Source organism: Rutilus rutilus (assembly GCF_951802725.1).
Source record: "Rutilus rutilus genome assembly, chromosome: 1".
In the NCBI taxonomy this organism is placed as follows: domain Eukaryota; kingdom Metazoa; phylum Chordata; class Actinopteri; order Cypriniformes; family Leuciscidae; genus Rutilus; species Rutilus rutilus.
The window spans coordinates 22,839,781-22,967,421 of NC_140209.1; the positions used below are offsets into that span (position 1 = coordinate 22,839,781).

Genomic DNA, 127,641 nt, shown 5'->3' on the forward strand with positions numbered 1-127,641 from the left:
ACTGTATGACTCATGACTTTAACAAAGTAATTAAAAAATGACTATCACCTCAAACTTCATTCTCTTAAAGTAAGCTAACCTGTTCGTTAATTTGACAAAATCGGGAGAGAATAGTGTTCAAAACAGAATACCTTATATAAAATGGTTTTCAAATGTAGCTTCAGCCTGTCAATATGTTAAAATTATTAATGATGGCCTCAAATCATAATACATTGTTCTTTGTAATGATGGAAAACAATATACAAAACTAAAACATTTTTTTTTTTTTATTCAAGCAGGGTCAGACAGACATTATCAGGGGGGCAAAATGCCACAAATTAATGCTTTAAAGAATAAGAAATTTGTGTTACACAGCTCGTGGGTCAGACACAACCCAGGGATTGAGTTATTCATCACTTTTTGCAACCTCTTCAGGACAGAGCAGTGCAGCTCTGTGAAATTGGTGCATGTTTTCAATAAAATACAGGTTTGTGTACATTTTATCTATAAATTTGTTATTGTGCTGTATATTGTTTAATTTGATGCAAAGCAGCATACAGGGGTGCGATGTCACTAAATAAGTATCGTGTGATGGAAACACCTGATACCTTTCATAACATTGCAATATATTTTTTAATTTTATTTTAAAAAGACACAATGCACTTGGGATGTTAAAATATGTTCTGATGTTAGAAGTTCCCCTGCTGAACATGATACGGCAGGAGATCCAGCACCTTTACGGTGGAAACGGGATGACAGAGACTCTAAATTACACTTGAATTACTGGTTTCATTTTTACTTATAATATCTGTTGAAATAGCTTAAATTTAGGCAATATACAAGACAAAACAAAGATGAAGCTGAAATCATGTTATGAACATGACTCACCATACAAAGGTTTTTTTTTTTTTTTTTTTTGAGGTTACAACTGGCCAAACATACAAATATTTGAAGTTGTATGAACCCTATGTTTATTCTGCAGTTTGTTGTAAATGGGTGTCTCTTTCAGTGATGTCATGCAGTAGCCATGGCAATGGCTGGAATGACTCCACCGGGAGTGTTGGAAGGTGACACTTCCTCTTTTGACGTGACCGTTACTTTCCAGAAACCTGAATCTGGCAGCTTGCTCAAGTGGGGTTAGTAAAACCTTTTGTTCCATCTAAAGCTACTTTCCCACAGTTTTTACTTCTGTCCCCCTCATTTATAGTTTTGTGTCCTTTTCTTCAGAGCGACTGGATCCACACGACTTCCCCTCACTGTTCCTGACACTATCACCTGGGGAGACAGAGGCGTTCTGTCTGTCCTCAAAAGGTTTCGGTCTGGCTCCTCCTGCTCTGCTGACGGTCCTCCAGTCCTTCTTCCTGGAGAAAGACCTGGGAGAAAGACCTTCAAATGGGTTCTCTCAGCTTCTGTTCTCGGTCTTCAGCTTGTCCTGGATATGACGAAGAGATTGCATTTTCCTCAGAAGAAGAGTGGGACTGAACGTTTGCATTTTGAATAGCGAATTGATCCAGCCATGGATACAATTTCAGATGAGTACGTTTTTAGTACTGTTGAGTATATTTTCAAAATGCAATTTATTCTTGTGATGTAAAATATTACTCCAGTCTTCAGTTTCACATGATCCTTCAGAAATCATTTCAATGTGCATAGTGCATCATTTTATGATCAAGAAACATTTCTTATTAAGAATGTTGAAAACAGTTGTGTACAATTATTTTCAGAATTCTTTGATGAATAGAAAGTTCAAAAGATATAGAAAAGAAATAGAAATGTATTGTAACATTATTCACTACCGTTCAAAAGTTTGGGCTCTGTAAGAGTTTTTAGTTGCTGTTATTGTTTTTTGAAAGAAATTAATAATTTTATTCCATGCCATATATTGATCAAAAGTAACAGTAAAGAAGATATTTATAATGTAAATAAATCTTTCTATTTCAGATAAATGTTCTTTTGAGCTTTCAGTTCATCAAAGAATCCTGAATTCCAACATTGATGATAATAAATTATAATGATAGAAATGTTTCTTCAGCAGCAAATCATATTACAAGGATTTCTGAAGGATCATATATGACACTGTAGACTGGAGTAAATTGCATTTTAAAATATATTTAAATAGAAAACATTTATTTAAAATTGTAAAAGTAAACAGTTTATTTATTTATTTTGGATCAAATAAATGCAGCCTTGGTGAGCAGAAGAGACTTCTTAAAAAAAAAAAAAAGGTAAAGTCTAAAGTTTTTAAGTAAAGTCTTTATGTAAAGAAAATGCACAGTCATATTACTACTTTTAACTTAAACTTGATTTTGTGAATAAGCCAAAACAATACATTCAATCATTAAGTCTCCTCACACTCATCCTCTAGTTCTATAGCATATTCCTCATTGATATTCCCAGGTCTTTGTCTCTTCAGGTGTGAATCACAGCATTATTCGTGATGGTTCACGCCTCCTCGCATACAGCCATTCTGACAATTAGTGTCTTACAAAAGTTAAATTACTATATTGTTTTGCATGGAGGAGTGATCAGGATGGTTTTTTTTTTCACATCATTTTGAAGAAAAAACTCTAGGCAACAAGATCGAGTTTTAAAAAGCCTTGTGAACAAATGTTTACTATGTGTTATATGGCCTTATTTCAATTTTAGTCTTTTTAAAAACCATGCATAAACATTTTATTTCTCAAACGTACAAATATTTATGTACATGTTGTTCACATATTACTGTAGCCCTGTTTGAGCTGAATATAGTGTAATCAGACTTAAGCCATTAATATGTTTTTAAGCAACTGAAAAAAGCACAAATGTCAGAGCATGTCAAAACTACTTCAGGGTCCCAAAATAGACTTAGAGGGTTAAGTGACGATTAACAGAGGTTTAGATGTTGATTTATTGAAAATGTTTGATTTGCAGTCGCCATTATGGTGATCAGTGTATGCATTTTTTGGACTCTTGATCCTTGACTTTTTTTCCATTAGCTTTTCTCTGCCTGCTAAAACAGTGTTTATAAAGGCACATATGGCAAAGAAAGCCAAGAGAAAATATGATCAGGTGCTGATGATTATGATTTGATGATGCCATTATTTAGTGGTCTTATTCATTGATCTCATCTAGAGTCTAATTTAATAATTATTGTTTTAAGCCTTTTTTAAAAAACACACACAGACATCAAGAATCAGGACATGAATCACAACAATGGTGACAATCAACAAAACGCTTCATGCTGCAATGCATGCAGGGTACCAGCAGTACAGTCATTACAAACTACATATATCTTTATATCTGCTTTAAAGAAACAAAAACTCTTAAAGTCCTCAAGAACATGTCAAACTGACAGTGAGAAACTCGATTGCACAAAAACGTGCTGGAATATGTTTTAACAACAAAAAAACACTTCAAACATTGATCACAGAGCTCATCAATATCAGACATATTTTCTACTGAAACCTCTAATAGTAACACTGACTGTGAGAATGTACAGTAGTCATGCAGTTCTACGGGTCAGTGATCATAATAAATACAGATCAATTCACAGATACAATTAAAAAAAAGTAGAAAAACAGTACAGCTCATGGATTAGTTTACACGCTCCTGTGTGCCTGAAACTCAAAAACACGTTTACACGACAATGATGTACTAAAAACAGAAATGTTTTTCCTTCGCGTTCAAATAGAGATGACAACGTAGTCAGAATGATCCCCGTTCACACGGATCTGCAAAAACGACTAAAAATGCTGTATTATTCATGCCATGCCAGTATTTGGCGATGTCACTTTGTAAAGAAACATTACACACCTATTGACTGAACACAATGCGCATGATGTCACAGTTTTCTTAAAATCACGTTTACTGTGGTCCAGTCATTTTATGAAAAAAGGTTGAACAAATTGCAACAGGACATATTGAGGGTACAAAATCAGTTGAGTTTGCTTCTGAGTAAGGAAAAAAAGTCCAGAAGAATCCCATTAGGGGAAAGTTTAAAAAAAGACCCAAATATAGCTTAATACGCCTATTCATTCTTTTTCTTACGTGAATTGGGTAACATTTTTAACCTATACCCAATGTTTAGATCTGTTGTGGTATTTATGCAAATTAGCACATACGAAATTAGATTATGCACCGTTTGTCAATGTAAACAAACAATTAAAAAAAACTTGTAATACATTTTTTGTTTGTCTTGATGTAAGTAATCAACTCAGTGATTTTTATGGTGATATCTAAAGGTTAAAAGTTTTACCCAAGTCACGTAAGAAAAAGAATGAATAGGCGTATTAAGCTATATTTGGGTCTTTTTTTGAAACTTTCCCCTAATGGGATTCTTCGGGACTTTTTTTTTCCTTACTCAGGACATATTGAGGATACAAAATCAGTTCAGTTTGCTTCTGTTGCAATTTGTTCAAGGTTGACCCCCATTTTGGCTTAAAATGACTTGACTACTGAGACGATAAAGATAATGATTTGAAAAAGTTTGCGTTTTCGGGCCCCCAAACTGCAGTTGTCGTGTAAATGAGTGGCCAAAACGACAGCGTTGCTAAAAACGCGTGTAAACGGCCTCTAAATATCTGTAAACATTTGTGGCCATGTTTTCGGAATCTTTTTTTATAGAAGTTTACTACAATAACTTAATTACTACAACAAAGCTCGAAGTTATGATAGAAAACATGAACACAAAAACAATCCAGAAAAATCCAGCATCAGTTTGTTATAAATATTCATATTAAATTATTCACATTATGGAGTATTTGTGTATACATATATAATCAAGTATGATCATTAACCATCTGTCCAATAAACCAAACCTAAAATAATAGTTAGTGTAAAGCATGTCTGGATGCATCATCATTACTTCCAGATTGAAACCATCTATTTTCTGAAAAGCTGCTTTGGAACAATATGTATTGTGAAAAGTTGTGTAGACTAATAATGAATGTTGAATGGAATTGCATGATGATGTCTACAGGACGCGCTCCTGTTCCAGCCACACCACGGCCCTCTGCTGGATCAGGATGGTGCTGCGTATGACGGCGAGCAGCTCGTCTGTGGAGCTCCACGCATTGGGCTCCAGCGTACTGAACATCAGAGGAAGAGTCTCCAGCTGCAGCTCCTCCATCTGACACGCCTCCATCAGATCCTCCTCTCTGTGCCCTGATAACAGCTTCCTGACACACACACACACACACACACACACACACGGGTTTCATTGGGCTCTTAATGTTTGCGTGATATCAAAAGCTCAAGGTTGGGCTGATGTTGTAAATACATCATCTTTATCCACTAACCATTTTCATCTATAAGGCCTTCAAACTTTCAGGCTTTTTAACTTTTTTCAAAACTTATATAAAAAAAATAAAAAAATAAATAAAAATAAATATATATATATATATATATATATATATATATATATAAAGTTTGTCTCGACAATTGCTGTATTTGAAATATTAGTGAAACAGATGCGCACTTGAGCTTGCGGCCCTTCTTGTCTCTGGGTTTGATGTAGATGATGATGGGATAGATGCTCTGCTTCAGGAGATTCTCCACATGATTCAAGCCTAGCTGAAGCAGACAGTGTTTGTCCTACACACACACACACACACACACACACACACACACACACACACACACACACAGTTTAACACAGTGGTGGCTCACAGTGTGTTTTTTTTTTTTGTGTGTGTGAGTGTGTTTACCTGGTTAATAACCTCTTGAATACTCTGTAGTTTGATTCCCAGTGGTTGATCTGAAGAGTCTAAGAGGAACACACTTTTATCCTGACGCACACAACCCTCCAGCGGCTCTGCACACAATGATAATAGTAATAATAATAATAATAGAACAAAATCCATAAAATGTATAATAAATTCCTGACATTAAGGCAAGGCAAGGCAAGTTTATTTATATAGCACATTTCATACACAATGGCAATTCAAAGTGCTTTACATAGAAGAAATTAAAATAATAAAAAGAAATAAGAATAATTAAAACATTTTAGAAAAATAAAATAAAATACAGTACAGTACAAACAGTCGGACGAACAGTGGCACAGTGCTCATTCAGTAAATGCATAGCTAAACAGATGTGTTTTGAGTCTGGATTTGAATGTGACTACAGTAGGAGCACATCTGATCTCTTCTGGAAGCTGGTTCCAGCTGCGGCTGGCATAATAGCTAAAAGCGGACTCGCCATGCTTAGAGTGAACCCTTGGTATTTCTAGCTGATATGATCCTAATGATCTGAGTGATCTGTTGGGTTTATATTCAGTGAGCATATCTGCAATATATTGAGGTCTTAGTCCATTGAATGATTTATATACCAGTAATAATACTTTAAAATCAATCCTAAATTTAACTGGGAGCCAGTGTAACGACCTGAGGACTGGTGTGATATGTTCATATTTTCTGGTTCTGCTCAGAATCCTGGCGGCAGCGTTCTGTATGAGCTGCAACTGTCTTATGGTCTTTTTGGGAAGGCCAGTGAGGAGTCCATTACAATAATCCACCCCATGGGCGTCGGAACCATTGTATATGGGTGGGACAAGACCCACCCACTTTTTAAGACCAATGATATTGGACCCACTTACTTTTACCATCTCTGATTCAGCGCATTTGTCTTTTCAGAGCGCCGTCAGTCAAATCCTTTCCACTTGAGGAATTCCCTAATAGATTAAACTCCATTTCCGCTGAATCGCTTCATTATATTTCTCAACGAGCCGCAACTGACGAAAGTAACCGCCCGTTGTACCCTTCCAGTCAAATATTGCGTTGCAAACATCAACAACAGCTTTAAGTTGTCATTGCTGGCAAATTACCATAGTATTAGGGGGATAATCCACGGATAGCTGTGCATTTAATGCACGACGTGGAGGCAAAGAACCGCCCGACGTGAAGTGGAGTTTAGTTTACTTGTTTTAATTAAAAGGCACCAGAATACATGAAATGGTATTTAACAGTTACTCCAGTAAACATTTTTTCTGGGGGAGGACCCACCCACTTTTTTTTTTCTTCCGACGCCCATGATCCACCCTGCTGGTGATGAAAGCATGCACAAGTTTCTCTAAGTCTTGTCTGGAAACAAAGCATCTAATTCTTGCTATATTTTTCAGATGATAGTATGCTGATTTAGTTATTGCTTTGACATGACTACTGAAACTAAGGTCTGACTCTAGTGTCACACCAAGATTCCTGACTTGATGTTTAGTTGTTTGACCCCTAGAGTGAAGGTATGCGTTCACCTTGAGAACTTCATCTTTGTTTCCAAACGCAGTGACTTCAGTTTTGTCTTTGTTTAACTGAAGAAAGTTTTGGCACATCCAACTGTTGACTTCATCAATGCATTGGCACAAGGAGTCAATGGGGCTGTAATCGTTAGGCGATAGGGCTAAGTAGAGCTGTGTGTCGTCTGCATAGCTGTGGTAAGCAATTTGGTTCTCTTTCATTATTTGGCTCATTGGGATCATATACAGGTTGAAGAGGAGTGGCGCAAGAATTGAGCCTTGAGGGACTTGAGGGACCCTTGAGCCTTTATGAACAAAAAGGTGAACAGAAAGTTTTTATTTTATATTTTCAGTTTTCATTTTAAGTTTAGTTTAATTTTAGTAATATGTAAGTAGCCTATTTTTTAGTAGTATTTAATATTTTGATTGAGTTTTTAAAAAATATTTTTCCCATTTTTCCATTTATATATTTTTTCTTGTGTTTTGTCATTTTTTGTAGTTTTTTTGTGTGTCATTTTTAGTAATAGTATTATAATATAGCCTACATAAAGATTTTAAACTAGTTTTAATATTTTCCATTATATTGTCATTTTAGTTTAAGTTGGAGTAATTGTGTTTTGTCATTTTTAGTAGTTTTTGCCATTTAAGTAGTATTATTACATGGCTTGGTTGAATTCTAATGTAGAATGCGGTGTGTTATTTCTTGAAAACAGACCGCTGCTAAGTATAACACACCGTTGCCATGAAAAACATAGCGTTGCTATGGACATAGGATTCTAACTGTAGAGACGGAACGGACTATTTTCAGAACTCCGGTCAATTTTAACATTGAGCTCATTTTTTTGTACATTTGGAGTGCTGTCAGTACAGAGAACAACGACAAAAATCGGTGTTGCCTACACCGAGTTATCCTCTTTTAAAAATTTGCACCCTGTTGACTTAAATGGGGCAAGTTTTAAACCTGCTTTTAGCCTCTTAACATCCTTGATGTGTCATTACAAGTGCACAGCCAATGTGAGTGATTCCTTCGGAGTGAACGCGGGTGAATCTGACTGCAGTAGATGTGAAAGATATGAATAAAAATGATGTTATTTAAGCCAGCGCAAATACCTGTATTTACATCCTGTTTTCGGTCAAAGTCCACAGCAGTAGATTGTCGAGTTAACGTGCATAGGTTTAGTACCTATGATCACTCACATGATCTGTGCACTTGTAATGACACATCAAGGATGTTAAGAGCCTAAAAGCAGATTTAAAACTTGCCCCATTGAAGTCAACAGGGTGCAAATTTTAAAAAGAGGATAACTCGGTGTAGGCAACACCAATTTTTGTCGTTGTTCTCTGTATTGACAGCACTCCAAATGTACAAAAAAATGAGCTCAATGTTAAAATTGACCGGAGTTCTCCTTTAAGCGGAAGCACTACAATCGTTTTTAAATCAATAAACTCCTTTTAAAATCAATATTTTGTGTCAAATTATTGATTGATTTGGTAGGTAGCCATGTAATAAGTGGGATAATGTAGAGCGAGGCGGTTGTTATAGCGAATACAACCCCTTCAGGCTGATTCAAGACCCCGACGCTTTGCACAACCGCCTCACTCTACATTATCCCTTACGTACTGTAGTTGTCACGACCCCTGTATCATTGTTTTGTAAAGTTTGTCATTTTAGTCGGGGTTTTTTTTGTGTGTTTTTTTTTTTATATGTGTATGTGGTATTTATTTCAGATCTAATTAAACTTATATGACGTCAGGTAGTTACCAAAGCAACATTTTCATTTATATTTATATATTTTGTATTATTATATCAGTTAACATTTATTTTATTACAAGTAACATTTGTTTTAGTTTTAGTTAATAATATTTCTTAGTTTAGTTGATGCTGAGATTGTGTACCTGGATGGCAGGTGTTGAAATCCAGACCGGATTCGGCCGGTTGCAGAAGCCGCTCGATGATCCCGCGTGACAGCAGAGACGGACAGAAAACCACCGGCCGTTTGCTGGAGACCCGAACCATCTGAACAAGACTGAACGGGATCAGCTGCTCCTCATGACCTACACACACACAAATACATGTACAAGCACACACTCACTGCTAATGTTGGCTTTTAGTGTTCTTTTTATTCTGTCTGACTTGTAGAAGTGGGCGGGGCTTACGGTTACTGAGTGTGTAGAGCACCTGATTGGACGAGCCGATCGCACGATAGTTTGAAGCGACCGCTTTAATGAGCCGAATGTGCTCGGGGGTTTTCTTACGGAACTGAAGACAGACACACAGCAAACAGCTCAATATCCGTGATAGAGAGACAGACAGGCACACAGACAGAAAGGTATCTAAAGACAGACCATCACCTTCTTCCTGCATTGATTCTGCTCAATCGCCATCGTTCGAAGTCTCACCAACAGCAGCTGCTGAGCTCTGAATGAGAAAAACACCCGTTCAGACTCCTGACATGCTCTATTTGACATCAGACGGACATTTAACAAAGAAATTCAATATTATATTACCAAAAATATCAGCACAGATATCTAAACTTTCCTAAATCGAGATGCATTTACTGGAGAGGCAAAATGACAAGTTGATGAAAATGAAGTGAATTTATGATTAAAATGAAATCAATACCTGCCAATGGGCTCAGATAAAATAAAGTTGTTTCCTATTTGAATTAAGTTCATTTTTGGCAGATATTTGTTTGCGTTTAAATCATAAACTCCACAAGACGATAAGAATAAGAAAAGAAGTCAAAAATGCAAAACCTGACACAGTGACTTGTAACAGACAAAGGAAAACAAGACAAAACACTATCTTTTTCAATGTTGTGAGTATTTGTTGCTTTATTTGAGCTGTTTATGTGATGTCATCAACCATCAAATAAACATCTCTAATAAAGAAACAAATACTCACAACATTGAAAAATATAGTGTCTATTCCCAGCCCTGGACCACCAGTTATTTACGTTTTACTTGATTAAAGGCCTGTTGACACCAAGGACGATAACTATAACTATAATGATAAAGATATTCTTTTATATTTAGAACGATTTTCAGAACTATAAGTAGAATCCAAACCCCAAATATAATGATAACGGCACAGAGAAACGCTATAGTTGGAATCATTATCAGAACGATTTTTTCCAGCCAATCAGAATCCATTCTGCTTTAACAAGCTCGAGCATTAAAAGCGGTAGACGACAAAATGGCAGCGCTCGCTTATAAACAGAATTTATTAAGTTATCTTTTTCAATTATCATTCTTGGTGTGAACAGGCCATTATGTTCAGAAGAGTTAAAGGTATTTTATTTGAATTCTTTATAATATTTCAATGTTTAGTGTGTTTGTGTGTACCGGTTGTAGTTGGGCACGGCTCCGGCCTGCAGCGGCGCCCCCGTGTGTTTGTCCACGCGAACGCAGCGCCACTGATATTTGCCGTTATAACGTGTGTCGGTGACGTGCAGCACATCGTCACAGCGAACCCTGAGACACGGCGGGTCGCCGTGGGAACTGAGGTCAAGGTTCACGCGCACATAGAACGAGTCGGCGCCGGTGAAGGATGGAGACGAGAGTTCAGCCATTAAACGAGAGTAACCTGAAAGAAAATGAATGAATTAGATAAAAATGATTAAGACATTTCTGATATATAAATTCTGATCTCTCTCTACTTTTTTTCTTTTAATTAATTACTTTATGTATATACTGTACATGGAAAAAATGCAATGCACTGCAAAATAATTACTTTTTTCATAATAAAATTATATTTTTAAAGCATCTGAAAATAATCCGTCAGAAAAAAAGAGACAAAATCATGAGATACATTTTTTTGCAATCACATTAATATCTCACATAGTTTTGCTTGTGTACTGTTTTAAGGATGCCTAGGAGTTTTAACCGGAGAACTAAACTACAACAAAAAGTATATTTTTCTTAGATTTTCGTCTGCAGTATCTTGTTTTCCAGCACAAACATGTAAACCTTCTCAAATCAAGATACATTTACTGGTAATGCAAAATGATGTAATATATTAAGTGTTGAAATTGACCAAAATGAAGTGAGTTTATGCTTAAAACAAGAACAAATATCTTCCAATGCGGTCAGAAAAATAATCTTATTTGCCCTTTGAATCAAGTTTATTTTACTGACCCCATTTGGTAGATATTTGTTCTTGTTTTAGGCATAAACTCACTTCATTACGATCAATAATTTTGCATATCTAGTAAAGGTATCTTGATTTGAGAAGGTTTACATGTTTGTGCTGGAAAACAAGACACAAATACTGAGTGAAAACGTCACATTGTGTAGTGAACTGGATGTTTGTCTCTCACCCTCCTGGTTGTGTGTGTGTTTGAGTGCGTTAGGTTCGGTCCACCACTGTAGTGAGAAATGAGCCACTTCAGACGTACACTGACTGAGGCGAACACGACCCTCGCCCAACAAAACCTGATCCAACTAACACACACAACAAAATAAGCATTCAAATGATTATTGATATGAAACAAGGGGTTCTGGAAAGGGGCGGGGCTTAGACATCATCTCTGATTGGTCAGTTACAATGAATCTAATAAATAAACCTTCCATTTGAGATATTCACTGTGATTTTTTTTATTTAATGTCTATTAGAGTTTGTCTTAAATTATTCTCCAAACCAGAATTATTGTCACATGATACCTGTAACTTTTTCAGCCCTGGTCAGGATGGACCAATCACAGTTGTTCACTGGATATTGATTATTTGCACTGTGATACAGGCACTGTATTACAGTGATTCACCTGTTACCTCGATAATAGGACTTTTTCTGTAAATTTAGGAAATTTTTCCTCATCATCTGCACCGGTCTTGTGTGGTGTGCCACAGGGATCCGTTTTGGGACCTTTATTGTTTTCCATTTATATGCTTCCCTTGGCCCACATTTTTCAGAAATACAACATTTCATATTACTGTCATGCAGATGATTCTCTGTTTTTCCTTCCAGTAAGGATTGACACCACTGTTTCATTCGATGTGTTACTGAAATGTGTAAATTATATTAAGAGTTGGATAACAAATAATTGTCTGAAGCTAAATGAGGATAAAACAGAGGTTTTAATTCTAGGTTGTCCTGTAAAATTCCTCCCCTGCTCTGGAAGCCCGGTTAGGTCCTCTCTCAACCAGTGTACGTAAACGGATCAAAAACCTTGGAGTGATCTTTGACTCTTCACTATTTTTTTATAAACATATTAGTACTGTTATTAGAGCAAGCTTTTTCCATTTGAGTTCTATCGCAAAGTTTAAGCATCTTCTTTCAAGTAAAGATTTACAGAGACAGCAGAGAGTAGCCAGTTCAGCAATGAGGGTTCTTTACAAAGATAAATTAAGAAATTACGTTTACTTTATTATTCAGCAAAACAATACGTTATCTATCTATTATTATTAGTAGATAATACGTTAGATACGTTATCTATTATTATTGTTACTTGTTCATCATTGTGTCAGTGTTTTATTCGCTGACTTTAGCTAGATCTGTGCTTGAAGAACAACATGGTGACGAAATGCGTTTGTGCGTTTAGGGCTCCTGTAGAAACATGTCGGTGCATGTCAATGTAGGCGTGTGTGTAGATAGAAATGGCTCATTCTAAGGTATTAAAAACAACGGTTCATTAAGTAAGGCCTTTATACACCCATGAAAACAGTTATATAAATATGATATTGCATTTATGTCAACAGATCCTCCAAAATATTATGCAATGCACCTTTAATTCTGGCCTCCCTCAATATTTATTATCACGACTGCAAGTATGTGCAGTGAAAATGTGTTTCAGTAAAATAGGAACTTCCTATCTAACATGAAACAGTTTTCAGTCTCTCACCTCCAGCAGTTCACTACCCTCTTTCAGACCGTATCGCTCCGCGGGTGACCCCGTCCTCACCGTCTGCACGAACACGCCCGTCCGATTGCCCCCGATGATGGTGATGTCACCCGCCAGACTGATGCTTTTGGGCGAAGAGGAGAGAGCTGGAGCCAAGCTGAGAAACAAACGAGACAGAAATGAGACCAGAGGAAAGTTTAGTGTCTACTGGTGGAATCGAACCCTGATTCAGATCAGCTGAATCTAGTGTGAAAGCAGCCTGTTTCCAGTGATGATGAAGAGCTCGTACCGCGGTGAGGATGAAGATGAGGATGAGGATGATGAAGGTTCGATCACGTTGATCACGTCAGGAGGAAAGAGTTGAGATGGCAGGGAACTCCACGAACTCAACCGACACGAGTCTAAATCCTCTACAACAGACACAAACAGTTTATGTGAATCTTCACTGGCCTCATGATTCAAATTGATTCACAAGGTAGATTTGATTGCAAAATAATTCTCAAAGTATCGTCATGCAACATTTTCTCAATTATGTTACAAATTAATATACAACAGGGGTTAAATACCAAAATTTCAGTTTGAATACTTGAATATTCAGGGTCTGAATACTTAGAACCTTGTGATATTTCAGTTAAATGTGCAAAAATGTCAACAATTCTGTGTTTTTCTGTCAATGTGGGGTGCTGTGTGTACAATAATGAGGAAAAAAAAAATAACTTAAATGATTTTAGCAAATGGCTGCAATATTTGCAAAAAAGAGTGAAAAATTGAAGGGGGTCTGAATACTTTCCTGTATTCAGAATTACTGTTTTCACTGTATATAAACACAATTATGACATAAAGCCAAAATTAAGAAAAGTCATATTTATGAAAAAGAGGTCAACATTATGACAAATTAAAACAGAATTATGACATAAAAAGTCAAAATTATGACAAAGCAAATCATAATTCTGAAATAAAAAGTCAAAATGATGACATACTGTCATCATGACTAAATCATAAGAGATAAAAAAAATGAAATTATGAGATACAAATGTTTTAATTATGAGATTAATAAAAATAACCATTTTCAGGCATAATTTTAACTCCTTATGTCATATTTCTACTTTTTAAGTCAGAATTTTGACTTAGTATGGCTTCCATTGAAACGTTGCAAGCAATTAATAGTGTTTAAGTGTCTGAAAGTTTCCAGATAAGAGCAGTGAGAGATTTTTCTCTCTTTATTTGGCATTATTGCCATTTGATTATTATCTATATATGCTGTGCAATGAAGCCAGTGATTGACCTAGTAATTTGCTTCAACCTTTCTGACATCTATCTGGGTTTACATACTAATTCAAGTTTTTTTTGTGTGAAATAAGCAGTAAGCAGAAGACATAAGTAGCATCGCAAGCTAAGAATCGATTCTGCAGTTCATAAGAATCAATTCAGAATTTGTTGAAGAAAAAATATTTTTTCTCTGCCATCGTGGAGGAAGATACACAGACAGACAGACGGCTGTATCACACACCTGTAGGTGTCTCGTTCTCGTCGCTCCCCCAAGAGTTCAGATCAAACCTGCAAACACAGGCAGACAGTGAGACGCCAGTGAATCACATACATTTACACTGTTTTCTCCACTGCGTGTCTTACTCCATGTTTGCTCTGCGGTGGATGGAGTTCATGCAGGGAGGAAACGGGAATGTCGAGAGTCTGTTGATGTCCTTCTCCGTGTTACACTCCTGCACAATCACAAAACATACTGTGAGATTTCAAACTTAGCTCATGATCATCACCACATCATATAGTAAAATTATCTTTTTATTCACCGGCGTAAGCAGGTTCTCCTCTGAATTTGAGCAGTAAAAGTCTGTGACAAAAACACACAACATCATCAATTCAAGTCACATTTATTTCTATAGTGCTTCATATCAGACAGATTGTGTCAAAGCAGCTTCAAAGAAATTAACAGGAAACCCCGCTAACAAAAATATATATTCTGAGAACGTTTTGATAATGTTCCCATTAAGTTATGGAATCGTTATTTCTGAATGTTCTCAGAATGTTCAAAATATCCAACATTTTAAAGTTTTAAAAATGTTTTCTTGTTCATGTGAAGGTTAGCAAAAACATTAAGGGAATGTTGAACATTTTAAAACAGTAGTAAGTTGTAATGTTTAAAAAAAAACATTAGAAGAACGTCCAACTAAAACGTTTCATAAGCAATGTATAAATTATGTTTTTTGTGCTAACCTTATTAAAACCAGAAAACGTAGAACGAAGGTTCTATTAACGTTACTGGAAGAACTTTTGTTCGCAACTTTGAGAGAACCTTGACAGAATGTTAGCCAAAGTTATGAGAATGTTCCCTATTAGCTGGGAAAGAAATTATAATGTTGCAAAATACATCAATTATGAAAAATAAAATTTTGGCTGTAAAACAGCTCTACTAATTCGGTTCAATGTTGATTCAGTTTAGTTCGATAACAGTGTCAATGTTGCAAACTTCTTCAATTATGAACCCAGCTAAAAGAGAATGTTTTAATAATGTCCTGGCAAGGTTCTCTCAAATTTATGAATAGTTACTTTAAAATAACATTCGCTCTGGTCTTTAATAATGTTCTCAAAACATTAGCACAAAACATTATTTGCACATAGCTCATGGAACTTTTTTATGTTTCGTTATTTGGACACTTATTTTGATATTCTGTTATTATTTCCTTTAGTTCCTGTTTCCCTGCTCTGTTTCGTTTCAGTTTCCTTGGTTACTGATTATGTTCCTTGTTTGTTTCTATGGTTACTTATTAGTATCACCTGTGTATGGTTATGTTTGTCATGTGTACATACAGTATACTTTATGTGGTTTGCTAGTTCTCCTGAGTGTTAAGAATTCTGAATAAAGACTGTTTTGCTTTGCTACTCCTTCGTCTTGTCGAGCGCGCTGCAAGTGACTCGTGACACGTTTTAGTTCAAAATTTGTTTCAGAACGTTCAGAGAATAAGTAACATTCCTAAAATGTTGGCAAAATTATAAAATGGAATGTGTCCTTAAGATTTTTTGAAAAGTAACTTATTTAGAACATATTTTTGTTAGCTGGGAAATTAATTACAGTGACAGTTAGTTAACGTTTTGTTCTCATCCGATGGTGTTAGTGCAGTCAAATTGATAATATTACTAAAACTACACACACACTCACCTTCAGACAGCTCACAGATCTGAGCTTGAGAGGTTGACTGTAAAAACAAAATAACAACATGAGAGATCAAGTACACAACGTTGTTGTTGTTATTTTGTGTGAGTGTGTGTGAACTCTGACCTTTTGAGCTCGGAGTGTGAGTGGACTGGGACTCAGATCGACTGAACAGCACGGCCCGAAACACTGATCCTCACTGAACAACGACAGATGAGACTACAAACACACACACATCTGTTAGGATCTGTTGAGGTGACAACATTCAATTTAACATATAAATGTACACTAAACAACTGAAACAAACGAAAACAGCTAAAAATCACTATGTAAACAGACATATATAGTAATTCTGTTATTTTTATTGAAGAACCAGGATCCCATGACATGGGAAATCTAGGATATATAAAAATGTTTTTAAAAAAAGTATACTGTATATAAAAATGAATAAGATCTAAACAAGTCATGGAAATTAATTAAAACCCTAAAAAGTTATGAAAATGAATAAAATCTTAAAGTCATTTCAAATATTAAAAACATAAATATTTATGTATATTAATAAGATTTTAAAAAAATCACGTAAATTCATAAAATAAAAAAATTCAAAAAAGACCTTGAAAGGGTGTGTAAATTATTAAAAACTTAAATATTCACGTAAATGAATAAAATCTTTCAAAGTAATGTCAAATATTAAAAAACAAATATTTATGTATATTAATAAGACATTAAAATGGCATGTAAAGACTAAAAACGTAAATATTTGTATAACTTTTTTCATGTTTTGTTATTTGGACTCTTTAAATATTCCTGAAAATGACTAAAACTGGCAAGCAGCTGCTTGTGTAGTGTTGGACAGTGAGTGGTGCAGTCGTACGCAGTGCAGGCAGGTGGCGCTCTGCTCTCTCTGCTCTCGACTCTTCTCCGTCTCTCTCTGCTGCTGCTCCAGGCTGTTCTGAAGCTCCGCCATGCGTTTGCGCAGACGGTTCTTTTCCAGCAGGCAGTCGGTGAACTCCAGCTGCAGACCGTCACGACTGCGCAGCGCCTTCAACACACACAGTAACAGAAGAGTGGACGTTTGTGTGTGTGTTTGTGTGTGTGTGTGTGTGTGTGTGTGTGTGTGTGTGAGAGTGAGTGTGTGTCTCTGTGTGTGTGTCTCTGTGTGTGTGTGTACCTGGTCTCTCTCTCTCTCCAGCTCCATGATCTGGGTGAAGTAGGACACACTCCTGCTCTGCTCCGTCTCCCAGTCCAGCTGCAGAGTCCTGAGCCGCAGCTGAAGCTGCTCACACTGAGACGCCAGCTACACACACACATGGATAAATATAATATATTAATCCATTCCGTATTGACCTTTGACCCGGAGCCATTCTAGCCACCATTTGACTGTAAAATGAAGGAGGGAGACAAGAACGCGCTGCCTAGATCATTGATTGCAAGATTTACTTATAAAAAAACGGCCTGATGGAAGTGTTGATAAAAACAAAGTCATCTGCAATGTCTGCAGCAAGGAATTTGCATATCACCGGAGTTTGTCAACTCTAAAGTACCACATCAATGCAAAGCATCCAGGAGTTAACGTTAATTACGGAGGTACGACCTAGCATGTCCCGTGATAACAACTCTAGCAGTCAACGTCATCTTCAAACCACACTGGAGCAAACACTGAAACGCAAACTTAGCAAATCTTAGCAAATTTTTTAACTTTAATGTCACTAATGCTGATTATTCATTGATTCATTTTAATTGAAATTTTTTAAATACTTTCACAGCAAAAATTATGTATGTGATTAATTTAGATTAATTAATTAAATCACAGAGTATGTAATTAATTAGATTACATTTTTTAATCGATTGACAGCCCTAATATATACACTGCTCAAAAAAATTAAGGGAACACTTAAAACAACACAATGTAACTCCAAGTCAATCACACTTCTGTGAAATTAAACTGTCCACTTAGGAAGCAACACTGATTGACAATCAATTTCACATGCTGTTGTGCGAATGGAATAGACGACCGGTGGTAATTATAGGCAATTAGCAAGACACCCCCAATAAAGGAGTGGTTCTGCAGGTGGTGACCACAGACCACTTCTCAGTTCCTATGCTTTCTGGCTGATGTTTTGGTCACTTTTGAATGCTGGCGGTGCTTTCACTCTAGTGGTAGCATGAGACGGAGTCTACAACCCACACAAGTGGCTCAGGTAGCGCAGCTCATCCAGGATGGCACATCAATGCGAGCTGTGGCAAGAAGGTTCACCACTGGCGCCCTGTGCTCTTCACAGATGAAAGCAGGCAGCAGAACGTTGTCCATGGCGTCTCCAGACTCTGTCACGTCTGTCACATGTGCTCAGTGTGAACCTGCTTTCATCTGTGAAGTGCACAGGGCGCCAGTGGCGAATTTGCCAATCTTGGTGTTCTCTGGCAAATGCCAAACGTCCTGCACGGTGTTGGGCTGTAAGCACAACCCCCACCTGTGGACGTCGGGCCCTCATACCACCCTCATGGAGTCTGTTTCTGACCGTTTGAGCAGACACATGCACATTTGTGGCCTACTGGAGGTCATTTTGCAGGGCTCTGGCAGTGTTCCTCCTGCTCCTCCTTGCACAAAGGCGGAGGTAGCGGTCCTGCTGCTGGATGGTTGCCCTCCTATGGCTTCCTCCACGTCTCCTGATGTACTGGCCTGTCTCCTGGTAGCGCCTCCATGCTCTGGACACTATCCTGACAGACACAGCAAACCTTCTTGCCACAGCTCGCATTGATGTGCCATTCTGGATGAGCTGCACTACCTGAGCCACTTGTGTGGGTTGTAGACTCCATCTCATGCTACCACTAGAGTGAAAGCACCGCCAGCATTCAAAAGTGACCAAAACATCAGCCAGAAAGCATAGGAACTGAGAAGTGGTCTGTGGTCACCACCTGCAGAACCACTCCTTTATTGGGGGTGTCTTGCTAATTGCCTATAATTTCCACCGGTCGTCTATTCCATTCGCACAACAGCATGTGAAATTGATTGTCAATCAGTGTTGCTTCCTAAGTGGACAGTTTGATTTCACAGAAGTGTGATTGACTTGGAGTTACATTGTGTTGTTTAAGTGTTCCCTTAATTTTTTTGAGCAGTGTATATATATATATATATATATATATATATATATATCACCCTGCTGCCGCCTCAGCTCTCACTAGGCCCTTCACCCAGGCCTTAGCATGGAGCCGGCCGCAGGCTCAGTCGCTGCCAGGCCAGGTGGCAAGTGCAAGAACAAGCGTCCCTGAGACGGGCCACCCAGGGATGGAGGAACGAGCTCTTCGGGAGATGTTGACCGCACCACTCCCTCCCCTGGAGGAGGGCCGGGTGGAGAATGGTGCCCTTGGTCCACTGGCTCAGTTTGTGGAAGCCTGGAAAGTGCTTCCCAACCTGTCCAGCTGGCTCCTCTGCACCATCAGACTCGGCTATATGATTCAGTTTGTCTGGCACCTGCCCAAGTTCAGGGGTGTTCACTACACTACGGTGTTAAGCGAACGGGCCCCTGTCATGCATGCAGAGATTGCAGTCCTACTGGCGAAGGGCACGATAGAGCCGGTCCCTCCAGCCGATATGAAGACCGGCTTCTACAGCCCATACTTCATTGTACCCAAGAAAGGAAGTTGGTTACGGCCAATCTTGTACCTGCGAGTCTTGAATTGGGCCCTTTACAAGCTTCCGTTCAAGATGCTCATGCAGAAACGCATTTTCGAATGCATCCATCCCCGAGACTGGACGCGTACTTTCATGTCTCCATCCTCCCGCGACACAGGTCATTCCTGCACTCTGCGTTCGAGGGTCGAGCGTATCAGTATAAAGTCCTACTCTTCGGGCTGGACCTGTCGCCAACCGCCTTAACGAAGGTCCCATGAGAGAGCATGGTGTTCGTTTCCTCAACTATCTCGACGACTGGCTGATACTAACGCAGTCCCGGGAGCAGTTGTGCGAGCCCAGAGACCTGGTGCTCTGGCATCTCAGCCAGTTGGGTCTTCGGGTCATCTGGGAAAAGCTAAAACTCTCTTTTCTCGGTATGGAGCTGGACTCGTTCCACCAGACGGCACGCCTCACAGATGAATGTGTCAGGTCAGTGCTGAACTCCTTGAATACTATAAAGAGCAGGACAGTGGTCCCACTGAAACTTTTTCAGAGGCTCTTGGGGCATCCGCAGCCGCAGTAACGCCGCTGGGTTTGCTTCATATGAGACCGCTTCAGCACTGGTTTCACGGCCAGGGAATGGGAGTGGCAGAGCGGCACGCTCCGTGTGACAATAACCCCGGCTTGTCACCAAACCCCTCAGCCCGTGGTCAGACCCTTCGTTTCTCTGGGCCGTTTCTCATAGACACCATCACTTCTGTGAGAGCACCCTCTACGAGGCGTGCCTACACTCTGAAGTGGAACCTGTTCATTGAGTGGTGTTCTTCACATAGAAGACCCCCGAATATGTTCGATCGGTACTGTGCTATCCTTTCTGCAAGTTGGGTTGGAGTGAAGGCTCCCTCCACCCTCAAAGTGCATGTTGCCTCTATTGCCGCACATCACGATGCAGTTGATGGAAAATCCACAGGGAAGCACGACCTGATCGTCAGGTTCCTGAGGAGTGCGAGGAGACTGAATCTCTTCAGCAAAAAACAAATGGTGCGTGCATCCGCTTTCGTATTTATACCCGCGCTACGGGGCGGAGCGTGAGATGCAATTCTCGCACGCCAATGTGCATTGACTTGTTTAATTAATACTCAAAGATGACAGGCTCCCTAAGCGTGATCCCAATCATTCGGCACGGTCGACTCATGTCTCTGTTCCCTCCTTCAGGGAACGAGGGTTACATTCGTAACCGAGATGTTTCCTCTTACTTTCTCTCTCTGCGTCTCCGAGCTCTCCAGCTCTCCCTGCAGTCGGGTGATGGTGCCGCACAACTCCTGCCGCTGCTCCACCGCCTCCCGCCGGTCCTGCTGGAGGATGTCCAACAGAGCCTACACACACACACACACACACACACACACACACACACACACATTACTCACACTCCTGTAAGTGTAATGATGAGCTGAGAGAGTCTTGTGACTGACCTGATTTCCAGAGTTATGCTCAGCCTTTCTCACAGTGAGCGGCGGCGTCTCCTTCGGGACTGCAGACGCGCCGTCACACGCCTCACTGCTCGTATGATGAATCAGTGAGGGGGCGGAGCCATCGTCTGCTCTTTTCTCCACCTCCAGCAATCTCTTCCTGAGCTGCTCCACCTGCACGGACACACCCTCTTTAAGCCTGATATGAACTCTGTGCAGGTCAGAACTACAGTATTCATAGTGTCTCAACAAGTCAAGTCACTTATTTATATAGTGCTTTTTTACAATACAGATTGTTTCAAAGTAGCTTTACAGTGATAACAGGAAAATAATGCAACAATGTTTGTTCCTAGAAGAAAATACCATCACAGTCCAGCTTAAGTAAGTTCAGTGTTTAGTGTTTATCTTATCCATCAATGGTCCATCAATGGTCAATGGTTGGCTCTCATGACCAATATGGTCATTATGGTCAATATGGTAATTCACACTGAAGAACTTTTTTTTAAACTATATAGTCAACACTTCAATAAATGTTTCAACTGATCAACAGGTGATTTCATGGGAGACGAGTCTTAATTTTCCGAATATTGTACCTCTGTGAGTAGTTCTCTCTCGCGCACAGAAGCTTTGCGCTGTTCCTCTAGCGCTCGCGAGTATTTCACAGCCTGTTCCATGTGTCTGTCCTTCAGCAAACCCAACTCACGAGTACAAGACTCCCAGTCATGCCTCAACCTTACCCAGAAACACACAGGTAAAAACGTATTTACACTAAGGCATTTGACTTGCAATGTATTTAAGGTACACATTTTTATCATTTTATGCAATCCCTGGGAATAAACCCCATTACCTTCCGTAACGCAAACACCATGCTCATACACTACTTACCAAATTAAAGTAATTAATACTTTTATTGAGCAATATATATATATACAGTGAGGAAAATAAGTATTTGAACACCCTGCTATTTTGCAAGTTCTCCCACTTAGAAATCATGGAGGGATCTGAAATTGTCATCGTAGGTGCATGTCCACTGTGAGAGACATAATCTAAAATAAAAAATCCAGAAATCACAATGTATGATTTTTTAACTATTTATTTGTATGATACAGCTGCAAATAAGTATTTGAACACCTGAGGAAATCTGTGTTAATATTTGGTACAGTAGCCTTTGTTTGCAATTACAGAGGTCAAACGTTTCCTGTAGTTTTTCACCAGGTTTGCACACACTGCAGGAGGGATTTTGGCCCACTCCTCCACACAGATCTTCTCTAGATCAGTCAGGTTTCTGGGCTGTCGCTGAGAAACACGGAGTTTGAGCTCCCTCCAAAGATTCTCTATTGGGTTTAGGTCTGGAGACTGGCTAGGCCACGCCAGAACCTTGATATGCTTCTTACAGAGCCACTCCTTGGTTATCCTGGCTGTGTGCTTCGGGTCATTGTCATGTTGGAAGACCCAGCCTCGACCCATCTTCAATGCTCTAACTGAGGGAAGGAGGTTGTTCCCCAAAATCTCGCAATACATGGCCCCGGTCATCCTCTCCTTAATACAGTGCAGTCGCCCTGTCCCATGTGCAGAACCCCCCCCCCAAAGCATGATGCTACCACCCCCATGCTTCACAGTAGGGATGGTGTTCTTGGGATGGTACTCATCATTCTTCTTTCTCCAAACACGTTTAGTGGAATTATGACCAAAAAGTTCTATTTTGGTCTCATCTGACCACATGACTTTGTCCCATGACTCCTCTGGATCATCCAAATGGTCATTGGTAAACTTAAGACGGGCATTGACATGTGCTGGTTTAAGCAGGGGAACCTTCCGTGCCATGCATGATTTCAAACCATGACGTCTTAGTGTATTACCAACAGTAACCTTGGAAACGGTGGTCCCAGCTCTTTTCAGGTCATTGACCAGCTCCTCCCGTGTAGTTCTGGGCTGATTTCTCACCTTTCTTAGGATCATTGAGACCCCACGAGGTGAGATCTTGCATGGAGCCCCAGTCCGAGGGAGATTGACAGTCATGTTTAGCTTCTTCCATTTTCTAATGATTGCTCCAACAGTGGACCTTTTTTCACCAAGCTGCTTGGCAATTTCCCTGTAGCCCTTTCCAGCCTTGTGGAGGTGTACAATTTTGTCTCTAGTGTCTTTGGACAGCTCTTTGGTCTTGGCCATGTTTGTAGTTGGATTCTTACTGATTGTATGGGGTGGACAGGTGTCTTTATGCAGCTAACGACCTCAAACAGGTGCATCTAATTTAGGATAATAAATGGAGTGGAGGTGGACATTTTAAAGGCAGACTAACAGGTCTTTGAGGGTCAGAATTCTAGCTGATAGACAGGTGTTCAAATACTTATTTGCAGCTGTATCATACAAATAAATAGTTAAAAAATCATATATTGTGATTTCAGGATTTTTTTTTTAGATTTTGTCTCTCAAAGTGGACATGCACCTACGATGACAATTTCAGACCCCTCCATGATTTCCAAGTGGGAGAACTTGCAAAATAGCAGGGTGGTCAAATACTTATTTTCCTCACTGTACATATATATTAGGGGTGCAACGGTTCAAATTACTCACGGTTCGGTTTGTATCACGGTTTTAGGGTCACGGTTTTGGTATGATTCGGTATGTGCTATGTTCAGGGCAAAAAAGGACTACTGTCAAATAAGAATATGAACAAATAATCAAACAGCACAAATAAATACAATGGAGCAAAGATACTAATAAAATAAACAGTGGTTTATACAGCTATCTAATATTAGTTTTCAGGTACAGAAATTGAATAAAGTAATCAAATGTATAACAACATTGCATAATCTGCACTGTAGAAATTAAATAAAGATTATTCATTATTAAAGTTACAAAAGCTATTCAGTCAAGAGCAGTGAGTGATTTACTTGTCTTTTTTTAAGTTTGATTAACATTAAAAACACAGACAGAAGGAATATTAGGACATAATTAGGACACTTTAAGACATAATGCACGGATCCAATACACTGATACTGAAACATGCGTTATCTTTCTCGATTGTTAGCGTTAAATTAAGACGTAACCGTGACAATTTAAAATTCAAAGACTAAAAGAGAGCTCAATATTTGCGGCTGTCTGAGACGTGGCTTTCTGTGAGCGGGTGAGCACACACAAATTCTGTTCTGTTCTGTTCAAGTTCTGTTTCGCATCTTCTTGCACTCAAATGTTTAAATTGGCAAGGCTAAAATGACTTTATTTTAAACACAGGTAGTAGCATGTGCTGTTCAGCTCTCACTTGCATCCACACGCTATCAACACCCGAGTGATGACAGCATAAATGACTGCTCATATTAGAGCATACGGCACTCGCATTGAACAAAGCTTAGGGGAAGCCAGAATGTGTATCCATCGACAGAAACATCCATTAGCCAAACTCTGTCTGTTTTACACGTTGTCATTTGCAAAAAAACAAATTATAGTGTAGTGTATGCGTCGTCATAATTGAGATATATATATATATATATAAATATATAATATGTTTGTATATGTGTATATGTACGTACCTCTCCTGCTGTATCCGGTCCTGTCGCAGCTCTTGCGCTTTGCGTTCAGCTCTGCTGCGCTCCTCCTCGGCCACACGGCAGCGCTGAGACAGACGCCGCTCACACAGACGACTGCCGCGCAATTGTTCTCGCAGCTTACGCACCTCCAGCAGCAGAAACTGAGTCAGACCCTCAGGACCCTCCTCATCTACACACACATAATACAAAAATAACATTAAACTTCTGCATAAATGACCATTGAAGTCGTATTTTCTTCCCCATAGTGGCGTATATCCACATGAAACCACTTCTCAAACAAGAGCAAATGTAGGGCAGGGCTTGATTTTGTCCGTGGGGAATTGATAGGATGTTTGTGGTTTACTATTGGTGGATCTGGTTTTGATTGACATGTTGCCCCGCCCTCACGCCAGTAAACACGTCATCAGAGAAGATTTAAGAAGGAGGGGGAAGTTATTTTGATTCAAGATTGTGAAGCACATGAAATTAAAAAAAATTATGTGAAAAAATCCAGTCAATTCCTCATTGACAAAAATCAAGTCCCGTTTCATTCGGGTATACGTCACAACAGGGGAGAAAAGACTAGAGCAACTTCCGTTTCGTGCCGACTTTAAACGGCAGAAATGTGACGCATTCACACACCCAGCATGATGGAGCAGCGTTGAGTCGGTTGTTGTCCGGTCAGCTGTGTGAACTGCTCCGGATGATAAAACTCCAGTGACTCCATGAAAGCCTGTAGACCGCGCTCGCCACGCCCCCTCAGGATGTCCAATAAACGGCCTGCACACAACAACCAATCAAATCACTGCACACTGATACTGACACACGCGCCAACCAATCACAGCACACTGTACATTCTCTCTCTGTAAATGTGAAGGTTTGCTTCTAAATTCACATACTATCCATCCTAAATAGTATGTGATGTGAGGATGAGTGCGTACTAAATCAAAGCACACTGAAAAACAGTATGTCAAAGAGGAGAGTGTGCTATTTAGAGTAAAATTTGCATTGGTAAATGAGTGTTGGGCTAACATTAGGCCAAGTCACTTTATGTTTAGTGCTTTATAGAATACAGATTGCTTCACAGAAATAAACAGGAAAATATTAGTGTTGTAAAACTCACCAATTATGAAATTTCAGCTGTAAAGCAGCTCTAGAATATAATAGTCATCATTTAGCTTAAAAAAAGTTTTGTTCTCATTCAATTGTGTCAAGTGCAGTCAAATCGATAACATTGCTAATGGTTAATTGTCTTTAAGCCCATATTTTACCCACGACCCTTCCTCTTCCAACACAAGAGGTATTGTTTCCGTATTGACTTTTCCAGATGTGCGTGTGAGGAAAGTGAGGCTGAAGATTTTCAATGAATGAACCTGAGTGCAAACAGCAAGAACAAACGCGTCTTGTGGTACCATGACTCAATCTTATGACGTTGTAGAATTTCCGAAACGGCTGTACTGTCTTACTACACACACCGAAGTATGAACTTTACACTAGTGAAGGGACAAATAGAGCAGAGGGCTGAACTAATTGAACCAACGGATTCACTCTTTTGAAACGAACATCATACTAACCTTTAAATGACGTTCTATTAACATTAAGGAAACTGGACATTTTTATGTTCTTAGAATGTTACAAAATAGCATTATTATAATGTTGAGTTGTTAAAAATAAGTTGAAAGAACGTTTCAGGAACACCATAAACATTCCTCTAACATCAAGAAAACATTGACATTTTAATGTTTATATAACCAAAACAGAATGTTTGGAGAATGTTCTTAGAACAAAAAATTGCTAGCTGGGATGGCAGGGCTCCAGACTTACTGTTTTCACTAGGAGCGCTGTAGCCCTTAACTGAACATTTTTAGAAGCACAGGCAGAACATTTAAGGGCACACAATAGGGGACCAATAGACTGAACTCGTAATGCATGTGCACGCCATCAGCGTTTCTCACAGGTTTTGCGTTTAAAGTCTGTGTAGAGTTTCCTGTTAAAACGGTGTCGTGTTAGCGGCCCCTAAGTTAATAACTAATGATCGTTGTGACGGAAGTGAATCAATCAAATTAACTTTAGCTGGAAAATAACTTTATTCAAGAACTGCTATAAAGCCAAAACAATCTCTGTTACTTTAAAGGGGACATATCATGCTAAATTCACTTTTTTACCCCTTAAATGCATTTTGATGTATATTTGGAGTGTTTAGAAGTACAGAAAAGTTGAAATTAGTCTCTTCAGGTGCTTCGGTGATATCTTAATATTCTGTTTTGGTCATATTTTGCAACCTGGTCCGATTTTTCTGTTCTCTATTACGTTTTTTTAACAATAACGTCACAGTATTTGCAGCGGAACTGCCAAATAAGGACATCGACTCCCGGCCCAACATTTCGAGCAATCCTCCATTTTTATTTCTCGCTGTGATTTTGTAGTCTAAGCTCAAGGATGCAGAAGTTCACGAAAGGGTAAGTCAAAATGTTCGGTTGTTGGATGTAGTAACCCACACGCTTCATTACACCGTCTCCCAGCATCAGAACCTCTTCGAAGTGCCTGGTTGAGTTTTATTTTTAACGGAAATGTACCCATAAAGTCATTTTTGTGTTCGCGAACGCGAAGCACTTCAAGGATAACTACTTCAGCAACAACGGGGTTTATCTAGCGGCACAGAAACTTTTGGACATCCAAGATTTGTGTCAACACAGAAAACATTTCATCATTGGATAGTTTTTTTCATTTATTAAAGTGTTGTTTTATGTCAGCTTAATGCCCGGAACGCTTTTCAGAAAAGATAAGGCAACTTATTTAGCACAATTCACACGGTAATTCAGGAAAAAAATATCTCCGAATGCTCCACATGAAAGTTTGGTCTTCCGACCTTTTACCACCATGTCGATTTATTTTTATTAATATGTGCGAGGGAGAGAGAGCAAGACAGCACCTAGTTTGGATTGGAGACGGTGAAGTCTTGTTTACACTTTCGCCTGGCTCGGAAGAGAGAGAGAGAGAGAGAGAGAGAGAGAGAGAGAGAGAGAGAGAGAGAGAGAGAGAGAGAGAGAGAGCGCGAAGACAGTGAAGTCTTGTTTACACTTTCGCCTGGCTCGGAAGAGAGAGAGAGACAGAGAGAGAGAGAGAGAGAGAGAGAGAGAGAGAGAGAGAGAGAGAGAGAGAGAGAGAGAGAGAGAGAGAGAGAGAGAGAGAGAGAGAGCGAAGATGGTGAAGTCTTGTTTACACTTTCGCCTGGCTCGGAGAGAGAGAGAGAGAGAGAGAGAGAGAGAGACCGTCTCTCTCTCTCTCTCTCTCTCTCTCTCTCTCAGTTAAACATGCGCCCTGTCACAAGCGCGGCAGTTCATCTACATTACTCACCGATCAAATAAGACTTTGGCGGGACAAAAAAAAAAAAAATCGCTTTGGCGGGCGCTAAACCAAGTTCAATGCAGGAAAATCGTATCTCTGCTATCAAACTACAAAAATGGCCGAACGGGGTGGAGTTGAACCCAGTGTCACCTCTGCAACCTGGAGAGGGGGCGGGGTATTAAGTGTCTCAGTTGCAATTAAAAAGACCGCACCAAAACGAGTTGCTCTCAGACGCACATCAGAAAAGGGGTAGAAAAGGGACCTGTGGAGCTATAATAACGAGGAATTCAGACCCAAGCATTGCAGTTCCGCTTTATATAGACCACAAATGTATGATTTATATGTAAAAAGGAACAATTTAAAAGCATGATATGTCTCCTTTAAACTATCCTTGTATCTCTGTAAAGCTGCTTTGGAACAATCTACATTGTTAAAAGCGCTATATAAATGAAGATGACTTGACTTGACACACCTTAAATCAACCTGCAACACAGTTATTCACATTCACATGACAATAAAGCACAGAGCTTAATTTGAGGTGTAGATAAAATTAACTTTATTATCAATCATAATGTCTTAATATTAATTAAAAAGCAAAACGAGTGAAAAAATGTATATTAGGGAGTGAAAACAGCTAATAAGCCAATAAGCATCCTCTGCAGCCACCTACTGGTTACAAAGGTAGAGCAGCGTTTCAAAAGCGCCCAACGCTACTTTATGTGCGCTGTGATGTGATTGATGTGTGGTGTTCTGCGTCCTCACCGGCTCTGCTGATTCTCATCGGATACTGACTGGAGTTGAGCACCTCGTCCTCGTCCTGCTCATCGATCACCTTACACTGCCGCAGATACGGCGTCAGCTTCGCCGGGTTTAAAACGCGGGTCAGTTTGTGTCGGACTCCTTCCACTCGCTCCCAGAGCTCCTCGCACTTCTCCTCCTCTGACGGGGTCATGACCGAGCTCTCGTCTCCTTGCAGCCATTCACCTGTGGAAACACAAGATCTTCACAAGGGGCTCTTCTCAAGTGTAGGCGTAGGTGGCAAGAAAAGTGGCTAAATTGTGCCCGTTTCCTGTTTTTGTGGTTGTTGTAGTAGCTACATCAAGGTTGGTAATATTACTGTCAAAAAATAGCTTATAGGTCACAACTCACACAGCACACATTGTAAAAGCTTAGATAAAAAAGATTAGTTTAAATAAGTAACTTTTTTACCTTAACTGAACAGCTTCAGAGTCATTGGAATGGTTACATTACTTATTTCGGGTTGAATGGTGGTCGTTTCGCACCCCCCTGGTGCCCGTGAGCGGAAAATACGCACTTGCAACTTTGAGCCGGCGGGCCGCCGGCCGCCGCGTCAGGAAGTCTCGCGTGAAATCAGGTCTCGCGATGTAAACAATTGCTTTACGGACAAAAGAAATCTGCTAAAATGCTGTCATTATTGCGCTCCCTCACGCTGTTCGAACTCGAATGAAGAAGACGTTTTAAAGAATGTCCCATCTGCTTTGATGTCGTCGATCTACTAGCCTCTGGTGTCTGAGAATCGCCAACGAGTTTTTACAACAGTGTTGTCAAATATCTATTCCGAAGCTGTGGGGGGAGCTCTAGAGAGAAACCTGCGAGCAAAAAGCGAGAATACAGCGAAGAAATCCCGAAGTTACTGAGCCCCGCTTTAAGCTGTTGATAAACATCAAAAAAGAGATCTGTTTTGTGAAGAAAAGCTGTACCTGACCCGAATCAACCACATCACCTTTTTCCAGACCCGACCTGCATAAATTAACTTGAAAATTAAAAAGAAAAACATGACTTAGAAAAAAGTGAAACGCCCAAACAAATAATGGAATTAAAATAATTCATTTCTTCTTGGCTCCCTTTGGTAAAAGCACATTTATTTAAAATATTTAAAACAGTCAGAACCATCTCAATCATGAAACATTTCATGTAAGTGAATCGGTGAGTGAATCTCAGAACAAGATTGCTTGACAATACGATTCAAAAGATTTAAATCTCATGGTCACAATGACTGGACAGTGATGGGAGATTTACAGCAACAGAAGTCCAAATCTGTGGCGCACAAATGCATGCAACACACTCTCGCACCAATTCATAGCTATTTTACAATTTTGTGGCCATTTTGATCAATTTTATGTTTTGGTGGCAATTTAAAGCCATTTAATGTTTTGGCTGAAATTCGTAGCTATTTTAAGTTTCAGCATCAATTCAAAACTATTTTAGCCTATGTTTTGCCAGCAATTCGTAGCTCCTTTCCAATTTTGACGACAATTCGTAGAATTTTTTTATGTTTTGCTGGCAATTCACTGATAATTTAAGTTTTGAGTTGAGCAATACAGTAATCATAAAGTAGCTAAACTTCTTTGTCAAGGATAACACATTAAAGTTTATTTCTATTGTGGTCCTTGATTTTTGTTCAAACATGGACAAACGTCCAGCCAAAATGTTTCACAGAAAAATATGAATGATGTATAAAGTATGTTTTTGAGCTAACGTTTTGAGAACATTATTAAAGACCAGATAATGTTGAAGTTGAACGAACATTCTATTCATATACTGCCAGAACGTTCGCCAAAGTTCTCAAAACATTTCCTGTTAGCTGGGTTCATGCTTGTTTTTTTCTGAAAAGAAAAATTCCGTATCACATCGAACAAATTAATACAACATCTCTTAAAATAGCTAGTTTTTCATGAGATTGAAGTGAACGCATATGAAGGTGAAATATCGCAGATCCACATGATCATAAAACACAGACGTAAACATGTTAATGCACTGCATGAGGGCCGAAAGAGGGACTGTAAGAGAGCAGTTTTCTCACAGCAGAAGAATGCAGGTGGTACCATCCTCTCAATGTACACGAGAGATCCTCAAACAGACCGAGCGATAACACTGCCAGAGGAACTATGGAAAACAAACTTCATTTTCACCCAGGCCTGCCGATACCTGCACACCCACAGGAGATATCAGTTACATTTCATGTAACTATCAACTTTGTCTCAAATATGTTTTTTTTTTCCTTCTTACAAGGCCAAACAAAAAATGGTCTTCCTCCTGAGATATGATGAAGATTAGGGGTGTGTGCGGGGTTTGTATGTGTCTCTGTTCAAGTGAGGCAGGTCCAAACACATGCTGGAATCTCAATGAATGTCTCATAGTGAAGGAATCCACAGCTGGGAACTTTACAACTACTACACACTACAGGCTACATTACAAACAAAACACTACGATAAAATTAACACAATGCTAACATAAAACTACTAACAACCCAGCGAACAGGGAATGTTCTCAGAACTTTGGCTAAGGTTTTCTCAGAAGTTATGAACAAACGTTCTACCAGAAATGTTAACAGAACCTTCGTTCAGAGTTATGTGTTGTTTTAAAAATGTAGTACAAAACATAACACATTATTCATGGAACTTTTTTTTTATCTGACACATTTTAGATTGTTGAATAATTGAAATGTTACATTTTTCAGAACGTCCTGAAAACATTCCAAAATAACGTTCCCGTAATGTTTACAAAATTGATTGTTCCCTTCATGTTCGCATGACCGTGATAAAAATAGAACATTCAGAAATGGAACGTTAGCAAAAACATATTTTTGTTAGCTGGGCTAGTAGTAAAACAACAACAGAAGAAACTCATCAAGTTTGAAGGTTAAACTCGTTTTTGGTCCATAATGTCACACAATTCCAAAGTATCGTTATTTAAATCAAACATTTAATGAATTGATTCACACTGATTTTATTCTGTATTATGAATCGATTCATCAAGCAGCTGATGAGGCTGATCAGATAAACATCTTACCGCTCATGATCCACAGCAGTGAGCAAACGAGATGAGAGAGGTGAAAGAACAACAGCAACACTTCAGACACAAATCAGAGAAGACGAGAAGGCAAGTTTGATATGAGCAACCTCTCTCTCTCTCTCTCCCTCTCTCTCTCTTTCTCTCTCTCTCTCTCTCTCTCTCTCTCTCTCTCTCTCTCTCTCTCTCTCTCTCTCTCTCTCTCTCTCTCTCTCTCTCTCTTTTAGATACCACTCCGTCTATATCCAATGTATAATAATCGTCAAAATGCCTGAGTCACTCAACATATGAGTGTGACTGATTAAAGGCACACTGTAAACTTTGTGTCACAATGTTCGTGTTAATATTTCACCAGTGTAATTAGTCACATTCCGGGCGGGTCAGAGAGTGCAGTGACCTGTTAGTTCATGCCGGTGAGGATGAGGATTATCCACTGGAGGGAGACATGATACTGTAACTGGACATTAACACTGATCGCTTTTATACGACTGACCGATGATTGTCATTCTGTTTCAGAGTCCCCCAATTTCGCGTATTCTTTCTTTTTGTAGTATTAGTGCACTGAAATAAACTGCACTTCAAATACCTGAATGATACTTAACCGAAAATATGAATGCTGGATCTACTCAGCTGTAGCCGCTTTCCTTACACAGCGTTGAATCCGACGTGTCAAAATAACCGTATAGGGACTGATAAGTGTGTGTTTATTTTGGGAATGTACTCAGGTAAAAAAATATAATTTGGAGAAAAAAATAAAATAAAATAGGCTAAGATTGTTGTTAATCTTGTAAAAGCTGATTCAAGGTGTTTCTCATTGATGGTGATAAAAATCCAGTAATTAGACTATAATTAGTAATTAGTGACTGTAGTAACGAGCAAATATAATAATTCTAATTATTGCTGGGCAACAATTAGTCGCGATTATTACATCCAAAATAAAAGTTTTTTTTGTGTAATGTGTTATTTTTTATATATAAATACATATATGCATGTATATATTTAAGATATTTTTTTATTTATATATAAAATATATATATTTATTATATATAATATATAAAAATATAAAATTTTATTAAGAAATATTTGCATGTGTATATATATATATATATATATATATATATATATATATATATATATATATATATATATACAGTAGGCCTATATACATGCAAATATTTCTTAATAAAAATTATTCTTTTCCTTCTATTTCTTACTAAATAAAAATACACAGAACACACACATATATTAACACAAACTTTTATTTTGGATGTAATTAATCGTTGCCCAGCAATAATTTAAATTATTATATTTTAGTCACAATGATTTGGAAAATATGTTTGAACTATTTAAAACTGACATTAAAACTTTAAATAAATATCTAGTAAAGTAAAAACTTGAAAGCAATTTAACTAGGTAACTGTTTAAAATGTACAATGCTTTTCTGTTATTTTTTCTTTTATATACCCCTGTTATGTTTAGTTAGGCCTACATGTGCTCTTGTTTGCAATATGCTTGTTCCTCACTAAAATAAATAAATACATAAATAAACAACCTAGACAGTACAGTAGTAGAAGTAGCCTACATAGATTTGGGAAAAATCTTCTTATATATCTTAAAATTTTGCATTTAGATAACGTTCCCAGATTTAAATTGAGATAACTTAAAAATCCAAGTAGTCCCTTAATGCAACTTAACATTTCAAGTTGACTAAACTTAAAGTTTTCAAACACTTACAACAAGTATTTACAGTATAAGTAGCCAATTTGTATTTACACTTTTATGTACTGTAGAAGCCATACTGATTTTTACATGGATGAAAAAGAGGTTGTGAGAGATAGACATGCAGTCTTGCTACTATCACATGTTATTTTCATAACTTACTGCTTTCAAAATTGATATGTGTTCTGGAAGATTTTCGAAAGCCGTTTCATTAGCTTAACAATTGGCATGTTGTTAAACATCAGTACAACCACTGCATGAGTCATATCACAGCCCCATTTTCATTCCTGACAAGAATTAAATATGGTCTGTTGTGATGATGATGATGTGTTTCAGATGTCCAGCTCAGAGTTTGACGGTGTCTCATCACTGACAGCATGTTCATGTTCTGTCTGTTCATCTGTCTTGTGCTCAATCGTCTCTCTGTCCCACCAGCACAACACTGAACACTCGAGCAGGAGCTGCAGATCAAGAGACGTCCAGCGGTTCAGCGAGGGAGGAATGTGGCGGAGGGGCAGCCGAGCATCCAGTCCCATCCAAACACATAATCAGAGCTTTGTCCCGCAGAAGAATGACTCTTTATGACTCCTTTCAGACAGATTTAACTGCTGTTGTGCCATTAATAGACAGCGCAGAACGGGATCTGACATCATCAGAGCTGATTAGCATTTCAATGGATGAAACAAAGGAGCATGTTTTTCAAGTGCTTCTGCTAAAATGTCATAAAAATCGTTTTTTACACGTTTTCTCTTTATTTTAATCAAATAAATGCAGCTGTGGTTAGCATACTTCTTTATACTTAATTATTACTAATTTGGGCCTATTTAGTACCATATATAAGGATAGGGCCTTAATAGCCTACAACTATGCAACCACTATTCTGAATGCAGCCTCTGATTCATTCACCCCGTTGAGGAGTCATTTCAATATAGTGATTCAAATTACTGATTCATTTGAGTCATCATTGTTCACTCGGCCTCTTTGAAGTATTTTTCGTACTAATTTAATGCTCTATTATGAGCTTGTACAGTTACTTGGCAAACTTCAGGTTGAAATAGTTTCACCGAAACTCTGTCCACATGATGATTTCCACATGTTCAACCATTCAGAAAGGGTTCGTCAGTGTCAGGTGATCAAGTCTGAACACGAGCAGTGAATATCACTGGAATCTGCATCATACAGGATTCAGACATCATCCTCACACCAGACACACAAACCATGAGAAACTACAAACAGGGAACAGTCATGGTACTGTCTTATGTCCCAACTATATTACCGCCCAGAAATATATTAAAAGTTGGATATATAGTAGGCTTACATCCAACTTTTGAAGACCTATTCGCATACATACAGTACAGACACATAAAGCAAATCTCGCTGTGTGATTGCTTATCATCACAAAAACATAAACAAAGTTGAATATATTATATCCAAAATTGTTCACATAGGCCTTTTCTCAGGTATACAATACAAACCTCAACTGCCTGATCATTTTATTTCATCGCAAAATGTAACTGTATGTGAAAATTTGAAATGTATATGTTCAACCTTATCCGCATTCATACACTCACATAAAGTGATAGGCCTGTTGCAAATTTCGGCTGCATGATTGTTATATTGTTGCAAAATGTAAATATATTATGACCCAGACTAAGGAACAGACAATGTGAATTGTGAAATATAACTAAATTTGACCTGACTCCTAGCCAAAAATATATTCTAAAAACATGTTATCGTTCCCATTAATCTTCCCTGAAGATTCAAAAACATTGAGTGAACATTCAATCCGAAATAAGTAGTAACATTCAAAAATGTTACACAAATACCCAACTAAAATGTTTCAGAAAAAAACGACCAGACCAGACTTTGAACGAAGGTTCTATTAAAGTTTTTGTTTACAACTGATTACACACAAAATCCGTACTTGTCACACAATTTCTGAAACCTGACACTCAAACACCAGAACCACACACACCAAATCTGCAAAACCATACACTAATTCTCGACCTTCGACTCAGTTTTCAATTTCATAAAACCCTTTTTGCAAACCACAACACACAATTCTCTATGTAACACACCACAATCTAACAGGAAGTATCTTGATTTCCTTTTTCAAACACAACTGCCACAGTAATTCATCAGAGCCTCACACACACTCTTCACATGAACAAACACTCATCGCTTTACTGAACACCAAACAATCATGACTTAAGATTAGGCCTATAAACAGGCCAAAGGTCAAGTTATAGGTTTGACGGACTGTAATACTGTACAACCACAAATGCTTACAGTAAAAAACATGCTTTCATGTTTACCGTGAATTTTTCAACATCTCTCTGCCAAATACTTTCAATCTCGCACAGAAATGTACATAGGAGCTCATGAAAGAAGAGCTTTAGGTTTTGAATAACCGTGTGTATATGATATAAAGTTACTGGAAGAACGTTTGTTCATAACTTTGAGAAAACCTTGACAGAACGTTAGCCAAAGTTCTGAGAACGTTTCCTGTTGGCTGGGTTCATGAAAAGCTGATATCTGTGCAGGAATGTGTGCAGCTTTACAGTGAACACACTGTACAGTAAGTGTTTGCTGTGTGTGGACTCTCTTCTGTGAACTGCTGGGAAAACGAAACCAGGGAGACGGCGTTCGGGAAGCTGTGGAATCCTGCTCTTAAACACAGCTCATTTGCATTGAAATCTGCTCAGACTGTGAACATCCTTCAGCAGTGATTGATTCCTCGCGCTTCTGTCCCAAGCTGCTTTCCCGAGCGCTCCGGTTGTCCCGACACCAAACGATTCCTGAAAGTGTTTCCTGAAGACACTGAAGAACATGTACAAGTGTCTGCTTTGATTGGACACATTATTAATTAATCATAAACCTAATATCAACCACTTTAACTTGAAACCCACATCAGCCATAGAGATGTTGGAATATCAACTAAATGTCATACTATCATGATATTATTATTCATGTAACTCGTTTAGCAGACACTTATCCAAAGTGACCTCATCCAAATGAGGAGTATGAGAGTAGCCAGCTGTTTGTTTCCCATGAGAAAGATAGAGACAGTAAAAAAAAAAAAAAAACCCAAACCACATCATCAATCTCTGTCTGTCAGTGTGACGTCATGTTCACAGATGAGTGAGTGAGTGGAACCTGAAACCTGTGCAGACGAATGAAACACCTCAAATACACACTTACTGTGTAATAATAATACATATTGAAAGCATTAATCAGATGGGGGAAATGGAAATTGATGTGATTTATCAGCAGTCAGTTCAAAACTGTATTTATTTGGCAGATTTCATCCATAGTGACTTCAGAATTTATATTTTATCAGTCTTGCCTGGGAACGTGGGATCATGAAAACCATCAGCCCACACCAGAAGACACCAGCAAAACCATTTCTAAGCATAACCGGGACCGTGATGATCCTCATGTGACGTCTGGAGAGTCTGAGGCTTCATGAACCCCCGCAGACGCTAGTAAAGGTTGCATGGATGCTGTGAGAAGGTTGTAAAGCGTTGTGGGAAGGCAGTGTGGGCAGCGAGAGCGCTTGGCTTGAGGTTCAGGGTGTGTCTGACTGTGGTCACCGACACGAGAAGAGAAACAGGAGAGAGAGAGAGAGAGTCACGGCCAGCAGAGCCATGCAAACAGTTACTTATGGAACATGAAAAGTTACATAGTTTCTGATATTCTGATTTGTTTCATATTGTCTGCCTTTTCAATATGAATTTATTTCATATCTAGAATAATTTTGTTTAATTTTAAGGCATATTTAGATGTTTGTTTCACATTCATTTTCATGTTGCATGAAAAATATTTCATGTCCTCATTTATTTGTGCATTATTTGTATTTATTTTTGCAGCATTCTATGACGTTTAATGGTTTCATTATATATATATATATATATGATGTATAATATATTAATATATGTTAATATTAAATACATCATATTATACTTTAAATATTAAATACATTACTTCCTCTCAATCATAAATTAATATATGTTACATTAATGTGTGTGAGAGTGAGAGGAAGTAATGCAGACGAGAAGGTGAAAGTGTAATTTTGTCCTCGCTGTGGGAGCGTCTGTCCGGCGTCCAAGTCCAAAAAACATTTTCTCTTCATATGAATACATTTCTTCAGCCAGAGACTGTTTTTCTTGGAGATGAATGGAATGAGAATGAGAATCAGAGGGAAAAGAGGAAAAAGAAGCAGCAGAATAATATATATTCTTATTCTGCTTCTTGTTTTTCCTCTTTTCTGGGAGGAAACATGTTGTAGAGCGAGTGAGAAGGTATCTAACCCTTGTTATTGACATAAATAGCCTAAATAAATATAAGCTGTGGGTTGCGTTTTTTTGTTTTGTTTTGTTTTTTAAGAAAAATGACTGTTAATGTCACGTAGCCTTTATATATTTCCTGTATAACATTTGGTAAATAAAAATAACAAACCTTAAATCTGTTTGTCAAAAGTGAACATATGCTGCTGCAGGCGCGTATCCGTCCCACTGCGCATGCGCGTCCTCCTCGGCTCGTGGCCAGTCGCGGGTGCTCGCTGAGCGATCTCTGGAGATTATTCATCAACGCTCTGAAACTTTGGCATTATTCTGTGTTTTTGGTAAGTTGTTTAATGTTTATTACGTCAAAAGGAAAATTAGCTGCACGCGTGAATGACGTTTTAAAGGTTTTAAAGGTGAATATGTTTGGTTATTTTATTCGCTCATGACGTTTTATTATTGTAACAAACGAACTGTTATTATTTGTCATGATACCGACACTGAAGGACAGCAATGATTCATGGTTCAGTCATATTGTGTTTGTGAACTGTTTTTTCCTACAACAGACAGACAACAGTTGGCGAATAAATCATAAATTTCATCACAAAATAATTGTTCACCTTACAGTAATGAGAATGAGATTATTTAGCATTACAGTAATGGCGCAAATTAACTTTATTGTTATTAAAATAATGTCAGTATACACATAAAGCAACTAGTTATAATAATGGACTTCATTTTCATTATGCCAAATATAATTTTATATTTCTTTCTATTGATTTTGGGGTGAAAACAGTTGAATTGAATTGTCAGATCTGTCAAACATCATTATGAGCATGCAGTGAGGATTTGTTACATTCAGATCAAGACAAAAATAGTAGAAAACAGCTATTATGTTCACTTCATCACACGAAACTTGAGATCATCACAAAAGGCTTAATGCATAAAGATTAATGCATGGCCTGTGAAAAATGCATGTTTGAAAGAAACAGACAAACACACACACAGATTGTTTCCATTAGTTCCCACTCACTTCTCCAGTCTGTCTGATGGGCTTAACGTGTGTGTGGGTGTGTGTGTTTGTTTGTGTAGAGAGAGACTCACACAGGTGTAATTAAACACAACAACAGTCTGGATGGATGGAGACACACGTGCGAGTGTGTGTGTGTGTGTGTGTGTGTGTGTGTGTGTGAGTGAAAGCATGTAAACAAGCATCTCTGTGAGGACAAAATCGAGCCAGATGCTGCTGTTTCTCTACACTAACTTGTAAATTAAAAGGGCGACAGGAAATAACTTGCTGACAACAAAGTTTGGGGCTCATTAGAGTCACTTTATCCTTTAACTCTAGTGTCACAGGAGTGCTTTTCCATTTAAAGATGACTTTTATTTGAAGTGTTTGTCATTTTCAGTGAGCTTAATATAAAATACTAATCAATCCTCACTTCATCTAGTGATTTTATTTGACAATGAGCCGTAAAAATGGAAAATAATGAAGATAAAAACCAAATATTCATGAAGACAATCAAGTTCTGCTTTAAGTAATTATACAGCCTATTATTTGAGAATCATTGTGACCCATATTTTCATGATTACTATTACTATGTTTATTTTAATTTTTTTGACTTAGTATTGTTTTATGAAAGTGCTGCATAAACGACGATCATCATTGCTGTCCAGAATAAAGATGCTTGTTTAACAGAAGACACAACAATATCACTCTAGTCGTTGACTCTCTCTTTCTCTTTCTCAGGACTCGTGTCACGGTGTGAAAAGAAAATACTGACTGACGGGCGGCTAAATGGATTGAGACGGTCCGGCGAGAGAAAGAATAAGAGAAGTGACAGAGAGAGAGAGAGAGTGAGGACCAATAATCCCGCTAATCCAGGCCAATCCCAGCCGCTCAAACTCCTCTGGAGCCACAGACAAAACACAGCGGATCACACGCACGCCTGATGCGCTTTAGACCGGGTGTTTTGGGGGATTCGAGGACGCCGAAAGACCTGCAGTGGGATTCATAAACACTAAAACATCGGATCAGGGCGACAGTGGAAGACAGGTGTGCCGGGACTGAAGGAAAAGCACGGTGCTGGAAGTCACAAATCTTTGGAAAAACAGTGATCAGTGCATGTGTGGATGTTCAGAAAGAGATATAAGAGGTGATGAAGGAGAGAAACGGATGTTTGGAAGAAGTTGTGAAATCTGAAGGCGTCACTAAAGGCTGTTTGGTGGTTTTTTGAAGACATTTTTGAAGACATTTTGTGCAAGAAAGGTCTTTTTTTCCACTATCAGAGAGAGTGCAGGGTTTTGTGCTCACTGGAAGGTGTTTAAACTCTTCGTAAATCCTATTAGGCTTCTTTACCAGGTTATTTTTAAACTCCGGGTCGGGATGGGCAGCGGCTCACGGACTGATGGCGCTCATACAGTTCAGGATGAACGCGTGTCTCTATATGTATGAACACTTATAAACACTAATGAATTGGGAGTTCGTATTTATTAGTAAATTATGTCATCACTATCAGGATGGCACTCGTATCGGAGCAGCTGAGAGTTTGTCAAAACTGACATTTTTGCAGAATATTATAATCAAACAGAGTTGTTGTGTTTTTGTTGCACATCTAGACGTTTGAATCTGAAAAAACACTTCAATTAACCTAAACTGCTGTTTTATTTAATTAATGCATGTATGTTTACATTTAATCTTATAGCATTTGGACATTTATTTTAGCTTTTTTTTTTTTTTTACTTTTTTTACAATTTTATTCTTCTTCTGGACCTCATTAATAATTATTTCACATTAATTTGGTGTTTATTCATCTGGATTCATTCAGGTATTTGATTAATTCCTTCAACTATCACTAGAGATTCTTTTGTATTTTTCTAAAAAAAAAAAAAAAAAAAGAGTACTTTTATATTAATTTTAATTTAGCATTGTTTCAGTTGCATTTATCTGGAAATTATATCTTCATAGAACTAGAATTAGGTATTTTTTGTAGTATTTTTCGGATATTTTTTTTTTAAGGATTAGTCAACATTAATTTACCATTTATTGAGCTTCGTTTATCTGGGTATTTTATTGCTTCATAAAACGATCTCTCTCTCCGGATCTGTTTTGGGGATTATTTGACATTAGTTTAGCCTCTATTATGCTTCATTTATCTGTAAATGTTTGATTGGCCATTTTTTTAGACACCTTCCATCTTTCCACCACTTTTTGGGGAATTCATTTACTACTTATGCTGCACTTACAGTACGTCCAACGTCTTTTAATATTTGAGGAGCACATCATCATCAACAGCTTGCTATATTTTTTGACAGACATTTTGGATCTTCTTTAAGGATCATATAAATCCCATATTTCTCGTCATGAGTCTGGGAAAGCTGCCGGCGATCAAAGGCCTGGTGTCCACGTCTCACGCCAAACGCCGGTTTAAGAGCGACCTGTCGGTGGACATGATAAGCCCGCCGCTCGGCGACTTCCGCCACACGATGCACGTGGGCCGCGGCGGAGACGTCTTTGGTGACACTTCGTTCCTGAGCAACTTCGGCGGAACGGCTAACAGCGATAGTTACCCGGATTCGCCCTCTGGCTCCAGAACGACGCGGTTTTTGTCACGAACTCTACAGCACGTACGGAAACCCCCCATGCCCCGGCTGAGAGGAGGGTCACGTGACTTTTCGTCCCCCCCGCCGTCCATCTCGCCCATCATTAAAAACGCCATCTCGCTGCCTCAGCTGAACATGACCAACGATGGCCTGATGAGGGCGCTGTTGCCCACCTCCACCAGCTCCCCGGACGAGCCGCTCTGCTCATACGGTACGAACACCAAACATGTCAAACACCACCGTAGTTTTGTCTAGTGATGCGTCCGAATCATAGACTCAAAAAAAATATGGATGTAGTGTCCGTGACGTCACCCGTAGTGTTTCTGAAGAGCATTTTTGAAGCCTATAGTGGGCGGAGCCGGCCGTCGCCATCTTGGCATCCCTGATAACCGAAAATGGGCAAAGAGGCAGGATTAGCTGAGGTGACGTGATGCTAACAGACAGCAGACAAACGGCTATCCACCTGTCACTCAAGTGGCCACGCCCTTAATTATGCAGAACTTTAAGGCTTAATATAATTTAAACGAATGAGCTATAAAAATATTCACCCCCCCCCCCCTCTCACAGTTGTCATGAAGGGCAAAATTAGCTATATAGACCAAAACCACTTTTTGCACCAGGCTGTAAACACATTTGTTTCTGCATTAAAGTTGGTCATTTTAACATGGGGGTCTATGGGATTGACTCTCTTCTGCAGCCTGTCTCTAGCGGCCAGTCGATGAATTGCAGTTTAAGTCACACTTCCGTGTTTGGTTTCAAGAGAGAGGCAGGCAGGTTGCCGCTTGGTCCGAATATGCCTTCTTCCCTACTAGGCTATATAGTATACAAAAAACAATATTTGAAATGAGTGTCCGAATTCGTAGTATTCATAAAACAGCAGACGTAAAGTACCAGTACTAAAGTCTTACTGTTGTTTCAACCCAAATGTGGGTAAAATATGAACAAACCCAACCATTGGGTTACATTTTTAACCCAATGGTTGGATTTCTACATATTTGACCCAAATTTGGGTTGGAAAAACCCAGCATTTTTTAGTGTACTTTCACCAAGATTCTGAAAATTCGCATCTGATGGTCACTATCCCATAAGGCCACTGGGTAAGAATGGCAGTGACTGCGTCCGAATACTGACTTGTTGCCTCGCTGTCTTATCAGGCAATGACTTTGCAGGCAGCGCCTGCCTACAAAGGTTTCTCATGAAATTGTGAAAGGCTGGGTAACGGCTTATCAATGATCTACAGCAAAGTAAAGAGAGGTTTAGTGATAACTAAGCAAATATTTAAATAGCCTTCTACAATACTAATTTCTACATAGAAATGACATCAAAAGTGGAAAAACATACATTTACACACAAACTGACCACCAACTGACCGCAACTTTTAGCTATTCAACTACTCGTTTAGCTCAATTGTCAGGGAATGGAACACACAGGATTGTGGGATATCAAAGGCAACAAAGGATATGCTGTCTTCAAAAATCAATCAGATGACGGTATCTCTGTGTGTGACACGATCATTGGATTCAGACGTGACTTGTCCTACAATATTATGGCAGATGTTCATCCAGTTCACATTCATACTATATAGGACATACTTTTTTTTTGTTCCTTGTCAATAGCTACTCAGGCAGCATGTGATTTCGGGCACAGCTATAGACCATTTGGGTGTTTGCAGACATCAACAACGTGTTTTGTAGGCAGAGCCAACATGGTGGCAAAAAAAATGACTGTGGAAGTCTATGGAAGCCAATAAAAGAAAACTGCGTCACAGTTTTAGTGGAAATGAACAAAAACTGCATTTATAACTGCATTAAATCCTGCACAGCAAAATCCCCAGTGTTAAATTAACACTCTCAGTGTTTATGTGAGTCCACACTCAGAGTGTTATAAGTAACACTGAAGCAGTGTTAAAGTTAATGAGATAATTAAGTGATTCATTGAGTGATGATTGAGCATTACTGAAGACACCTGATGTTAATGTTAACAAGCAGAATCACTGAAGGAGAAAATCGTAATTGGTATGTTACCATTATGGTGATCAGTGTTTGCTTTAGTTGGGCTCTTAACCCATACATTTTTAACTTTAGATTTAGTTTGAACTCATATAGAGCCTGATCTCTGAGTTAGATTTACTCTACTGATTAGAGCAGTGCTGGCCTTGTACAGTATAATAATTTTAGCATTTTCAATGTATTCCAAAGGATTTCTTAAGTTAGCAGTGTTAATTTAACACTGGGGATTTTGCTGTGTATACAATCTTGGAAGTAAGGTCAATCTTCTGCACTGCATGTCTACAGTTAAGCTATTTTTAACATGACATGGTATCTTAAAAGATGGCAGTTGAAAACATGAGATGCTGAGAAAACAGCAGTACGATCTGTAATTACCAAAGACAGGGACAGAGTGAATGACCTTTACCGGGAATGACTGTAGTTTGAGTACACACCCTGCACACACACACACACACCTGCGTGATGAAGCAGAAACTCACACAATTAAGGGGGGGACTGAAGAAAAGTGCAGTGCTGTTTTCAGTGGAGTGTGTTTCATGTCTCAGGAATTCTGGAATTTCCCTCATTCTGGGAAATCCAAAATCCTCAAAGACTGACATAAAGTCAACTAAATATAACACACACACACACAGCACAAAGATCTCATGCTGCCACCCTCTGGACATATTACATATTGCGACAATATTACAAGAGTTGTTACTTAAATTTATTGTGATGTAATTAAACGAGTGTCATTGATCATGTGACTCATTGTACAGCTGGTCAAATTTTCATTAGGTTTTGTTAATTTAGCTCCAGTGCTGCTGTCATTAAAATAGACACTAAACAAATATGCAGACATTATTTTTACATTTATGTATTTGGCAGGCACTTTTATCCAAAGTGACTTTAACTGCATTCAAGATGTAGATTTAAAGTTGCAGTCCGTAAGTTTTTTTTTTGGTTAGAAATTATCCAAAATTAATGTTTGAGCAAGTACATAACCAGCCAGTGTTCAACACTATCTGCTTGCCGTAGCTCGATTCAAAACGGTAAGCTTGTAATAATGTTTTTAATTCCAGTGGTACTGGTGGATTTCTGTGGGAAATTCGAGCATGTATTTGCATCATTACGTCACATCTGAACACATACAGTAAAGAAGGAGTGTCGGCTAGTAGGCTATGAATGTGAAGATGTTGGAGGTGGAGATTTATAGCATTTTCTCGCAGCACTTGATATAATTAAACTTATCAATTTGATGGCGGATCCAGAAAGGTTCAAACGACAATCACCAGTGACAACTGGAGATTCACACGTTGTAAAATTCAAAAGACTTTGACTTCGGAGTGGCCCCAGAAAAAAAGAGACTGCAAACCGGACCCATGCGAATGTAACCCCTCTCACCCGGGTCCTTCACACCCCGCTCCGTGCGGGTCTCGAACCCGGGTCTCCGGCATGAGAGTCAGGTGCTCTAACAAGGAGGCTAAAGACTGCAGCCTCTAGCATCTGTCGCTAGAGCGTCTATTGAGATCAGAGGAGTGAGGTTTACTCGCACAGCAACTACTAGCTGGCCTCCGTTACACGAAAACAAGGATACATAACGGAAGGTCGTTTGAAAGGTGGCATGAACTCCGAATGACAGTATCCACACCGGCGCGGTGACCGACAGTCGCACATTCTCCTAAAAACATTGGATTAATCTGCGCTGTGCCGTGCCGAGGAACAACCCACATATACATGAATATCAGTCACGTGACCTCTTACGTCATCCGCTCTTTTTCCAGTTGACTGCCGCCGTCTTGAGTACCTACCAAGTACTGTCTATGGTACTGACAAGCATTAACTAGCTAGCTTGTTACTATTTACAGCTTCGTACGGATACAGTTTGTTATGTGGAGATCGTGACAAAAAGGTGGAAAAACATAATACAAAGCCTAGAAAAAATAATAATGCATGGCCTCTTAGAACTTCCTTAATATGAGCTGAATGCTGTTCACAACCCATTTGAAGAAAAAAATATAGTACAGGGCTTGATTTTCTTGATTTCCACAAGAAATCAATCCAAGAAATTCAATCCAAAATTGATTGGATGGACAAAGTCTCTACACTCTAAAATGTTTTACTATGATTTACTAAAAAAAATTTGGTGTAACATTTTTACACTCAAAAAAATTGAGTAAATTTTAAAGCTGTGAAATCAATGAAATATACTGTATGCATTGAGTAAATGCAAGTAAAAAAATTAAGTAAATCTGAGTAACTGCATCTGGTACATTAACAAATCAAATTGAGTAGAAATAATTTAACATTTAAAAACCAATATTTATGAGTAATATTAACTGTCTTTATTTACTAGTAATATTAACTTTTTTTATTTCCTCTAAACCTTTGTAAAACAGTATTCCATACAACCACCAGTATACATGACATTGGCCTTTATTGTCGATGAGTACAGCAATACAGCACATTTTACACTGTTTTAACATATATACAATATTGGCTACATTTAAACTCATTTAATAAACATTCAAATGAAACATTTAAACATTCAGGTAGCCTAATTCAAGTGTAATCAACCAATCTGTTATCCAATATCCACCGGATCAGCACTGGTTCTCGTACCGGAGACGGACTCGTCTGTGGGGGAACCTCTAACTTCAGACCACCATCCTGCGTTTCACTCACAGCCGAAAGATACTGTGAGCGACTGACTCCATAACCTTCCAATAAACAAACAGTGACAGTTCTGGGGACATTTTATCATACAAATTAATTATTCATTATCATTAGGAATAAAGTTGTGTGTTTATGCAAGGCGTTTCAATCACGCGAAAAGACAGGCGCGAGTCTCGTTTAGGTGTCACATTATGCCTCTGTATGTTGTTTTACATTAAATAAAACAATTTAAAGCACCGTAATGATTTTATAGATAAAATAAAACATTCACAAACCTGAATTTCACAGAGGAAATGCACCAATTCTGCGACGCTTTGAAGAGAAGATCTGTTCTGGACTGGAGAGAGTTCAAACAGCGTGCGCTCACTCAACCGTTGAGTCGTCGTCATGTCAGAGGGCGGGGGAGGGGTGCATTGTTTTAATTGAGTAAAATTACTCAATTTCTTAAGAGTGTGTTAAATATATTAATATCGATTTGAATTAAGTAATATTTTTGTTTCTTGAAACAGATCAGTTTAATTCTGCATTCTCAAATATTTTGATAGAAATTTCACAAATATATTAAGTATATTATAAATAAATAATTGGTTAGTCAAATACTAAATTCTTTTAGTGAATAAATCTTAAATATAACTGTAAATTTTAGATCAAATTAACTGTTGGATTTTTAGTCAATTATTTTGGTATGTTTAACTCAAACAATCAAGCAAATGATATTCAGAGATTTTATTAAGTTATGATTTCACTTTTCTAACTAGTTAGTGTGTAATGTTGCTGGTTGAGCATAAACAACATCTGCAAAATTACAACGCTCAAAGTTCAAAGCAAAGGGAGATATTTTATTTTAAAGACAAACAACTGGTAGGGACTACACAACATTCCTTCAGGGTTAGTGACATCAATAACCCAAAAATAGACATAATTTACATAAATCCCTCCCCCGGAAACGCGATTTATAGATTATCATGACAGAATATGCTAATCAATGACTAGAAGACAACTACACATAAGCTACTTGTATTCATCAACTAACCATTTAGAAATGTTGTTTACATGTTGTCACTTCTTCTTGAGTCTCTCCATTCTTCTGACTCCGGTTTGAACATAAAAGGCTAAACTTTTTTAAATGTTCAGTGCATGTCTGTGTGAAGTAATTGAAGCTGCTAAGAACAAGCTCTTGAAGCTCCGCCCCCTGTGCCGGGAGCAGCAGCTCATTTTCATTTAAAGAGACAGACACAAAAACGGTGTTTTACTGAACCCTCAAACAGTGACTATTTTAACATGCTATGCAAACATATCTGTGGGGTATTTTGAGCTAAAACTTTATTTACTGGGGACATCAAAGACTTACTTTACATCTTTTAAAAAAGGGCATTATACTTTAAGAAAGTAAATAGAATACTTGATTATCTTAGTGTATCTCTGCATCTTGTCACACTTAACTAATGTGAAAGATGTGCTGAAACATGTTGTATCTCCTCTCCTCTCCTGCAGGTCTTCGTTCTGGTTTCGTCACACTGCCTCGTTTATCACGACTGGACCAAAGCTTTGCAGAAACGTCTGAACTTCTCAGTGAAGACAGTCGACGGAGTTCCCTACCGGAGAACAGTGACGTCTCGATGACACGATCTGATTCGCTCTCGTCCTTCACGGTGGACCTCGGCCCCTCCCTCATGAGCGAGGTTCTGGAGTTGATTGACAGCTCTTGCTGCCTCATTACGGGTTGTCAGGAGGAAGAGGAGGAGCCGAGCTCTGTGTTTGAGATGGATCATAATGGGCTGAAGAGTCAAGCTTTAGTCAGGCTTCCGATCACAGCAAACGACGGGATTGAGCCCATGAAGTTCCAGCAGGCTGCTAGCATGCTAACACGTCACTTTGGAGGAGGAAGACCTGAAGAGGAGCGAGCTTCATCTCGCGAGCTTCATCAGAGAGCTTCATCTTTTAGACACACAAGGACGCCGTACAGCTTCACTGAGGCGGATGAAGAAATCAAAGTATGAACATCAGATAATGCACAGTTAAGATTTAAAAAAAAAAACAGTTTGATTTCCAAGACAATTTAGTTTTTTTAATAGGATCTCTATTTTTAAGTCCACACAAGTTTTAAAATTGAGAAATAAGAATCCATTCTACCATTTTAAAGGACCTGAAAGAGACCTGCTATACAGTATTTCTGTAAAGACGAGCATCATTCAGATGAACCAACATTCAGCTGTAAATGTCTTTATTTGTCATGCAATTAAACTTGGAATCAAGTGTATTTGATTAATCTCTCCTTACATATTTTCACAAGTACATTCATCACTTCAAACAGGTGAGTGAACATTATTTTGTAGGGAAGAAACTTTTCTAAAGGGCATCTTACATTTAAATGACCATATTTCATTTCAGTAGTTAGTCTAAGGATAATGATAAAGATATAATTAGTATAGAAGTGGCATTTGTGAATGAATCTTATAAGTGTGTGTGAACGACTCAGTTGAGTCAACTCAATGACTCGCTAATAACATAAAAGACATTCATTTATCCCCACCTACCATTGAAAGCCTACAGAAACAAGCCATTTACAGTCATTGTCGCCATTGCAGTATTTCCACAACATAGTACTAAGATAAATAGTACAGAAAATGAATGGGGTAAAAAAAAAACAAGAAATCAATGGGAAAAATGAATGTTATATTCTGATGTATTGAGTTAATTCTGGCATTACATTAATTCATGCATGTAGATGATTCAGTATATACTTGTAAAACAGTGTTTTTCTGTAAAAAGTTTAATGGAAATTACTGTAAGTGTTTTTTTGCACTTAAATTTTATGTTTTTTTTGTTTGCCAGCAGAGCTGACAGTCATTTACCTTTTTAACGAATGTTTTTTTACAGTTTAGATAAGGCTCAGGTGTGGTTCAGTTTTGGAGTTTCTGGTTCACTTAAGGCTGAGAATTGATACCTACACTAAAACCTATTCAGGCCCAATGCACGGCCAGTTATGGGTTAGTAATTGGTTGAGACTCTGGCCAGTTATAGCACATGTGTTATGGCCCTTGTCTTCAGATCTAGGGCACTCCAGGGCCATCATTCTTTGCCACATATGGGCCGAGGGAAAATCCCAGCTAACAGACTTTTGTTATAAGTTGGTTCTAGGAACGTAAAAAAAAATCTAGTTTTCTTGACGTTAGAGGAACGTGTTTCAAAAAGGTATAATTTTCCTCAAACATTCTTTCAACTTAATTTCGATTTAAAATTCAACATTCTAGGAATGTTGATTTGTAACATTCCATGAACATAATAGTCCAGTTTCCTTAATGTTATTAGAATGTTATTTAAAGTTTAGTGTGATGGTCTTGAAACATTATTTCAATCATTCAAACACCTGCTGTAAACAAGCACTAAAATAAAGAGAAATAAAAACACAGACTACAACTTTATTCAGAAACAGCCTTAAGATAAAAGACATTAACTCTCTCAAGATCTGATTAAACAACTCCACAAACAGCATTACCAGCTTCACTTATTACTAACCAGATTGACTTTATTTCTGTCACACGTCTACAGAAGTTCTTAATGAGAAAGAACAGAGGTTTAGATGTTGATGTCTTGTTGAAAATGTTTAGTTTGAGGTCACCATCATGGAGATCAGTGTTTGCTTTAGTTGAGCTCTTGGCCATTGACTTTTATTAAATTGGTGCTTTATCAGCAATTGCAGGTGACAATGGAGAACATTTCTACATTGATAAAGCAGATAAACATGTATAATAAAAATGATGTCTGTACTATTTGGCATGTTTCATTGTGTTATCACAAAATTTGTGTAGTTGTGTAGCTTGATACAGCAGATTGTTTGCACTAGGTTGCAAACTTAAAAGAGTTGATTTGTTATATACGAATATCAACAGAGTAAAACAACCAAACTAGGGACTAGACCACGAGTCCGACAGAAAGCCACACACAACGGCGCCAGCATTGTCAAAGAATCTGATATATCTTGATGAACTCATTGTGTTTGGTGCTACATTGGAGGAGCATGAGGAAAGACTCCTCAATGTATTAGATCATCTTGAGGAGGTAGTGTTACATCTCTGACTTAATTCAATAAAACACAGACACACACTTTTCGGTTTCTACTCTGTGAACTCTCACTTCTTAACTGAAGATTTTCCCACTGCCCCACTTTACTAGCGCCCTCTAGTGACTGATACTTGAAACAACCCTAGTAATACACGACATCCCCCCTTTTCTTGGATATAAAATCACATCACTTACCACAACATCATAAATGAATATTGACATTGTTTACTTTTCTTCTTTTTTTCATAATTCTCTAAACATTTTCATTTTTCACTGAAGACATATTAACAAAAAGCTAACTCTGTTCCATAATATTTTTTCAAAATATGCAAACATACAGGCCTCTGCCGCTACAGCTACTTAAAAGGGTGGTTGATTATGATTTCACTTTTTTAACTTTAGTTAGTGTGTAATGTTGATGTTTGATCATAAACAGCATCTGCAAAGTTACGACGCTCAAAGTTCAAAGCAAAGGAAGATATTTGCTTTTAAAGAAATAGTTTTTTAAAGACTACAAGAAACTACAAAACATTCCTCCAGGGTTAGTGACATCACCAACCATAAAAGTCCATGAGAAGACGAAGACTTGTTGTAGTAGAGCACATTTGTGAGTCTGCTCAAGCTGTCGCATCCGTCTTTTCACGTGCAATACAGTACGTAACACCATTGCAATAGCATGTCACTCTGTAGGCATCTTACAACAGTTCCCAGCGATTTTATAGATTAACATGACATAAATTCATCAACTAATCATTCAGAAACGTCCTGTTGTATTCTACATGTTGTCCCTTCTTCTTGAGTCTCTCCATCGTTGTCCGACTCCAGTTTAAATAAAAGGCAGAACAGTTTCTGACATTTTAGTGCTTGTCTGTGTGAGTTAATCGGAGCTACTAACTCTTGTATATGAGGGTAAAAGAGTAGGTAAACTCGAGAGCACATAGATGTGAATTTGAGAACTTGTACTTGTACGTGAACATACACTCACAGCTCCAATGTGAAAACCTGTAAAATAAAAATCTGAAGTTGAATGTTGAAATTTGCACTCGCCGACAATAGTCACAAACCTGTATTCTGAATTTGAAGCTGCAGACAAGTAGTCACAAATGTGTAAAATGCCATTCACAGAAATTCATGCCTCAGACAATCTTTGGTGGTTGCCACCGGGTATTAATTATTCCTAAGAATTTCACAATAAGATTAGATTAGATTAGATTAGATTCAACTTTATTGTCATTACACAAGTACAGGTACAAGGCAACGAAATGCAGTTTAGGTCTAACCAGAAGTGCAATAGCAGCAAGTGCAGGATATACAGTGGTTCCATAAGTGCAGAACATGGATATGTACTGAATAAATATAGAGTTGAATACTATTATAAACAAAAATTTACAGATAGATTGTCCTATGAATATAATATACAGATAACTATTACTGTGAACAGAATTTACAGCTAGATATGTACTGAATATAATAATATACAGATGGCTATTACTATAAACAGAATGTTTACAGATAGATATGTACTGAATATAATATACAGATGGCTGTTACTATAAACATAATTTTACAGATAGATATGTACTATGAATATATATACAGATGGCTGTTACTATAAACAGAATGTGAGCATAATATACAGATGGATATTACTATAAACAGAATTTTACAAATAGATATATGTATAAGTTAGGCTAATGAGCAGTATAACAATGGATTTAAAGTAGTGCAAATAAAGTTTGGACAGAAGCTATCCGAGTGAGTGCAGTGGAAAGTAATTGCATATTACAGTTAAGGTACGATATTGCAATGTATATATAACAGTCGGTACTGTAAATAAACAATCGGCAGTGCAAATGAGCATATTCCAGTCAAGGTAGTAGTGCAAGATGCATATGTAAACAGTTGTTACTGTAATAACAGTCAGCAGTGCAAATGAACATTATAGTATTGCAAATAACAAAATGGAGGCAGGTGTGAGGAGGGAGAGGAGAGTCAATCAGTATATAAGGGGAGTGGGATCAATGAGGGTTAGAGTTTAATAAAGAGACAGCTCTGGGGAAAAAACTGTTCTTTAGTCTGCTGGTCCTGGTCCGGAGGCACCTGAAACGCCTGCCGGAAGGCAGGAGAGAAAACAGTCTGTGGGCTGGGTGAGAGGAGTCCTTAAGGATGCTGCGAGCTCGATGCAGACAGCGTTTCCTCTGGATGTGCTCGATGGCAGGTAGTGGAGTCCCAGTGATGCGCTGGGCGGTTTTCACCACCCGCTGCAGTGCCTTGCGCTCTGCAACAGAACAGCTCCCATACCACACTGTAGCACAGTTGGTCAGGATGCTTTCTATTGCACAGCGATAGAAGTTCACCAGGATAGTGGAGGAAAGCTGATTCTTCCTCAGTGTCCTCAGGAAGAAAAGGCGCTGGTGAGCCTTCTTGACCAGGCTGGAGGTGTTGGTTGTCCAGGTCATGTCCGCCGAGATGTGGGTCCCCAGGAACTTGAAACTGGAGACACGCTCAACAGCCATTCCATTGATGTGGATGGTGTCGTGTGTGCCTCTTGACACTTTCCTGAAGTCCACGATGAGCTCCTTCGTTTTGGTGGTGTTGAGGAGCTGGTTATTTTCGGTGCACCATGTGGCCAGGTGCTTGATCTCCTCCCTATAGGCAGTCTCATCGTTGTTGCTGATGAGACCAATCACCGTAGTGTCGTCCGCAAACTTGACGATGGAATTAGATCCGTACACAGGCTTGCAGTCGGAGGTGAAGAGGGAGTAGAGGAACGGGCTTAGCACACAGCCCTGTGGTACACCAGTGTTGAGTGTGATGGATGTGGAGCAGTTGGAGCCTGATCGAACATTCTGGGGTCTGTTGGTCAAGAAGTCCAAAATCCAGTTGCACATGGAGGTGTTGAAGCCCAGGTCTCCAAGTTTGGCTATTAACTTAGTTGGGATGACAGTGTTGAATGCTGAGCTGAAGTCAACAAACAGCATGCGTGCATAAGTGTTCTTATTGTCCAGATGTGTGAGCACAGAGTGCAGTGCCATGGAGACTGCATCCTCTGTGCTCCTATTGCTACGGTAGGCAAACTGGTGTGAGTCCAATGTGGATGGTAGAGAGTCTTTTAGGTGTGCCAGGACCAGCCGCTCAAAGCACTTCATTACGATGGGTGTGAGTGCTACAGGGCGGTAGTCATTAAGGCACTTCGGGCTGGAGTGTTTTGGCACTGGCACAATGGAAGTGCATTTAAAGCATGTTGGTACAGTTGCTTGGGCAAGAGACAGGTTGAAAATGTCTGTAAAAACCCCAGCGAGCTGCTCCGCACATGCCCTGAGTACGCGTCCAGGGATGTTGTCTGGTCCAGCAGCCTTGTGCGCGCTGATCCTGCTCAGTGCATTGCAGACATCTGTGGAGGAGAGTGTGATCGGTGGGTGGTCAGCTGAGGATTTGAGCTTGGTGGCAGTTTCTCTGTTGTCTCTTTCAAAGCGAGCATAAAAGTCATTTAGCTCGTTCAGGAAGTTGACATCAGTGGCTGCGGGGATGGAGTGAGAGGGTTTGTAGTCACTGATGGCCTGAATGCCCTGCCACATGCGCCGAGGGTCAGCGTTGGAAAAGTGTCCCTCTATCTTAAGCTTGTAGCAGTGCTTGGCCTCTTTGATGCCCCTTTTCAGATTTGCTCTGGATGTGCTATAGGCTTGTGCATCTCCTGATCTGAAGGCAGTATTGCGTGTCTTCAATAGGAGTCGCACTTCCCTGTTCATCCATGGCTTCTGATTTGGGTATGTGGTGATCTGCTTCTGGGTTGTAACACTGTCAATGGTGGTATTAATATAATCCAGTACAGAGGAGGTGTAGCAGTCAATGTCCGTGTGAGAGCCACTGGTGGCTTGAGAAGCAAACATACTCCAGTCTGTGTGTAGAAACCTTTCCTGGAGTGAGAAATCTGCCCCCGCAGGCCACACCTTGATGGTCTTCACTGATGGCTTCACGCGATTGATCAGAGGTGCATATTTGGGGGTGAGGAACAAAGAAAGGTGATCTGACTGTCCCAAGTGGGGGAGGGGTGTCGCGACGTAAGCTTCAGCCATGTTTGTGTAAACATGGTCTAAGGTTTTGTTTCCTCTGGTGTGACAGGAAACATGCTGGTGAAATTTCGGTAGCACTGACTTTAAGTTTGAATGATTAAAATCACCCGCAACAATAAACGCAGCTTCCGGGTGAACGGTCTGTTGTTTACTGATGGCTGCGTGAAGTTCTTTCATAGCAAACTTGGCATCAGCATCCGGGGGAATATAGGCTGCAGTTATAATAGTGGAAGTGAACTCCCGCGGTAGATAAAACGGTCTACATTTAACCATGAGAAACTCAAGGTTAGCTGAACAATGTCTCCCAACAATAGCAGAGTTTGTGCACCAAGCTTTGTTAATGTAAATGCACAATCCACCACCTCTGGTCTTACCGGAGCCATGTAATGTTCTATCCGCCCGGAATGTATGGCGTCCCGCTAGCTCAATAGCGTTGTCCGGTATTCCGCTGTTTAACCATGTTTCCGTGAAAATTAGAACATTACAGTTCAAAAGTCTCTTGCTGTATGTGATGTTGAGTCGAATCTCCTCCATTTTGTTCAACAGCGACCGTACATTGGCAAGGAAAATGCTGGGTAAAGAGAGCCGGTGTGGTGTTAGCTTTAGCTTAGCTCTTAGTCCTCCGCGCTTCCCCCGCCTTTGTTTACGATCTCGCCGGCGCCTGCGAGCACTTCCGCCCGGCCGGGCAGAGTGCATAGCCTCGGGTGATCTGGCGATCTCAGGAAGGAGTCGAAGGTTGTCCATAAAACTGTCGGAAATTCGCAAACCAATATCCAAAAGCTCACCTTGGGTGTACGATGTTAAGGCACAACTGTTCTGGACGAACAGACCCGAAATGAGCAAGAAAAATACTGCTAAATTACAGAATCTGGAGAGACCGCGAGCCTCGCGATGTACTCGCGCCGCCATCTTGGATCTTAATCATCAATAAGGCTTACACATGAAAATTTTTATATGACTACCAACTGAATATTACTTTCTAGCCCCTCCCATTCAGAGGGCGTTTTAACTCTTAAGGTGGCCGTATTATTTCAAATCTGCCGGCAGTCGCAAGTAATCTCCCCCTCGCATTTGTTACGGTGCCACTGAGTGTAAAAAAGCGAAAGGCGAAGCTTGAATTTCCAGGTATGTCCCTCTTTGGCTAATGTATTTTCAAGATGGATACGCAACATGGCTGTCGCCATTCGAGCGACTCGCTCGTATGTATTCTAAATGGCAGATTCTACACTTATGAGAATACTTGATTAGTGGGTGGAAGTAAGGCCACTCACCCAGAGGTAGCGTTAACGTTAATCCTGTCAGATATCCTGGCTGTGTGCTTCTGGTCATTGTCATGTTGGAAGACCCTGCCTCGACCCATCTTCAATGCTCTAACTGAGGGAAGGAGTTTGTTCCCCAAAATCTTGCAATACATGGCCCCGGTCATCCTCTCCTTAATATAGTGCAGTCGCCCTGTCCCATGTGCAGAAAAACACCCCCAAAGCATGATGCTACCACCCCCATGCTTTACAGTAGGGATGGTGTTCTTGGGATGGTACTCATCATTCTTCTTCCTCCAAACACGTTTAGTGGAATTATGACCAAAAAGTTCTATTTTGGTCTCATCTGACCACATGACTTTCTCCCAAGACTCCTCTGGATCATCCAAATGGTCATTGGCAAACTTAAGACGGGCCTTGACATGTGCTGGTTTAAGCAGGGGAACCTTCCGTGCCATGCATGATTTCAAACCATGACGTCTTAGTGTATTACCAACAGTAACCTTGGAAACGGTGGTCCCAGCTCTTTTCAGGTCATTGACCAGCTCCTCCCGTGTAGGTCTGGGCTGATTTCTCACCTTTCTTAGGATCATTGAGACCCCACGAGGTGAGATCTTGCATGGAGCCCCAGTCCGAGGGAGATTGACAGTCATGTTTAGCTTCTTCCATTTTCTAATGATTGCTCCAACAGTGGACCTTTTTTCACCAAGCTGCTTGGCAATTTCCCCGTAGCCCTTTCCAGCCTCTTGGAGGTGTACAATTTTGTCTCTAGTGTCTTTGGACAGCTCTTTGGTCTTGGCCATGTTAGTAGTTGGATTCTTACTGATTGTATGGGGTGGACAGGTGTCTTTATGCAGCTTTATGCGACCTCAAACAGGTGCATCTAATTTAGGATAATAAATGGAGTGGAGGTGGACATTTTAAAGGCAGACTAACAGGTTTTTGAGGGTCAGAATTCTAGCTGATAGACAGGTGTTCAAATACTTATTTGCAGCTGTATCATACAAATTAATAGTTAAAAAATCATATATTGTGATTTCTGGATTTTTTTTTTTAGATTATGTCTCTCACAGTGGACATGCACCTACGATGACAATTTCAGACCCCTCCATGATTTCCAAGTGGGAGAACTTGCAAAATAGCAGGGTGTTCAAATACTTATTTTCCTCACTGTAACATTCGTGGTCCTGGACAGTGAGTGACCTTGCACATGAAGATAAAATTAGATTTTCTCCAGTCATTATTAAAAAAAACAAGCTAACAAAATGTGCAAACTAACGTTAGTGAAGCGGCCAGACGGATCGTTCTGCCACCACCTAAGCTCCGCCCACAAAAAAATGCCACCATGTTTACCAACTGAAAAGGGGTCTATAAATCCTCTCCCTCTCTATTCAGGTATTAATTCTAATGATTTTTTAAAATACAATGTTGTATAATGTTTAAGATTGTGCAGATGTGAGAATTATATCGATTGAGTGTTAATTTAAATGTTTTAAAGTTCATTAGTTCAGAGATTCACATTCTGAGCATTAATGGCGCAAGACCACATATAGAGAACATTTTAGTATTAAGTGTGTGGTACGTATGTTTGTGTTTAATGTTTAATTCTGCTTATTTAGTGCTGATTGTTTGATTTACTGGTATTGAGAAGTGTATGTTACGAATGTAACGTTATGCATTTTCTGATAAAACAATTACTCGTTTTGTATGTGTATGCTACGGAGCCCAGGAAGTCACCTGTGGGAGAAATAATACAATCCATCCTATCATAATCGCATAATAATAATAATAATAATAATTATTATTATTATTATTATTATTATTTGCGTTTACAGTTATAAATAAGTTCACTTAAGACAGCAATATGTTTATCATAAAATAATTTTTTAATGTTTTATTTTTATATAAACTAACCTTTTACAGTTTAGGAGCTTTGTAATTTGTAATCTGAGCTTTTCCCCCATCCAAAAAAATGGACTTTAAAAGATACTTAAGTAAATGTCGTTTTTTTTTTTTTTTTTTTCAGGAAATTATCCATTTTGAAAAATTAAATTTAAACACAATGCAATGCATCCCGCACCTAAACAGGTGGCCTGGTTGAATCAGCCTCCACAGACTGGGGGAAGAGCCACAAATCCGTGAGTACAGTTTACAAACTCGTGGGAACGAATTGTGAAAACGTGGGCACGGTTTATGAATTTGTGGGTACAGATTGCAAAACCTGAAGGCACAGTTTAGAAATCAGAGAATGTGGATTAGGAACTTGTGGGTACGGTTTATAAATCCGTGGGAATGATTTGTTAAACCGAGGGAACAGTTTAAGAATTTTTGGTGAGTACAGTTTATAAACTGAGGGGATGGATTGCTATTTTTTTTTCTCCCACAGGTGACTTCCCAGGCTGTTTTCATTCACATTTTCTCACTCACTTCCATGGCTAGGTTTAGCATAAACAATTAAAAAATGGCACTTTCAAAAGAGAGTTTTGTGCAAAGAAATGGAGAAATTGAGTCTTACAAGGTTAAGAGCATATACTTTGCATTGTTGTATTAGGACATTTAGCATTTACATTACTGTTAATCAGTCATCACTTGATTACACATTGTATTACCTTGTTATGATATAGTGACCCATACAATGTGCCAAACATAATGTGCCACATGAAGAGACAGTGCAGCATAATAATTTGGGTCTGTGGTGACAAGGTCCACCCCACACAAACTTCCTTCTCCCATTCTCTCTCTTTAGGCCGTGTGTCCACCAAAGCGTTTTTTCAAGCGGCTGGCGTGTTTTTTCAATTGTTTTCAATGAGAGCGCCGCATTTTTAAAACGACATGAGCGTAGCGTGGCGCCGAGCGCTCTGTGTTTTTTACAGGTCGCCGAGAGTTGAAGAATGTTCAACTTTGGGTAAAATGCTCCGCTCATCGCTGTCACTTTTTACCCAACCATCCAATCACAATGGACTGGGACTAATACCACAACGACCAACCGCCACATTCTGCTTGTAGCCTACAACGTCAACAGATGACAACAACAAGCATAATAACGGAACAAAACCATTTAAAACAAGAGCCAGAGAAAATACATTACATTGTATCAACATTTTAATATAGAATCAACACAGAAACAAAATATGTGTGAAATGAGATACTAGTAACACTTTCGTGGATATTCCGTATCATAACGAGCAAAGTGTCTCAACTGAAAAAAAAACCCCGCAACGCTGCCAAAACGCTCTCAATCGCTCACAGCTAGGCATTTTCAGCAGAGAAAACGCTTTGGTGGACATACGGCCTTAGGGCCCGTCCACACGGAGACGCGTTTCGCTGTATACGTATACATTTTTTATCGTATTGCCGTTTCGTCCACACGGATCCGGCGTTTTGGGAGACTGAAACCGCTATTTTTTTAAACCGGGTCCCAAAGTGGATAAATCTGAAAACGACACCCTTGCGATTTCGTGTGTACAGCCAATCCGTATATATTTTGTGAAACGATGATGTCATCATATCACGTGTCGTCTGCGTCACGCGTAACAGCAACAACAATAATGGCGGACTACATGATTGTGTTCGTGCTGCAGAAGCTACTAAGCCTACTAGCTTTATTACAGCAAAATCTATTGCTTCTCTGCAACTGTGGTGAGCAACAAGCGATAATCTTCGTCTTCTTCTTCTTGTTTCGTATACAGCGCGCAAGGTTATGCGCATGCTCAAAGTCTTCTTCTCCGTGTATAGTGTATCTCTGTGGCGGAATTACAGCACCCCATACTGGTCTGGCATATATACTACACCGTTTTCAGTCGGTTTCAGTGGTTTCGTGTGTACGCAGATATTTCTTGAGACGACGCCGTGTTTACGGAATTTTTTTTTAGAACGAGGAAAAAAAATTATCGGATAGGGAACGCACCGGCTTTGTGTGGACGTGGCCTTAGACAGGCGGCGGCCAGCAGCTTATGATTTTTTTTTTTCCAAGGCAGAAGAAGGTTCTGGAACTTTTGCGCGCTTCCACATCCCGCGCAACTACGAATCTCCCAGGAACATTCATTATACAGTGAGGAAAATAAGTATTTGAACACCCTGCTATTTTGCAAGTTCTCCCACTTGGAAATCATGGAGGGGTCTGAAATTGTCATCGTAGGTGCATGTCCACTGTGAGAGACATAATCTAAAAAAAAAAATCCAGAAATCACTGGATTTTTTAACTATTTATTTGTATGATACAGCTGCAAATAAGTATTTGAACACCTGTCTATCAGCTAGAATTCTGACCCTCAAAGACCTGTTAGTCTGCCTTTAAAATGTCCACCTCCACTCCATTTATTATCCTAAATTAGATGCACCTGTTTGAGGTCGTTAGCTGCATAAAGACACCTGTCCACCCCATACAATCAGTAAGAATCCAACTACTAACATGGCCAAGACCAAAGAGCTGTCCAAAGACACTAGAGACAAAACTGTACACCTCCACAAGGCTGGAAAGGGCTACGGGGAAATTGCCAAGCAGCTTGGTGAAAAAAGGTCCACTGTTGGAGCAATCATTAGAAAATGGAAGAAGCTAAACATGACTGTCAATCTCCCTCGGACTGGGGCTCCATGCAAGATCTCACCTTGTGGGGTCTCAATGATCCTAAGAAAGGTGAGAAATCAGCCCAGAACTACACGGGAGGAGCTGGTCAATGAGCTGAAAAGAGCTGGGACCACCGTTTCCAAGGTTACTGTTGGTAATACACTAAGACGTTTGAAATCATGCATGGCACGGAAGGTTCCCCTGCTTAAACCAGCACATGTCAAGGCCCGTCTTAAGTTTACCAATGACCATTTGGATGATCCAGAGGAGTCATGGGAGAAAGTCATGTGGTCAGATGAGACCAAAATAGAACTTTTTGGTCATAATTCCACTAAACGTGTTTGGAGGAAGAAGAATGATGAGTACCATCCCAAGAACACCATCCCTACTGTAAAGCATGGGGGTGGTAGCATCATGCTTTGGGGGTGTTTTTCTGCATATGGGACAGGGCAACTGCACTGTATTAAGGAGAGGATGACCGGGGCCATGTATTGCGAGATTTTGGGGAACAAACTCCTTCCCTCAGTTAGAGCATTGAAGATGGGTCGAGGCTGGGTCTTCCAACATGACAATGACCCGAAGCACACAGCCAGGATAACCAAGGAGTGGCTCTGTAAGAAGCATATCAAGGTTCTGGCGTGGCCTAGCCAGTCTCCAGACCTAAACCCAATAGAGAATCTTTGGATGGAGCTCAAACTCCGTGTTTCTCAGCGACAGCCCAGAAACCTGACTGATCTAGAGAAGATCTGTGTGGAGGAGTGGGCCAAAATCCCTCCTGCAGTGTGTGCAAACCTGGTGAAAAACTACAGGAAACGTTTGACCTCTGTAATTGCAAACAAAGGCTACTGTACCAAATGTTAACATTGATTTTCTCAGGTGTTCAAATACTTATTTGCAGCTGTATCATACAAATAAATAGTTAAAAAATCATACATTGTGATTTCTGGATTTTTTTTTTTTAGATTGTCTCTCACAGTGGACATGCACCTACGATGACAATTTCAGACCCCTCCATGATTTCTAAGTGGGAGAACTTGCAAAATAGCAGGCTGTTCAAATACTTATTTTCCTCACTGTATATTGCTGCGTAGATTTATCCGTGTCGGAGTTCTGAGTAGTAGCCTGCCTAGATGTGCATGTCATGCGCGAGCGGTGCGCGATCATGGTCGACTGACAACGAGATTAAGCAGCTGAACAAGAATACGGCCGTTTTCCGATTGTTCTCATCTCAGCTCTGCTGAGACAAAATAGACATGCCATTTCAAAAATCTTTCATTTATTGTCAGAAATATGTTTTCAAAAGCATCCCTTTCATCAAATTTTATGTGACATAATTTCCAGTAGGCAACTGACTGCAAACAGGCACATCAGGACACAAACGAGCAGGCTTATGTGCCGGGGCTGAGCCCCTGGACATGGGTTTTCTGTGCCAGTCCATGTCCAGAGAAAAACATGGGGAAAAATGCTTGTGCAGCGCATGATCCTCTTTGTGTGCCAGTGGACTTTGGTGGGTCTTCATCACAAATATGCCTGTTGATCCATGAGCCCGACATTCATAGTTTTAGCTGACTTAGGAGGATAATGGTCACCTATGACACTCAAAGGAACACCTGGCATTGTCCCTGCACAAAGCCACCGACATCTTGTCCACACATACCTGTATATACATCTCAAAGTGGCATCTTTTTCAAACCCAAAGAGACCTCTTCAGGTCAGAGGTGCCCACAACACCAACATTTTCAAAGAGAAATTAAAGCTGCGAGCAGCATTTAGCGGGGTTCAAGCATTTAAGGCCTTTATGCACATAATGCAATTTAGTGAGTTTTCTGAGTTTTCATTTAGGATTTACAGGCTTTTGAGGGTTTTTTGCCATACCCATTTTCTAAATGATCTTGTTATAGCTACCTAAAGGGTAAAGTTTAACTGTTTTATATAATTATTGATCTAGAGAGTCCAGAGAATTGTACTGCACTGGTTTGGTTGCGATCGGGCGAAAAACCTAGGACTAAATTGCAAAAGTAGGTTTTTAACATAATCGCAAGTGTTTAAAGGGATAGTTCGCCCAAAAATGATATTTAGCCCATGATTTACTCACCCTCAAGCCGTTCGAGATGTATATGTCAATCTTTTTTCAGACGAACACATTTTCAGTTATTTTAGAAAATGTCTTAGATCTTTTAGTGGTTATAGTGTGAAGCAATGGGGTCCAGCTCGTTGAAGTCCGCAAATGAGCATGCATCCTTCACAAAAGTAATCCATCCGGCTCCAGGGGGATAAACGAAGGCCTTCCGAGGGTAATCCGTGCGGTTTTGTAGTAAAAATATACATATTTAAAACTTTATAAACGAAAATAACTGGCTTCCGGTGGCGGTCGGCGCGCGTTCATGGAGATGGAAGCGTCGTGACGTACAGATGGTGGACAACCAGAATGAGACTTTTACCGCCGCCGTTCCCGCGGCGGCAAAATTGGGATGTGTATTTGCTGCCTTTTACCGCTGAGTGGCGCTGTAATCACAGACTTTGAAAAGTGTCAGTTTATTCTCTTTATGACGTAATCTGCCGCGGCAGTAATCTGAGTTGAGGTCACAGATAAATTCAAGATAAATATTGTAGTTAAACGAATTAAAATTCATTAAATTTAAACAAAGCAGACACACATTAACATTGTGTGCCCAGTTTTTCTATAATTTAGAAAGGCTATGTCAATAGGTTAGGCTACTTGTCAATACTTCGTGTTATTTTAATTTGTAGATTTATTAACTGAAACATAACAGTGAAATAAATTAAAATAATTTACCGTAAAATTAAAACATTTTCAGGACTTGCAGTTACTAACCGATGTTAGTCGGTTTAAGCATTCTTTGTTATATTCAGAATTAAATAGGCTTACATGTTGTTATGATTATCAATTGAATTCTTTAATAAATAATCAACCACAATGCCTATTAGGCCTACTGCCGCAGCAAAAATAAACCAGTCGAATTTCAAAGTCGTTCGCGAAATGACTAGGCTATACCGGGTGGCGCAAGTGACAGGGCAAAACAGCAGCAACTGCGGCATTTTAAAAGGTAAGTTTCCTATCTGTTTATTTAAAAAATAATAATAATAAATTTAAAAAAACGTGGCGCAAGATCTTGTAAAAAAAAAAAAAAAAAAAAAAAAAACTTTTTTCATTATTTGAACAAAAATGAGACTGATTGAATATGTAAAAATATAAACAAACAAAGCAGAGAATAAAACAAACTTTTAGGGAAAAAATATAGGCCTATTATGCTACTACAGAATTGGTTAACATTAACGAAAGCAGAACATGTAAAAATCCATTTCAAACAAAATAAAACAAAACAAATTCGTGACCGAGTGGTAGGCTATAACTATTCAACTATTCTATTCAGACCATAGCTCTGTGGTCAATGCATTAACAATAGCCTTTCGGAGCTTCAAACGATCTGAGATCGAATCTCAGTGTAGCCGACAGTGTTTATGTTTTTCCGTTCTTGATGCTTAAATATGCATCTGTTTATTAAAGTCAATCATCTTGTTTAATTATCAATTGTACATTACAACATAAATTTGCTACATTCCAATTGAGCCGCTTTTTTGTGTGTGTGTGAATCATTCACGAGATTGAGATGACTGACAGTGATACCCGGCCATTGCAACGGAAGACATTTTTCAAAACAGATCGAACAAATCAGAAAAATACTTTCAATACAGTATTGCTTTCAATTAAAAAATAAACAATGAAAATGTAAAAGAAAATTAATTAAGTTTGAAAACCCATCGCACATTTCAAGGTACGAATAAAGTGTCAGTTTATTTATTTAAACAGGGTTGCATCGATAGAGTTTATTCCCTTTGTGATGCAAAATAAGAAACACAGAATCTTATTCTTGCAACATTTTAAATTTCTATTGTCAAAGAAATTGCAGCTAAATAAAAAAATTAAAACGGTACAAAACGAAAAAAGTGCAAAGCAACATAAATTAAGAACAGGCGTTTTTCTTTGCCTCTCTCTCGCGCTGGATATTTTTTTAGTAAGTTTGGTCTCCCTCACTGCGCGCGGCGGGTCTTTCTCGAAATTAAGCATTTCAGCGTAAAAAAACACCATACAGCTGATAATACTGTATGTCGCTGTGTGTCATCCACACAAATCACGAAAGAAAAAACTGTAACAAATAGCTTTTGTTCCTTCAAAGATAAAGCATGCCTTGCTGAATTCACCTTACAATAAAACGAGGTGGGTCGCGAATTAAAGAGCTCTGTATCTGCTAAATTGAAATTGTGTGTGGAAAACCTTTAAATACAATCAATAAAACTACAATATTTATAATTTAATAAGATATAGGGCCTACATATGGACTTTTGGAGATTTTGAGATTAATCCTTAGAAGAATTTTGCCTTTGCCTGCTCATCAGGCTGGCTCCGCCACTCTCCATATGAAAGACGGAACATTAACACCTCTGTCCTGCACCCCCACGATAAAGCAACTATTGCCTTCTCCAAACCCCCCACAGGCTAGCGGAGTTTGCAAAACAAAACAAAGAGTTTGCCACTCGTCGTGGTGTGCCAAAACACTTAATTATAAACTTAAATATTTCATTCAAAACAATCTCAAAACGCTTTGTGACATTTTGAAAAGCCGTGGATGCATTACTGCCACTGGAACCAACGGCACTTGGTGTTTTAAGCCCCCAACGGCGCCTTCCAGGCAGCGAGGGGATGGGTAGGTTTAAGGTTGAGGGTAGGGTTAGCTGCCTCTAAGGAGCCATTGGGGGCTTAAAACACCATCGAACCCCATGAACGCAACAGAATACTGGTTCTGATTTTATTGTTTGTCGTTTAAACGTCATATATATATATATATATTTTTTTTTTTTACAGAACTGCTTTTGAAATTACGATTGGAATTATTATAGGCTACAGAAGTAAAGTAATTGTATAATATTTGTTCCTTAGTGTAAAATGGAAATGCATGGTGATTTTTATTTTGTAAATAGGCTATAAGCAAAAAACTATGTTTTAGAACTAGACAAATCTCTCTGCATCAACAATAGACTATAAAATGCATTAATAGGCTAATATACAAATATCAGTAGTCCAAGTTAGTTCGGGATTCGAACCCGTGTCATCTAAATGATCGTAACGTAAGTTCAACCACTCGGCCACGATTCACTCGTTGCGTCATGGCCTAACGTTCCAGTGTGTGTTCGCTCACACAAGCGAGAAGCGCTCTTCATTCAAATGAACGCGCAGCCGCGTTTGTCGAACACTAATTCAACATGCCAGAATAAAACCTGGCTTTAGAACAATGCATAGCGCCACTCGTCGTGGTGTGCCAAAAAATTTACAATAATTTAGTTTCATTTATTTCAGTGTTAATGTTTGAGTTAAAAAAAATTCTCTACAAATTATATTAACACAAAGTCGGCTATAAGAATCCTTTATAGGCTACGTAAAAAAGTAAAGGGCTTACAGTCTTAACATTTAGGCTACTTTGCTTAAATTCGATACATTTATTTTCAGTAGGGCCTAATAAATTTGTAGGGATGTAATTTCAGTATGCTTTACCAACGCTATGTATTCAATTAAAGTTCCAAGAGGTCTGGTCTCTATATTTCCTTCCCAGCTGACACTAATATGCAAGTGCACAGCAAAAATCACAATTTGTGCTTGCTGCGAACGCAAGTTATTTAAGGTGTCTCAACTGTACACAGTCTACCCTACAATGTGAATTCGTTACAAGGTTTCATTTAATTAAATTAATGTGCAGCAATTTGTACAAATAGAGTCTATAGGCCTACTATACTGTTGTAGCCATTAAATAATCTCATTTAGTATCATATTTGTTAAAATATTTAATATTTAATAAGTAAGAGAAGCAAATATAACAGACACTAATCATGGAGGCGCCCGCGCGGTCACTTGCATTGCACGTCAGCTGGAGCGCATCTCATCCTCCTAACTTAACGAAACTCAGCGTATGCCTCACACAGACATGATAAATACATAAAATACATAGAGCTTGAAATGTCTTCAAACGAAATAATTCAAAACGAAAAGAAAAAGGCTACTCTCTGATTATGTCTTTATGTGCATTTCTCTCTAGGTGCGTTCACTACAAATATGGCGATCGTCAACTTCATCTTTGCAGTCGACACTGTCAGAAAACACTTGTTTATTGATAAAAACGAAATATTATGTTGAAATAACATTATTATTAATAATACATCTTTTAGAATATTTGATTAAATGCTGATTGTTGCGCTTGTTCAATTTAATAAAATTAAAACTTTAATTGTGATAATTAAAATAATTGAAAATTAAATATTTAGTGGCCAAGTTTTGCTAATTTATTATATAGGCTATTATATGCCTATTGCCTATATTAAGTAGGTCATATTAAGACAAGGCATATATTAAGTTATTTTAGCTGTTATGAGAAAAATAAATCTAACGAAATCTAAAATCTAAATCTAATAAATCTAAAACAAAATTCTAACGCCAATTCAACATGCCAGAATAAAACCGGATTTTTGAACAATGCGTAACGCCACTCGGCCTGGTGTGCCAAAACACTACATTTTAAACTTCAATGTTTAATTCAAAACAATCTCAAAACGCGTTGTGACATTTTTTTAAAGCAGTAGCCTAGCCTATATACATTAAGGGCATTGAAACCAGGATCTTAACTAAAACGCGTTCCGCGTAATCTCTCAAAAATTATGCCACACTACTCCATGTATTTTTATTTTTTTTTTTAAGGACTGCTTTTGAAATCACTATAAATTACAATGCAATTGTATCGCTCACCAGAGCTCTTCATTTATCTAATTCCTCAATAGAATAGTAAAAATATTCAGCGTCATTGCTCCTAATATCGTCTCTATTTTTAACTTTTGATTCTATTTTTTCAGTTCTAAAATTGATTCTATCTTCGGTTCTATTCTGTTGTAGCCTTATAGGCCTATTTATATATATGAAAAATATGCCTATTAGGCTTAAGGTTTTATATTTAACCCACTTACATTTTAAAATACGGCAATTGCTGCTGTTTTGCACAATGTCCCTTTGCGCCACCTGGCGGTCATTTTGGGAACGACTTTGAAATGCGGCTGGTTTATTTTCGCCGCGGTGATTTCGCCGCGGCAGCTGGCGCGGCGGTATTAGGCATTCTGGTTGTCCACCATCTGTAGTACGAACGTGACAGCGCAACCAGAGAGCAGAGCAAAACAAAACTCTACGTTCGTTCTACGTCACGACGCTTCCTACGCTACGTCGTACATCATATGCAAGCATCCATCTCCGTGAACGCGCGTCGACCGCGACCGGAAGCCAGTTATTTTCGTTTATAAAGTTTTAAATATGTATATTTTTACGACAAAACCGCACGGATTACCCTCGGAAGGCCTTCGTTTATCCCCCTGGAGCCGGATGGATTACTTTTGTGAAGGATGCATGCACATTTGCGGACTTCAACGAGCTGGACCCCATTGCTTCACACTATAACCACTGAAAGATCTAAGACATTTTCTAAAATAACTGAAAATGTGTTCGTCTGAAAAAAGATTGACATATACATCTCGAACAGCTTGAGGGTGAGTAAATCATGGCTTAAAAATCATTTTTGGGCGAACTATCCCTTTAATGAACAAATTGAATGACAGCAATGGTTCTTCAGGCAAAGTTGTTCAGTATGAGGAGATCTATCAAATGATAGGCATCACATGATTACAGAGCCGAAATCGGACATTATGTAATATACATAATATTTAGAGGGACCTATGTGAGTTCTGTGCAGTACAACAAAGTCAGCTGTCTTTCTGTAGGGGAAAAATGTCTTTATTATGGACCTCCACATCCCCCCAACATGGCTACCACCCTTGAGTTGTGACCCATAGGCAGTCTTCCTGTAAGCACCTACCCATTTGCACAGCCAGCCCTCTACGCACACCTTGGCAATAGAATCGCCATTGGCTAGTAATTTTTTTTTTGGTTACTCGCCCGACTGATATACAATTTATTTATTTTTTATAATATATTATTATACTTTTTTCACTCCTCCTCTCACTGCAGCCGCCTACTCTCGCATACATTTCAGACGAGGCAAGGCGCATCTCAAACAAGCCTCTTGTCTACTCGTCTGCTACAACCTCAATAATGTACTTTTTCTTCAAAAAAAAGAGCATACATGCTTTTAGGGCGTAGTAGAAGTATAGGTGAATTGAGACACAGCAAAACTGTTAATTTAACACGGTTTTTATTTTTTGGTATTATAATTTTTTTTGCTGAATATAAACTTCCAGGCAAATGTGTTTTTTGGCGCTGAGTTGGAGCTAAACTGTGCTGGACTCCAGGAGCAGGATTGGGCAGCCTTGGGTTAGGACAATCTTTTACAGTGCTGTTTATTTATTTGACTCTGGGGGGCGTTTCTAGCCTGATTGGAAAGAGGTTTTTTTTTTTTTTTTCTGTCTAGGACCTTCCACTTGTTTTGTTCATTCACTCCACCCACCTGTACTTTCAGAGAATCTATTTCCTTGTTCATAAAGAGATTACATGTCACCTCAACACACAGGTATCACTTTCTTTATAACTCTTTTTCTTGATTTTGTTTTATTGTGTTAATATATTATGTAAATATATATCAGATTGTAAAATATAAGTGTTTAGTTTATAAATGCAATTCCTTTTTTTTTCAATGGTAGTGGCTTTCTCTTTAATCAGTTTTCTTTTTTTTCCTTAAAAACAAACCTGTGTCTGCATTGACTTAGTGTTGTAAAATATAAACATTTGGTAAAAACTGTACAGTCTATTAAGAATATTGCTTCATTTGGCGATTAACACATATTTGCATCGAAAGCATTGTCTTTGAGTGTAGCCCTTGCAACAATTAACATTCTTTAACAAACACAAAATGTATTCAGGTATAAATTAATGATTATCAGCTTGCATCATTATGTTGTTTTTGGCTTTTTTAGTGTATGTTCTAACAATAGTCTAACATTCTTAGAACTTTTTTTAGAGAATGGTATCCTACACTGTAAAGGCCAAAAGTTGTAATTTCATTTTAGTTAAAGAAGATATTTTTTTTTTTTTTTAAATGTGCAACGGCCTGTGGACGGGCGGGCCGGTGGGGCATGTCTGTACTTTTAATTACCTTTGTTTTATAAAAAAAATATTCAATCAACTATCATAAACTATGCATCATTGAAAGCTAACTAAACACTCAAGATTCATGTTCTGAACTTGTTTTTGCAATCAAAACAAGAGAGATGAAAGGGTTAAATTAAATGCTGAAGGACTGGCCATGTAAACAAGCAAAATAAATGGCACTACTTGTCTTTCATCTTCTTTGGTTCTGATCAGTTCGGACAAATCCAAGAAACACCAGCATATTTCAGTGTAAGGGCCACTCTTCAAAATGCATCCCACTTTTTACTTAATTATTTGTAACATAGAGCAGTTCTGATTTGATATACATATATGTAGTGTTGACACTTATGTCTTTTGGTTACCGGGTGTCTATTTGGAGTCTCCAAATGGCCTTTTTTAAAAAAATGCACAGACATATCTTGAAATAAAAGTTTACAGAGACTACATTTTTGGGAGTATTATTCTCAAATTTGAATCAAAACATGGTCAGACATTCCGTTTTATATTTATGGTATTTTCAGGCCTTTGACAACAAAGAAATCGTTTGTTTCATTCATGTATATTTTACAATATTTTACTCTTTTCCTATTCTACTTTGAGTTATTATGACTCTTGGGTAACAACATTTCAAGTGTCTGGTTTCAAAAAAAGACCAAAGTTATGAATATATACCATAGGGTTTAAGAGCTGCAGACATTTGTATTTGGGTATGTCGTTTTCAGACAATTCCCAAAAATAGGGGCGCAGATTAAGAGGTTAAAAAATAGTTATGAGTACTCTGAATACAACTACTTGAATATATTTATAATTTCAGATGATTGTAAGAACAGGACTAAACACCTGAAGGCATAAAGCCTGTTCTTCTGGTTCAGTCGTACAAGAGATCTCATGGTGTACGTTGAAATGACAAATGTTGACATGTATGATATTTCAACAGACAGTGTCACCTCTCTTCACACAACAGAGCTTAAAACAAACATGTATACATTATACAATTAGAGTGACACTGTTACAAAGTACAAAAGCAACTATTGCTGTAATTTTCCACATTTTTATTTATTTATTTTTGTAGAACCAACCAATTTTTCAACCCTGAATGAATGTAGTTGCCCACAGGGCAATGAACAGTGAAACAGAGCAAACGAGGAAACTCAGATGTGGGATGTGAACACTGAAAAAACACTCTGACAACATCACTGCAAAATGGCCAACAGGGAAGGCCGATGTAAGTGCACAATGAAACTTTAATTAAAACTTCTTTTTTTGGTTCTACTGTAGCCGGGTTTGTGTCATGAAGGTTTAGTTATATGGAAATACAGTTCTTGTCACCTTCCTAAAATAATTGCCTAAGTCATTTTAATTTTCACGTTATGTGACGTTATGTAAACTTCAATATCTCAGTGCAGAAGACAGAAGCGATTCTGAACTGCCTGAAATGAGTTATCAGTAATTCCAATCTCCTGCTTGATTCTATTTAGGTTTGTAACAAATTTGCATAATGCCAGCCTATATATCAAGAACAACGTCTATTTGCCCCTTAAACACTGTAAGGATGAGGGACTCACACTGTACAGTAATTGATTTACAGAAAAAAAGGCACTAAGGAAGATCCGGAGCTAATATTTAGATATGCTAATATGAGTTTGGTTTCCAGCACTCACAATAAATCAACCGAATCCTTTATTCAAAATATTTCAGACACTGTGAGAAAACAGTTGATTCTGTAAATGTATATAATAAGACATTTAAAGTGACACTGAATGCACGTAAATCTATTGTAGGAGATAAAAAAAGGAAAATAACATGATAGGGGCACTTTGAGTCCAGATGTGATTATTAATACTGTAGGGCTGGCTGCTTTAACATCAGCAGTCATCTACTGATGTATGTCTACTTGGAAATTAAAGCTTAAAAGGCTCTTCAGAAAGAAGTATGTTCAACAGGTTAAATACGTACTACTCTCTGGCTGAAAGAATGTCAGATATAGGGTACTGAGAATTCCAGCTATAACTGTGTTTGTTTTGGCAAGAACAGCAAGAGAAAACGTGATCAGATGATGCTGGCTACCTGAAGATGATAAAGATATAATCACCATGTATTGGTTTGATGAACTGATATTTTACATATGGCGGTGAAGCGTTTTCTCACAAATGACGGAACTTTCCGTCAATGTGGGGAAAGAGTTTATTAAAAATAATTACATATTTTTTAAATAGACTGCAAAGTTAACATTGTGTCAGAACCTCTAGCAAATTAAATGTTATTTTGTTTAGTTGTCTTTTCAGAATCATGAGAGAATCCTGATCTCTATTTAGAAAAAAAGTGATTATCAATTTATCCAGATACATTTTTCAATTTATAGTGCAGCTCTATGAGATAGAGATGGCAATCAAAAATTCTAGTTGTTACATTTATATCAGTTGATTGTGTCTACCAGTATATAGCAGACTGTTAAAAACTTTGTTGCAATGCCTTTTGTTTCGCAGCTGTTGTTAAGACTTTTGGGGGAAGAAATCAGAGCTTAGAAAGGCCTCCATCATGTAAGTATTTAAATAAAACTTTGAACAGTTTATTGACTTGATTGTACTGCTTCTTCACACAGTGTGTGTTTCAGTGAGTGATATCAGGATTGTGCTGCTGGGGAAGAACTTGTCAGAAAACTGCAGAGTGGGAAACATAATATTAGGAAAAGCAATGTTTGACAATGAAGCTCCTCCAGATCAAGTGCAGACAGAAAGAAAAAACTACAAGACAGTCATCAATGCTCCTCACCTTCTCCAGCCACATCTCTCAGACCATCAGATCATAGAGACAGTAAGAAAGTGTCTGTATCTGTCTAATCCAGGACCTCACGTGATCGTTCTGGTCCTTCAACATGATCAGTGTTCAACAGAAGATCTAGAGCATGTAGAGAAGGTGCTCAAGTCTTTCTCTAACAAGGTTTATGAACACACCATGGTGCTCACGACACAAGCATCAGACAGAGTTGAGCCGGCCAAAGTCAATGGTGTTATAAAGGAAATTATTAAAAAATGTTTTAACAGACATTACAAACTTACAAAAAACAGCTCCTCTGCTGATCTTAGACAGAAATTAGAGAATTTCGCAAAAATGAAACACTTTCTGACTTGTGATGAATTTGAAGATTCAGAAGGTTCAGAGAAATCCATGGAGCAACAGGTCACAGAAGGAGGTGAGTCTTAAAATATTTGATTTATTTTTTAACAATTAGAGATTAATTAAAAAAGTAGGCCTACCCTTATAATAAAGAAGTTTATTCAAGCATGATATCTGAATAGGCTACTTCTTTTAAATTAAAATAAGAATGTATACCTTCAGTATACTTTTTATGTATTTCTCAGAAATTTCGGGCACCTGAGACCCGTTTCAATAGCGCACACTCCGTAGGTGCAGATGAGTTGCCACGAGAACGACTGACATTTCTATCTTTTATATACAGATTACATAAATAAGAATATTTGTTTTCGTTTTGAATTAGATCATTTAATAGCAGAGACTTAAATGTTTATAAAGATATATTGCTTATCCCTGTGTGACTAGTATTCGCTGAGTTTAGTTTAAGTTTAGAGACGTGCTCCAGAAAAAAAGTTCACGGAGTCGCAGAGGCAGAACCCTGTTTATTTTCTCTATTTTACAAAAACACAATGTTTTGTTTCGAATTGTAAGTGGACACATAAAAAAATAGTCATATTTCTTAATTCTGTATGACCATAAATGACAGAGTAGGCCTATTTTAAGTCTATTTTGCTGCTATGTGAAAAAATCCAGCAAAACGTGATGGTGCGTTTGTCGACCCTAGAGGATTAACTTTAGCCTAATTAGGAAGGAATATAAATTGTGACTAAAATATGCTCACGCACATCAAGTGATGCAGTGATGGGCAGCGTTTGGCATTGCGTCGCTTTTCAGCACGAGCAGTGCTGTTGCAACTAGCAACACTACACCTAGGTCCCATCCTAACCACTGTACTAACTACAGATGAAGCTAATGCTAAAAATCTATGCTAACTTGAAGCTATCCTAACTGATGCAACACTATGCTACAAACTAGCCATGCATCTAACAATACTACACTACTGTGAATTAACTACCTAGGCTACACGAAATAATCTATATAACTATATAAATGCTATGCTAACTAGATGCTAATATACGCTATCCTGATCGTTTTCAATCCTCGCAATTCCAACTCCTGACTCGTTACAGCCAGTGGTTTTGACGGAACGATATGCTTTCATACTGGGGCTGCCAAGGGTGTGGTAAGCTGGTACCTGCTTACGTCACAGGGTACCACAACTGCCAATAGGAAAATTCAACTGCAGTAGTCACCGGTCAACCTGAAGAGGGCAGCACTCAGATGTTTTTACACCATATATTGTAGAATTAAAACGCTTTATACCCAGATGTCAAACAATTTACTCGAATCAATGAACAGCACTAATAAAGCCCCAGTCTTACAAATCATTAACTAAAAAAAGTTGTTTTAGTGTTTATTTACCCTTTAAACAGATAAAACTTAAAAAGAAGTGAAAATTATCAACTTTAGTTACGATGCAATGCTGGCCCGATTGTGTAAATGACAATTCCGTCATGTCCCGACTCCTAAACACGAGAGTGTAGTTTCGACGCTTGCCTTGTCCAACCCATTTTGAGAGACAGAGAGAGAGAGAAGACGCAGCACCGCTGAACCGCAGATTTTGAAATTACATCTTGGAGAAAGTTTTAAAATGACTGATTTGATTTTATAATCTGTGTGGATTAATTTAGGCTACTCATACAATCTACATGCTACAGGGGAATTTCCCGCAATATAAGTGGTAGACCTGTAGGAATTATTAAAATACTTATTGAAGTATTATTTGTTATATTATTTATTTTAATAATTAAAAAAGTACAATAAATGTTCAAATTTCGAATTGTTGAAAGGTGTATTTTTTATAAATGCAACACGTTCCCAAAGTCATGTGAAATAATCATGTTACATAATCGTGATTTAATACTGACCAAAATAATCGTGATTATGATTTTTTCCATAATCGAGCAGCCCTAACCTCTCGTTGAGGAGCATTCAAGTGGGACTTAAATATGCTATAGAGGGATATATAAACGATTTTAAAATAAATATGGTACGTAACACAATTCATTTGGTAGTGAGGGTTTACAGATCACAGTGCAAGCGGGAGAAGCCTCATGTTACGTTTGTCACAACGCAGATGACTGTTTTTGAGCCATCGGGTGTTTTTGACCTACACAGTAGCCTACATGACGTGAGAACAGTTAGCTATTTAGGTTTGTACGTTAGCTCACAAACTTTAATTGTAACTTAATGAGAGTATGACAACCAGACAAAGGTTTTTGAGGTTTTTTTTTTAGTTTTAAAGGTGACTGAGGCGATCACGAATTAGTGTACATAATATATTAAGGAGTTCATCACAAATTTTTAGGGGTGCTGGGTGGAAAATTACGGGGGCTAAAATCCTCCAAAAATGATCCAAGGCCCCTAACACTGATACAGTGGTAAGTCTGATCATAAATGTCTTGACGCAATGAATTATTCTGTTACAAGACAAATGATGTAGACCGAAAATTCGAAAGAAGAATGGACAGAATAGTAACTATGCCTTTTATTCTATATATTTATGGGTTCATGACAATTTTAGATTACGTTTACATGACAACAATATACAGAAAATGGAAAAGTTTGTCCTTTGTGCTTTCCGCGTACAGATGACACTGCATCTGTTTAATGAAAATAAACTGTGTTACACCGGAGAGATGTTTAACAGAGTTAAAGAGGGAAAATGAAAGTGGAAAGAATTATTTTATTTTTTGTACCTGTTTTTGTTGTTGTTTATGGGTGTGTGTGTTTGCTACATCTTTTTTATCTAATCACTTCAATATAACTTTGGTAGTACCAATGTGAGTTTTGATACAAGCACAAGAATAACCACAGAGCACCAAATAGTATTATTTTGCCCCCTTTTTTTAATAGATACAATCACAACCTCTACACATGTGAGGAGAGAAACACACAAGGTATGTGCCGTCTGAAGAAAAACTTTGTAAACCCTAATGCTCAAAATAATTAATTGGTTTGAGTAGGACAAACTTAAATTAAACCAATTAGTTCAGTCAAATTAACTTGTATGAGTATTTAGCACTTTCTTTTTCTTTCAAGTTCACAGAACTGATATATTTTAAGTAAACTAAACTGTTTCATTGTTTTGAGTTTTATGAAATTATTTCTTTTAATTTAGACGAATTTAAGTTTAACTGAAACGTCTGGGATGTCTATTCCCCAGCATGCTTTGCCGATGGCACTCGAAATGGTGAGTAAAAGCTAAAATGATATGCAATATAATGTTGTTGTTGTTTTTTTGTGTGTGCAAGATTAATGTTAAGTGGGAGATTTAGTAGTGATTAATGGTTTGTTATGCTAATTTAGAAGAATTTCTATTAATATTGGTTTTAGGATAGTTACCATAATGGTGACAAGTGGTGCATGCAGCTTGATTTGAGAGCAAAGAAATCCTTTATAATGCTGCTCTCATACAGCAAGTGCTACTTTATAATATACTGTTGTTAACATGTTAACAAATTAGTATGTTAACAAACTAGAGGTAGATTTGCTAAAGCTAGCCTTGCCACAATGCATGCTGGGAGTTTTGTACTATTATTCTTGCACCTAGCTTGCATTTTTAACATCCTTAACATTTTTAACCTCTGTTTATTCTCAACAAAAACATTTGTACATGTATGAAATCAATAATGTCAAACTGGTTGAATTTCTTGCGTTTTTGCTTTTTCTCTTCTTGTTTCTCTGTCCTTCAGTATATTGCTGTTTTAATGGAAAACAGTATGTTACTGTTTTACACTGTGTATATTTAAATTATTTAAACCTTGTATGATATGATATCCGAATTAATAGAATAAGCACAATTGCAAATCAAATAGCCGCTCTTCAAATAAAATCCGTTGCCATCTTTGCATCTCAGAAACCAAACCAGCTCTCTGTCAAGATTGTTTCTCTTTCTTTCAATGCTTGTTAACAGCAGGCGTTTGAAAGTTTCAGGAACACCATACTAACCTTCAAATGACGATTCATTAACATTAAGGAAACTGGATATTTTTGTGTGCTTTGAATGTTACAATTCAACATTCCTATTATGTTGAGTTGTTAATAAAAAAAATAACTTGAAAGAATATTTCAGGAACATCATACTAACTTTACAAAATATGCAGCTTTTTATTTTAACAATCTAAATAATTAATTTGATTAAATGATTATCAAAATCATTAGTTGCACTTATTCATCAGTGAACGCTGCCCTTCATTGCAAATTGCCAATTAATTATGCTGTTTCTATTACAGGGACTGGATTCATTAGGGAAAAAAAGATCTGAACAAGACAAAGGAAAAGAAACAAAAGAAGAAATAAAGCTCTTTGACAGACTTCATCTTGAAGGCAGGAATGATCATAAACTGAGAGCTGCATATGTTCTTCAGATAACTGAACATTCATTACAGTCCCATGAGTCTTGTGCTGAAGAGGAGCTGACTCAGACTTTTATACAAAAACTACTGATGATGAACTACAGAGCGAGATACATTAAAGTTGAGAAAAACAATGAACAATGTCAATCACAGCAAAGAGACAATGACTCATATAAAGATACGGGTGATTTTTTTAAAGCAATGTTTTTGTCTAACGAAGGAGCGAGTCAATCTGAGCAAATCCACCTGATGGATGTTCAGATGGCCATGTTTCATTGTGCTGATAGTTTCCTGAAGCAGCTGATGGTCACTAAACTGTCCCAGTGTCAGTACGCTCTGCCTCTGCTTGTTCCTGATCCAGACACACAACAGATTGAGTTTCCTCTCTGGACATTCAGACAAATCAACAAGAGCTGGAAGATGAGAAACACCAACAATGAGATCATCAGTCAAACCCATCCGATCTACAAGGCACAAACTCCAATGGTGTCTTTCTTCAGGTTTGGCTCTGTGTCTTCATCCAAGTCTCAGCTGATGAACAGTCTGATCAATGAGAAACACAACACGTTCTTCCATAGGAACTGCCCAGGCAGCAGCAGAACCAGAGTCCTGATGGATGGAGTGGTGGAGATCGCCTGGTTCTGCCCCTCTGGGAGAAACACGGATAAATTCACTGACTGTATTGCGTTCTGTAATTTACACGGTGATGCAGGAGATCATGAGAAACAGCTGCAGATCCTCACTGAAATGGCCTCAGTCAATGTTGTTCTCCTAACCCAACTGAACAGGAATGATAATAGTGCAGCAATAATCCAAAACCTGTACAGGAACAGAAAGCCACTCATTTGTCTTTTTACTGAGGATGGTTCTACTGTAACCGAGCCAATGAAAGGGAAATTCAAGATTGGTTTGAAAGACAGAAATCAGTCAGATGTATCTGAAGAACTCAGAAGAACTATAAATGATTGTCTCTCAGAATCAGCTTCTACTTTCAGACTTGAAGATTTGTCCAAACACTCAGACATCAGAGTAGATGAGGAAGATGATGAAGACTGCAGGAGAGGACGAGAAGCAGCACAGCAGATGATGAGTTTACTGGAGAAGAAAGATCTTACAGAAATCAAAGAATCATTTCTGCCTCATCAGGGGAAACTGTGGCATCAGTGGAGTCAGAAGAACAAAGAACTACATCGACCTCGAGGAGATGAGACAGAAAAAGACAAGAGTGGACAACACTCAGAGATGGAAAACTTTCGTCAGCAGCAGCATAAATCTGACATCAGTGAGTTTATGAAGATCTTCATTAAGGAAATGAACTCAAATGCTAAACATGAAAAATTGTTTTTCCTTAAATGGCTTGAAATCCTCCTGGATGAATTTACCTCAAATGACCTTTCTGATATACATCATAAATATGTTGAAAAGTGGTCAGCAGTTGAAAAACTTAAAGAGAGCAATGAAAAATCTCAACTCAAAGATGAACAATCAGAACTTGAGGGAATATATAAAGATCTTCAAGCTGCAACCTTTGGTTTGGAGCACATCATGAGAGAGATCGGTCAGATCTATGAATCATGTTCATCTGTGAAGAAGAACAAGAAAGATCTGCAGATTGACTTCTCTTCTCTCCCGAGTCTCGCAGCAGAGATGATGATCTCTGGATTTCCACTGGAGCTGATGGATGGAGATGCTGCTCATGTTCCTGTGATCTGGATCTCTGCTGTTCTAGATAAACTCATCCAGAAACTGGGAGACCAGAGAGTCTTTGTGCTGTCAGTTTTAGGGATTCAGAGCTCTGGGAAATCCACCATGCTGAATGCCATGTTTGGACTCCAGTTTGCCGTCAGTGCTGGCAGGTGCACCAGAGGAGCTTTCATGCAGCTAGTCAAAGTCTCAGACGAGATGAAAACACAGATGAACTTTGACTATATTCTGGTTGTTGACAGTGAGGGTCTTCGGGCTCTAGAACTGGCTGGAAGATCAACAAGACATCATGACAATGAATTGGCCACATTTGTTGTTGGTCTTGCAAATATGACCTTGATCAACATCTTTGGAGAAAACCCTGTTGAAATACAGGACATTCTTCAGATTGTTGTTCAGGCCTACCTGAGGATGAAGAAGGTCAAACTGAATCCCAGCTGTGTGTTTGTGCATCAGAATGTCTCAGACGTCACAGCTGGAGAGAAAACAATGGAGGGAAGGAGACGACTGCAGGAGACACTGGATGAGATGACAAAACTTGCTGCTAAAGATGAAGTCAGTGATGAAGAACATTTCAGGGATGTTATTAGATTTGATGTTCAGAATGATGTAAAGTATTTTGCTCAGCTCTGGGAGGGCAGCCCACCCATGGCACCACCAAACCCAAACTACTGTGAGAATATTCAAGAACTAAAGAAATCTATTATGTCTCAAGCCTCAAAATCATGTGGAATGATGCTGACGGACTTAAAATATCGTATTAAAGATCTCTGGGAGGCTTTACTGAAGGAACGATTTGTGTTCAGCTTCAGAAATTCTCTGGAGATTTCAGTCTACAGGAAACTGGAGACCGAATACAGCAAGTGGACCTGGAACCTTCGCAGTGCCATGATGGAAACTGAGAACAAACTACACAACAAAATAGAAAATGGAGCAGTTTCTAAGATTGAGGAAACTGATCTTCAAACAGAACTGAAGGAGACAAGTGAAAAAGTTGAAAGATCAATGTCAGAATACTTTAAGAAAGACACAGTTGCCAATATACTGATTCAGTGGAAAACCTCATTTAAAATCAAAATCAAAGAGGTTCAGGAAAACATTGTAAGAGAAACAAATAGGAAATTAAATGATATTCTTCAACAGAGAGACCTGAAGAAAAAGATTGATGCTCAGAAGACAAATCATGAAAACACTCTCTTTGAAAAGAGCAAACAACTTGCCTTAAATCTAAAAGACAATACAAATGATGAAGAAACACTGAAGAAAGAGTTTGATTTGTTTTGGAAACAGTATGTAAAGAAGATCATCACAGACACTCCGGCAATCAAAGACATTGATGTATTAAGAGATGTGAAACATCTCCTTAATGACATCTACAAAAGTCTCCCTTTAGATCACTGGAAAAAGGGCAGCGAGTACAACAACATTTTGGCTGTGCCAACCTACTCTGAATATATTATTTTGAAAAAGGAGTTTAAAGAGGCTGTAAAGCACTCATTTGCTGCTCAAACTTTGTCTCCAGAGGATGAAACCCAAATAAGATCATTTGTCACAGATGTTGCTCAGCAAACAGGCACAAAGATTCAGTCATTTAACATTTCAAAGTTGGGATACAGTAACAGCTGCATCCAACAACTCACAGATTACATCAAGAAGAGAGTAACAGAACATCAGGAAGGACCAGTGAATTATAAGTTCAAGAATGAATTCTTCATGGATTTGGTTTATTTCACCTGTGAGAGAGCAAACAAGATGGTCACTGACCAACAAAGACTGTACAGGGAAGCCAATGATCCTGCAATTTATGTTGAGAAGAAGAGAGAAGAGTACTATAGTATTTTCCAGAAATACTGCCATGGAACAACATCAGCTACCATTTTTGGTGAGATCATCTGTCAGAAACTTAAAGAGCCCATTGAGCAGAGTGTCTACAATAAGACTGCCAGAGAATTAGCAGATGAAATGAGATCAAACTGTGAATCACTAAATGGAAACAGATCAAATCTGGAGAAACACATCCTGAAGACACTGGCAGAGAAAGAGGATTTTGACAAATACATGAACTACATTGATAATCCCAGAGATCACTTCAAGAGTTTCATCAGAGATGAAGTCAGTCAGTACATCAGTGAAAAGTTCAGTGTCAGTGTTTTACCCAGGATGGAGGAGAACATTGAACTCCTTCAGCAGAAGATCATAAAAGCAGCACATGAATCTACTGAACATGTCCAAGAGAACAGAGGAGATGTTGGTTTGTGGTTGAAGAGTTTCACACAGCAGCTCTCAGATGAGCTGATCTTCTCTGAAAAAGACCTCAGTGGAGTTAAACATGATGAGGTTGATGATTTCAAACTCCTAGAACATGCAATAGAAAAAGACTTTCCTGCTTTAATGTCTGACATCAGCAGTAGATTCAACCCAAAAACATTCCCATTTAATCTGGACTGTAAGGACAGACCAGATGAGCTTCTGATTGATCACTTCTGTCAGTGCTGTTGGGTTCAGTGTCCATTCTGTGGAACCTCCTGCACCAACACCATAGAAAACCATCATGGAGATCACAGTGTTCCTTTCCACCGAAACATTGGACTAAACGGGATACATTATGAAAATACAACAAACTTGTCTGCTCATATCTGCACATCAGCAGTAGCAAACAGCAATCTATATTTTTATCCCATTGGATCAGATGATAAAATCCTCTGGAGAGATTACAGAAGAGCAGGAGGAGTTTATGCAGACTGGAGCATCACCCCTGATCTCTCTGAGCTGCCCTACTGGAAGTGGTTTGTGTGCAGATTCCAAAATTATCTTGAAAAATACCATGCTAAAACTTTCCAAGGACAGGGTGAGATTCAAGATGAATGGAGAAAATATTCAAAACAGGAAGCTATTGAGAGTTTGGATAAATGCATATAATTTCTTCCATTCATTCTCCAAACCGTTTATTCTCTGTAGGGTTGCAGGGATGCTGGATCATTCATGTAATTGAATAAGTGAAAGCTTCTTTTCCTCTCTTCAGTGAATCTCTTAAATCTAAACCTCAACTCACAGAATACATTAGAGTGAAGTCTACAGATTTTATTGAAATGCTCTGTTTTATCAAAAGATTATTCCAAAAGACCAATATCGGTGAACTTATCTATACTTTAAGATATGGCTGGGACTTAAGTGAAGATAAACAGAAATTGTGTGTATCAGTATATTGAATCCGTGTATTAGGTCTTAAATTTAATGCAGTCTAATAATTATACTGCTGTTAATGTGAATCAAACAACAAAAGAAAAATATAGCTGCAAGCAGTAATCAACCAGGTTCAAGTGGTTTACGACCTTTATACCATCTCTGCTGTTAGTGTCTATGTCGACCCGAAATGTAGGGCTGACAGCATTGCTTAATTTGTAAATAAGTAATTGTCGGATTATTATTAGCAGTTCCATCTTCAGGATCTCTTTGGATCAGAAACACTACCAGCTTTACTCGTTGATATGGAAAATGAATGATTGACTATCTATCTTGGCGATATGTACTTATTTTTATTAGAATAATTCATCAGGTATACACCCTCTCCAAATGCTACAACTATCCAAACGCTACGCTTTTTACTTCGTGCAAAACAATAAGCAGTAAGCACCAACCAATGATATTGATTTTGAACTTAAGAAAGCTGATCAAAAATATATTTGCTGAGTGCTGATAGCAAAACATAACCTCCAAATACATTTGCATTAAAGTATTTTTGAAATATTTTTCAAAAGTTCAAAATTTTATAGTGGAAATGAAATCGTATATATACATTTTGTTGAGCCAAGGATCCCAATGGTATGAAGCAATGTGTCCCCAAATTGAGACTTACCATCTGGCCAGGTTTCACATCTCTAGGCCTTATGTCAGTTTTATGGCAAAATAATTAATAATAAAATCCTTACAATTACAATAGGGATTCAGTGCTTCACGTTTGAAACCCAAAAAAAAAAAAAAAAAAAAAAACTCACTCCTCTAGACTGGATACATTTAGTATCTTTATTAAGGATTATAATGTATATTTAATGCATATAGTGAAGATTAAGCATTGTTTAATTATTACATATGATTATTCGATTTCTGTTATACTTCTGCATACTGCTAGATTGATCTTATTTTGATATCTTTACTATTAAAATTATTCCTGAAAATGTGTATGTTTTGTTTTACTTGTTTGCACACATACTGTATGCCTACAACTTGTAGGCATACAGTATGTGTTTGTTATTATTCATGAGACCAATACATACACTGAATGTAGAAATAACTGAATGCATTTATGTCTATAGACAGTTATTAATGGCACCCCTGGTAAATATGATAAAAAAAATGGCTGTAAAAAAATAAATCTGCATTGTTTATCCTTTTGATCTATCCCATATAGCAACATTGTTTCATCTTACAGCTGTAATTACAGCTGTAATTGTTCATGAAATGTCTTGTAAAATAAAAGTATTTCTGTAGAAAGTTTAATGAAAATTTATATTAAAGGTTTGCTCTTTATTTAAATTAGGATATTTTACTTTAATGTCACGGTTTTGTTTAGCAGCCATAGCTGACAGTAAATGACGGTTTGGGCTTGTTTTTTGTTTTTTTTACAGTGAAGACAAGGCACAGGTGTGGCTCAGTTTTGCGGTTTCTGGTAGTGAAGTCCGCTTCATTTCCGCAAACCAGTTCTTTTGAGCCCCTTTCACACAGCGCATTGAACCCGGGAAATTGCCGGCAAATTGCCGGAACGCCTTCTGTGTGAACGCAAACACGACCCGGGTTTAATGCCGGGATCGATGCCGGGTTGGGGACCTAGTAACATTGCCGTGTTCAGTCCCGGAACGCGCGCTGTGTGAACAAAAGCCGTAATAATGCCGTGTCGTAGTGATGACGCTGAAGCCGGGATCGTTCGCCAGCTGTGAAGCGGTACGAAATGCGCAATTTTATGATCGAATCAGAGAAATAAATGCACAAGCGTGGTTTCTCGAGAGAGAAATCGCAGCTCATAAGCAAACTGAAGACGCTGCTGAGACATTACAAGTCACATCAATGTCACGTGTCTTTCCGGGACATACACGGGTTGTGTGTGAACGCGCTCTCTGATTCCGGAAAATCACTGGCAGTGTGAATGAACCAAAATCAAATGAACCCGGGTCAAATCCCGGGTCATTTTATCCGTGTATTTTCCGTAATCTCTGTGTGAAAGGGGCTTTGGACAGGTTATTTAAATTAACTGGTTAAAAAAAAACGGATTCAGTTCCTTACATAATCACGCAATGTCACTACGCATTTCTTTTCTGACAACTTGTGTTACTGTATATCAAGGAAACATTCAAATAAAGTAATTTGATTATACGCACATTGAAACTGTTTCAATTTCAGTTGAAGCAGAGGCAGAAGCAGGATCTAAGTGCAGCAGTAATATTTAATAAACAGTCTCAAACTAAAAATAAACTAAGAACAAAACCAGAACAACCTACACATGCAACGTAAAATAACTGACAAGGAACAAGACAGAACACTAGGTACTGAAGGGGTTTTGTTAGTCTTTGATCTTCCTACTGAGAGTTGAACTATGTGTGAATGTTTACATAGTCTTAGTTCTTGTGACCATATGTTGTTTGTACAATTTGGGGGGCACCATTATCTCCAGTTGGGGGTAATTGCCTCTATTGTCTTTAGATGATGATTAGATTTAGTGATCATCTCTAAGGCAGTGTGTAAGGTCAAGACTTTTAAGGACTGTCAGCACCTTTAAGGACTGCCCACTGAACGCCTATAAGATACCATGTAAAGTTACGCTAGTTAAGACTTGATGACTGCAGCTACGACAGCTCGTGTTCTCAATAAAGAATCCTGCTGAAGAAAGAACCAAGTCTCCTGGGGCCTCATTTATAAATGTTGCGTACGCTCTCTACGCAATAATTGGTATTTATAAAAAGCAACCTTGATGGGAAAATGTGCGGTCCTTCACGCAAACTCTGACCCAGGCGTACGCACAAAAACGGGTGAAATGAGAAATGGTGACACCGTCGGCAGATGGTAGAAACACGTGAAAGTGTGTGAAACTGTAGACCGTTGTGTAAAAGAAATGGCAATACTGCCTCTCATAAATAACATGAAGACTTAACAAAGCAAGTCTTACAATTAACAGCCTACACGGACACCCGTTTGATCAATCTGCAGTGTAAAACAAACAAAATGAAGTGAAGATTACAACAGAAATGCAAATTAACACATATTTATGTTTATGAAATATGTTCTGCAATAATATTGGCATGTTATGTCATCCGTGCATCTGGCGTGTCAGTGTCCCCCTCCGCCTCAGTCACCACTCCAATTAATAGGGATTCCCCAATAATTGCTGCCAGTCTCTCATCAAGAGGGGTCAGCTCCGGTGTCCTCTTTCCCCCACCCTTGGCAGACACACTCTGGCGATGGAGCGCTAGACGTTTTTTTTACATCAACATCCAAACATTTCTTTTTTATTTCGGCAATGGTCCGAGGTTGTGAGGCTGCAGAATTAACGGCGTCTGCAACCTTTTGCCACTCAAGTGCCTTTTTGGCATTAGTAATGCCCACACTGTGCCCTCCAAACAACATTTTACTCCTCTTTTCCACCTCGCCAACGATAATTTCTAGTGAAGTTACGTTTCTTGGTTTTCCTCTCTGTGTTTGCCATGATTTCGCCATCGATGAATATTAACTTGTGGGTGTTTCACGGACTATTTATGGGCAACTATGGGCGTGACATGAAGCCGCAAAAGCTGCGCTACATTCAGAATTGATTGTGATTTATTAAGGGAAAACTGCATAGGATGTGCGTGCGCACGGTTTTATAAATCCAAATATTTCTGTGCGTACGCACTTCCTATGTTTCATCCGTATGCCACTTCTGACGCAAATCCTACGCAAAGTTTTATAAATGAGGCCCCTGGTCTCTGTTTTGATGAAGGAAAAGTTTCCAACAGTATAGACAGAACTAAAGAGGCAATTTAACAAGACACACCTGAACTGAACTAACTAATCAATAAGTAACTATAGAAACAAACAGGCAGGGGTGGAAGAAGACTACACTGAACTAATAGACAGAACACAAACAAAGACAGAAATCAAAACAGACTGACAACGTAACAGAAACATTCATTTAAAAAGTTATTTGTGCCTTTTTATTCACTTTTGTTGATGGTGTTTGTGGGCACAGTTTTTTTTTTTTTTTTTTGCGGATCCTTTATGTTGGATATGACTGACCAATACTGAGTACAATGTAAGTGATTTCTGTTATTTTCACAGTAATATTACTGTATCTAAACAATTCCCTACTGTAGAATCTGAGTACAGTATGTTACTGTAATTTTTTAGTGTAGTGATTTATGGTCTTAAATATTAATATTAATATTTAGTATTAATATTTATGTTGGGTTTTTGGTCACACGTTACCTAAGGTGAGCGTGAGAGAGTGTCAAGTCAAGTCAAGTCAAGTCACCTTCATTTATATAGAGCTTTTAACAATATGGATTGTTTCAAAGCAGATTTACAGTGATAATAGGAAATTACCGTAACAGATTGTTTAGGCTTTACAACAGCTGTAGGATAAAGTTACTGTCCATTTTCACTGTAAATGATACAATGAGTTGTTTTTTCACTTTCAAAAACTGTAAATTTAACGGTATGTTACAGTAAAATTACATTAAATGTACCGTTAGATCTATCACAGTTATTTACCGTATATAGTACGGAAACTTTCTGTTAACCAATTAACAGTTTTTCACTGTAGCATTTTTACAGTCTTTTACCGTTAAAATTACGATAATTTTTTACAGTGTGTTCAGTCCAAAGGTATGCTTGTTTGAATATATATGTGTGCAGGCGTGTAGTCCTTCTTTACAAATCAACCCTAAATAAACTACTTGTCTGGCCTTCTTTGTCGCGTCTGCATAGCCACACGAACCGGAATTATCCTGACAACATTTTATCTGTACTGAGGTAAAGGGAAGGGAAGGAGGCCTTCACAGAGGATGGACTGGTTGACACTTCAGGACTGCGTTGTCATCGTGTATACCGATATATTGGCAAAACCGATAAATCGGTTGAATCGTGTTCTTTTACATTTTCATTGATTTGATTTCATTGATTGACAGTAACATTATTTAGTTAGTCTGTTATTTTTTGTAGCCAAGTAAACAAAATCAGTCTTTTTCTGATTTGTTCAATGCATGGATCTGTTTTGAAAATGTTCTTTCGTTGCTATGGCCGGGTTTCAGTCATCTAAATTTCCTGAATGATTCACAAAACAATAATTTAGCAGATTAAAGACTTCATCATCTTCAGGCCATTGTGACTTTCTGGTGCGATAGGCTGACAATCTGCCTTCAACAGCACCTTCGGGTTTTGTTGTCTGTGCAGCACAACAGAGGCTTTACTGGAATGTAGCCTATGTTGTAATGTGCCTTTATAAATCGAACAAAACGCTGGACTTTAATAATCTGTTACCTATTTAAGCATCAAGAACGGTAAAACAAAAACGCTGTCAGCCAACAGCATGTAGGCTACAATGTTATCGTCTAAACGCTTATTAATAAAAATGACAGACAATGACATTTTTATTTTTGACAAATAGCCTTTTAAGCCCATGCTCATAAAACAGCGTTCAGGCGATAGGTCTATGGTTAATGCTCAACATGTGCCTCACGGTGCTTCAAGCGGTCTGAGTTCGATTCTCAACTCTACCATCTTCATAATTTTGTCTCTAGTTTAATGTCCTTCTCTCATGCAAAGCCTCATTGATGTGACATTTTTCTATTGCAATGTTTTGTTGAAATGTTTTTATTATTTATTAAAAAATATTATGCTAATCATAACAACCTATTGTAAGCTTATTTCATTCTTAATTAATGCTAAAACACAAATGCTGCCGACTAACATCGGTTAGCAAGTCCTGACAATTTTAATTTTACGATCATTTAGTTGAATTTATTTCACCGTTATGTTTCAGTTAATATATCTACTAACACATTAAAATAACACGAAGTATAAGAATCATAACCTTGACGTGAATAGCCTTTCTAAATTATAGAAAAACTGGGAAATGTAGCCCACTTTGCTTAAATTTGATACAATAATAGAAGCCTACATTTGTTTCAGTTCTAAATTTGTACTGTAATTTCAGTATTCTGAATGAATTCGTTTAACTACAATGTTTCACTTGAATTTATCTGCCACTAGTGCTCAATGAGCCGTGGCAGATTACGCAATAGAGAGAATAAACTGACACTTTTCAAAGTCTGTTATTATAGCGCCCATTAGCGCTAAAATGCAGCAAATACACATAATTATTCTGGTTGAGTACCAACTGTGTCTTGCCAGGTTGTTTAGGGCAGGGAACTGTGATTTGTGTGAATACCACCACAGCAGAAAGTTTTGTTCACTTCAAGTTCAAGTACAGATGCGCTGTTGTAGATAGCGGCCGGGCAATTGTCAGACCACCCGCTCATGTCCTAAGTACACCAGACGGTTACCGTATTTTCTTTGGAAAGTTAATCCCACAAGAAATCTGATCGGGAATGCCATAAATTGCCCTTCCCCTGAGAAAGAAGGCCTTCGGCAGCGCTTCCTCCTACATGGATCAGTCGCACTCTTTAGCCAATAAGAGTAAAACTTATCAATCGACCACTTATAATCACATGAGGGCGTGCCTACCTGCATGGTACATCATCTGCTTTCAACCACAGTTCATGGCTGATCAGAGGTATGTACAGTTTAACGGGTAATTTCTGTGTGTTAATTTCTTTCTTCTGCTGAACAGAAAGGAAGATATTTAGAAGAATGTCAGTAACCAGGCAGTTTCTGGTCTCACTGACTTCCATAATAGGAAAAAAAAAGTATACTATGGAAGTCAATGAGACCAGAAACTGCCTGGTTACTGACATTCTTCTAAATATCTTCCTTTTGTTCAGCAGAAGAAAGAAATTCATACAGGTTTGAAACAACATGAGGTTGAGTATGTGACAGAATTTTCATTTTAAAGTGGAGTATCCCTTTAAAATAGTGAATAGACTTATTTTTATAAGCACACATTGTTTATTTGCCATATGTGCAATTTGTGTTAAATTATTACACACTTGTTTTTTTCTGGTGGTGAAAAATTTGGGATGGGAGAAAAAATATTTTTCAAATCTTTTGCGTTCCCTCACAAAGATATTTGCATTCTCATGCAATACTTTGGTGTTCCTTCACAAAGATATTTGTATGGAAGCTTGTTTGCACCACAGAATAAAACATTTTAAAATATAATTGCGACTTCTCACAATTGCGAGAACTACCAAAAACTTCTGACTTTATTTCTCAGAATTGCGTTAAATAAAGTTGCAATTGCGTGTTATAAAGTCAGAATTGCGAGATATAAAGTCAGAATTGCGTGAAATAGTCCCAATTGCGTGAAATAAAGTCACAATTGCGACTATATCACACAATTCTGACTTTATAACACATAATTGCGAGTTTATATCTCGCAATTCTGACATCTTTTCTCAGAATTGTGAAATAAATTTTTTTTTACCAGAATAGTTTATATAATCTCACAATTCTGACTTTATAACACGCAATTGCGACTTTATATCATGCAATTCTGACTTTATATCTCCCAATTGCGTATTATAAAGTCAGAATTGCGAGAAAAAAAGTCAGAATTCTGACTTTATAAGACGCAATTGCGACTTTTTCACGCAATTCTGACTTTATATCTCGCAATTCTGACTTTATAAGACACAATTAATTGCGACTATTTCTCAGAATTGCGAGACATAAAGTCAGAATTGCGTGAAATAAAGTCATAATTGCGAGATGTAAACTCGCAATTGTGAGATAAAAAGTCGCAATTATCTTTTAAAATGTTTTATTCTGTGGCGGAAACAAGCTTCCATATATTTGCGTTTCCATCCAAAACTTGTTTTGATTTCAGGGGGCCTTTAAGCTTTTGGAAGGGATATAGGAATGCAGCAATTCTGATAAGTAGATACAGTAGGAGCATGGTTGTGCAGACATTTATATACAAATAAAATATTCTTAAAATCAATCTATACTAAATAGGCAGCCAGTGAATATCTTAGAATCTAAAGAGTAATGTGATTATATTTACGACTTTTACGAATAAATCTTGCAGCAACATTTTGAACCAGTTGAAGGTGAGCAATTTGTGACGTGGAAAAACTGCAATACAATGAGTTGCAGTAGTCTAAACGGGAAGTAATAAAAGCATGAACAGCCATCTATAGTGTTTTGTCAGTTAGGAAGTGTTTAATATTAGACAGACAAGTTGATAGAGACTAGACCAGCCACAACGGCGACAGTTCTATTTTAGAAACTTTTTTAGAAAAAGTTTCCATTTTTCTGCAACGTTGCGCTGGAACAAACAAAGTGTGGCAATGATTATCTGAGTTACGGTTTATGTGTTTTATTTAATATTAAAAGTGTGTAATAACACCTCAGATCTTGAAATTAAACAAATTGAAACAAGAACATTTCAAACTGTGAATAAACGTGTTATTTTTAGTAGCCTAACTCCATAGCCTATGTATTTGAATAATGTGTAAATGGTTTAATATTTGATTGTGTAGCCTACTTATCCTTTTTTGCAATTGTCGTCAAGATTACTCTCTGGTGCTGCACACTTGTTGCAAGACTCTGCCCACACACTGTTCTGATTGGCTGTGGGTTTTGATTAATTTTTACATATCTCAGTTGGGTTATCCCATAAAAGGGATTTCTTAAAAGGGCACCCTCTGGCCTCCAGTGTGAATGAAATAGAAATTATGAGTGTTTGGCACTCCATATTGCTAACATCTCATTTTGAATAAGAATAGAAACGAAATATACAAGGCACTTGTAATGTAGTGAAAACAAGTAAGAGTGAATGAGCACCAGCAAAGTGAGCAAGAAGCTGGACGTGGAGGAGATGGGTATTTGAAAAGGGAAGCTTAATGTGATGGTCGAGAATAGGACATAATGTTCCATAATGAAGATTACACACATAAGTCAAATTAAAACTGCTTCACTGAGGCTCATAGAATAATGACTCAACTAAATTGTTATGCAATTGTCTGTTATTGCTTTTTCTTTCTTTTTTTTTCTTTTTTCACTGGATAGTCTAACTGAATGCTTTTATAGAAAAACTGTCCATTACCATGCTTGGTAAGGAGAAGAGCACTTAATTGCAGTCTAAAGTCAAACTAGTCCAAAAACTATTTAACCATCACTGCCTGAGTGAACACTTCAGTCTTGTAAGGATTTGAAGTCACATGACAAATAACTCATGAACACCAAGTTCCTGATTCAAACAAACATCACAGATTAGCAACAAAAAGAGGCAAAGATAACTATTGTATAAAAGGAGTTTTATTTAAGTCACATGTCCTACAGCCAGTACTGAATCAAATCATGGACAGGGAGATGTGTAGGCGGTCTCAAATGAATCACCTGAGAGAGGAACATGAAAACGAACTGGATAATTGAACAATTAAGCCAGAGTAAAGCATGATAAGGATGAAAGCTTACTTGTCTGATAGTAGTCATAAACATTTATGACTGCTGGCTTGAGATTGTTCACTTTAAGAACCTGTTTCAGCTGCAGAGTGTAACTCATGGGGATGCCTTCGGGAACCTGCAAGGCAGAAAGGATGAACAGCAGCACATACAAAGAACATGAGATGGCATCTAGTAATGTGCTCATGGTGAGTCTCACCTCTTTCAGATACACTAAGACAGTGGTTCCCAATTCCAGTCCTCGTGACCCACTGCTCTGCACATTTTGTAGGTCTCTCTTATCTGACACACTCAGTTCAGTTCATGGAGTCTCTCCTAATGAGCTGATGATCTGGTTCAGGTGTGTTAAATAAGGGAGACATACAAAATGTGCAGAGCAGTGGGTCACGAGGACTGGATTTGGGAACCACTGCACTAAGACATGATCATCTTCAGAATCAACCCGCTCCACTAGCGGAGCGAATGTTTGGGGTGAAGAACCAAGCTGAGGAAAAGACCATTTACATACAAAATTACAACTGAAGAGCTTCAAGCATCTTTGGACTTTCTAAATCTTGAACGCATACAAACCAGTGACGTATCTGCCGTGAAGCCTGACAGGAGCTTAATGTCCACGATAACCATGTTAGTGCTTGCTTTTACACCATTGTATCTGAATGAGGGTGATGGGGAAATAAGAGGTTTAGTCAACAGGATCAAGAACATCTTTGTTAGTCATAAACATTAGCTGATTTCAGGACACAAAGTGAAAGATTATTACATCACCGTGAAGTTCAACATGAGATCTGTTCCAAGCGGTTGGCAGTCTCCAGTCACCTGTGCTTCAACACTCAGCGCTTTGACGGCTTTAACAGGTGTTGGGATGTTGTAGAAACATGCAACCTATAGTACGAGTGCAGAGCAAACAAAGCGCAGTAAGATTTGGATGTGCACAACATAAGCTGAGGGAGTGAAGATACAGACCTGCACAGACACGCAAGTGGATCCTGATGCTTTAACAATATATTTGCCGGGAATGTTCTTCGGCGACTTCTCCTGATACAGCAGCCTGTTGTCCCGATTCACTTTGAAGCTATAAGAGTCTCCCACTACTACTGAGGACTGTACAGTAACAGTGCTGGAGCCGTCCAAGCTGAACACTTGAGCAGCGTACACCGACAGGGCATGAAGAGCCACCACAGTGTCCTAAAAACAAGGACCAGATTAAGAACTCTAATAAATGATTGCACTCATGTTTGGTAGTCAGAGGCACCTGGGTGGAGGAAAACCCTCCATAGGGATTCTTCTGGGTCACAAGCAGGGCTTGACATTAACTTTTTTGCTCACTAGCCAATGTGGCTAGTGGTTTTCCAAAGTTACTAGCCACACAGCATTTTTACTAGCCACATTTTTGTTGTTGTAAAATTACCTGATAAAAGTTGACTATGGCATGCTAAAATTTACTTAACTAGATTTACAACCCTTTTAAATGTAAAACCACTGTACACACCCAAGTCAAGACTACATAAATGTATACCAATACAGGCCATTATCATTAGCTCTGATAAGGTTGTGTGTAAAGCTCCTTTTTTTTAAAACAAAACCATGTATTAAGATAAAGACATAAAAAAGTAGCTTCTTATTGCATAATAAAAGTGGTGCATGGATGTAGAAGATTAATAAAAAAGATAAAAAACTAAACTGAAAAAAACTTTAGTATTAGAAACACTGTCTGTTTAAATATCAGAATCAGACTCAGAATTACTTTATTGAGCCACAATGGGAAATTCTTTGTTACAAGTACGCCCTACAATCGGAGCAATACATGATTTTTGTTGGCTGGATACCAGCCATTCTCGACCTGACTTTTTTCGTTGAAAAGTCTTTTGTTTTCTTTGTCTTTTCTTCCTTTTTGGTTTCATCGTCAGGTTTTCTCTTGTGTGTTGTCTAGGGGTGTGACGGTTAGTATATAGGCTAACCGTGAGAGACCGACAGTTAGTTGAACACCGTCATTAGAACTCTATAACCGCCAAAACAGTTTCATTAAAAATATTTTTTACAAAAAATAAAAATTATCATAGAGAATGTTTAAATACTAATTAAAAACAATTGTTAACAGTCTGTGTTATTAATGGTCTAGCTGATCCTTGAACCACATTTTTTGGAAACGTCAGAGTCACATCTTCAGAAAGAACGTTTCCTGCAGACAAGAGAAGGGATCTGTATATAGCACTTGGCTGATATTTGGCTGTACAGGGAGAATGTATTGGGGAATCATTGAGTGCTAACAAACCCTTTGGACACAGTAACCAACTCTGGGTGTTTGTCCTTTCAACTCCTTCAGGCTATAAAAGCAATAAAACACATCAGTAGCAGCATGAGCTCCATGACTCCAGTAGGCTGGTTAACACTCACCAGGACAAGAAGACTTCGAGTGACTACGTCAATGCGTCCTCTTGTAGGCACAGTCACGACTTCAGTGCCACATCGAGACCGGGATGCTTCAGCTGAAGCACTGATAGTTACATTGACAGTTCCTGCAGTGACAAGTGTATATTAGGTGTTGCTCACTTCCTGTCTAATTTAGAGAGAGGCTGTCCAAAACTGACCGAGAACCGAAGCTGAGTGAACCCATTTGAAGGTCATTCTCCCACTGGCACAAAGAGAGGATGAATACGGATCAGTATATGGTTTAAGTGTGAAGGCCTTGGATGAAGCTGGTGTTACTTTAACCTGCCAATGAAATGGAGCACATGGAGCAAAGACACATGACTTTCTATATAAATATAAAGATCCAATATATATAGACAGACCATGATGCACTTGGACAGATAGCTGAAGACTGTGGCCTTCAGCTCAAAAGACTCCCCACGGATGATGGAGTACGGCAGGGAGAGCTCCAGGAAGAAGGGCTGGAAGACCGTCAGCAGAGCAGGAGGAGCCAGACCGAAACCTTTTGAGGACAGGCAGAACGCCTCCGTCTCCCATGTGGTGATGGTGTCAGGAACAGTGAGAGGAACTTGTGTGGATCCAGTGTCTCTGAAGGACAGCAGAAAAAAAATAAGGGTAACAGGAGAAGTAAAATATGGTCGCTTTAGAAGGAACAAGATGCTTCACTAACCCCACTTGAGCAAGCTGCCAGAGCCATGTTTCTGGAAAGTAAGTCCTGACAGTCACATAAGCAGAAAGTGCTGGAGGTGACACATCCTCTTTTGGAGGAGCAATTCCAGCAGGAGCCCTTTCAGCCATAGCCATAGCCATAAGACGAACAGGGCCAATCATCACTGGAGAGACAAGCAATTTTACACCCACTTTTAACTTTCTTAGTGTCTGCACAATAAACAAGATCCATAACTGCCCCTCTTTAACTTATAAAAATATGATTAAACGTCAGAATTTGCTGATCCAAATAGAACATGGAATAAACTAACTCAAGGCAAGTCATGCACAATTGTTTTCACTGAAAGAATTCCCCATTTGCATAGACCTACTTCCTGGAAATCTAGGATACAGTGGGCACGGAGGGGCTCGTACAGGGAGATTTGTTGCGATCTTAATTCCCAGGCTCTGTTATAACAAGTCAAAACAAGACAGATTTAAAGTCAATGACTCTGCATTATTCAGTAACTACATGGTCATGAACGGGTTTCTACCTTGAAGGTTGTGTAGGCTTGATTTGTAAGAGCAATGTAGGGAGGATTTATCCGAACATATCGACGGGGTCGAATGCCTAGACACTCTGGTTCATCCTGAACGCTGTTTGGGTAACCTGATAGTGATCGCACTGGGAGCAAGTCAAACACCTATGACCATAAAACAGTGTTGTCACATTTCTGGAAAATTGTTTAACTATATGCATTAATGTTTTGCATGTTATGGTCAGTTTATAAATGTTAAGTGTTAATGTACAGTAAAAATGCTATAATCATAACAGCATAGGTTTGTCCAATTAGTCCATTAGCATTACTCACTCAAGTTGAACCTGAATGTCAAATCAAGATCAAAAAGGATTTAAAAATCAACTGCACATGGATACCATTTTCACACTCAGACGTCTTCTTGGCTCCAAGATCCAGATGCTCTGATCTACAGCACTGATGCCACACAGAGATCCTGCTTCAGCAGAGACAGTCAGAACATTTCCCTCAGCAGGAACAGCCGTAGCAGGAGAGAACTGTAGAGACACCTGGAACAAGGACCAACACACTGTAGGACATGTCATCATACCCCAGTTGAAGGTAGTAAATGCTAGTACAAATCACACCTGGTTTTGTAAACAAGTTTCTGTGTCAAACGACGCACTACCAACAACAACATTCTCACTGGGCAGAACGCAGTAGACCAGAATCTGCACAACTGGAGCCACATCAACACTGACAGACAGCTGGAACGACACAGAGCCGCTCGTGACTGTATTAGAAGCCCTCGCTGTGATTGTCTGAGATCCATGCAGGACGATCAATCCTCTGGACAAGACCTGACAAAAACAAAAAGGTGCATAAAAACAGGCTAAGCTGCTCTCCACTCACCATATAGATTATGTCAACAGTGTAGTCACCAGGCTCTCCAACAAAAGAATACTTCACGGTCACTGGAAACGCAGCACCACATTTGAGCGGCTGCTCGAGCTTCACTATAGTCAGTTCACTAGATGGGTTACTGGAAGCATCAGGTTGGAGAAGCTGAACAACCCTTGTATCTGTAGTGAATTATGGTGATTTGTAACCACTGACAACTGCTGGAGTCGCACTTGCCTGGGGAACAACAAATGGAATGGGTTTCTTGCCAAGCAAAAGAGATTTAGAGAATTCTACACGTCACAAAACACAGAGCAAATCGTACCATCAGATTCAGAGCGGCTTTAGGAAGACTAGAAGTGCTGAGGGAGAATGTGGCCAGTCCTTTCTGGTTTGTGGTCAGATTCTGCAGCAGTTTGTTGGGCCAGCTGTTACTATCCAGGAGATAAACCGCTTTGTTTGCGACTGGAGTCCCATCAAAGCGAGACACGGATATCTGTTGGGAATCAAGGTTAGAAAAGGGAACAAATGTGAAGTCTTCTGCGACAAAGGGTGAACTTTTACTTGCCTTTCCTTTAATCGTTGATCCAGGCTCAAAATAATCCGGGAGGTCCACAAATGTGACCTTGCCGACTTCAAACGTAATGGAGACTGTTGCAGATTTTGACATCAATACATCTGGAGATGTAAAGTTCAGTTCAAAAAAGTTCAGTTCAAAAACTGAATAAACAAGTCAACTTCTCCGTACACGTCATTGGTCCGGATCAACCAATAGCTCACCTGTTCCCTCCTCAGTGACATTCACTTTTACAAGAAGCGCATCTTTCATATTATTTTCAAATTTGGTGTTGAAAAACACTGATGTATCGATGGTAAGGAAGGCACAGCCTGTAGCATTCATCTTGTAGCAAAACAAAGAGTCACATTTAAGTCAAGCACAAGCAGAAGAAAACCCTCCACACTGCAAGTCAGGAGTTACACCTCTGCGGTTTGAGTCAAGCAACGGGTCAACACAGGAACGTTGATGTGTTTAACATGAACAATTTGAGAACAAATTATAATTTGCACCGTTTGACGTGATATAAGCGATCGTTAGATTTAATCGGCGCGATTTACTGCCCTTAGTTGGTCAGAACGGCAGTGGATGTTACAAACATTGGATTTGTCCACGCTGTGCCGTGCTGAGGCACAACCCACGTAAAGTTGATAATTCCGTGAATAACTGCAATTGCAGGTTTCGAACAGAGATGGCGACAAAGAGAAAAAACTACAGACTGCAGCTTTAAATTTCCATGTATGATGTCAGTGGTTAAATGGTTGCCAAATAAAACTTAATGTCTTTATGCATTTGTGCTTAAAGGCCTTAAGTGCTTGAACCCCGATAAATGCTGCTTGCAGCTTTAATTTAAAATTGGAATTTCTCTGAAATTAAAAATCTTTGGGAACTTTTGGGATACTGGAAGTACACAACTGCAGGAAATATATCACACTTTGCAAGTGATTTTTGGTCATTTTATTTAAAAAAAACACCTTACATTTTGATTCCCTGTTAACTGTAGTAACAAACTGTCAGAATAATATACCCATTTGTTGACATTTAGCGAGAAACCTTATAATTTAGAAAATAAAATCTTATGTCAGAGGCTATGTCTACCTTCAACAATAAGGGTGTCCTCCCTTGAGATGTAGCCACACCCTCCAGTGTCATAGCATCAACCAAAACCATTGTATCATTTAAAGAAAGTGTATCTTTAATTAAAGGCCATTATCATGCTCTTAAAGGTGCCTTATGTAAAAATAAATAAATTCATACTCCACATTCCATACCAGATGGGGGCAGTATACCTCCAGAAAGTGAGTTGGTCTACTCTAGAGTATGAATATCTTCAAGCTACTCCCCTTCACCTTTACCAGTGAATATGTTCATATTCGTTTTGTTCATATTACATTTTTATTGTTAGTTTGAATTACATTAATTTGACAGACAGCATTCGCTGATGTTGACCAAGCTAGCGCCAACATAACCAGAGCTTCCAACTCTCACGCATTCACCGTGAGACACACGCAAACACTTTTCACACGCTCTCACCCCCCACACATCAATTTTCTCACGCACAGAAAAATCGCGAAGCAAAGAGGACACGGAGACCGACAGACTAGACAGAGCAGGTTAGTTATGATATAAAAAAATCTCAGCTCTCAGATTCTGTCAATTAAATACCGTTTTGGCGCTTGTAAATGTTACACGACAGATCCCTAGCGCATGTGAACCGATCATCTCTACTAGCTAATAGTAAAAAAATCACGAACACTGAAAGATACAGTAACGTTAGGCTACAACTTACCAAAATGTATTCCTCATACATAATATCGACCAATCAGTGTTTTTTATCATCGTGAAGAGGTCAATAACACAGCTGGAGAACAATTATGTCAGATTTACCTCAGGAAAGCCATTTAATAAACATAATATAGGTCACGTAGTTGGCAAGAAAAAAAGAGCAATAGAGATTGTGCTATGTGTACTATATTACAATACTGTATTTATGAACGTTATATACGTTTATCGAACAGCCTTCGATACATTTCTATGTTATAACTTCCCGAAAATCTACACAAACATATAAAACAAACTTCTAACGAAATACTAACAGCATCTTACTTACCAATCCAAACGAAATGTTGCAAGTTCGAAGTCAAACCTCATTTTTTTCATGTCCATTAGTTGTCTCCAGCGATGGAAAGCAGTGCCAATGTTTACTCTGGTTCTGTTCCTTTTTTATCATATTTTATTTGAATGTAGTAGTGGGCAGTAGGCTACTTTCCACACGATTGACATCAGGTTCAAGTACGCCCACAAGCCGTGCGAGTTATTCGTGTATTGCATGTTTGGCTGGTGGTTATGTTGCCGGCATACCGCCTCCCATGGCCGAAACTGGTATTACGACACCTGTCGGGCCGTGGCTATTAATGCTAATGCTAATTGAGGTTGATATCTCTGCAGCACTATAACTTGACATTTTTTTAATGACATCATCGCCCTTATTTCTTCTCATTCTTTTGATGCATGTAGCTCATTTTTTGGATATTTTTACCTCAATTTTTACATAAGGCACCTTTAAAGTGTTTCAGTAAATCAAACTAAACGGCCCACTTTGCCTGCATTCACCCTACATTTATTTTTAAGAGTGCATTTACTATTGGAAGCTATGACCAAAAAGCCTCTGAAAAGACCAAGAAAAAAAACAAAAAAAAAAAACATGGGAATGTTCAGGTTATGAAATCTACTTTAATGTAGGACACATACAAAGAATACACAAGGAAAATCATGATTCTCCTATTTGAATCTGCCCTTCCACCATATCCGACTCCCTCATCTTTGACTCTCAGTGCATTCCTCCACATATTTTCTTGGGGGGCACTTCAGTCTTCTGCCACAGACTTGGAGTAGTAATACCAATCACACCAAGAGCAATTATCTGTCCAGCATTCCCACTGGGTTTACTCTCCTCATCTGAACCCATTCCCAGATTAGATTAGATTCAACTTTATTGTCATTACACAAGTACAGGTACAAGGCAACGAAATGCAGTTTAGGTCTAACCAGAAGTGCAATAGCAGCAAGTGCAGGATATACAGTGGTTCCATAAGTGCAGAACATGGATATGTACTGAATAAATATAGAGTTGAATACTATTATAAACAAAAATTTACAGATAGATTGTCCTATGAATATAATATACAGATAACTATTACTGTGAACAGAGTTTACAGCTAGATATGTACTGAATATAATAATATACAGATGGCTATTACTATAAACAGAATGTTTACAGATAGATATGTACTGAATATAATATACAGATGGCTGTTACTATAAACAGAATTTTACAGATAGATATGTACTATGAATATATATACAGATGGCTGTTACTATAAACAGAATGTGAGCATAATATACAGATGGCTATTACTATAAACAGAATTTAACAAATAGATATATGTATAAGTTAGGCTAATGAGCAGTATAACAATGGATTTAAAGTAGTGCAAATAAAGTTTGGACAGAAGCTATCCGAGTGAAAGTGCAGTGGAAAGTAATTGCATATTACAGTTAAGGTACGATATTGCAGTGTATATATAAACAGTCGGTACTGTAAATAAACAGTCGGCAGTGCAAATTGAGCATATTCCAGTCAAGGTAGTAGTGCAAGATGCATATGTAAACAGTTGTTACTGTAATAACAGTCAGCAGTCAGCAGTGCAAATGAACATTATAGTATTGCAAATAACAAAATGGAGGCAGGTGTGAGGAGGGAGAGGAGAGTCAATCAGTATATGAGGGGAGTGGGATCAATGAGGGTTAGAGTTTAATAAAGAGACAGCTCTGGGGAAAAAACTGTTCTTTAGTCTGCTGGTCCTGGTCCGGAGGCACCTGAAACGCCTGCCGGAGGGCAGGAGAGAAAACAGTCTGTGGGCTGGGTGAGAGGAGTCCTTAAGGATGCTGCGAGCTCGATGCAGACAGCGTTTCCTCTGGATGTGCTCGATGGCAGGTAGTGGAGTCCCAGTGATGCGCTGGGCGGTTTTCACCACCCGCTGCAGTGCCTTGCGCTCTGCAACAGAACAGCTCCCATACCACACTGTAGCACAGTTGGTCAGGATGCTTTCTATTGCACAGCGATAGAAGTTCACCAGGATAGTGGAGGAAAGCTGATTCTTCCTCAGTGTCCTCAGGAAGAAAAGGCGCTGGTGAGCCTTCTTGACCAGGCTGGAGGTGTTGGTTGTCCAGGTCATGTCCGCCGAGATGTGGGTCCCCAGGAACTTGAAACTGGAGACACGCTCAACAGCCATTCCATTGATGTGGATGGTGTCGTGTGTGCCTCTTGACACTTTCCTGAAGTCCACGATGAGCTCCTTCGTTTTGGTGGTGTTGAGGAGCTGGTTATTTTCGGTGCACCATGTGGCCAGGTGCTTGATCTCCTCCCTATAGGCAGTCTCATCGTTGTTGCTGATGAGACCAATCACCGTAGTGTCGTCCGCAAACTTGACGATGGAATTAGATCCGTACACAGGCTTGCAGTCGGAGGTGAAGAGGGAGTAGAGGAACGGGCTTAGCACACAGCCCTGTGGTACACCAGTGTTGAGTGTGATGGATGTGGAGCAGTTGGAGCCGGATCGAACATTCTGGGGTCTGTTGGTCAAGAAGTCCAAAATCCAGTTGCACATGGAGGTGTTGAAGCCCAGGTCTCCAAGTTTGGCTATTAACTTAGTTGGGATGACAGTGTTGAATGCTGAGCTGAAGTCAACAAACAGCATGCGTGCATAAGTGTTCTTATTGTCCAGATGTGTGAGCACAGAGTGCAGTGCCATGGAGACTGCATCCTCTGTGCTCCTATTGCTACGGTAGGCAAACTGGTGTGAGTCCAATGTGGATGGTAGAGAGTCTTTTAGGTGTGCCAGGACCAGCCGCTCAAAGCACTTCATTACGATGGGTGTGAGTGCTACAGGGCGGTAGTCATTAAGGCACTTCGGGCTGGAGTGTTTTGGCACTGGCACAATGGAAGTGCATTTAAAGCATGTTGGTACAGCTGCTTGGGCAAGAGACAGGTTGAAAATGTCTGTAAAAACCCCAGCGAGCTGCTCCGCACATGCCCTGAGTACGCGTCCAGGGATGTTGTCTGGTCCAGCAGCCTTGTGCGCGCTGATCCTGCTCAGTGCATTGCAGACATCTGTGGAGGAGAGTGTGATCGGTGGGTGGTCAGCTGAGGATTTGAGCTTGGTGGCAGTTTCTCTGTTGTCTCTTTCAAAGCGAGCATAAAAGTCATTTAGCTCGTTCAGGAAGTTGACATCAGTGGCTGCGGGGGTGGAGTGAGAGGGTTTGTAGTCACTGATGGCCTGAATGCCCTGCCACATGCGCCGAGGGTCAGCGTTGGAAAAGTGTCCCTCTATCTTAAGCTTGTAGCAGTGCTTGGCCTCTTTGATGCCCCTTTTCAGATTTGCTCTGGATGTGCTATAGGCTTGTGCATCTCCTGATCTGAAGGCAGTATTGCGTGTCTTCAATAGGAGTCGCACTTCCCTGTTCATCCATGGCTTCTGATTTGGGTATGTGGTGATCTGCTTCTGGGTTGTAACACTGTCAATGGTGGTATTAATATAATCCAGTACAGAGGAGGTGTAGCAGTCAATGTCCGTGTGAGAGCCACTGGTGGCTTGAGAAGCAAACATACTCCAGTCTGTGTGTAGAAACCTTTCCTGGAGTGAGAAATCTGCCCCCGCAGGCCACACCTTGATGGTCTTCACTGATGGCTTCACGCGATTGATCAGAGGTGCATATTTGGGGGTGAGGAACAAAGAAAGGTGATCTGACTGTCCCAAGTGGGGGAGGGGTGTCGCGACGTAAGCTTCAGCCATGTTTGTGTAAACATGGTCTAAGGTTTTGTTTCCTCTGGTGTGACAGGAAACATGCTGGTGAAATTTCGGTAGCACTGACTTTAAGTTTGAATGATTAAAATCACCCGCAACAATAAACGCAGCTTCCGGGTGAACGGTCTGTTGTTTACTGATGGCTGCGTGAAGTTCTTTCATAGCAAACTTGGCATCAGCATCCGGGGGAATATAGGCTGCAGTTATAATAGTGGAAGTGAACTCCCGCGGTAGATAAAACGGTCTACATTTAACCATGAGAAACTCAAGGTTAGCTGAACAATGTCTCCCAACAGTAGCAGAGTTTGTGCACCAAGCTTTGTTAATGTAAATGCACAATCCACCACCTCTGGTCTTACCGGAACCATCGAATGTTCTATCCGCCCGGAATGTATGGCGTCCCGCTAGCTCAATAGCGTTGTCCGGTATTCCGCTGTTTAACCATGTTTCCGTGAAAATTAGAACATTACAGTTCAAAAGTCTCTTGCTGTATGTGATGTTGAGTCGAATCTCCTCCATTTTGTTCAACAGCGACCGTACATTGGCAAGGAAAATGCTGGGTAAAGAGAGCCGGTGTGGTGTTAGCTTTAGCTTAGCTCTTAGTCCTCCGCGCTTCCCCCGCCTTTGTTTACGATCTCGCCGGCGCCTGCGAGCACTTCCGCCCGGCCGGGCAGAGTGCATAGCCTCGGGTGATCTGGCGATCTCAGGAAGGAGTCGAAGGTTGTCCATAAAACTGTCGGAAATTCGCAAACCAATATCCAAAAGCTCACCTTGGGTGTACGATGTTAAGGCACAACTGTTCTGGACGAACAGACCCGAAATGAGCAAGAAAAATACTGCTAAATTACAGAATCTGGAGAGACCGCGAGCCTCGCGATGTACTCGCGCCGCCATCTTGGATCTTAAACCAGATCATCCTCCTTCTCATGAACCGCCACCGCACGTCCCAGAATGGAATAAGGCCCAAAGAGCTTGGCGTCTGAAAGCGTCAGGAACTGCCTTATAACTCCTTTCTCGGAAGCAAAGTTGCCCAGGTCTCCAGGATGATGAGGGTGGTCAACACTGTTTGGATTATAATGAGGACCAACAGTGATGCTGCCTTGACTGAGGTCTCCATACTGATGGATGTGCATGGCACGCTCTTGACGATCGATGGCAGGCAAACCACGGAGGTTGATTTTCACTTCTAAATCTCCATCGGGGAAGACCTGCTTGAAGAGGATTTGCCCAAAGATCTTTGGCTGGTTACGTGGCAAATTGGGGCTGGGAGTTACTTCACAAGTGGCATAGATTGTGTTGTCGAACTCCACGACTTCTGGCTGTGGAGCTTCGGCAGGCAAACAAACTGGAGGTTTGTGGAACTCTCCTCCTTGTATATGCAGCACCAGCAATATCAGAGGGAATATTAGGATGATTTTCTCCATGTTGATCTTTAAAGCCTACAATGAAGAGTGGATTCAGTGAAATCATGCCATTTGGTGTAAGAATGTAATATTTTTGATAAAAAGGTCAAAGCTTTGTTGCAGGGAACTTTGAGAATGGATTAGTAACAACCAGATTAGTTTGCAACGGAAAACCATACAAGAACCCAGACAGCAACCAGATCACTTAAGTGTACACACGTACACTTTCATAAGCGTCACACCTGCCAGCCAAAGTGCCTATGATACAAGCCAATGACATGCAGGTGGATGTAATCACACTAAAATGAGCCCAGGCAAAGGTTTATGGAAATGGAAAAGGTCTAGGGAGAAGTGCCCTCTGGTGAAGTGCCCTCTGGTGGCCATGATAGGGCTTCTGCAGGCAGGAGTGACATTAATTACATGTACTCAAAAAAAAAAAAAAAAAAAAAACCAAACTAAGAGTTTTACTTTAAAGTACATTGTGTTTTAAAAATCTTTTTTGTTGTGCTTTAAAGTACACTTAATTTGATCTGTTGTAGCCTACATGTTATTCAATATTAAATATAAAGGTAAGATTTTCTGATTCTGATATTTTTCACAAGGACAGGTAAAATAAAAGACAATATCTATACTTTTGCTTTAACTTTTTTTAGATGTACTAAATCAAGTCAGTTGATGGAGAAAATGGAATGAAAAAAAACAAGCCTAAAACAGCAAAGGTCCATTACCGTACAGCTGAAAGGTTGTCCTCAATCCGTGTGGAGCCTAAATATTGCAGTCACAAAAATACTACAACACTTAATCCGTGTGCAGTCCTGACCTGGGGTTGAGAGAATGTTCCTTTTGGCTGCTCTTATAGGAACTCATGTTGAGCTACAAGTTAACCATGATAGTCTGTTAGTCACTAATTAAGTTCACCTGTGTTTCATTTAGCTCCCTTTGTTTGCCTGTTTATATATAGCACTCAGTTTATTCAGTTCTTTGTCTTGCATTGCACAATGTGTTCTCCAGTGTTTTGTGTTTATTAAAAGAAGTACTGCTATAGATTCCTCTTTTCTTCATTTGGTGGCTCATTTGTGACTCATTCATTCTTAGTGTACAATTCCACTTGACGTTCATGCTTGACACCACTTCTTATAGCAGATATTCATCAAACATAAGTGAATAGCTGAAAGTTCTTCCTTTTCAAGAAACCATTTCTACAGACTCTGATGTACCAAGCCTGACAAGCCTCTATTACACATGCAATTGGACTGTTATTTGCAGTTTTTTACGATTGCTATGACAGATTTTTCAATACTTTTAACAATTTTCAAACAAGAAAAGCTCAAACAAGACCAAACCAATGGATTTTGACTGCCAAATTTACCAATGCTTTAACACTGTATGTCAGAACAGATAACACCATGTTCTAAACCTAACCTTACAGGCTAAAGTCAAGGTAAACAGCTGTTTATATTGTGAATTGAAACACAAATATATCCCCTGTATTTTATCCTATTGTTACTGAGAAACAGCTGATTGAATTATGCAATAATATAAATCACAGCTGATTCCCATCTAGGAAACACACTCAGGTGTTGAGGTTCTTTCAATCGCATGACCATATGGTATACTGTAACCGTACATTCTATAAAGCACTCTGAGATGGGTCTTTTTTTTATTGAATTTCTGCCGCAAAAGACCTACAGTAAACCCAACAAAACAAAAATGTAGAGAGGCTTCAAAAGAAACTGCAGTGCAAAACACAATCTATGATCAATACAATATACTGTCTGTTGTATAAGGGCATACCTGACACATATACAATAATGCAGTGTCTGTAATTCCATCTGATGTTAGTGTTTTTATGACATTGTGCTATGATTGACTAAATCTTCCTGTTGGACGGCTATGTTATTTGATTTTGAGACATGTTTGCAGTGTTTTGGTAGGCATAGTGTATTATTGTATTTAGAAAATTAGTGTTGGAGCTTAATTTCCAGTGTGTGATTTTGATGAACTCACGAAAACTGGTGAGCATATGTGAAATAACATTGTAAACAAGCATGCACAATTTTATGGAGATCGGACCATAGGTGGCGCTATAACTGTTAAAAAGCTTTGAAAACCATATATTTCCTATGTTAAATTGGCTGGAAATGGTCTTTTCCATGTATGATGTCAGTGGTTAAATGGTTGCCAAATAAAACTTAATGTCTTTATGCATTTGTGCTTAAAGGCCTTAAATGCTTGAACCCCGATAAATGCTGCTTGCAGCTTTAATTTAAAATTGGAATTTCTCTGAAATTAAAAATCTTTGGGAACTTTTGGGATACTGGAAGTACACAACTGCAGGAAATATATCACACTTTGCAAGTGATTTTTGGTCATTTTCAAAAAAAAAAAAACATTGTAGCTTTAAACACCTTACATTTTGATTCCCTGTTAACTGTAGTAACAAGGGAATGTTAAAGTGTTAACCCATTGAGCACAGTAAATCAAACTAAACGGCCCACTTTGCCTGCATTCACCCTACATTTATTTTTAAGAGTGCATTTACTATTGGAAGCTATGACCAAAAAGCCTCTGAAAAGACCAAGAAAAAAAAACATGGGAATGTTCAGGTTATGAAATCTACTTTAATGTAGGACACATACAAAGAATACACAAGGAAAATCATGATTCTCCTATTTGAATCTGCCCTTCCACCATATCCGACTCCCTCATCTTTGACTCTCAGTGCATTCCTCCACATATTTTCTTGGGGGGCACTTCAGTCTTCTGCCACAGACTTGGAGTAGTAATACCAATCACACCGAGAGCAATTATCTGTCCAGCATTCCCACTGAGTTTACTCTCCTCATCTGAACCCATTCCCAGATCATCCTCCTTCTCATGAACTGCCACCGCACGTCCCAGAATGGAATAAGGCCCAAAGAGCTTGGCGTCTGGAAGCGTCAGGAACTGCCTTATAACTCCTTTCTCTGAAGCAAAGTTGCCCAGGTCTCCAGGATGATGAGGGTGGTCAACACCGTTTGGATTATAATGAGGACCAACAGTGATGCTGCCTTGACTGAGGTCTCCATACTGATGGATGTGCATGGCACGCTCTTGACGATCGATGGCAGGCAAACCACGGAGGTTGATTTTCACTTCTAAATCTCCATTGGGGAAGACCTGCTTGAAGAGGATTTGCCCAAAGATCTTTGGCTGGTTACGTGGCAAATTGGGGCTGGGAGTTACTTCACAAGTGGCATAGATTGTGTTGTCGAACTCCACGACTTCTGGCTGTGGAGCTTCGGCAGGCAAACAAACTGGAGGTTTGTGGAACTCTCCTCCTTGTATATGCAGCACCAGCAATATCAGAGGGAATATTAGGATGATTTTCTCCATGTTGATCTTTAAAGCCTACAATGAAGAGTGGATTCAGTGAAATCATGCCATTTGGTTTAAGAATGTAATATTTTTGATAAAAGGTCAAAGCTTTGTTGCAGGGAACTTTGAGAATGGATTAGTAACAACCAGATTAGTTTGCAACGGAAAACCATACAAGAACCCAGACAGCAACCTGATCCGGCCCACATCTGGGCCGTGTGTAATCCATGTGTACCAGATGTGGGCCGACACCATGTTGCTGTCTAGAAAACTCTATAATTTTTGAATTGCCATGTACCCTTGTGAAAACAATAAAATAAAAAAAAAGCGCTTATTGGTATTGGATGTGTACCTGTAGTATCTTGAAAGTACAATAATAATAAATAAAAAAAACCTGTAGGTCCACTTGCAGATAATAACACTGATGAATTATAAAAAGCCACTTAAGTGTACACACATACACTTTCATAAGCGTCACACCTGCCAGCCAAAGTGCCTATGATACAAGCCAATGACATACAGGTGGATGTAATCACACTAAAATGAGTCCAGGCAAAGGTTTATGGAAATGGAAAAGGTCTAGGGAGAAGTGCCCTCTGGTGGCCATGATAGGGCTTCTGCTGGCAGGAGTGACATTAAGTACATGTACACTTTAAAAAAATTAAATAATGCCAAACTAAGAGTTTTACTTTAAAGTACATTATGTTTTAAAAATCTTTTTTGTTGTGCTTTAAAGTACACTTAATTTGATCTGTTGTAGCCTACATGTTATTCAATATTAAATATAAAGTGAAGATTTTCTGATTCAGATATTTTTCACAAGGACAGGTAAAATAAGACAATATCTATACTTTTGCTTAAACTAACTTTGTTTAGATGTACTAAATCAAGTCAGTTGATGGAGAAAATGGAATAAAAAAAAAAAAAACAAGCCTAAAACAGCAAAGGTCCATTACCGTACAGCTCAATCCGTGTGGAACCTGAATATTGCAGTCACAAAAATACTACAACGCTTAATCCATGTGCAGTCCTGACCTGGGGTTGAGAGAATGTTCATTTTGGCTGCTCTTATAGGAACTCATGTTGAGCTACAAGTTAACCATGATAGTCTGTTAGTCACTAATTAAGTTCACCTGTGTTTCATTTAGCTCCCTTTGTTTGCCTGTTTATATATAGCACTCAGTTTAATCAGTTCTTTGTCTTGCATTGCACAATGTGTTCTCCGGTGTTTTGTGTTTATTAAAAGAAGTACTGCTATAGATTCCTCTTCTCTTCATTTGGTGGCTCATTTGTGACTCATTCATTCTTAGTGTACAATTCCACTGGACGTTCATGCTTGACACCACTTCTTATAGCAGATATTCATCAAACATAAGTGAATAGCTGACAGTTCTTCCTTTTCAAGAAACCATTTCTACAGACTCTGATGTACCAAGCCTGACAAGCCTCTATTACACATGCAATTGGACTGTTATTTGCAGTTTTTTACGATTGCTATGACAGATTTTTCAATACTTTTAACAATTTTCAAACAAGAAAAGCTCAAACAAGACCAAACCAATGGATTTTTACTGCCAAATTTACCAATGCTTTAACACTGTATGTCAGAACAGATAACACCATGTTCTAAACCTAACCTTACAGGCTAAAGTCAAGGTAAACAGCTGTTTATATTGTGAATTGAAACACAAATATATCCCCTGTATTTTATCCTATTGTTACTGAGAAACAGCTGATTGAATTATGCAATAATATAAATCACAGCTGATTCCCATCTAGGAAACACACTCAGGTGTTGAGGTTCTTTCAATCGCATGACCATATGGTATACTGTAACCGTACATTCTATAAAGCACTCTGAGATGGGTCTTTTTTTTATTGAATTTCTGCAGCAAAAGACCTACAGTAAACCCAACAAAACAAGAATGTAGAGAGGCTTCAAAAGAAACTGCAGTGCAAAACACAATCTATGATCAATACAATATACTGTCTGTTGTATAAGGGCATACCTGACACGTATACAATAATGCAGTTTCTGTAATTCCATCTGATGTTAGTGTTTTTATGACATTGTGCTATGATTGACTAAATCTTCCTGTTGGACGGCTATGTTATTTGATTTTGAGACATATTTGCATTGTTTTGGTAGGCATAGTGTATTATTGTATTTAGAAAATGAGTGTTGGAGCTTAGTTTACAGTGTGTGATTTGGAGCATGAAATTAACTGTTTTGCCAATTGTGTGTTGTAGGTGTGTTGGTGCGTTAAGAGTTTAGGAAATTTGTTAAAAGTATTGAAAAAATTGTCATAGCAATTGTAAAAAAACTGTACTTGTCTTTGAAGGCAGAAGTAAAAATTTCTGAGGGAATGATTCTTCTATGGCATCGATGTTAAAATCCCCTTTTAGTAGATTGAATGCAGGTAAGGTGGGACACTTGTCATTTAGATACAGTACCTAGATGTTTATTTCTTTTTATTACTTTTGTTAACTTTAAGGTCCGACTTTAATATTTCATTTTGAATACAGTTGATATGTGTTATTTGCAAGGTATATACCAATAAACATTTTGAGATCATGCACTCCAGACAAATTTCTTTTCAGGTAATGTGACCCATCCCTAATTTATCAAAAATGATCCTGGATCAAATGTTGATTTGAGGCCACACAATCCGTATGGAAAAACAACACCAGAAAGAACATCAGAAGAAGAAGGGCCAGGGTGGACATGAACATTACCAGAGATCATAAGCAGTAATATAATCAAGGCACGACAGAGCACATCTGAGGCACTACAGTAATGTTGTTTTAACAATACAGTTGTATGCAGTTTGTTAGGTAATGCAATAATTTTAATGAGCGTTCTCATAATAAAACATGACAGTAGAGCCACAGTGACAGAGAATCTGTCCGGCATTAACCCAAAAGTCCGTAGTATCATTAAAGAGGCAGAGTCTCTATCAATACTTTGATACATTCAAGCAACAAGCAACATGGAACCACAGAAGCCAATTATTTTAAACATGACCGATGTGTATATATGAAGAGTTCAGATGCAAAAGCCTCTAAGAGCCATCTGAAGTTTTCTTCTAGAATTATAATTTGATCACGTTTGTTTAAGTTCAGTAATTTCACTTAAATGACAATTAATAGGTCATTTTCATTGCCATTTTAGTGAAATTACTGACCTTAAATATACGAGCTTGATAAAAATTATCATTCTAGTTGAAAATTTCAGATGACACATTCATTGAGTTTGACACTAAGCTAAGCAAACAAATTATCTTACAGCTATCTCTGTTGCCATGTTTTTTTAAGAAGGGCCAAAGCAAAGAACGGTAAGTGAGAGGTCTGATCAAAGAAATGTGGGATTAAAATAGTTTGAATAAAAATATGCCAGTAAAACAAAGTAGGGTATGGGTTAACATGTTAAATAAAATGCTCTTTTCTTTTGTTCTACCGAAAATATGCCGGGAGCCCGCTGTTTCTATATAAACGAGCTTCACTTTTACGTGCATCTTATTGACATAAATTATGTGATCTTATTTCACAGTTGCTGCTCATGTTGAGGTTATTTCTGCTTTGTACAAAGTTTCCTTCGTATATTTAGTTGAACTGCGTCGCTAAGCTGAGAGTGTTAAAAATAGGTGCTGACATTTCTGCCATGATGAAGCTCTGTAACAAAAGTATCCAGAAGTGTTCAGTGGGGTTGGCAATTTAAACACCAACCAAGTTATCTCACACATAGACCCAAAAGTGAAACCAGCATCGCAGCCGCCTCAGATTTAAACTCTGTTTAAGCTCAAACAGCAACATTACACATTAACTAAAGTTAGAAAAGTGAAATCATAACCAGTAGTAGCTGTAGAGGCATAGGCCTGTGTGTTTGCTTATTTAATAAATATGATGGAACATAGTTAACTTTTTGTTAATGTCTTCAATGAAAAATGATTTTTATGAGTTGAGATAATTATGAATAAAAGAAGAAAAAAATGTCAATAATAATGGGCTATTAAATGATGTAGTGATTTTATATCCAAGAAAAGGGGGGATGTCGTGTATCAGTATTAGGGTTGTTTCAAGTATCAGTCACTAGAGGGCGCTTGTAAAGTGGGGCAGTGGGAAAATCTTCAGTAAAGAAGTGAGAGTTCACATTGTAGAAACCTAAAAGCGTGTGTTAAAAATATCCAAATCATGGATCACAACCGGTCACAATTGTGACCGGTGGGATACTGTGTTGTACGTGCGTGTGCGTGTGTGTGTGTGTGTGTGGAGATCAGACATCAGAAGAGATGTGACCGTGTGTGTGTGTGTGTGTGTGTGTGTGTGTGTGTAAAATTAGGTAGAAAGTAAGGTAGAACAGTTAGCCTATGTGTATTAGTATAGTATGTAGATACAATGGGTTATCCCACCGGTCACTATTGTTGCCGATGACATGTTTGTGAGTTCTATGACCACATTAAACAAAGTTGAGTAATTGCAAATGCATATATCAATACTAGACACCTTAAACATGATGTGTACCAAAAATCTATGTCCTATCTTTATGTTAACATACTTTACCACCCTTTTCTTTGGGAGCTTTCTTGCTGCCATCCTCTTCTCTTGGCGCAAACAGGAAGTAAACAGCTCTGGTCATGTGACAATTTACAGTAAACATGCGACACTGCACATATTTCATTGAGACTCTTTATTATTTCAATATCTGCTGGAAATGCATTGATAGATCATTCAGTAACATTTTTATAGCCTTAGAAATGAAAAAAATAAATAAAAAATTACGGTCACTATTGTGACCGGTGGGATTAAATGAGATGTAACACTACCTCCTCAAAATGATTCAATACATTGAGGAGTCTTTCCTCATGCTCCTCCAATGTAGCACCAAACACAATGTGTTCATCAAGATCATAGACTGTAAAAAAATATGGACGATGCCCCTTCGCTCTCTTCCATTGGTGAGAAGTGAAGCCGCCAGTGTCCCGATATGGCGCTGACATCTTGGGGTTTGAGTCTGCGCAGTAGCGATTTCGGGACCAGACCTGCGCAGTAGTGAGCAGGAAGTAAAGCCGTGAAATCAAGGCCCCGCCAGAGAATGTCTAATATGGCGAGAAGTTTCACTCTCACTACACTTCCGGCTTCTGAACTGGTTGCAGTTCCACTCTGATTCCATATGAGGGCGCTCACAGGACGAGTGCAGAATGAATGGAGGTCAATGGCGGTATACCCCTCAAAATCCACTTTTCTCAGGATATAATTTTTTGTCTAGTAATTTGAATGTTGTATTCGAAAGGAGATGCAAAGAAATTACACATTGCTGGGTGTTAGATTTTTTAGAGTCACTTATTTGCTTTAAAAAAGTCTTTCAAAATGTCAATGACGTCAGAATGCTGACGTCATTAGCAGAATGCTAGCGTGTTATGGGCAACAACAACTCAACCTGTAAGAAATCAAAACGACATAAGTACTCGTTCATTCAACTTTCGACCTAAAACCCATGTTGAACTTGCAAAATCTACAATCAGATCTGAGATTTCTCAACGGCAATCGGGTGAAAGAGACAAATTTAGCCGTCTAGCCCCATTGACTCCCATTCATTTTGCACTCATGGCGAGCGCCCCCAGTGGAACTCTGGTGGTACTACAACCAAAATTCGGTACAATAGGGCTTAATAGGGAGTGGACAGGCTCTCCGTAGACGGGCTCTGGCCCCGCCCTCACTCTCAGTGTGAAATAATTAAATAGGCTATAGAAATTTAGATATTAAATTTAGTTCCAATCTTTACTACTTCGCTCAGATAACCTGTCAATCACAGCCGTCAATCATGACGTCACACCACCGTTTTTATAGCATCAAATAACTAACTCAAAACAAACTTATTTTAAAAATAAACACTTGAATTTACATTAGTGTGATAAAAACCAAAACCACCATCGGAAAAATATATATTTGAAGTGTAATTAAATTTAGTTGGTCTCAAGTCCCGTTAAATAACACAGGGAGGCGGGTTTATGACCTACATGTATACTAGGACCAGTCAGTTAGGGCGATCAAGACCTTTTGGCTTCACTTTTCAGGGTTTGTTTCAAATATTGTGCTCTGAATATTTGGAGAATGTTCCTATAACAAAAGTCTGTTAGCTGGGATTTTCCCTCTGCCCACATGCGGCAAAGAATGACGGCCCTGGAGTGCCCTAGATCTGGATTAAAGACAAGGGCCACACATGGGCTATAACTGGCCAGAGTCTCAGCCAATTACTAACCCATACTGGCCGTGCATTGGGCCTGAATAGGTTTTAGTGTTGGTACCAATTCTCAGCCTTAAGTGAACCAGAAACTCCAAAACTGAACCACACCTGAGCCTTATCTAAACTGTAAAAATAAAATAAAATAAAAAATAATATGTTTTTACAAAAAGGTAAATGCTACAGCTGGCAAACAAAAAACATAAAATTTAAGTGCAAAAAAAAAAAAAAAACACTTACAGTAATTTCCATTAAACTTTTTACAGAAAAACACTGTTATTTTACAAGTATATACTAAATAATCTACATGCATGAATTAATGTAACTATATGTCACTGCATCAGCAACTACAGTTACTGCCTCTTAAATAAAGCAACATGACACCAATGTTCCCTTTCGAAAGGGAATCTGAAGCAACCGTATCGGAATCTGGTATCTGAAGCAACCGTCAAATCACGGCAATCATATTGGCCAGTGAAAGCCTATGACATCATACTAGTGCGACCAGGAAGTATACAGTATAAGGGGCACCTAGATAACAAGTCATCCTCTTTTTGTCTTCAGGGACTGTTTGTGTTTGAATCAATCTGTCGATCAGGAAAAATAATGTATGAGAAACATTTCAAGATTCTCAGTGTGCCGACCCGTATCTAAGGTTTCGAACACCCAGAAACACACTCTCATTCGTCCATCTTCTCGAGGGAAGAGGCACCTAGGGGCTCGGGTCCCTCTCCCGCCGAGGCGGAGAGAAGATCTAGGTCCTGATGGTCACAGATGGAGTTGGCGAAAGAGTTTGAGAGGGGAGTGAATTTCTCGCATGCTTACACCGCCGACGAGAACGCTCTCCTGGTCAAGGATGCATCTTCCAATGCATTCTCTAGCTCAGTGGACAGCACCATGCCAGGAAGAGCAGGAGATGGTGGTCAAGGGCGAACAAGACAAGTCATCTGACACCTGCGTATGAAGAGCAGTTGGGGGTTATGGAGCGCTTCAGCTGTCTTGGGAGCTCGCTAGGGAAGAAACCGCTCGTGGCAGGTTAGACAAGCGGTTCCTTTCCGGCCATAACTCTCCAACTCCTGTGAGCCTTCCATTCCTTCCTGATCACCATACTGAGATCACGAGGGTATGGAAGAAACCGTATTCAGTCTGCATGCACATTATGCCAATGTCGAGGGGATGCAGGAGCATGAATACGTGGCGATGCCCCCAATTGTTGAGACGTTCAGAAACTATCTCGCGGATGGGCAGGCATCAACATTGAAAGCCCCGCCCCTGCCTACGAAGCCACTGTAGAACACCTCGCGCTTGAATGGCAGGGCATACATGCAGCAAGTCAGGCCAGTGCTTCACTGAATACCATGGAAGTGCTTCAAGCTTACCAAGCCAATCTGCTGAAGGAGTTGGATTAGAGTCAGGGTCTTTCCCCTGATGCGGTATCCAAGTTGCATCGCACCACAGATCTGGCTCTCCACGTTCACCAAGCAGACCTCGATGGTGGCAATGGAGAGGCACCTGTGTGTGAACCTGGCGGACATCGGGGAGAACGCGAAGGGCTTTCTCCTCGATGCCCCGGTTTTGCCATCTAAACTTTTTGGCACCTCCGTAGAGGCAGTGGTGGGAAAGTTCAGAGTGACGAGGGCTCGCTCAGCTGCATTTAGATCATGTATACCGGGAAGCCAATGGGTCCTCCCGGGCCCCTCCTCCTCCTCAGAGGAATAGGTCACGGAAAAGGCACGACCAGAGGAAAAGGAATTATCCTTCTCTCTCATGATCTGTACATCCACCCTCTCCTCTTCCTTTTCTCTCCCCCCGTGCCCTTCTTCCTCCACAGGCACTCAAAACATCAGGGGCCGGTTTGACAAAGCTATTTTAGACCGGTCTATAGTACACTTAGCTGGTTATAAGTGTCTGTTGTCTACTGTGTTGTGTTTTAAACTGTGTATCTTGTATGTATTTAATGTATTTATTTTAGCCCTCTTTCCCTTTCCCTAAGTGGTTATTCCACTTGTCAGGCCGCCATTGTAAATAAGAACTTGTTCTTAATGACTTGCCTGTAAAAATAAAGGTTAAAAAAATATATATATATATATATACTTTTTTTTTTTTTTACATAAAATTAGTGTTGCATTATAGATAGGGAAGCCCTCGACTAAATTTTTTTCTAGTAGACTAGTAGTCATTCATTTAAGCCATTAGTTGGCTAACCACACATTTATATTAATACTCTACCGCACGCATTATGATAGACCTATAGAATTTTGGACTCTTTTTCTTTTCTTCGAATGGCTTAACTTGAAGTGCTGTAAAAAAAAACAACCTATGCAATGTAAAGTATGTACAAGAAGTATCTATACATGTTTGATATCATTTAAAGTGTCTCAGTGCGCCTGGCAGGGCTTGACATTAACACCCGCCAACCCGCCAAATGCGGGTGGATTTTGCTCGTGGCGGGTAACGCAGTCACTCCAACGAGCCACTTTGGCGGGTTGAATAATTGTAGTCTTTTTAAAAGGCATCTGAAATAAGTGTGACACTACGACACTACAAATCCCATAGGGCTGTCAACGAATATTCTAAATTCGAATATATATTCGAATAGTTTTAAAAAACAGAATTTCGAAGGTTAAAATTAATATTCGAATGTGGAAAAACGCCCGCGGTAGCAGAGGCGCGGCTGTCTGCTTTGCGAGTGGGCGCGCTGCCTGAGGGATCATTTTATCTCACGTTAAACAGAAACATTTCTGAAGTGTAGGCTACTGTACTGACTGAATAGATATTGCATGAATAAGGTAGATACAGCAGTTTCATACACTGCAGGCTTCCACTGGTTTGATTATTTACCGTTTCATGTCAAGGTAAAGTTCCATGTTTACCACAGCAGCTCGCTCGGAGCGTTCAATGTCGGTTCTATATACTGTAAAACTTCAATTAATGTTAATAATATTTGTTTCAATCACTGAATGAAGCCGGCTATATAAGAGTCGCGACCCTAAATTGCTTGCACAAAACTCTTGATCAGCACTCAACATTTGCTTATTGTTGTTGTTCATTTAAACTGCACAGAGCGCGTGACGCCTCATTCATGCCGCAAGACCTCCAGACATGCGTAAACGCGTCTTTACACTCGCGCCAGACGCTCTATTCGCGTTTGTATGGGGTGAGATTTCGGTCACAATTCTGCGCGCGCAAGATCACATTTTGAGCGTGGAAAAGGGCATTTCGCACACGCGTGAACTGAGTTTTGCGGAGAAATGTTCGTCTCGCAGATAAGAAAATATTGCGAGCGAACGAAAATCAATTTTGCATTTAAAATAAGTATTTGGATGTGCGCGGACGTTCTCTTTCGCGTGTGCAAAGTTTCACTTTCTTGCTCCTTTCATACCAGCCGTGAGCGCTCTCTAAGCGCAGACGGCTCGCTTGCTCAACACAACCCAGCGTTACAATATGCCATAATTCCAGCCAATCAGAGATGAGACTGCTAAATTCTGATTGGCTGGCTTGAAAACCAATCACAAGACTCCCTGCATCACCTACTGCAGATTCAGAGAACTAGTGCCCGGGTCAATAACTTGTGAGCTAAACGTTGTTACTGCACAAATGACACCTCTTTTTAATCGTAGTAATGTAGACAAGCAGCTACAACCTAATTTTCCTCCAAACGAGCTTTCCCTCGCAGTGGACAAAATACATTGATCTCTATGCGCAGGACCGTCTGCAAAGTGCAAAACCCAAAAAGCGTTACTACGAAAACAGTCAATAATTTCACTGTAATTCACTGTATTGTTGGCAAATTCAGTTCACACATCACTGCTGTCCTGATGGTTATACAACAACGCTTATTTTGGGAAAAATATAGATTTTAAATTGTATATACTATTGTAAATGTAGAAGTTTTATGATTTTTATGAAAAATATTCAAAAACTTCACTGTAATTTACTGTTTTGTTGCCAAATTCAGTTCACACATCACTGCTGTCCTGAAGGTTATACAACAACACTTATTTTGGTAAAATATATATTTTAAATTGTATATACAATTGTACTGTAAATGTATAGTTTTTATGATTTTTATGAAAAATATTCAATAACTTTACTGTAATTCACTGTATTGTTGCCAAATTCAGTTCACACATCACTGAGTCCTGATGGTTATACTACAACACTTATTTTGAAAAAAAAAAATTTTTAAGTTGTATATACAATTGTAAATTTATGATTTTTTTTAATGATTTTTATGAAAATATTCAATAACTTCACTGTAATTCACTGTATTGTTGCCTAATTTAGTTCACACATCACTGCTGTCCTGAAGGTTATACTACAACACTTATTTTGGGAAAATATATATTTAAAATTTTATACAATTGTAAATGTATAATTTTTATGATTTTTATGAAACATATCTTTACTGTAATTCACTGTATTGTTGCTAAATTCAGTTCACACATCACTGCTGTCCTGATGGTTATACAACAATCGAATCTGTGAATTTACTGCCAACTTTACTCAACTGCACTAGTTCTCTTCCGACAAACATTACTTTTCTGGTCCCTTTTGTACAAACACAATTTTTCTCCCAGTAGGTGTTTTATATGGAACAATAGTAATATCATTCATAATAAAAAATCTTTGTACATGGAGAATTGGGTCCAACACAACATTTTAATTGTTAGCCAACTAATTGACAAAAATGGGCAATTTTACACCTACCCTAATTTTATTTCAAAATATGGTTTATTTGTAAATTAAAAAGAATTTAACAAAGTAATTAAGGCTATTCCTAATGGCATACTAATATTAAACAAATTTTCAGATGTAGATATCAATAATACATCTTTACAAAATCCTCAACTCTTTGTAAATGGTCTCTCTTTATTTGATAAAGGTTTTAATAACAACTTTATAAGAAACTCCTTTAATGTTGGATCCAGTCCTCCATGTAAATCAAAGTGGCTTAAACCTTATTGTATATCTTGGCGCAACATTTGAACTATGCCCTATAAGTTTATTATTTCTAATAAAGTCAAAGAAGTAATGTACAAAATTATTCATAGATGCTATCCTGTAAATGCAACCATTAGTAGATATCTTCACGCTGTTTGTGATAAGTGCACTTTTTGTAACATCACTTGAAGACATAGAAAAAGGGCAATATAAAAATAAATGTTCAATTTCTTTTTGGACTGACTTTAAAATAGATATGACAAAAAAATTGAACAGATGTCTTGATTTAGACCCTCATGACATTTTACTTTGTTTCCAAAACCCTTTTTTTTTTCTGAAAAACAAAATTATATAATTAATCTTTTTATCATTTTGGCGAAATTTTATATTCATAAGACAAGAATAACTCAAAAGAAACCCTCCTACGGTATATTGCCTTCTATAACACTGATCTAACAATATATTTTGAAACTCTTTCAAACATGAGATCACAAAATAAAAAGCTTATAAAAACAATACAAATATTAAAGCTTTTCAAATACATATAAATGCCCTGATATTTTATACTTATATTTTTGTATTTGTTCTTATGTTTATGTTTATTTTATTATTATTATTATTTTTTTTTTTTTTTTTTTTTTTTGGTAAAATATTTTGAGCTGTATTGTCAATACTTTGTAACAATTTTTTTTTTTTTTTTTTTTTTTTTGCATTGTACTGAAATGTTTTTGTATTTGAACTGACTAAATAAAAAAAAAACAAAAAAAAAAAAACTAGTTCTCTTCCGCAGTAGGTGATGCAGGGAGTCTTGTGATTGGTTTTCAAGCCAGCCAATCAGAATTTAGCAGTCTCATCTCTGATTGGCTGGAATTATGGCATATTGTAACGCTGGGTTGTGTTGAGCAAGCGAGCCGTCTGCGCTTAGAGAGCGCTCACGGCTGGTATGAAAGGAGCAAGAAAGTGAAACTTTGCACACGCGAAAGAGAACGTCCGCGCACATCCAAATACTTATTTTAAATGCAAAATTGATTTTCGTTCGCTCGCAATATTTTCTTATCTGCGAGACGAACATTTCTCCGCAAAACTCAGTTCACGCGCGTGCGAAATGCCCTTTTCCACGCTCAAAATGTGATCTTGCGCGCGCAGAATTGTGACCGAAATCTCACCCCATAGGTTTGGTGCTGAGGGTGAGGGCGAGAGAGAGAAAGAGTGCCTGCGAGTGAGCGAGCGAGAGTGAGTGAGGTCTGCGGTCTTGGCCATTAGTTGATTTACTTGTTTTCGTGTAGGTAATACGTTGTCAAATATGTTTAAACTTAAATAAACTACCTATACAAGTAGTTATGTCTCTTTGTATTAATTTGTCCTGTTATTGACGTAATGCGCGTCATTGACAAAATGTGCAACCAGATGTTCGAATAGTTCGAAGATAAGCTATGTGTTTTTTTTTTTAGAGGGAATATTCAAAGGTCATTTTTGAGCAATTTTGACAGCCCTAATGAGTATTGTCGCTAGTGACCGACAACAAAGAATCGAAGAGACAGCTAGCTGCCCTGCTGGAGTTATGTCGTATGCCGGTGGAGCAATGTGGCAACATAATACATAATACATGGTTTTATTTAAAAAAAAAGGAGCTTTACACACAACCTTATCAGAGCTAATGATAATGACCTGTATTGTTATATATTTATGTAGTCTTGATTTGGGTGGATGTAACAATGGTTTTACATTTAAAAGGGTTGTAAATCTAGTTCAAGTAAATTTTCAGTAAGGGCTAGCGCAAAATGCGGCATCGGCATCTCGAAGCGGCACTTCCGGCGGCATCTCCAGCTGCCACCAGTGAGCGGCATGTCCAGCGGCCAAATGCGGGAGCGGCATCTCCAGCGGCCACCAGTGAGCGGCACTTCCGGCGGCATCTCCAGCGGCCATCAGTCAATTATGATTTTAACATGATAAAAAAAAAATCAGAGATTGCAAGTATTCTGATTATTTATAATAGTCCAACATAACATGTATGTGGCAGATTTAATGCACCAAGGAAAATTATTAAATAGCATATTCCCTATTAATTATAATATAAAAGACACATTTATTAAAAACATACGTTGTTCAGTTGTAGGCTACAGTAGGCCTACAACAGATATGTTTTTAATAAATGTGTACTAGTACTAGGCTACTAATATTGTTAATATTTATAATATTATTATTATTAATACTAATAATAATAATAGTATATTGATTAGTTGAATCTAGCTCATATAGCCTATGTTTGTAAAGACAATTTAATTTGAAGAATAACAAATGTTAAATAAAATTACAATTAGGATATATTTTGGTGTGTTTCTAATTAATTAGCTACAGTTCTCTATGTAAAAACCTTTAAAATTAGTAATTATAATTTTTCACATGAATAGCCTAGGCTACATGATGTTCAGTTAGCCTACTTTTTTATGAAAAAATTGGATTTAATAATTTCCTCTGCGCAGAAACATAACTAATTAATCAGAAAGTGGTATCATCACACTTAGGCCTAGGCTACTTTGGCAGCAGCCACAGCTGGACAATAAAATAATTAATAAAGTTAATAAAATAAAAAATATTGATTGCTGGAGATGCCGCTGCACCGGAAAGTCCTGCCTGCTGAAGATGCCGCTCACTGATGGCCGCTGGAGATGCCGCTCACTGATGGCCGCTCACTGATGGCCGCTGGAGATGCCGCTGGAGATGCCGCTCACTGATGCCGCTGGAGATGCCGCTCACTGATGGCCGCTGGAGATGCCGCTGGAGATGCCGCACACTGATGGCCGCTGGAGATGCTGCTGGAGATGCCGCACACTGATGGCCGCTGGAGATGCCGCTGGAGATGCCGCTGCACCGGAAAGTCCTGCCTGCTGAAGATGCCGCTCACTGATGGCCGCTGGAGATGCCGCTGGAGATGCCGCTGGAGATGCCGCACACTGATGGCCGCTGGAGATGCCGCTCACTGATGCCGCTGGAGATGCCGCTGGAGATGCCGCTCACTAATGGCCGCTGGAGATGCCGCACGAGATGCCGCTGGAGATGCCGCACACTGATGGCCGCTGGAGATGCCGCTGGAGATGCCGCTGGAGATGCCGCACACTGATGGCCGCTGGAGATGCCGCTCACTGATGCCGCTGGAGATGCCGCTGGAGATGCCGCTCACTAATGGCCGCTGGAGATGCCGCACGAGATGCCGCTGGAGATGCCGCACACTGATGGCCGCTGGAGATGCCGCTCACTGATGCCGCTGGAGATGCCGCTGGAGATGCCGCACACTGATGGCCGCTGGAGATGCCGCTGGAGATGCCGCTGGAGATGCCGCTGGAGATGCCGCTCACTGATGCCGCTGGAGATGCCGCTCACTGATGGCCGCTGGAGATGCCGCTGGAGATGCCGCACACTGATGGCCGCTGGAGATGCTGCTGGAGATGCCGCACACTGATGGCCGCTGGAGATGCCGCTGGAGATGCCGCTGCACCGGAAAGTCCTGCCTGCTGAAGATGCCGCTCACTGATGGCCGCTGGAGATGCCGCTGGAGATGCCGCTGGAGATGCCGCACACTGATGGCCGCTGGAGATGCCGCTCACTGATGCCGCTGGAGATGCCGCTGGAGATGCCGCTCACTAATGGCCGCTGGAGATGCCGCACGAGATGCCGCTGGAGATGCCGCACACTGATGGCCGCTGGAGATGCCGCTCACTGATGCCGCTGGAGATGCCGCTGGAGATGCCGCACACTGATGGCCGCTGGAGATGCCGCTCACTGATGCCGCTGGAGATGCCGCTGGAGATGCCGCTCACTAATGGCCGCTGGAGATGCCGCACGAGATGCCGCTGGAGATGCCGCACACTGATGGCCGCTGGAGATGCCGCTCACTGATGCCGCTGGAGATGCCGCTGGAGATGCCGCACACTGATGGCCGCTGGAGATGCCGCTGGAGATGCCACTCACTGATGGCAGGACTTTCCGGTGCAGCGGCATCTCCAGCAATCAATATTTTTTATTTTATTAACTGCATTTTAACTAAATAACATTATGTAGCTACCACAGAGTAGCATATAGCTATATCATGTGTAAGCATATCCTTTGTAAATAAAGTTTTGAGTTTCTGATTCTCCGTTAGGCCTACATCAGAGAAAGCTGCAATTGTTCTGAGTAGCCTATTGATACAGGCTATGTAACGTTTTAAGTTTCCAGCAAGAAGTGTCAATATCACTTTTATGTTTCAGAAAATGCTGTTTATTAAATATTAATTTGAAATGTCATTAAATATGATATAAACGGTTATTCCGTTAATACAGAAATGAGTTCAGTTAATACAGAAATGAGTTTCTGATGTGCTGCACAATTCTGATATTAATTCAAAAAAGCTGTAGGCCTACAAAGCTGAAATTGCGGCGGCATCTCCAACAGCCAGCTGTCGCTCCAGCCGCATCTCGTAGCGGCATCTCCAGCAGCCAATACTTTGTCCAGCTGTGGCTGCTGCCAAAGTAGGCCTAAGTGTGATGATAGCCTACCACTTTCTAATTAATTAGTTATGTTTCTGCGCAGAGGAAATTATTAAATCCAATTTTTTCATAAAAAAGTAGGCTAACTGAACATCATGTAGCCTAGGCTATTCATGTGAAAAATTATAATTACTAATTTTAAAGGTTTTTACATAGAGAACTGTAGCTAATTAATTAGAAACACACCAAAATATATCCTAATTGTAATTTTATTTAACATTTGTTATTCTTCAAATTAAATTGTCTTTACAAACATAGCCTATATGAGCTAGATTCAACTAATCAATATACTATTATTATTATTATTATTAATAATAATAATATTATAAATATTAACAATATTAGTAGCCTAGTACACATTTATTAAAAACATATCTGTTGTAGGCCTACTGTAGCCTACAACTGAACAACGTATGTTTTTAATAAATGTGTCTTTTATATTATAATTAATAAGGAATATGCTATTTAATCATTTTCCTTGGTGTATTAAATCTGCCACATACATGTTATGTTGGACTATTATAAATAATCAGAATACTTGCAATCTCTGATTTTTTTTATCATTGTTAAAATCATAATTGACTGATGGCCGCTGGAGATGCCGCCGGAAGTGCCGCTCACTGGTGGCCGCTGGAGATGCCGCTCCCGCATTTGGCCGCTGGACATGCCGCTCACTGGTGGCAGCTGGAGATGCCGCCGGAAGTGCCGCTTCGAGATGCCGATGCCGCATTTTGCGCTTGCTCTCTCTCTAAATTTTAGCACGCCATAGTCCACTTTATCAGGTAATTTCACAACAACAAAAATGTGGCTAGTAAAAATGCTGTGTGGCTAGTAACTTTGGAAAACCACTAGCCACATTGGCTAGTGAGGAAAAAAGTTAATGTCAAGCCCTGGCGCCTGGTAAAAATGGTCTCATTCTCCCAACCATAATGAAAGTTATAAAATATGAGAAAAGTTATCCTCTCAAGGTGTTTCCCTCCCCCAGGTCCTCCATTCAGACTGTACCTCCTGTATGTAAAACAAGAACCTATTGAAAATACAAATTCTGATCTCCCAGTGTGAATCCCTGAATAGGGAACCAAAATCGAATTATAATGATAGACGGCCATTTGGTAAGAGTATTGAATTATCTGGGTATATAAGGAAAAGGTGCAGAAAGTTCGAGGAGTCTGTAGGTTGACTGCCCACACAACCTCATGTGTGTATTTTTCGTTACCAGGTAATAATCTTTACAAATTCTTCGATTCCTGAATTGTTACTATGTTATGATTAACTGATGATTTTATTCTTGCGAATTGGATTTTGAATTATTGCTTCATTACCTGGTCAATAAATTGTAAACGTTTGATTTTATTCTGACTGACTCTGAGATTGTTTCCACTCTTATAGATTATAGGATCCGTATATTTCCACAAGCCTGCGCTAGACATTAGTGACGACTAATACTTGATTATCAGATTCAAGTGTACTTGAATGAGGGGAGCGAGTTATTTCCGTCCAGAATTAGCGAATGCTATTTGATCAACCTGGATTCGGGTGCGTTCCATAACCTCTGTTCTCATTTAAATGTTCCTTTAGATAGGCTACGTGTACGTGGTTATACCACGGGCTTGACTAAACTAAAGCCATTTTAAGAAAAGTAAGTTGATCGACTAACGTCTTTTATGGTGGTCATGACCTCTACTAAAGTGAAACAATTTGATTAAGTTCCTGAGGTGGCATTCAAGGGGGCTATGTAAGTGTCTGTTATTTTGTACGTGTGAATACGGCAAATCTCAGATGTTTAGCCAATTACCTCTGTTTTGAGAAATCAGACTGGCGAGATTGTGTCGTGCATCCGAAGGACTGCTAAGCGATATAGTTTCCTAAATCTAAACGGGTAAACTATAATCAGAGTTAAAAGAATAATCAGATATTCGTTCACGTTTAATGATACACAGATATCATTAAAACCTTTTCATTTATGGAGTCAGATGAAACGAGCTATTGCATGTAAGGAAATATTTTGCATTTAATCTTGTTGTGTTGCATAAAAGGAAAGACAGTAACGCGCAGAGAAACCTTCCCCGTATTATTGGAGACCTCCATTGGACCAATAGACGGGCTTACAAAGACCAATAGACGGGCTTACAAAGTGGTGACCCCGCCTCCGTGATCTCGCAACAGACGAGCAACGTCTTTCCAGCGCGACATTCAACTTGAACTCTGCTGCCCGGAACATGAGGTTTGAACTCCTTCCCATCTATCTCCAGCTGCTGTGGTAAGTTGATTTTTTGCCTTTTAGAGTTGAGGGAAAAACTGTTTTGTACATCATATAGACACATGTAAGGACCACCCATTGGCCCAATGACGGAATCCAACGGCCTGGCGAAGGTTTAAAGCGTGTATGTCTTTTCAGCGCTCCAGTGAAGTTCACTTAATCTATTGGAACTTAGTTTTAGTATTACTTTAGCTCTATGCGTAATCTGACTCCAATTTCAAATGATAATCAAATTTAGATCGTATTTCTGATTAGAAAATAATCATAAATATTGATTATGAATTAATTTAGATCTTTGATTATTCTGATTATCCCATACTTTCAATTATTCGTTCATTACGGACCTAGTGTCGCTTTGAGACGTCACGTCGCGACTGCACGCTCACGATCACAAACTAGCCAGTCCTGAAATAGTCAGAGGGTGCAGTGCAAGTATTTTACCCTATGCAATCGCGCACTACAGACTCATAGGCGTAATTTTTTATAATATTTGCAGCATACAACATGCTAAGTCAGGGAATAGTCAGAAATCAGGAGGTCTTCCTAAGATGTGCCCCATGGTCCATTCAAAGTGCCTCCAGTTTGATCTATTCTGGACAAAGTTTTGCGGAAACACCAGACTACACATTAATCTACTGGAAATAATGATTTCAGAAGAATGCAGAATAAATCAAGATGTAACATTTATTTGTCAGGTAAAAATATATCATGCCAATTACAGAAGTAAATTATTAAAAGCCAATTCAAAAATATATGACATAATTTACTCAAAGATGACTCTAAAAGTAAGCAATGTTTTCCTGACAAAGACACAGTAATGTGTCAGGGCTTTCCAACCGGAAAGCACTGAAACATCACTATGGGGGATGATCCTGGTAAAAGAGTCCCAAAGATTGCTCTGTCCCCTCACCTTAAATACCAGACCAGAACAACAGGGGTTAAACAAATGTTGTTTAGAGTTGTTTGGGCCAATCCATGTACCCCAGGGGGGTAGCACCTGGTTTCAGGAGATATCGTAAAGAGATATCAGACAGAGAGCAGAAACAGGATTCTCCTAAGTTCGCAATCTTTTTCATTAAACCAATGACTGCAATGAAATTAAGACCATTTTACCAATCGCACTGTGATCCTTAAAATGACACCAAACATGAAAAGGAAAAACAACATATTCACAAGATACACCATATGTGTTATATAGACATTCTTAATGAACTTTCAGTGCCTTGAGGAAGGAGAGGGGGGATGAGTTGAAGTCAAACAAGGGGACAAGGAGATAAGTTTGGGCAGGACAAGGTTCTGTGCTCTGTCTTTGCTATCTGCTGTCCAGGGTGCATTTTATGGCTTTATTGCAGGGTGCGTTTTGTTTTAGCAGGAAAATCAGTTCTTACACACATTTGTAGTACGGGTCGGTATACCCTTTAGACCGGAACCGAAAAATCCGGTGGGCAAAGAATTAGACGGGAAACATGTCTTTTCAGGGAAATCACAACAGCGCAGATGTAGAGATAATGGAGATTCTAGGCGTGCAGTTGAAAAAACTCCTTGTTCGGTTAAGCGACAAGGGATTACAATTAAGCTGGAGTAACAACGAAATATTATCCTGGTATTCTGCCGAGGGTGCGAAGCTAAAATCAAAATCAAAATACAAAATGATTCCCGCTGCAATTGTTTATTTGCTTCGCCGTAACGACCTCATGACCATAGTCGAAAACGAACGAACAATAGCAGATATTAAAGAAATCGAAAGAGCGCGTTCTGACGAACTGTACAAGTTAAGAACACAAGTCGAAGCGTTTGCGTACGAACAACAGGGGTGGGCTAGACAGCGCGAAGAAATGGCAACAAACATTGATCAAATTCAAAGAAAACTTCAAACTGGCAGTAATTACATATCTGCTCTCGAAGATTGCTGCGATAAATCAGGTTTCCCAGTAGCCGCGGTTAAACAAGCAGCACTGGAAGAAACCTTTGAGCTAAATGCTAACCATGATAGCGATGATGACACGTTACTAACGTTACACAAGCCACAGAGAGAAACTCGTAACCGAGCTCTTGTGAGTCTGTGGCCTGAACAACCAAACTTGCGAAGCCCAGTTAAGACTCGAACAAAATCGATTGATTTGCCAAAAAAATCTGTTAGAGTTGCTGTGCTTAAAACCATGACAAACGCAGATGATGAAATCACAACAATCAGCCGGCCGTTAACATGCGAAGAATGTTCAAGACATAGACAGGTCGTAGGAATGCTGCCGCGAAAAGGGCCGTTTCAACCCTACTGGGAAGCATTGATGTTACAGGCCAGTGTGTACAAATTAGAAACTCGAGATGTGTGGCAAATCGCTCTACTCACTATACCTGATGAGATTAGACCGAAGCTTACCGCAAACATGAAATCTGGCGACATAATGAACCGAGTCGAAGATGAAACCAACGAAGCTATCTACGAGCGTCTAAAACAGGCATTATTAAACGTTAGGGGACCGACGCATATTGATTGGAGCAAAATCTTAGAAATAAAACAAACAGGTAACGAGTCATTTGAAACGTACGCTGAACGGTTATGGGTAACATACAGAGAACACTCAGGGCTGGAAGAGATAGACCGCAACCATGACGCATTACTACAAATTTTAAAGACCAATGCCGGCATTCCCGTTCAGAAGGCTTTGGCAAATGGCGTCGACCCGGCCGAAAACACGTTCCAAGCTATAGTAGACTGGGGTACAAGAATAGAAAACAGATTTTACAAAACCAAACCCCGCAATATTGCGTCCGCACAATGGTTAACAGAAGGGAACAGTCCAGGCAAATTTAACCAAAGATCTCCAAGCAAAACGCCATGCCACTATTGCAAAAAGATTGGCCATTT

General features: G+C 39.0%; 6 protein-coding genes across 10 annotated transcripts; 2 read left to right on the forward strand and 4 right to left on the reverse strand.

Annotated features, from left to right (window-relative positions):
• Window positions 1-4,552: 4,552 nt before the first annotated feature.
• LOC311276786 (caspase recruitment domain-containing protein 10) lies at window positions 4,553-32,079 on the reverse strand. Its single transcript, XM_084386698.1, has 24 exons — window positions 31,966-32,079; window positions 28,915-29,136; window positions 25,447-25,584; window positions 24,808-24,994; window positions 21,871-22,009; window positions 21,281-21,451; window positions 21,065-21,184; window positions 17,367-17,492; window positions 17,070-17,237; window positions 16,322-16,414; window positions 16,202-16,238; window positions 14,835-14,875; window positions 14,659-14,747; window positions 14,537-14,583; window positions 13,316-13,436; window positions 13,027-13,183; window positions 11,506-11,629; window positions 10,532-10,772; window positions 9,539-9,605; window positions 9,344-9,446; window positions 9,083-9,241; window positions 5,664-5,770; window positions 5,435-5,550; window positions 4,553-5,135 (listed from the first exon to the last, which is right to left on the reverse strand). The coding sequence occupies exons 1-24, from the start codon at window positions 31,970-31,972 to the stop codon at window positions 4,931-4,933; spliced, it is 2,985 nt and encodes a 994-aa protein (XP_084242824.1). The 5' UTR covers window positions 31,973-32,079; the 3' UTR covers window positions 4,553-4,930.
• Window positions 32,080-40,867: 8,788 nt separating this feature from the next.
• cdc42ep1b (CDC42 effector protein (Rho GTPase binding) 1b) lies at window positions 40,868-48,499 on the forward strand. Its single transcript, XM_084386732.1, has 2 exons — window positions 40,868-41,781; window positions 47,729-48,499. The coding sequence occupies exons 1-2, from the start codon at window positions 41,331-41,333 to the stop codon at window positions 48,232-48,234; spliced, it is 957 nt and encodes a 318-aa protein (XP_084242858.1). The 5' UTR covers window positions 40,868-41,330; the 3' UTR covers window positions 48,235-48,499.
• A 20,222-nt stretch (window positions 48,500-68,721) lies between these two features.
• LOC311276709 (interferon-induced very large GTPase 1-like) lies at window positions 68,722-82,531 on the forward strand. Of its 2 annotated transcripts, none has more exons than XM_084386563.1 (7): window positions 68,722-68,774; window positions 70,425-70,577; window positions 71,839-71,892; window positions 71,967-72,545; window positions 75,365-75,408; window positions 75,630-75,701; window positions 76,744-82,531. In XM_084386563.1, exons 2-7 carry the CDS (start codon window positions 70,556-70,558, stop codon window positions 81,487-81,489), a joined length of 5,517 nt encoding a protein of 1,838 aa, XP_084242689.1. In that variant the 5' UTR covers window positions 68,722-68,774; window positions 70,425-70,555; the 3' UTR covers window positions 81,490-82,531. The 2 variants fall into 2 exon arrangements, with proteins under 2 accessions (XP_084242689.1, XP_084242690.1); XM_084386564.1 differs by having other exon boundaries at window positions 68,739-68,774; window positions 70,469-70,577.
• Window positions 82,532-91,015: 8,484 nt separating this feature from the next.
• LOC311304378 (alpha-2-macroglobulin-like) lies at window positions 91,016-96,567 on the reverse strand (the record flags this gene model as incomplete). The annotated part of the gene is made up of 17 exons (XM_084431340.1): window positions 96,399-96,567; window positions 96,187-96,296; window positions 95,944-96,114; window positions 95,852-95,855; window positions 95,631-95,800; window positions 95,366-95,578; window positions 95,138-95,287; window positions 94,755-94,904; window positions 94,593-94,668; window positions 94,223-94,385; window positions 93,915-94,140; window positions 93,711-93,834; window positions 92,375-92,424; window positions 92,086-92,307; window positions 91,888-92,004; window positions 91,135-91,240; window positions 91,016-91,056 (listed from the first exon to the last, which is right to left on the reverse strand). Exons 1-17 carry the CDS (start codon window positions 96,517-96,519, stop codon window positions 91,016-91,018), a joined length of 2,214 nt encoding a protein of 737 aa, XP_084287466.1. The 5' UTR covers window positions 96,520-96,567.
• Window positions 96,568-102,943: 6,376 nt separating this feature from the next.
• LOC311298637 (extracellular superoxide dismutase [Cu-Zn]-like) lies at window positions 102,944-103,614 on the reverse strand (the record flags this gene model as incomplete). Its single annotated transcript, XM_084421731.1, has 2 exons — window positions 103,596-103,614; window positions 102,944-103,480 (listed from the first exon to the last, which is right to left on the reverse strand). Exon 2 carries the CDS (start codon window positions 103,463-103,465, stop codon window positions 102,944-102,946), a length of 522 nt encoding a protein of 173 aa, XP_084277857.1. The 5' UTR covers window positions 103,466-103,480; window positions 103,596-103,614.
• Window positions 103,615-106,045: 2,431 nt separating this feature from the next.
• Window positions 106,046-114,501, reverse strand: LOC311276814 (extracellular superoxide dismutase [Cu-Zn]-like). Of its 4 annotated transcripts, none has more exons than XM_084386744.1 (2): window positions 114,422-114,501; window positions 106,046-106,834 (listed from the first exon to the last, which is right to left on the reverse strand). In XM_084386744.1, exons 1-2 carry the CDS (start codon window positions 114,488-114,490, stop codon window positions 106,163-106,165), a joined length of 741 nt encoding a protein of 246 aa, XP_084242870.1. In that variant the 5' UTR covers window positions 114,491-114,501; the 3' UTR covers window positions 106,046-106,162. The 4 variants fall into 4 exon arrangements, with proteins under 4 accessions (XP_084242870.1, XP_084242871.1, XP_084242872.1 ...); XM_084386745.1 differs by lacking the exon at window positions 114,422-114,501 and adding an exon at window positions 107,758-107,943; XM_084386746.1 differs by lacking the exon at window positions 114,422-114,501 and adding an exon at window positions 107,322-107,351.
• Between the last annotated feature and the right edge of the window lie 13,140 nt (window positions 114,502-127,641).

Coding starts and splice junctions, on each gene's coding strand:
- LOC311276786 (XM_084386698.1), bottom strand. Junction 17,493..21,064: donor CGGAGACGCAGAGAGAGAAA/GTAAGAGGAAAC, acceptor GTGTGTGTGTAG/CTGGCGTCTCAGTGTGAGCA. Junction 16,415..17,069: donor GCGCCACCTGCCTGCACTGC/GTACGACTGCAC, acceptor GTGTGTTTGTAG/TCTCATCTGTCGTTGTTCAG.
- cdc42ep1b (XM_084386732.1), top strand. CDS start 41,331: ATGAGTCTGGGAAAGCTGCCGGCGATCAAAGGCCTGGTGTCCACGTCT. Junction 41,782..47,728: donor CGAGCCGCTCTGCTCATACG/GTACGAACACCA, acceptor CCTCTCCTGCAG/GTCTTCGTTCTGGTTTCGTC.
- LOC311276709 (XM_084386563.1), top strand. CDS start 70,556: ATGGCCAACAGGGAAGGCCGAT. Junction 70,578..71,838: donor GGCCAACAGGGAAGGCCGAT/GTAAGTGCACAA, acceptor TTTGTTTCGCAG/CTGTTGTTAAGACTTTTGGG. Junction 72,546..75,364: donor GCAACAGGTCACAGAAGGAG/GTGAGTCTTAAA, acceptor TTTTTTTAATAG/ATACAATCACAACCTCTACA.
- LOC311276814 (XM_084386743.1), bottom strand. CDS start 107,270: ATGAAAGTGTATGTGTGTACACTTAAGTGGCTTTTTATAATTCATCAG. Junction 106,835..107,153: donor GTACTTTCAAGATACTACAG/GTACACATCCAA, acceptor TCTTCATTGTAG/GCTTTAAAGATCAACATGGA.